Genomic DNA, 144,179 nt, shown 5'->3' on the forward strand with positions numbered 1-144,179 from the left:
CCATCTCATTATTTTCTTTACATGTGTACTTATAAATGTAAGTAAAATGTTTATAATAAATTTTTTTTTTCTCATGAAATGGTCCATTATTGTTTACGTGTAAAGTTATAGGGTATTTTTGCATCCTCCTTTGATATCACTGCAACCCCCAGGTTGAGAAATGCTGCTGTAAAGTATTATAATTATTATTTTTTTTTTATTTTCATGAGTTCAATTTAGTTACAATGATCAATGATGCAGTCAAAGTAACAAGGGGTGCTAGAGCTCCTTGATTTTAGAATAATAAGGAAAATCAAGCAAGAGGGATGTGTTATTAGAATCATGGCAACTAATTGCATTTGTGTTATGATGAAAACAAACTTACGCAATCAAAAAAAAAAAAAAAAAAACTTGGAGATTAATTTTTTTAAAAATTAATTTGGATCAATGTGTTTACGAGCATATATTTTGCTAGTGATGCTGCTTTTCAATAGATATTTTGTCAAAAGAGATTTAATGTATTTTGATAAGTTTCAATTTTTGTCCACTATTGTTCTCTCATCAGTCAGAGTGACAATACTTGTAGAAAAATTTGTTAGAATCTATGTGTGAAAAGTGGACTGTTCATATTAAAGATAGTTTGGGCATTTACACCAACTATTTTAAAAACACAAAAAAAGAGCCGGTCTCATCCATCTTCATGTTCTTGAAACATAATACAATTGCACTATCATGTCCGCTATAGATTTTCTCGTGTAATCCAAGGTTTTCTTCTTTTTTTTGGCTGTTAATTCATTCAGAATAAAAGATAAACAATACAAAATTGTATAATAGTTATTTTTTTTAGGTGTATCAGACACTAATAATATCTTCCTTAAAAATATATCAACTGCCTTTATTTTATTTAAAAGGAACTACTTTGGCGTTGTATCTGATTAAGATTTTTCAAAGTAATGACACAACTAGTAGGTAACTAGAATACCAGTTTTTACATGATATATTTCTTTCAAAACTTTTTGAAATGGTCAATAGGTTACAGCAAAATTTCATCAGTAAATTCCTTTTGTTTGTTTTCCACATTAATCTTATAAGTTTTATGGTATAGTGCATTTTTACCTCTGCAGCAGCACAAATCTTGGTACTGTGTTCTAGTGGTTTGTAGCTGTGAACTGAATGAAACTACATCAATCTCTGAAGTTCAAGATTTTAATTCGCTATGATGAACTCAAATTATATGCATTGATACAAATTTAAAATGTTATCGCTGTTAATTTATCAAATTTATTTTTATCACTTCTTGAAACTATCGTCAAGTCTTACCATCCTCAAGAAAAATAAAATCATTTACATTACAGTCCAAGAAATTTCTGTGCATTTACTATCTTTGGTTTACAGTTCTTAATTATTAGTATGACTAGCTCTTTGAACCCATATAAAGTAAACAAAATAAAGAAAACACAAATTTAATTTTATTCTTTACACTACCTCAAAAACAAATCTGTCTCTTGAAATTGTTTTACTTTGCAATACATTTCACTTTTCCATTACTTATATTTTTGTGTTTTACTAAATCCACTTCAATTCCCACTGCTATTTCACCTCTAATAATTGTTTTTGGGCAATCGATTCAGATTAAACTAATTATGCTTTTGTTTTGGAAAAGGAATTTTCATTTTTTAAATATCTTGTAAAAGTCAACAAATCTACTTCTCACTAGAGTTTTGTTCTGTGTGATGTTATTTTTCCTAAAAATATTTATCCTTACTTAAACTGTTACACTACTACATTACAGTTTTTGAAATTACTTCATTTTCAGAATTATTGTTTTCTCTTCTGACTTAGCCCACTAACAGCCAGGTCATTGTTGATCAAGTGTTTATTCCTAGAATAGAGAAGAAATAATAACTGTTCCTTGGAAGGTTATGACAGAAAAAACACAAATAATGCTTATTTTTAAAATTAGCTTTTCTTCACTATGTAAAATTATAAAATATATCTTACACAAAGAGTGGACTTGCTGGTATAAACACATCTTGTACATAATAGTATAACTTAAGAAATCGAACACACTAGGCTTAAAAGAGAAAAATAAACAATGCTTTATATAAATGAAGCTGCCTTAATTGTATGCAGACTAAACAAATATGAAAGCTACAACTAAGAAACAAAATTAATCTTGTTGCATGGTACACTAATGTACCATGCACTTAGATTCAGCACAAGACCTGTGAGTTGAATATATAAGTATATTTTCTTTTGAGTGTTGGATAACTATATTTAAAAAAACAGTATCATTAATCCTTGAAAACAGAAAGAGTACAATAAGCTAAGGGAATATGATTATTTCAAGTGCTATATCATGTAACATTTTTGTCATGTTTTGCCTATTTAAGGGTTAAAGATTGCAGTTCTTTAAACCATTCTAAGGAATGCCTAATAATCACGGGGGTCATAAAAACTAGAACTTAGGGTGACTTAGTTTTCATATAGGTACTTTGGATAAAATGAAAATTTACTTGGATACTGTTATAAATAGTTCATATGCTTTTATGTACCCATTTAAATCATTTTAAAAAAAAAATTTGACATTTTTTTTAATGGTATAGTAAATATAATAATGGTATAATAAAAATATAACTCAATAGTATTAAAAAACTGAACAATATTTCTGAAATTATTGTATTTATGTAAATGTCTTAAACTGAAAAAACTATTTTTTTAGTAATTTTGTGAAAATTGCCTGCCTGTGTTACATTGAAAAAATATTATATTCCATTCAACATTTTAGTAATGCACTAAAACTTTATCAAGCTTGTATGAAGTGTTTTTAAGAGTTTCGTTTGAAATAGTTGAGTGTATCATGTAAAAGATTTTACATTCAACTAGTTAAAAGAAAAGCATGTACTGAAAACTACTAGTTCACAACTTTTTATGTGTTACAGGCTCTGCTTTATCGATCATGTATGTTATTTTTCTAATTTTTTTAAATTATATCAGATGAAATCAAGAGTCTAATTATGCCATAATACTGCTATTATTATCAGTAGTTGAAGTGGTTTATTGACATGATCTTATAAGTTGGTGAAACTGTGAAGAAAGAGGAAAAGAGTTGTAAGAAATTTTATTTTTAGTAGATTATATATTTAATTTTTACTTATCCATAAAATAAAAATATTGTTATTTTCTTTTCTAGAGAACTGTTACCTGGAAAAAGTGAATGAAATATTTTTTTTTTTCATTTCATATCAGTTACAGTCTCATGTAAAAATGTGTGCACAATAAAAAAAAAATTGTTATAATACACATTATAAAGAAGATTATTTGTGTATTATTTCATGTAACTTTTCCCATATACTGGTTACAAAAGATATTTCAACTAGTAATATTCTACTGTAAGACCAATTTTTTTATCACTTATAATCCACTATGATTCATAGATTTCTTAAAAAGAAATTGCTCCTTCTCTCATAACCACAACTTATTGGCTGTGTCATTATAAATCTCAAACATAACTAATTGGAAAACCATGGATGCTTCAAATTATATACATTACAGTAACTTCATAATGCTTTTAAAAGCATACTACACAAAATGTTTTTGTTTAACTGTATTATTTGACTGATGATTGATGGCATTAAGTACTATTATATTAATTTTAAAATATGAAACATAGTACAGTACTAATGAAGACAAAATTAGTAAGTTTTTGTTTCTAATATAGAGAGCATTTGATTTGCTCCAATAGATTCAGAATTTCTAATAATGATGTAATTACATTTTAATTACCTATAAATGTTTCTGCTTTAAACATTAACCCCTGCTTTAGCCTGTTGTGGCATTATATTTGTTCAGCTTACATCTTTTTTAGACTATTCATTGTCAGTACCTCAATAAAATGTATGACAACACTAAACTGTCCTCCATTTTCTTGTATGTTTCACCCGATCAAATAATTATCAGTTCAATCAAACTAAAAACAAATGCTCTTTTTGATGTTTCACTTATCTCTTTAATACATCAAATCTTGAGTATATGTCCAAGAATTGTTTTAATGATAACACCTAATGATAACTGAATCACCAGATTTAGTTGTTTAATTAAAATCAATAACTATTTTTTCACTAATCAATGTGGTAGACTGGTCAATTGTGGTTAAAAGTATTTAGTTTTTAACACATTCTGCTGAATTTAAAACAAAATCCAAAGTAATTTTAAGAAATATTTTTTCAGAAGTTATAGTTTACATGTATTTTGCAGTCCACTCACCTGTCATTAGTTTCTTAATTTTGTTATTTTTATTGTGATTACTATTATTATTTTTTTTTGTAGGTTATATAACATTTTTTTGTACATTAAATATGAGTAATATTCATGATCATAAAACTATAAAAAAATGATATTATACAACAGAAATAATTGGTAAGTCCAGTCATGACAGTTCAGTTTTGTAGCAAAAAAGTTATATTATATTGCATGATTATTTAAAGAAGATTTTTTTGATTCTAGACATGAAGCAGAATGATAACAGTTTCTAGATTTTTGAGGCAATGATGATTCAAGTTCGTTTGATGAAGAGGAAATTGTTTTTTTCACCTATATTTTCCAACTAGATCAGATTTTATGAATGTTTTTTTGAAATCATTTTATTTTTGTGAAGTCACCATCAACTGTATTACTTTATCTACATAAAGGGTTTCTTGCTAAAATATGTTATAAATACTGTATTTAATGTAGATTTAACAATAAAATTTTTAATTATTTGATACTTCTTATTGCAGTACTATAGTTGATCAACTGATGCAGAACTTGGATCTCTGCTTAATGAATAATGGGTCGTACATGTTTGCCATCTTCATCAGGTACATTTTTGTGCATTGATCTATCCTTGGGTTCAGCATCCTTACTTCCACGTTTTATGTGGTGCATGTTCAGAAATTTCTTTAGAAGCGATCACAGACCAGTTGTTATCACAGTTGGTAATAGTGATTTATCTCAGAGACTTCCTCGCAGATGGGTGGTTGAGAAAGCTGATTGGAATGGATACAAAGATTCATTTGGTCAGTACAACAGGAGGTAGCGCGATTTGTTCCTTGGTGGGACAAAGACTGCAGGAGTGTATTAAGGGATTATCGCAGGGCGTTAAATAATTTCAAACAAAGGCCTACGATAAAAATGCTGTGTGCCTTCTGCAATGTGAGGGATGTAAGCCACCGAGTGTTTTGGTGTGCTAAATGGAAATCATGTCTGAACTGTGTTGATACCATTTCTTGGACAACTCAATCATTGGTTGTTTGAAGAGAAGTTCTGGACATGTGTGGACTGGTATGTACACTGATTGGACTGGAAAGCGGCGGAATCTTCATGACCGCGCCAGTTGATATAGTGAACACATTTAAGTCAGTTTCAGTTACATCATCGTACTGTCCTGAGTTTGATATAAGTTGCAGGTAGACTCATTGCAGGTAGATTGGAGACTCGTGAAATGAATTAAAAATACCTCTTTCTTTTAGTGAGATTGAGGTATGCCTTGAATAATTCTAGTAACACTTCCCTGAAAATGAAAATACGAGGCTCAGTATGTTATCACACTTCCAAGATACTTCATTATGACATCTTTCATATATCTACAATAGATTTTCTGACCAGGTGTTTCCAGATTCTTGGTCAGAAGCATAGGTTAGGTGATTCCCGTACTGAAACTTGGTAAAGATGATAATGCCCCTCAAGTTACCATTCTCCTTGATCAGTACCCTGTGCAAGGTGATGGAATACAAGGTAAACCATCATCTACTGTAGTACCTTGAGAGAAACTTAATTGCCCTCAAACAGTGCAGTTTCTACCAAGCTAGATCATCAACTGATCATGTAATTGCCCTAGAAGGTGTTACTCAAAACACCTTTTTACTTCGCCAATCCCTGGTTGCTGTATTGTTCAATTTGCAGAATGTGTACGACACGACTTGGAGGAGAGGAATCATAAATATACTGTATCAGTGGGGTATACGAGGGAATCTCCTGGCATCTATCAGGGATTTCTTCAATAATCGATCCTTTCTAGTTCAAGTTGGAACTATGATATCTAAAAGTTTCACACTAGAAAATGGAATACCACAGGGAAATATCCTAAGGGTTACTTTGTATGTCATAGCCATAAAAAGTGTGGATCAGAATAAATAGTGTGGAACTGTGTGCAAAAACCAGTTATGTGTTTATTGTTTTAGATGATTTTTCAATGTATGTTGCATGTAGAACTTTAGCTACTGCTGACAGAGAAACACAAATAACAAACAATAACCTGTTTAAAATCCTGCTGTAAAACGACTAGATTCATGTTTTCCCTGGAAAAAAACAAGATACATTTGCTTTTCCCAGTTGATGGAACATGTTTACCCCAACTGTTTTTACACGGTAAATCAGTTGAACCAAGCATGCAGGATAAATTTCTAGGATTGTGGTCTGACCAATGACTAACGTGGGTAACACGTTTGAAGGAGGTAAAGGTAAAATGTCAAAAAATGCTAGACATTCTGAGAGTTCTATCTAGTACTTGTTGGGGAGCTGATCATGTATGCATGTTGTGCTTCTGTCAAGGCCTTCTTCTTTGTAGTCTGTGGGAACAGACTACAGCTGTGTGGCTTATTCGTTCGCATAGGTCACTACTCCAAAGTTGCTCGATGCAGCCCATCAGCTACAGGTGTGTTTCATTCAAGCCCTGTGGTAAGTATACTATTGGATGATGTGAACCAACTTTTTGCAGTAGATGAAATCAAATGATCTACTCTTATGTAGCTCGCATTAAAGCACAACCAAATCATCCTACCTTTGATGCGATGTTCTTGTTCCAAGTTTCAATGTGTAGTATAAGCATTCACATCTTATGAATTAATATCAATCATACACCAAGTCAACTACTACTTGATTTGCCTAAGGAAATACCCTATTCACAAGATCACCGTAAGTACCTGTATAAAATAAATTCCTATTCTACAAGTATTGATTACAATTGTTTGTCATTAAATTTTAAACTTTTCTCTGGTCGTATAGGCCATAGAAAATAAATGTGTCTTAGAAGTTGTACCTGTATAAAATCACTGCTGCTTCCAGTGACTGTCCCAAGCATATTTTTTTATAAAATGAAATAATTTAACAAATTTAAACTAAATTTAACCCAATAACTTGCACCATATGATTATTTGTAGATAATTTGACTTGAAAAACAAAAGAATAATGATTAATATCTTATCCTAATTTTTTTAAAGTGTCTGCTAGAAATGTAATAAAAAAGGTTATTCACAAAACTTAGTAAATCTTGGATGCAAAGTATCTCAATCTGGGTGAATATCCTAATAGAATACTTTTTCTTGATTTATATTCATTAATAGATTTTTCATTGTCTCTTGGATATGTAAATAAATGTTCATTAAACTGATAAAAGACGCAGTTATTAATATATTTTGAATTTAAAAATGTATTGTAAATTTTTGTACATCTCCTTTATAGTAACGTTTATTTGAAACCGATTATAACATTGGTACCTTCTTTTTATGAGTAACTATCTATAGTAACAGTTATATTTTACATTATTTCATCGTTACAGTACTTCCCTCTCCTCTCCAATTAATGTTATTTGTTTTAATACTATTTTTAAAACAACCATTTCTGTTATTATTATTATTAAATTCATAACTATTACTTGAACGATAGCTGATAACTTCATATTTTTCATTATTTTGTTCATATATTTAATTGGTTGCAGAATTAAAAAAAAAAATATTAATTGACACTTTAGAATGCATTTTTTATTATAATTTTTACATAATTTCAGATAGGTTTAAAGCATAATTAGCCTTAATTAAATAGAGTACTTTTATTTTATTTGTTTGTTTTGAAAAATCATTTGCTATAAAAATAATAAATTTTATATGTTATCGAAGTGATATTATTATTTTTAATCATTATTATGAAGTGAGTTGTTAAACATTAAATTCATTGGCAAAGATATAATATGTTTAATTATATAATAGATTTGAAGAAGGTACTTTTTCTGTTATATCCAACTTTAATAATTTGAAAATTATTTTATTCTTATATTCTTACTTTCTTTAATACTAATCTAATTTTCAATTAGACACCAGTTACTGAGAATTCCATTATAACAATAATAATAATAAGAGAAAATGATATACAAATCATAATTGTAAAAATAAAGAAAACAAAAAAAACTGTTTCTTAGAAGTTATCGTAAAGTTATGTATTCATGTATACATGCAGCATTGTAAATGAAAAGAATTTATGAATTACTAAAGTTTAATACCTGTAAATACTAATGTAGCTAACAAAAATACAATTTTTAATCAAGAAATACTTAAATTTTCTCTATAATTTTAACTCTTATTTTTGGGCATTTATAATTATCATACAAGATTGAAATGTATAAATAGTGTTTGTTGAACATTTAATTGAACTGAAATACAGATTTTTGTGACTAACAATATATTATATACATCTTAAAATTTTAATTACTAATCTGTTAAAAAAACTCTACTGTAGCCCTCTGATGTCCCATCTCTGATAAAGTATTCTCTATACTACAGGTTAGGTACGTCCAAGAACTGAATAAATAAAAATTCTTGAATATTAATTACATTTTTAAAATAAATGCAGTAATAACAAGTGTAAAATAATAATCAATTAAAGCAACTGTGATTAAATAACGGCTTGTAGAAACAGTAATAAAATAACAGCTGATTAACGTGATTTAACATAGTTTCCTTAATAAAACTAGTATCATCAATAGCGTAGCAGTTAAAAACCATGTCTGACAAGTTCAATGAAATTATTTTTTCATTAATATTCATAATGCTTTTTCCACTGCATAATCTACGATAATTTACTTTCATTTTTTTTCAATGCAATAGACAAAATTTTTTCCTCAGATGTACAATACAATGAGTGTACCAAAGTTTGTCATCAGAAGACTTTTTGTCAATATTAAAGTTCTTTTATTGTAAAAATTCGGGCTGTCTGTAAACGTTCAAATCTAGAAAGACCAAAGAAAAAAAGGTTTATAAATCATATTTTCTATCATAAAATTCCGTAAAAGTTAGGGATTACAATTAAAAAAAAAAAAAAAAAAAATTGCCGGTACATAGGAACATTTAGAACTACTGTCAGATAAATTTTTTAACACTGGCAAACATATTCACATTAATTTGTCATTATTGTATTATTGCTATTTTAGAAATAACAATGGTGGAGAAGTTAAAATTATCACTCCGAATGTATGTTTTATATATATATATATATATATATATATATATATATATATATATACTTAATATCCTGAATAATTTAGTTTTAATTGAATTTTTTTTTTTTAATTTGCTGTTTTGATTTCGGGCGTAAATATACGTGTACCGGTTTCTTAAAGAAGAAATTAGATAAATGAAATTATATTAACGAAAAAGTGGTAAACGCTTGCTAAATAATTGAATTTAAGGCAAATTGATGTCACTGCCAGTATGATTTCTTCTTCACAAAACGGTTGAGCAAGTGAATTTTTCCGATTGATCTGAATGAAGTAAACGTTTTCGAATTGGGTGCAAACAAATAGTTTGGCCCATATGAATATACATATCAAATTACGACTGTCCATTTTAAAATCTGTTATAAAATTTGCTAATTTTCATAAGTGATATAAGATATATATTAAAAATTAATTTAATTAAATTCCTGTATTTTAAGGTAAATATTAAACAATAATGTATATTTTATATTTTTAAATAAAATTATGATATTTTTTTGTTCCCACAGTCTTTTTTAGACAATGAAACAGGTGGCATACAAAACCTTTAGTGCTCAATACCGTATTGTAATTTGAAACTTATGAATCATTATTCATTTTATGCTATTTAGGCACGCATAGTTTTACGATTTTTGGTGTAGTAAGGCCGCATCTAATCTCAGGTCTATTGTCTTAACCAAGAGATGGATGAGACCTTAATGTGAACCAACAGATAATGCTAGAATAATTACAATATATATTAACGTTGTGGAAATAAAACCGGAAATAAATTTTTTTCTTGAAATCCATCAGCATAATTCTCAAAACCTTTTATGTTTATTTGTTTTAGTGACAGTTACTTATGCGGTTAAAAGTACGCGAAGTACAAATGCGGTTAACTTTATTTTTCTACCTTGACATATTCACGGGCTGTAATAATGTTTATTCCTTTTATTTTTTGTTTATTTTCTTAAAAATTTTACAAATTTAATGTAATAGCTGAAGGATCTTTGTTTCGATTGGTACCTTTTTATTTTGAGAAATTTAATTGATTTTAATTAAAACTTACTTGCATATCCTCCGTTCTTCAGCGATTTAAATTGATTTTGAGAACTGAGAAAAAACGAATGATTGAAACAGATTCGTAAGATTTTGTCCTTAATAGGTTAAAAATCGGATTTTTAGAAAAAAATAAGAAACACAAAAACAATTATTTTATACCCCTAAATTGTTACTTATTAACAAAGAGCAAATAAAATCAATATTTATATTAAATTTTCTCTACTGTTTTACATTTTAACACAAATTAATTTACAATGTCCATATTAAAAAAGTAACGTTTGAAAATCAACAAATTGTTTAAAGTTAGTTATCTTTAAAATAATTTGATTGAAAACAGATTTTTTCATGGAAAACATATTATGTTACACTTCCTTTTCTTCTGTCTTTGTTTGTTAGTCACAGGAGATAGATGGTTATGATAAGGAAAGCTTCAGAAGTTCCTGAATCATTTTTTAGCCTACTGGTAATAATAGTGATCTTTAGTTTTTGGGACATCATTTTTCCTTATGTGTTACAATTGCGATTCAAGTTGTAGATAAACCTCTTCCCATAACTACTCATAGATACGCACCTGAAATTCAGGACTTTAAGAAAGGAACAATTGGAATGAATTCAGGGAGTTAGTGGGATTTTTATATTGGTACTCATAAGCCTAAAATCAAAACAACTAATGAAAAATATTCTTCTAATAATAAATCTAAAAAATTATAGAACAAAAATTAAGTTTCAACAATATGTCCACAGATTTTGCCATACTTTCAATGCTTGATTTATGAAATATCATGAAATTTTAAATTTTTATTCCTGAAAATTATTTTTTAATTTCACTCTTTGAAAATCCTTCATTGGTGGACAAACCAAAATACCATGACAACCATCAATCTCATGATTCCCTCAAAACCTATGAAGTTGTAGATTTCATCAACAAATCACTATTCATTATTGCAAATCATATCATCAATATTTATCTTCCTTAACTATCAATTGAAATTCCATGGAATGCCAACAACATCTTAACATATGACACATTCCCACTGCTCATTTTTATCTTCTATGTATCTTTTCTTGTGTTTATAAATTTTCTTAACAAGGAGTAAAGTGCCTCCTTATTCCTTGTATTCTAGATTACAGCTCATTGTTAGGGATTAAATGTTTAACTTTTTTTATACTACTATATATTATTTGGTACGTTATCACCCTAATACCTAAACTAGAAAATTATATAATCAAAAAGTTATCTAAGATGAGTATGAAAACTTTTTGATTTTACAAATGAGGTGATTTTACAAGTGAACAGTAAAAACATGTACAATCATAAATACTTCTTTTTTTTAGAATAGCTATATATATATATATTGTTTTTGTTGTCTTCAGTCAATTAACTGGTTTGATGCAGTTCTCCAAGCTTCCCTATGTAGTGCTAGTCATTTCATTTCGGTACACTCTCTACATCCTAAATCCGTAACAGTTGTTTTCCATATTCCAAATGTTGCCTGCCTGCACAATTTTTCCCATCTACTTGACACTCCAATATCAAAGTGACTATGCCAGGATGCCAAAAGATGTGGCCTATAAATCTGTCTCTTCTTTTAGCTAGATTTTTCCAAATGCTGCTTTTTTCATCAATTTGCCACAACACTTCATTTGTCACTTTATCCACCCATCTGATTTTTAACATTCTCCTGTAGCACCACATTTCAAAAGCTTCTAATTTTTTCTTTAAAGGTACTATGTTCATCAAAGTTTCACTTCTATATAAAGCTATGCTCCAAACATATACTTTAAAAAATCCATTCCTGACTTTTAAATTAATTTTTGATGCAAGCAAATTATATTTCTGATTGAAAGCTAGTTTTTCCTGTTCTTTTCGGCATTTTATATCTCCTGCTTTGTCCATCTTTAGTAATTCTATGTCCCAAATAATAAAATTCTTTTACCTCCATACTTTTTTCTTATCCAATCTTTATATTCAGTGGTTCATCTACATTATTTCTACCACATTTCATTACTTTCATTTTGTTCTTGTTTATTTTCATGTGATAGTTATTGTGTAGGATTTCATCCATGCCATTCATTGTTTCTTCTTAATTTTTTTTACTCTCACCTAGAATTACTAAATCATCAGGAAATCGTAGAGTTTTTACCTTTTCATCTTGCACTGTTACTCCGGATTTAAATTGTTCTTTAACCTCATTAACTGCTAGTCTGTGTAAAGATTAAATAGTTTCGTGGATAGGGGGTATCCTTGTCTGACTCCTTTTTTTATTACTGCGTCTTCTTATGCTTTTTGATTATTACTGTTATAGTTTGGTTCCTGTAAATTTTTCCAGTTGTTCTTCTATTTCTAAACTTGAACCCTAAACTTTTTAAAATGGTGAACAATTTATTTCAGTCTACATTATTAAATGCCTTTTCTAACTCTATAAATGCCATGTATGTTGGTTTGTTTTTATTTAATCTTCTTTCTACTATTAATCTGAGCACTAACATTGCTTCCCTAGTCCCTATACTTTTCCTGAAACCAAATTGGTCTTGTAACACTTCTTCCATTCTCCTCTCAATATTCTTCTTAACAGAATTTTAGTTAAAATTTTTGATGTATGAGTAGGTTAACCTAATTGTTCTGTATTCTTCACATTTATCTGCTCCTGCTTTATTTGGTATCATGACAATAACACTTTTTGAAGTCAGATGGAATTTTATCTATTGATTCTTCACCGCACTGCTCAGTAGTTCTACAGGTATCCTGTCTACCCCTGGAGCTTTTCTGCTGTTCAAATCCTTTAATGATCTATTAAATTCAGATCTTAGTATTGTGTCTCCTTTTTCATCTTCTTCGACTTTATTTTCTTTCTCTGTAACACCAGTTTCTAATTTATTTCCTCTGTATAACTTTTCAATATATTCCACCCACCTATCAACTTTTTCTTTTGTATTATAAATCAATGTACTCTCTTTATTTAACACATTATTAGATTTTAACTTATGCACACACACACACACACACACACACACATTTATATAAAATATATTTATAAATATAAATATTTAAATTTTACTGTTTTAAATTTCTTTTAAACAGTATGAACGAGTTTTTTTCTGAATTTTGAACTCTCCGATTTAATTAAAAATATAAGATATGTACAGCAGTTCTTTATTCTTTTTAATCGTTTATGTTTTTTGTTTTTACTTTCCAATATTTTCAAATAAGATTTTCTCATGTTCTTTTTATAAATGTTAGTAAATGCAATAATATGTACTTCTACAAAAACAGGGAATCGTGAAAATCGTAATTTAAATGCAAAATAGTCTAAGCGTAGTCAAATCGACCACTACAAAACTTTAACGCTGAATTACTGAAAAAATTCATTCGATTAATAACATTTTTATATGTTATTACACACATATATTTTTGTTATTAACCACGGGTAATATATTTTAAACATACTTACATAATGTGCAGGTTAGGTAAACAGAATTATTGGAAAGAAATGAGTTTTTATATTTAAAATCATTTTATATTATCAGCTGCTATTTATAAATATATATTGAAGAGACTTTGCACTGATGAATGCAAATTTTTTTACCAATTGGTACGTCCAGAGCCTCGATGCTTAAGCTTACCTAAATCTATAATAATTAATTTAATTAGTTATATCTAATGAAATGATTAAAGAGAAATTACGTAACACTTTTCTTAGATCTCAGAGTATATTTAAAAATATACTTTAACCAGGAAGATGAGATAAATGAAATTATGGGCAAAAAAATACCAGAAAGTTGTCAGAACTAGACCTGAAACTAGCTGATTAATAAGTTGATATACAAATGCGTTGTTCTAAGCATTACAATTACTATCCATCCTGCTGTAATCGTACTATTCACTACACTAACAATATACTACGATTTAATGGATTGTTTATCTTTTATGATTGACCTTATACATAAATTATTAAACATGGTAATTATAATTCTGTAATATGTGTGATTAAGACGGAAAAGATGCGTGCGTAAACATCGAGGCTTTCGTACAACTTAATTGCACTGTAATATTATTTTATTTACCGTTTAATATTGTACTTATGACTTCACAATAGGTAGAGTAAAGGCTGTAGCCTCGAATAATTTTATTACCTCGTAAATTTTCATTCTATTCTTATTGAAAATAGAAGCGCTATATGTGGTGTAAACTAAAGAAATCATTGGAATTGTGAGGAGTGGGATTGTTTACATAATTACGATAGTTGATTATCATTCGGTGCTTGCTCATTGTATGCTTAGTGATAATATAGAATAGCTTTTTTGAATGTCCCGTGAAAAGTTTTTCATCTTTGGCTGGATGAAGTTATTATTAAGCTACCGAAGTGGCTGAAAGTTTGTTTGTTTTCCCCAGCCAGTTTTTCAGCTACTGCCGAATCTGAATGTGTTTGTGTGTAGAGATTAGCAAGTGCAATCAACACTATCGGCTTGCCCAGATCGACGTAGTACAGTGTAACTGTAAATGTACTGGTAAACATGTAGTCGTGAACAGACTCAGGTCGACCACTCCTGAGACGTGTGGTTAATTGAAACCCAACCACCAAAGAAATCCGGTATCCACAGTTTAGCATTCAAATCTATATAAAAGCAACTGTCTTTACAAGGACTCGAATCTTAGCACTTTCGACTTCGAAAATCATCTGATTTTACGATAACTGGTTTAACCACTAGACCAACCCGACGGGTTATTTGGTTGAAATTTTGTATTAATTCCAAAAAAATTCACGAAAAGTATCAGCAATTTTTGTTGCTTTAATACAAACCGGTAACTTAAGTATTTTTTAAATACTTACATTCGTCTAGGGTGTTGAACAATTTAAAAAAATAACAAAGAGAAATAATTTATAATTTTGTAGTTTGCATGAAAATATCTTTACGTTGCTTAGCCTAATTGACTTAATAAAAAATACGCTTTATCTAAAATATATGAAAATCCATCAGAAGCAATTAGACAGTTCTCAGTTACCTATCATGGTACTGATCCTACACCAAAAATATCGGCTACAAAGACTTATTTTTTTATTTTTATTTTGGAAACAATTAATGTATTAAAAGTTACAACAATAACGAAATTAGATTAATACCTACATCTGGAAAAATTACGTCATATATTTTCAAATGGAAGCGAATATTTAAAAAAAATAACTGCCCCCGTATTCAAAATAACTCAGAATTCACGATTCAGTGCCGTAAAAAAGAAAAAAGAAATATCCGGGATCAATGCCATATAAGGCGAGGAATTAATTTTAATATATCAAGGAATATATACAAATAATTGCTAATATTTTTTTTCTTTTTTTAGAGACATGAAAGTTTGTGTATGTACGCGCGCAATGCATAAATGTATATATTTTTTTTCTTGCAAGTTATGGTGGTAGTTTCTTGTAATTAAACAATAAACAAATTTACAGTTTGATCTCTTTTACGAAATTCTGTCTTCAAAAACAGTCTTCTCAAATTTAATAGACCACAGTATGTAAAATTTGTGGTTTTTACAGCTAATTTTAGGAGAAAAAATTGTGTTTAATTTCTCGATATTTCGAAATTTTTTAAAATATCGAAAACCATTTTTAAATGATTATTCGCTTCTCTCAGAAAATTTGGTTATAGTTAAATTTTTTCATAGAATGTCAATTTGATGAGGTGAAATTGTTCAAATTTTCATAATAAAGGTGCATTTTTATGACATTTGAGTAAATAGTAGGCGTAAACCTTTTTCTAGTGAAAACGAATTACATTTAAATAATTTTTTTAATTATGTTTTTAAAAATTACATTTTCTCAAAAGTACCATAAAAGAAAAATTGTGGCAATCTGAGCAGGACCTAAATTCATCGTTCCTGAAAATGGCAACTTTTCACTAGAATAAACCATTTTAAGCTTATCGGTGAATAGAGTGAAGGAATTTTCGTTGCCTAATTCATTGAGCTAAAATATACTGCTACACATCAACATGCCAAGCACATGTAATCATTAATATAATTCAGTTCTTCAAAACAGGGATTGGCTGTGTTATGAATATGATTATTCATAAAAAAAAACTACGATTACTGCCAAAGTTCGATAGTGCCTTACAATTCACAGTCAAAAGAAAGACTGGAATATTTAACTTAATAATTTGCAAATACAACTATTGTACGATCCAAGCTAAACTTATTCTAATTACTCTGCAATGCTGCACTTTTACAACTGATATGTTAATACGTAGAAGAAAATAATATTTCATGAAGATAAAAATAAATTGAAAATATTTTTATTTAATTTATAGATATTTAGTATGAATAGATTTTTAAAGAAATACATTTTTTTGCACTAAGCGTAATTCGAAATAACGTAAAAACATTTTGTTTGAAGGTCAACTATACAAAAAAAATTTACTATAGCAAAGGATTTTTGGCGTTATTAAGCAGTGATACATTTTTTACTCTAATGTTTGTCTTTAAACTTTTATTCGAATATTCTACTGTAGGAATAGATTTTTATTGTTCTGTAAATAGCCTAAAATTAATGTTTTTCAAGAAAAAAAGAAGTTATTTAGGCCTACATAATTTATATCTCAAGAATTTTTTTAGAATCAAAAGATAAATTAATGAAACAGTTTTATGTACAATCTTTAAAAGAGTTCAGTCACTCCTGATATTTTCTTATTTTATTTTTCATAAAATTAGAAAAATATTGGTAACGCAGAACGATCTCAGTTGCCGAATATCTACTGATATAGCCTACAAATTGATATCAGAATATAGAAATTGTTGGATTAGAGACAGATCAGCTGAAGCGAGATATTTGAGACTTACTTTGAGATACTCCCTAATATCTGTAATCAGTTTTTCGAAATTTTTTATCAGTGTATATTAGTTACACTTTGCATTCAGCACTTACTCCAGAGCTGCAAAATCTTATGAAAAATTGTAGAATTGGTGGGGATAATATGATTATATGTATCTGGGTAGCTTTAACATTCAAACATGATTTCAAAGCTTTGTTTAATAAAATATTAAAAACGGCAAACTTCAAAGTGGCGAGATTGCTTGATTGACGATTAGGATTGATCTTTTTTTGATTACAAGGTCAAGTTTGCAACAAAGTAAATGCGTGGAAGAGCTTGTGCCAAAGATGTATGACATCAATTTTTATCATGTAGGAAAAATTTTTATCAGTCTTTTACTCATGTTGATTCAAAATTTTGTATCGTTGTTCTAAAATAAAAAAAATTAAAAATGGTTTGAGGCAATACAATAATTTTTTTTTGTTGGGAATAAACGAAGTGTTGGGAAGGTGGACCTTTCGCATTTTCCCAAACAAAAGAAGGTGGGTCTGTCGGAAGCATGGGGAAACTAATTTTTGGTTGACCCAACTCCTGACGGGCCACAGTGCGTTCAACAGTTACCTGTTTTACCGGAAGAAGAGAAACGCACCGACGTGTTCCTACTGTCACTGTGAGGATATAGTAGGACACACCTTCGAGTGCGGAAGGTGGGCGGACGAGAGAGCCCGATGCTGAATATAAACAATCTACTAGAGTTGATGCTGGCCAATGAGACTTCTTGGGGGGCGGTGGCCATCTTAGCAGAAAGAATCCTGAGAGTAAAGATGGCCGAAGAATATCATTAAGGATAATCTCAGCAATGTGGATGGTGAGGGAAAAGCCTGGATAAGGAGGCAGTCGGGGCCCTCTTGGGGTCGTCGCTGCTGCTGACATGCCCAGGACACCCCAACCCGACCGAGAAGACTCGCAGGCGATTTGAAAACCCGTGAGTTATGCCGTAAGGCAGGTATCCAGGCTGCTGTACAAAAGGGGGAGGTGTTTGAGTGGGTCCCCGCACTATGCGGGAAACCCCACACACCCAGGAGCGCGAGCTGCTGGGCGTCTGGTTGAAAATTTTCCCTCCTCCTACCGAAAAACAGCGTTATTATGTCGGTTTTAAAAAAAATATTTACAAGAACTAATTCGTTTATTTTAAATTTTATAATTATTTTCTGAATTTCACTAACTTTCTACGGAGAAAGTTAAATTTATATGTGTTACATTTATAATAATAGCTGTAAAATTTTGAAGTAGATCGTTAACGAATTAACCAGATTAAATACTATGTCCTTTTCAACACATCTACAACAGTTACTTTATTATTGTAAAAAAAATTTAATTTAACCTTTTATTTTATACATAATATTTTTTTTTCATAACGTTGGCCAACTGTGAAAGCTATTGGTCTATAATTCCTGTTAGCAGCCTTGCCCTGCAATTTCTAATACAATCAAAATACCTATCCTGTCAGGATTTAATCAACCAAAAAGTGACAGTCGTCCTTTTACTTTTATTTATTATTTTTGAGGAACTGATACTGAAATTGCTGAAACATAAAATGACTTGAAAATTTAATTATTATTATTTCCTGAAATTTTATCATTTTTATGATACTTGTCGAATAATTATTTTAAAATTAAAAAAAAATTGATGCGACAAGTTTTAAATTTGATTAGCCTATTATTGTAATTTGATAAATGGATGTTTAAAATAGAACTGAGTTTCTGATTAATTCAAATTTAATATACGAGTATAAAGTATATATATATATATATATATATATATATATATATATATATATATAGAGAGAGAGAGAGAGAGAGAGAGAGGGAGTGAGCTGGTATTGGTGCTAAGACAAAATATATGTTTAGAAAATAATCTATACTAAATACCAGTCGTAACGATTAATAATTGAAAAATATTGAAAATGTATTTTGAATAAAACTAAACCAACTTACATTTTAAACAGGTCTTAAATTTTAAAAGGTTGATTACTTACTATTATTATTCATGTCAGTTTGATTCAGATGACACGAATTTCAAGCAAAACTCGGTTAACTAATTAGTTAATTTAGTACAATTTTAATTGATCAGAAAAAAATTACAACTGTTTAAATTAATTATTATATATATTTTAATTCGGTAAAGAAGAAAAAAAATAATAATAGTATTAATTTATATAGTTTACTGTGAATATATAAATTTAAATATAATAAAGATTTATTTTAATTTTGTGTTAATTGAACAGATTGTTTCATTGCAGTTGCAGATTCGACTATTATGATGATACTACACTACTATAATGATGCTAATTCCATCTAATTAGATAAGGTTAAATTTCTCTTCTTAATTGGATAAGGGTTAGGTAAGATAAAATCGTCGCAAAAGATTCATTGTGCGTATTACAGAATTTTAAAAATTAAAAACTACTGCTGAAAACTAAGGACCAAATATTGTGTGTTCTCAATCCATGTACAATTATATATATATATATATACATATACTTTTAAAACACAAGATTACGGTTTATCAGTTTAAATATAAAAAATTAGTAAGATCAGTTATCCTTTTTTCGGTTTTCATATCAATTAATTCAATGGGCATAAGGATCGAAAAAAAAATTTTGAAAATTGGTATCAATAGTATTATGAAATAAATAAAATTCAAATAGACGATGACTAGCCGTTTTCTTTTGAAATCTTTGATCATTGAAACTTCTGGCATGTTGCTTATTAACCTAATTAAAAAGAACTATTTCAGTTTGTTGAAATACATTTTTCTTATGATTCTTATATTTCGAAGTGTTAATATAATAGAGGTACTTAAATAAACGGGCAATTTCAAACAATTAAAAATTTACACAATTTTAATTCTTAATAAGTTTGACAGAAAAATTTCTATATTTCAGAGTGGCTGCTTGTTGCCATCGTAGATTAAGATAAAAGCCTTTTCTTTTATGTATGAATTTTGAAACAGCTCGCCAGCCTTCCATATTTTTTAAAACACTTCGTTTAACTTAAACCTCAATGTTTACATTTTTTTTAAATCTGCTCAGATAATACTTCAAATTTTATAAAGATTCGTATATAAAATCTCCAGTTTATATTCTAACAAAGAAGTATAAATTCAAATATTTTAATATATATATATAATTATACAAACTAGTTAGCGGTTGAAGGACAAACTTTAAACTGTGAGCCTCTATCGCTGTGTGATTTGGTTTGAACTAAATGATTCGAATCAATTGAATGAATAATTTTCCAGAAATAGTAGAATTAAATTTACGTTAAATAAAATAAAATAATATTAAATAAATTTAAAAAAAATTCTCTTTAATAAAGATTTCTGTTTAATAATAATGGGCTTCCCGTGGGGGATTACGCGTGAGGCTAGAGTGGTGAGGTGATACGAGCAATTCGTTCGAGGCAAGACCAATCATCACCATCAACTGGTAACAAACCGGGTGCTCCTGGGGCGCTGTTTTGGGAGGTGCAATGGGTGCTCTTATAATATCTCTGTAAAAATCGTCCGATTTTCAAAATTCAAGCGTGGTATTTGCTACTACAATACAAAATCACGATGAAACTAAACCAGAACAAAAGGAGTAATGTTTGTCAGCAACGTTTATTTCAGCAGTCTTGTTTTTTAATTTTTAACATTTATCTCTTGTGTAAATCATTTTAGTGCTTTGTACCTTTTTAGTTTTATTTAAAAAAAATATATATATAAAATGGTTGTGAACCCCCATTAAAGTTAAATGCGATCTTTTTGCAGACATTTAAAGTAAGAAATATGATTATGAGTGAATTAACATAAGTTTGTTCTCAGTTAAAGATATCAAAAAAGTAAAAGAACACTTATAATTTCTTCGTAAATTAATTACAGATATAGAAAATAAAAGAAAAAAAAGAAGACTTGATATTGTTGTTTTAACATGATCATGCATTTCTTGATCCTTAAAACAATCCTTTCTCAAATAATGTAATATTAAAATACGTATTATAATCCTTAACGTATTTTATTTAAATAAAAATAATAAAAAGTGTAGGTAGATTTAATAAATTAATAATATTTTAACCAAAATTCTTACAAATTCAACCCTTCACCAAATTAACATGACTTAAGTAACAATAAAAAAATGGAATTATTACAAAGTATTAAAGAATAATTATTAAAACTGCGTGTATTATTAAATAATAACAAACCAGATTAAATGGAAAAAGAGTATTCTGTACTATTGGACAAAGCTTTATCGATAATAAAAGATAATAAAAAATTTATATTGAACCCTGATAAAAGAAGGTAGAAAATTATTTTCTAAATAAATAATATCTAATTAAGAAAAAAATAATTACAAAGGTTTAGGTTGAAATATTGAAAAGTTAGATTTTTTGCACGCGTATTTTTGTCTTACTCATGTGATTACAATTATTTACTTACCGATAAAGTTATATTCAGAAAATATAACAAAATTTCCATGTCGGTTTGTTGAAATTAAAAAAAAAGTTTTTCTCTGAAGGAGAAATTTTTCAAATTAAAAACGTCGATGATATTATTTTCAGTTTTTTATATCTTCATTGTCGGACTCCCTTTCTTATTACATGGAACTAGCAGTTAATGATGTTAAAGAACAATTTAGATTCGGAGTAACAGTACAAGGTGAAAAGATAAAGATGCTACGATTTGCTGATGATATAGTAATTCTATCCGAGAGTAAAAAGGATTTAGAAGAAACAATGAATGGCATAAATGAAGTCTTACGCAAGAACTATCGCAAGAAATAAACAAATACAAAACAAAAGTAATGAAATGTATTAGAAATAACAAAGATGGACCAATGAATGTGAAAATAGGAGGAGAAAAGATTATGGAGGTAGAAGAATTTTGTTATTTGGGAAGTAGAATTACTAAAGATGGACGAAGCAGGAGCGATATAAAATGCCGAATAGCACAAGCGAAACGAGCCTTCAGTCAGAAATATAATTTGTTAACATCAAAAATTAATTTAAATGTCAGGAAAAAATTTTTGAAAGTATATGTTTGGAGTGTCGCCTTATATGGAAGTGAAGCTTGGACAATCGGAGTATCTGAGAAGAAAAGATTAGAAGCTTTTGAAATGTGGTGCTATAGGACAATGTTAAAAATCAGATGGGTGGATAAAGTGACAAATGAAGAGGTATTGCGGCAAATAGATGAAGAAAGAAGCATTTGGAAAACTATAATTAAAGGAAGAGACAGACTTATAGGCCACATAATAAGGCATCCTGGAATAGTTGCTTTAATATTGGAAGGACAGGTAGAAGGAAAAAATTGTGTAGGCAGGCCACGTTTGGAATATGTAAAACAAATTGTTAGGGATGTAGAATGTAGGGGGTATACTGAAATGAAACGACTAGCACTAGATAGGGAATCTTGGAGAGCTCCATCAAACCAGTCAAATGACTGAAGACAAAAAAAAAATATCTTCATTGGTATTAATTTTTGATAAACTAACAAAAAAAAAAGTAAACTTTCATAAATAATGTTTAATCCCCATTGAGATATTACGCCCTCTCAATATTTTCTCAACTTGATCGAATTTCTATAGCCTTAATCCTCCCTAGCAAGAATAATGTACAAGAAACTAAATAAAATTTCATTATTGCAAACTTGCAGGTATACCAATTTCTGAAATAAATTGTGAACATATATTAAAACAAATAAGAGAAGCGCAGCGATATTTAAAGAATTCTGTTACAGAGATTTTTGTATTATTGAACAGCAGTTCATAAAGATTGGTAGTTTTTTATGGATAGTTTTTCTAAATTATAAGCTAAACTGAACTCGGACAGCATTTAAAAAAAAATATTTGAAAGCAAACCAGCCGAAAGTAAATCCACTTTTATACCAGCAATAATTAAAAAGGTAAAGAAATTTTTAAAGTTTCGAATAATTCTAACGGATAATGCAGGTTTTCTAAGTTGGTACGAAACTTGAAAATAAAACTTTTTCTGAGTATCTACATAAAATAAAAAATTAGAAAAAAATTATACACGGGTTAAAAAACTATACTTTAACAATTATTATTACACAGCTTTGAATAATCTTGCTTTTTTGACGTCGATAATGTAAAAAGTATTCTGTAAACTTCATCTCCTTTAATACTATTTTATAAAACACAATGGCTACTCCTGAAAAAAAATTTACGTATATTAAATGTTTTAGAAAAACAGAATAGAGAAATATTCTGAAATAAATATAATATTAATATAATATAATGTTTCTGAAAGAAATATACTGGGTTTATAAGTATATAACTTATATTTTTAACCTTTACTATTTAAAAACGTTTCAATGAATAAGAATAGAAAAGAAACACTTAATAAAATATGATATTTTATTGAATAGATTACATTATAAATAAATAATTAATAAAATTTATGTAATAAAGATAATGTTGTTATATAAAACAAAAGATATAGAGAGAGAAATTGAGAAAATTAATTATTTCCTTACCCCTGAAGCCTATATTCTCGTTAATGGAGATGATACGCTTGAGGCTCACCTCCCTCCTCATTAACGGTCCAGTGGTTAAAGACCTTGGTCCCCATCTTTTGCAGAGATAACATCGCCTCAGAGGCTTCATAATCGTAGAACCTTCACATTCAAAGATATTCATACTCCTTTCAAGCGGGAGAGGATACACCGGCATTAACTGAAATGACAACTCCTGCCTAGGCTGGACATTCAGGATGAGGTCTAACACAAGGACGCCTCCTTGTTTTGTACATTCCTTTCAGCCTATTTTTAAAAAGTTTTCCTTAAAAATATATAATTATTAATTTTATCGTAAAATAATTACAGTACATAAACACTTCTTCTCACTTAAAACTACAATAAAGGCCAAGTGTATGTAATTAATCTACTTACTCGTATTTATAAGTGTTAAATAATTACTTACTGATTATAAAATAATGTTAGAAATTTAGAACTTTGTGTAAGGGAATTTGAAGAGATTCTATAATAAACAATTTATAACTATACTTTTTTATTTTGTAATTTTAAAAATAGTAAAATATCTAAGGAAAACAAAAAGAGTTGAGCTCTTTTATTGTAACTGAAAGATGATGAAAATAAAGACATTGATGTTAACATTTTTAAGTCGTATAAATTAATTGAAGTTAAAATAAAATTACAGATTTTAGGAAGCAAGTACACATCTGACTTTACAGAGTTCGGAAAATATTAGATTGAAAATTTTATTGGAATGCCAGACAATATTTATTTGAACCGATTACGAAATCCATTTATTAAAAACATACTTCATTGAAATTTATGTTTATAGCATAGAAACTATTTGAGTGATAATACTAGAGGTTGTAACTCTTTCCATAGAGAAAACAGGAAAAGCCCTTTAATTTCCTTATTTCTTAAAGAAATATTCTGAAAGCTCATCTAAATTAATTCAGAAATGAAGTAAACATTCTTATAAAAAGGCATGCTTTACTTTGTGTTTTCTAATCCATTTTCATATAATTATGCGACTCTAACTATTTATTGACTTTAATGAAATAAAATTTAATATAGAAAATAATTAAGTAAATTTAAGTTAATTGTTTGGTTACTATTTTTATGTTACTTAGCTGACCAACGGAGCAGGCTTATTTATCGTATCGTGTACGTACGTAACATTTTTCTGCTAGATACTAAGTTATAATTCCGTTTATGAATTGACCGTTACAAACACGAGTTATGCATATAAAGGCAGAGGCACCTTCTACCGTAAAATTTTCTATTGTCGTCAGTGGGAACAAAAAATTGTATAGTTAGTTCTCTTACAATTTAACTATAATTTCCTTATTTATACTTCAGGTTAACTCTCTATTTACTAAATATATTGCAGGTTAACTAACCACATGAATTAATAATATATATTTATGTAGATTAGAGTTTCTCTTCTGTTTAGTGAAATAAGATAATACGAAAATAATCTCATATTAATTAATTTAAAATACCAACAAAAAAAACTTTCATACTCTATCTATGCTACTAAACCTTCTCAAAATAGGCATCTCCTTTAAGAACGTTATCAAACATTTAACAAACAAAGCCTTTCCCAGACTTAATAATTATCTACCTCTGTAACATCTTTAAAAACAACTATCAGGAAATTAATAGATGAAGCAACCCTTATTCTAAAATTTTCCCTTTTGCTTGTCTTTCAATATTAAAATAATTTCGATGTAGATGAATCTTAGATCCAATTAGATTGAAATCCACCTATTCATCTACTTTTTAAAATTTTATAAGCAGCAACTTTTATCATTTCTAACCTTCTTCCTGCTTCGCAAAAATCTGTATTGTTTCTCTCATAAAGGCGTTTTCTATGTTATATGTATATCTGACATCAATTTTTTTTCTAAATTATTAATTTTTTAATTTTTTTCAGTTTAACAGTCACAAGTCTTATAAGTCTAAAGATTTTTATTTGGAACTGTATACCCACGGTGTGTGGTCGTTGGGATTTGGGTTTTGTATAATAGTATTTGTTGAACTTTAATGGTATGGTTCAGAAAACGATCACGATTGCTTTATTGAAATCTTTACTTTAATATAATGTCTAAGATCAATTACTGAAAGAGCTTATAGTCTCTATTTAATTAATATAAATTCAACTCAAAAAAAAAAGGAACATAAAATAGAATTGGAACTTAGACCCAAATACTACAGTCCACCGCTCTACCAACTGAGCTACCAGAGGTTAGACCCAAATACTAAATATTAGTTTTCCAACCGTTATTTCCCTCCGATTGCTTTCTTCCTTCCCCTTTTGGAACACAAAATTCACATTTTCTACCATATTTTACTATCTTTAACAGCATCTTTGCTAGATCAGCTACAAAAATAATAATACTTCTTTGATCCCGTTTATCGGGATGGAGAGAGATTATATTTCCGTATCGATGAATTGAGACCAAGCTGAACTCTTTAAATTTTAATATTAAAGAGTTAGCCGCCATTTTGTTTTGAAATTAGTTAATAAGCGAACCGCTTACATGTAGCAAATCTAGGATGATAGAGCTATATGTACTGTATTAAATATGTGTACTTAACTTTGCACCTACTATGAGTCCCGATTAAATAAAGTTGCACGAGTCATAACAAAAACTTCCACTTATTAAGTATTATTCCCTCATTCATACTTGTACTAAACCTTACATTATTTTGTGTCTTTTGCCTCGAGTAAAATATGTATTTTTTTAAGAACTTTTTCTGTGACTTAGTTATTCAATTAGTACTAGAAAATCCTAAATCTCATTAATTAATTTAATCTCTTATCTCATTTAATTCATCTAATCTCATTAATTAATTTAAATAAGAAAACACAAGTAAACCATCCATATAAATTACCTTATCATGTGAAGATATTTATGCAAAGCGACAAGTCGCTGAAATAAATAAGGTAAATATGGTAAAATGATATGAAGTATACAAATTATAATACGGACCAAAAATAGTTTAACGGTTAAAAAAAAATTGTAAATTAACGTAAAAAAAACAATTTTATAAAAAGAATCGGTTGTAAATATATTTTTTATTGTTTAATTTGAATGTGTATACATATTTTTCATTGTAGCTTATGTATAAATTTAGTTTTATACAACTATTAATAAACATTGTGTTTAATTTTATCGGTTAAAAGTACTTTATCAATTAAGTTGTTTTGCTAATTAAAATATACATTATAATAATAAGTAAAAGCTTCTGTACATTTTATTAATTTAAAAAGCTTTTCATATTAATTAATGAACGTAATTAAATGTAATTAGTAGACAGTCATTAAGATAGTAAACTGTGTAAACCAGCTATTCAGTACTCATTGTGCTTCACGCCTGGACAATCCTTAACTTCCTGTAGTTTTCTGTCTTTTAATATTCTCTTTATTACTAAAAATTTTAATGATATCTATTGTATGTCATCAGCATTCTTACTTGATTATTTTCTTATTGCTTTTCCCCTCTTTTAAATTTTTTTAATAATTATTATTAAATTTTTCTCTTTATTCTGCCTTGGTTCTTTTTGGTGTATCATTTATTTTTTAAGAATAAAATTGACCTCAAAAAACTTTTCGGTTTATTTTGATGTATAATTTTTCTAGAGCTTAGAACGTAAATTATTTTATTGTAATAAATAAGTTTTTAGTTGTACGATGAAAAAAATTCAATATTCGATTTTTGAAACGATGAGATTTTAATTTTTTTAAAAATCCATCTTCTAATTTGGATTATAATAGGTATTTATATGACGAGTCTATTATAATAGCCATCAATGCACAAGTGCGAAGTAAGTTACAACACGAGCCTTGGCGAATATCGCAAACTTTGCAAAAGTGCATTAATGGCCGTTATAGAAAGTTGGGTACAATATTTGTTCTACGGCTGAGAAAATATTGGGATCTTTGATCTAAACAAATAATAGAATTTTTATGGAATATTTTTTAACATTTTTCAAAAAAATTACATTTAGCAATATATTTCTGTGGAAACAGGTATATTAATCATAGGTTCTACCTTTTCTTTAATACCAATCGGTGTGAAAAGACGTTTCTTTCTCAGAATCCGATATAATTAATAAAAGGATAAACAATTTAATATAGAAACGTAGTTACCTATTGGTGTACTTTCAAATTAACTTCTGTCTACTGCTAACTGCTAAATCGGTTTAAAATCAATGTAAAAGAAAAAACAGCTGATACATTAAACAATACCCGCTTCAGGGTGGTTTAAAAGCTTTTGATTGGTTGAACATTTGTATCATAATGAAAACCTGTTTCATAATGTCCCTCATTATGATACAGGTTCCAACCGTAAAAATAACTATATCGTAGATGTTATGCTAAATTTTTTTTCTTCACTTTATTCTATCAGTTTATTCAAATCGTACACGAATTAAAAAAAAAGAATTTGAGTAATATCGGTATTGTTAAATAAACTTAAGGTGGATGGCATAGTTATATGTTTAATTACAAAAATACAAAAAACATTTTTTACTTGCACTATCTAGTTTTCTGAATTATTGTAATCTCCATTTGGTAATTTGCGCAATAATATAATTCTATTAAAATATTTCCAAAATTTATCCGCCAGGTGGTTTCTAATTAATACAATCGATAATTTACCATCCTTCCCAGGTTGTTGTCCAATTAAAGGTGTAGAAATGTTATTTTACTTAATCCCAATCTTTCTGTTAACCTGTTTTTCTATAGGAGCTTATTAAATATTTAATTGCATAAAATTGGTCTTATTCAGAAAAGACCAACTCATAGACAATTGAAAACATTCAACCAATAATTATAATTCTTTAGTTTATAAATTCGGATTTTGAAATCAAATAAATACTCATAAATATGATTTCGTTTTATTGCAAGCTTTTTTTTTGTCTTCAGTCATTTGACTGGTTTGATGGAGCTCTCCAAGGTTCCCTATCTAGTGCTAGTCGTTTCATTTCAGTATACCCTATATATCCTATATCCCTAACAATTTGTTTTACATATTCCAAACGTGGCCTGCCTACACAATTTTTTCCTTCTACCTCTCCTTCCAATATTAAAGCGACTATTCCAGGATGCCTTAGTATGTGGCCTATAATTTTGTCTCTTCTTTTAACTATATTTTTTCCAAATGCTTCTTTCTTCATCTATTTGCCGCGATACCTCTTCATTTGTCACTTTATCCACCCATCTGATTTTTAACATTCTCCTTTAGCACCACATTTCAAAAGCTTCTAATCTTTTCTTCTCAGATACTCCGATTGTCCAAGTTTCACTTCCATATAAAGCGACACTCCAAACATATACTTTCAAAAATTTTTTCCTGACATTTAAATTAATTTTTGATGTTAACAAATTATATTTCTGACTGAAGGCTCGTTTCGCTTGTGCTATTCGGCATTTTATATCGCTCCTGCTTCGTCCATCTTTAGTAATTCTACTTCCCAAATAACAAAATTCTTCTACCACCATAATCTTTTCTCCTCCTATTTTCACATTTAGTGGTCCATCTTTGTTATTTCTACTACCTTTCATTACTTTTGTTTTCTTCTTGTTTATTTTCATGCGATAGTTCTTGCGTAGGACTTCATCTATGCCGTTCATTGTTTCTTCTAAATCCTTTTTATTCTCGGCTAGAATTACTATATCATCAGCAAATCGTAGCATCTTTTGAAATTATTACATTGTTATAGTAGAGAATTATTTTTCACTCATTAATTCTAAAATTTACTTACTAATAATCATCTATCCTTCAATCCTTTCTAATAATCTTCTTCAAATGTTTGATACCACACGTTCCTTTTTATAAAAAAATATGGAGATAAGAGTACCGCATCGGTAGTTTACGTATATCTGAGTAAAACTGAATTGGTTTTTATTATTTTCATAGTGTAATAGCATTAACAACTATTATAATATATGAAAATATTCATAGTCAGATGTGTTAAAGGTTTTCAACTAATTTTTTACATTTTACTTTACAATGTTTTTACTCTGTTTTCTCAAATTAATTTAAACCACTAAATTTAATAATTTTATCTCGTAAACTTGTTTACTTTTTGAATTTAGTTACTCAAACAATTTAGCAATTCCACTATTATTATTATTATTTATTTTTTTTTTTTATGAATAAATTTTCAGTAATAGTAATTATGAGAGGATAATAATCTTTTCTTGTTAAATTACTTGCACACGCATGCGTGAGGTTGTAATAACAATAATTATAATGATAAAAGCTACAACAATAAAATTATTGCATTATATGTGTATCACTCGTCCTTCTACCTAGAATCTAAATCCTCACCCTCAGAACCCGTGCTTCAATGATTTATCATTGAAATTTGACTTGTTCTCTAATATGTAGGTAAACAATAATATAGCTTTTATTCGTTCATGGCATAAGTCTTTTTATGCAATTACAAGGCGATTACTAATTCTATAAAAATCAATTATGTGTTTTATAGTAGGGTCCTTTAATCATACACGTGTGCGCTCCAAAGACTTATTTAATTTTTTATATAAATTTTATGCCTATGACTACAGTATGTACAGATTATCGTATTAGTAAAAATTATTAATAAAGTGTAATTGTTTGGGAAATTGGAGTACCGGTCTGCATGAATATTTCAAATAGTACTGGGTTAAATTTCGGCTAGGATCTGATATATTTTTCTATAATTCACATCCTTATTGTTAAATAAAAGATCCATGTAACTGGATATTTGACTTATAGAATAAATATATTAATTAATAAATGTAAATAAAAAAAGTGATTACAAATTTTTAAGAGAAAAATATCAAGGAGGTGATAAACCATTATTTTTTTTAACCAGAGATCTTTTATTAAAAATATTCAGAGAACACAGGCAGTTTTTCATAACCGCATTAAAATGTTTACTACTGAAACTAGCTATCCTATTTTTTATGGGTATGACGTATACAGAGTGACTCAGGAGGAAAGGGAAATAATTTGGGAGCTGATTATAGTGCTTGAAACGAATTTATTAGTCATTTAACAAAGTTATTTTACTTCAAAACTAAAAAACGTGTACTTCGTCGCCGAATTTTTTTATTTTCCGTTGGATATCATGAAAACTACGGGAGATACGGTTCTGGAAACTGTTTTATTCGATTTTTCAGATCATAAAACATAAGAAAAATCAAGCTTATCTCTTTTATAATGCCTTAAGTACTTCAGTATGAATTCATTTCACCCCCCCCCCCCCTGATAACAAAGCATTCTTGGCCATATGTTTGCATGTAATTTTTCTTTATTTTAGGTTCTAGACTCAGTTACCAAATTATTTTTTTCCTACTGTATTCACTTGAAGAATGACAACAATCGTAATTGAAATGAATGATTTTTCACATTGTGGTGAACGATGTCACCGATGAGATAAACTAAGAAAATAGTTTGTTTATGAAATCTTTTATACATTAGTAATTCCTTTTTTTTGATAATATTTCTTTTAAATCAACACAAATGTGAAATTTATTATTAGTATCTTAGAAACAAGTTTTACTTTAGATATTATAATTCAATTATCCAAACACTCTATGGAACAAGATTGCAGAATTTTTAAAGATATGAACTATCCCAAAGTACAGCTGCAACAATATTTCGGGTTTAAAATTTCCTACCAAAAGTGCCAAATTATCGATGTGGGCTCTGCAGTGTTATATTTTTAATTTTGTCACTATTATGTTGGAGACCGACTTATAATAGATTCTAACTAAAATTATCAGATCTAGAACTTGTTGGGTTTTAACAACTAATGAGATTAACTAAGGGAAAAATAATTAAAGCAGAAATATTACTTTTAAAAAAAGAGTTATACTTTTCAAAATTAATGGATGGGCACCCATAAAATTATGAACATGAAAGCTATATAAATCAGTATTTTCTCTTCGTTTTGAATGATGCAGATAAGAATATGATCTTAATTTATTTTTAAATTTTGGGTGTTGTTGCTCTATTACCTTGGTAGAAGTACAAAAGGAAATAAAAAATATCGGCAGTTGGGGAGTAATTAGGCTAGTATAATTAATTATCAGCTGTAGAATCTAAACTTAAGTCCAATTAAGGTCGTTTTGTTTTTAAGATTGAAATAAAGTTTAGCTTTGACCATCGGTAATTAACGATTCGTCTTGAAACTGGACAAGATCAAGTACTCAAGTGCACTATTATAGTTGCTTGTCACTTGTTTCATTACGAAAAAAAAGTATAAATATATATGACTAATGTATTTATATTTACGTAAATAATTATAATTTCAAAATAATTGTCATGGGATGTTTCAGTTTTCTCTATCTCATTGAACTAACCGAAGAAAATAAAAGCCAATATAATTAAAATAGAACGGGAATGATAATGGAACATTGTACATCGCTATTTTTTTTTTTTTATGAAGAAATACAAACTTATACTGTATGATAATAAAAAAAAAATTAAATATAATTAAAACAATTGTACATTTGATTAAATTTATTGAATATATTACCACTATCCATGTTGTACAACACCATTCATATTACATAATTGCCATATTATATAATTAACCAAGTGTAAATAATAGAGGTAAACAATAAAAACAACTGAAAAAAAAAATAAAAACATAAGAAAACTTTAATATCTAGCAACAATTAATAAGAATGCATAACATTACTTCACCGTTAAGATAAATAAATAATAGTTTGCTTAAAAAATCAAATAGTGATATTGAAAGGAGCAGTAGAATTAATTATTATCTTAGAACATTATCTTAAAACTAACAGAATAATTTTTCTGTCAAATTCATCATATATTATGGTTTTTTTACATGTATATCAGTATTTCTGGCGATATTATACACTGACAGAAATACCAAATTAAATTTCTATTTATTATAATTTGATTACCAAATGTCAAACGATAAGAAGTTATGTTGATTTTACTTTCTGGTAGTGCGTTGAAATCTACAGTTTAATTTATCTCCCTTTTTTACATTACCGTCTTTATTATATATTTACGATAAAGTATGTGTACTCATTTAAAATGAAAAATATAAGAGATCTAGAGATCTAGAATACAAATATTATAAATAAAAAATTTCAAAACATTTACATAAGCTTACGTGTAAGTTGGACTAGTGTAGCTATAGACTATATTCAGTCTGTCTTTAACACAATTATCAACCTTTTGGGATAGATTATTGTAATGGTCGAAAGAATTTGGTAGTGAATTTCAAGTCGGTTAATACCGCTACGAGATGAGCGAACAAAGCTGCCCAGAAATACTTATTTTCATCGCACAGTTCTGATGACGTTAATTTTCGAAAGGTTAAAACCTACGTTCTTTGCAGCGAAAGTTTTGGGCTATAGACTTCAGACTGTTGCTCCAACTTCGTTTTCTCTCTAAAGTGTTGTTTGCTACCTTTCACTAATTTGCTACCACACCTGTAACCTAATGCACAATTAAACGCAAAGGGGGAAAATTTTAACTTCTTCCCAATAATGGAAATGTAATAGTCTATAATTTTTACTAATCATTATATATTTTTAATTGCCCTTATTTTATTTGAATACAGGGTCAGTATAGGACTATTATCTAGGAGAATATATTGATTGTCTAGAAGAAAAATAAATATTAATATCACAAATGATGATAGATTTTAATTAAACTATTTTGTAGTTATTTGTAAAACAGTTAAATTTTGATAAATCTAAAAACATAATATTTATATGATTAGTGCTTCAGAAAAATAATAATATCAATGTTCTTAGAATTATGAACAAATACTGGGAATTGAAGACATTTTAGAATGTTGTTTATAACTGTACAAGTATAAACTTATAAAACAACAAACCAAATCAAATTTCATAAATACAGCGATTTCAGTAACTTAATTAAAATCATTTTAGTTTGTCTTTATATTATCTTCAATTACTATTAGTATAATATTATTTATATTCAAAATATTATTAGACAATATTATTTATATTAGTTTTAAAAATTTTGTATTTATGGAGTTTTGTTCAGTTTTTTTTTTTCAAAAGATTAAATTTTAAATAATTTTCATTGGTAACCGTCATGGGGAGCACTATAGCGATTATATAGAATTTTGCACCATCTACGTTATTGATAAATTTCTCAAAGAATAATTTCACAAAAAAGTGAATATGATGAAAAACAACTTATATACTTATATATGGTGTTGAAGTGCGGGAACAATCGAGCCCCTGAGCTAAAAGACTGAGCTCCGATGGGGCCGCCGCTTCGGGAGTGTCTCCGTTAGAGGCGAAGCACAAAGAACCGAGTCCCGGTTGCTGGATGATGGAGGCCGAGAACGGCATAACCGGGCCTGGCGTTTCCCTCATTTGGCGACTAGAGGCGAAGGCACCTCCCGGAATCGTGTTAATGATTAATTGCCGATCTGTTTCCGGAAGGCAGGGTTAAAAAACAAAAAAAAAAATCTTATATACTTCGGAAAAGATATTGTCCCAGCTGATTTGTTCTGTTTTATATTTCACAAGGACTCAGTTTTTAAGTTAATTTAAGCTCATCTGTATGTATAAAATAACATGTCGAGAATCATTCGTAATCAACGCCAGCAAAAACTACTGAAAATAAATCGATGAAAGTTTGTATACACGTTCTTCTTATGGTATAAGTGTACACTAATAAATTATTTTTTTGAAATTCCGAGTTTAAAGGGTTGAAATGGAGTAATAATGAACTTTAATATTCTTTTACTTTTTTATATTATTTCTCGTAACAAATGTAGATATAAGCTTGATCTTTGGTAAGTATAGTCATGTTAATATCTCAGAACAATTTTTTAAATTTTTTGAGACTGAGTTTAAAAGGTTGAAATAGTTTTTTTTTTTATACCTGACTATTATTTTTAATTTCTTGGTAACAAATGAAGATATCAACTTGATTTTTAGTGTGTATAATCTTCATGTGAATATCTAAAAATAAATTTTTAGATTTTCTGAAATTCGATCTTGAATGAAATGAAGAAAGGTAAAACGATTTTAAAAAGTGATTGCAAATTTTCTCCAATTCCGACTATGCATTATATTCATCTATATTCACTAGATATCGGCTTGCAAATACTCTTAATATCTAAAAACCATTTTCGGGTTTTTTCGAATTTCCATTTTTTTAAGAAGAGAGACAGTGTACAGCGCGGCAGCTCAACCAACACAGTCATTGCCACTGTTACTATGTGTGAGATGCAACTGGCTGCACCTGCCTCCGGTTACTTGACTAAAAAACATAAAATAAAAAAAAAATTGACCGCCACGGAAAACACAATTAACCGTATAGAGTGGGCAAAGCCGCATCGGGGATGCTAGTTCACAATAAAACTTTATCTTTTTTGTACTGGAAATTATTTTTATTATTTAAATAAACTTACCACTGCTTATTAACTTACCTAAACTTATCACAAAATGATAAATACTGCTGATAATGTTTGATATATATTTTTAATATTTTTTAAATCAAATAAAATAGTTTTCACTACAAGTATAATGTTTTATTTCTAAATTTTTCTTAAAAATAAATTTTGCTTTTGTTAAACATTTAATATTTAAGGTTACTGATATTAAAAATTAATTAAAATTGACCTAGTTGAAGTCCCGGTTTCATGTATTCTATGATAAAATACAGCTAAAATTCTCATGATGAACGAAACCAACAAACCACCCAAATATCGTGGAGAAAGATATTATTTTTATTACCTTTCTCCTCCGGAAGTTGAATAATAAGACAATAACATGCAGTTCTGGATTTGTCTTTTTTTTTAATACTATTTAGAAAAAACTTTCGACAATAGAAGTCCCAAATCTTAACTGATATAATTATTGACTTAATTGACATTTTATGATATCATTTTTTAATCACACTTTTATATTTTGTCATGTAAAATAAATTTTAAAAGGTTTTTCACTAAATAAAAACAAAGAAATCTGATATGGACACCACATGACTTCCTTCTATGCCTATTAAATTATACTCATTTCTTTAAAAAGAAAAGTACATAAAATTTTATTTCATTAATAACTTCTGATATTTTTTCATTTTTTTCTATTGTTATTATTTACTGTAATTTTTTTTACAATCTGAGGTTAATAATTATTAATAAATCAATATGTTTAAATTAAAAAAAATAGTTAAAAGAGATGCAGTCGTAGTCGAACTGATGTGCCTTTCCCTAAGATCCAAACATTTCATTAATTGAAATTTTATTTGGCTATAATTCTGGAACCACTGAAAATAAGTACCACTTATGATATATCGTTGAAAAACTCTTAATAAGGGATTATTACTGCAGTTAAGAAAAAGTCCAAAATCCAATGATTTTGGATTTTAGGCTTTTTTGGACACTTTTGGTCCAGTCAATTGCAATCAAAAAGGGAGGTCCCCAACTAGATGTTTCAACAGTCCTAAATAAAAAAATGTAACATTCTACGGCTAATCATTTTATAATTATGCGAGATACATACGTACATGCGTGCACACATACGTACGTACGTACAGACGTCACACCGAAACTAGTCAAAATGGATTCAGAGATGGTAAAAATAGACATTTCCGTTGAAATCTGGAAACCGAAAATTTTCGCGATCACAAAACTTCCTTTATTTCGTACAAGGAAGTCAAAATTAATAAATAAAATAAATAAATAAATTTATTTCTTTAAATTTTCCACTATTGTTTCCGATCAATTTTTCAAAATTTAACTGGAAGTTCCGTCTCCATTTTTCTGTGAAATTATTTTTATAATTTTTTTTGATTGGCTAATCTGAAGAGATTACTGACAGTAACAGGATTTATGAGAATTAGATGCTATTACCAAGAAGTTATAAGAAATCTGAACACTAGACACAAGCTACTTCCGAAAATAGTATAACGATTATTAGTTTCAACTAGTATCCTATGCAAAATTTATTAGGAAAAATGAGGAGAAGGCTATTGAGGAGGCAATTTTTCCATTGCCTTCTTTATTAAACTAAATAAAAATCAGTATGTCAAGTCCACTTTGATTCAAATGATATTTAACCTGTATGTAGCATCTTCACTCTGAATAGTAAACGTAGTTAGTCTCAGTAAAATCGCTATCTCCTTTTGTGCTTCAGGAAGCCATATTTTCATATATCGCCACATTCATTAAAAATATCTAAATCCGGCTGATTATTTAAAAAAATAAATTAATTTGTCCTTTCCAATTGTAATTTTTTTTTCACTGCTTCTACTTATTAGGAAAATAATTTAATTTTGCGCAATTCTTTCATAGAAGCAGCATTTACTAATCGTTTGAAAAATATCAAATAATGAGGTAAATAGCAAAACATGCAGCCCCGGGGAAAGCTGGGTGTAACATCTAGTAATTTATTAAATGTATATATTTGAAACCTCTTCAGAGGAAAAAATTTACCGAGAAAAAAATAATTCATTTTGCATATCATATAATTTACACTTGACGATGAAATGAGGTCGAAGAATTACTTAATCAAAAAATTTATTAAGACCTTTATAAAAATTTATTCATAATAATTTTTAAACTCGTGTGAAGGGAAAGGAAGTACGATAACCGTTCGTTAATTAACATCATAAGTGCAATGTCGATTTAAAGTCTTTTATTGTTACGAAAGAAGTATTAATATTTAATAACAATTATATTATAAAAGTTGAATTACGGCATAATTAATGATCATTAAGGGATTAAAGAAAGAGGATAATAGTGGCCTTAAACATTTTTTTGTTATTTTTTTATCAGAGTGTACGCGGTATTTCCCAGAAAAGAAAACGGTGGAGCAGGGATGAGACTGCAAGGCTAGAGTTGTTGATATCGTAACTTGTAACGGACAGTTTAGTTCGCGATGCCCTAGTACATCGTGCCAAGTACTCCAGTGCGATAGTACTCTATTACGCTTCTAGTGGTGTTGTGTGCGCGATGGTGGACCGAAATCACTATGTACTGTTATCCCTCTTCTGTACGACAATCCTTAAAAAATATGTTATTTTATTTACAATACTCAGCTTTACGACCGCAGCTAATGCTTTTCGACCGCACATTGTTATGATAGTAGCCGATGATTTGGTAAGTATAAAACTTTTAATAACTAAGTAAGAAATATATATATTTATTTATTTGTTCATAAATTACTTATTTTCAAATAAAAACTTAATCTTTTAGATAAATTACTTTTTCAGAGTTTTTTTTGTTCATCGTTTAACGTAACTAATAAGCATATTAATTCGCTTATGACATTTTTTACCATCAGTAATTTGACTAATATTATACAATTTTCAATTCTCTTCTATTCTGCATTAACATTTTAAATTCAACATATTTGTTACACCCTACTAATGTTTAATTATTTATTCTATATATGTATTTTAATACTAAAGAGAGGGGGGATGACAAATGTTCCTCTACAATTTTTACCCTTTGGACTTTCATTACTAAATAAGCTACATGTGTGAAGCATGTAGAAAATTCTTACAAGAAGAACGAGCTAAGACATACGTTTGGCTTGTTCTAATTAGAATTTTCCACAATCTTCTTTATAAGACGATTCGATTTAATTATTTTTTCAATTCCAACTTTGAAAACCATTTAATTTAAAAACCCTGCTCTATCATTTTAATAGGCTATGTTATTTTCTTTTTTGGATTTTCTATTTTCCATGTTTGAAAATATTAATAATTTATTTTTGGTGCCTCCCAATTCTCATTCTAGCCGTCCTATTCATCCCCACAGCAAACAGAAAGCAACCATCACAGTTTGAGATAGAAATGCGTTTGGATAAATAGAATAGTTACTACTTTAATTTATTTTCTAAGTTACAGAATAAAATGAAATTAGTATAATCATTTATAAAAAATAATAAATAATTATTTAAAATTAAAAATTGAATAAAGTTAAAATAACTATTATTTTTTTAAGAATAATTTTTTTGTTCTTATGTTCAAATTTTCAATCGTATAAAATTTATATTACAATTTAAATTTTACACGAAAAACTGAAATTTAATTTTAAAATTGAAATTTTACACGAATAATTGAAATTCTTCAATGTAAATTTGAATATTTATTTAAGTTTAATATGTAAGTTCTGTCTCTGGTAACTCTTTTGTTTATGAAAGAAGAGTAACGTTAGATTGAAAATATATTAAATTTTGTCTAATTTGTTTTGAATATAACATTCCTTACTATGCCGTTAATCACTTCTTTTCTGTAATAATTTATTTTATAATTATCCAGATTTCTCCATTTTCTTTAATTATTTAATTGTTTTGTGTTCATGATATGTTAAACATATATGTATTGATTGGCAAAAGTGATAAAATGGAATAAACGGATTCTAAAACGGATCAAATTCCATATCATTTTGGGTTTACATGAGGTTACGCAGTTAAAATAAATTATTGTACTTACAATCTTATTTCAACTTATTTTTTCTCCCGACTAAAATTGAAAAAAACTTAATAAATCATTTGCTTTTAAAAGCGTTGTAATTTGAATGTAGTGTGTAAACTGAAAAAAACGTACATATTTCGTGGATTAAAAAAAATTATTACTCGGTCAAGCGAGTAATTATTTTATGATTTGATAGTATTCTTATTTTATCATGAAATTAATGTATTTGAAATTAAACCACATGCTTGTTAGTTTAATTAGATAATTAGAGCTTCTTACGAATGAAATTAGGTATAAATTAATTTATTAGCTCATTTTTATCAGACTAAGAATTTATATTTATTAATTTATCATTTAATTTTTAGATACTGTATATCCAAAGTGAACTGTTACAATTTTCATGATTAAGCATTCATTTTTATATCAATTCAGGGAATGTCGTTTTTTTTGTGAGTGAAATACCCAATGGTCTACTTTTTGAAATAATAAAGGAAAAAGGTTTTAAAATATTATGCAGTATTCATAAACCCCCGCTTCCATTTTCAGTCTAGATAATCCGTTTATTACAAATGATCGTTTCTTGCCTTCTCAACTTTCATGATAAATTACTTAAATTTCTTCCTAATGTATCAGCATCATTTAATTGCAATGTGGAATTTTTTATTATCGAAGTTTATATTATTTTTACAGTTTATTTAAGATTTTATGTTGAAAAAATTATACATTATATAAAATTACCAATCATTCAAAAAATACAATCAATTTTTTTATTCTTTTTAATATTCTTATAACATAACTTATATAATATAAGTTATGTTATAAGAACAACTTATAAAATATTAACATCTTAAGGTCATATTCAGTATTAATAAAAGTATTATAATACATACGTTTTAAATATTATATTTCCTGATTGAATCAAATAATTTAACTGAAACTTAAAAAAGATAACTAGTTTATTATAACTCTAGAAACAACAGTTTAAACGATTTATATATGATAAAGATTAAAAAAAAACTGTGTATTGTAAACATCAATTAATTTAAATATTCATATTGGGTAGTTAATGATCCATACATAAGTAAGAAGAAGAAAAGTACGTATAATTATTTTAACGGCAGACATCACATTGATTAATTTTAAGCATGCATATAAATTATAAAATATAGATTAATTAAAATAAATTTCAAATTCCTTTAATACTAATTACTGGAAGAACCAGTATTTAGTAAAACAAATTCAAAAAAATAACTAAATTACTTAGTATTGAATATAAAGAGATTTAAAGATATTTAAATAAAGACATCCTCTTGTACAAGAATTTAGTTATTGAAAGTAATAGTGCTATAACAGAGTTATATAAAATATTCTCAAGTTTCACGATCGTTAAATGCATACTTTTTTAAATCGCAACCTTTCAGAATGTCACACGATTATGAATGGGATGTTTGCGTGTTTTTATAAATATAATTTACTTTTTTATTATATATTTTTTTATTTATAACGGCAATTTTATTATTATTATTAATTATTTCGCTAATTAACTACATTCTAATAACATAAATGAGCTATATTATTAAAAAAATAAAAATATTTTTACGAATAAAGTAAATAAATTTATTAGAAGTGTTAAATAAAATAATCTTGAATTTCTTTAAAATTTAAAATAAGTAATAATGTATAAAACAACTAAATGAAAAATTAATTCGAAACCAGTAGTTTGTGAGTTAATCAAACTCAGAAGCTATTATAAAAAATAAAATAAAAAAAAATTAATTACAGGTTATCTAGCAAAACTTAATAATAGGAGTGACTCAATGAGTTATCCAATTTTTCACATAATTATATAGTAGTTTGTTGCAACTACTTTTACCACATCCTAAATTCTGATATAATCGAGAATATTATTATTTTTTTTAAAATCTTATTTGTTTTATAAGCCATGCAAAACTAATAATAAATTTATTCGTCAAAATAACTCACTACAGAAAAAAGGTGCTAGGTAATTAAATTAAATTTTTATATAGGCAACATTAAAAAAAAATTGGATTAAGAATATACAAAAAAATTAATTAAACTGTTCCAGTTTTTATTCATAATTCCCTGAGAGTTTAAAATTGAAATCAAAATTACGGAAGTCAAGCTTATTGTCCAATGGTGAGAAACTGTACACTTCCTAGTTCTGGCGATCATGCACAGTGAAAAAATTTAAATATTCCCTGAATTTGCATTTTAATCATAAAATGCAAAAACTTAATTCATTATGGGTTCAAAATCTTAATTCATAATTTTTAAAAGTTTATGACTTTCGCTTTCTAAGTAAAGGAAGTATTGTGATCGCGAAAAATTTCGGTATCCAGATTTCAACGGAAATATCCATTTTGACCATTCCTGAATCCATTTCGACTAGTTTCGGCGTGATGTCTGTACCTATGTATATATGTTTGTACGTATGTATCTCGCATAACTCAAAAACGATTAGTCGTAGGATGTTGAAATTTTGGATTCAGGACTGTTATAATATCTAGTTGTGCTGCACCTCCCGTTTTGATTGCAATCGACTGAACCACAAATGTATAAAAAAACCAAAATCCAAAAATATCTGGATTTTGGACTTTTTCTTAACAGCAGTAGTAAGTCCTCATTGAGAGCTTTTCAACGTCATATCATAAATGGTACTTATTTTCATTGGTTCCAGAGTTATAGCCAAATAAAATCGTGTATATATAAATATATATACACACACACACACACACGACAGCTGCCATAATTTTGCGCCAATCACTTTCAATTCAAATTGTTCCTTAAAAATAACTTGTCCCAAAATCTTGATTGAGTTCGTTAACGGCCAAAATCGGACCATGGAGGTGGAAATAGGGAGGCTTTTTCAAAAAAACAAAATATCGCTATAATTTTCTTATTAAGTAAAATATCGAATTAGTTTAACGTTCCTATTATTCTTTGGATAAAGGCCTAAAACTTTTTTTTTGTCTTCAGTCATTTGACTGGTTTGATCAGCTCTCCAAGCTTCCCTATCTAATGCTAGTGCTAGCCATTTTTTAAAATGGTGAACATTTTTTTCCAGTCTACGTTATTGAATGCCTTTTCTAAGTCTATAAATGCCAAGCATGTTGGTTTATTTTTCTTTAATCTTCCTTCTACTATTAATGTGAGCCCTAAAATTGCTTCCCTTGTCTCTATGCTTTTCCTGACACCAAATTGGTCTTCTACTAACACTTCTTACACTCTCCTGTCAATTCTTCTGTACAGAATTCTAGTTAAGATTTTTGATGCATGGCTACTTAAGCTAATTGTTCTGAATTCTTCACATTTATCTGCTTCTGCTTTCTTTGGTATCATGACTATAACATTCTTTTTGAAGTCTGATGGAACCTCCCCTTTTTCGTAAATATTACACACCAGTTTGTGTAATCTATCAATCGCTTCCTCACCTGCACTGCGCAGTAATTATACAGGTATCCATCAATCCCAAGTTTACACTTCCTGTTTATAGCATTTCTTAATTGCCGATAGTTCCTTTTACTTTCTTCATCACTAGCATTCTTATATTTTCAATGTTCATTCATCAGCTGCAATATATCGTCTGAAACCCAAGGTTTTCTACCAGTTCTCTTTGTTCCGCCTAAGTTTGCTTCTGCTGATTTAAGAATTTCCTTTTTAGCATTCTTCCATTCTTCTTCTACATTTTCTACGTTATCTTTTTTACTCAGACCTCTTGCGATGTCCTCCTAAAATATCTTCTTTACTTCCTCTTCCTAAAGCTTTTCTAAATTCCACCGATTCATCTGACACCTTTTTTTCATGTTTTTAAACCCCAATCTACATTTCATTATCACCAAATTATGGTCGCTATCAATGTCTGCTCCAGGGTAAGCTTTGCAGTCGACGAGTTGATTTCTTAATCTTTGTTTAACCATGATATAATCTATCTGATACCTTGCAGTATCACCTGGCTTTTTCCATGTTATATTCTTCCATTATGATTTTTAAACTGGGTGCTGGCAATTACTAAATTATACTTCGTGCAAAACTCTGTAAGTCGGTCCCTCTTTCATTCCTTTTGCCCAGCCCGTATTCACCCACTATATTTCCTTCCTTGTTTTTTCCAGTGCTTGCATTCCAATCCCCAACTATTATTAAATTTTCATCCCCTTTTATTTATTTAATTGCGCTCCGTCAATTTCTTCGTATACACACTCTACCTCTTCATCGTCATGAGCGTTTGCAGGCATATAGACGTTAACAATCGTTGTCGGTTTAGGTTTTGATTTTATCCTTATTACAATGATTCTATCGCTATGCATTTTGAAATACTGTACTCTCTTCCCTATCGTCTTGTTCATTACGAAACCTACTCCTGCCTGCCCATTATTTGTAGCTGAATTAATTATTCTAAAATCACTTGACCAAAAGTCGTTTTCCTCTTCCCACCGAATCTCGCTAATTCTTACTACATCTCATTTATCCTATCCATTTTCCTCTTTAAATTTTCTAACCTACAAACCTTTTTTAGACTTCTAACATTCCACGCACCGACTCGTAGAATGTTATTTTTCAATTATCTGGTGATCCCTTACTTAAAAGTCCCCACCCAGAGATCCGAACGGGGGACTAGTTTACCTCCGGAATATTTTACCAAGGAAGGCGCCTCCATCTTTGTTTTAGAAAATTCAGAGAGCTTCATTTTATTGGAAAAAAGCAGCTGTAGTTTTCTATTGCTTTCAGCTGCGCAGTACTCAGAGGAATGAATGATGTTGATACGACCGTTTAAGTCCTCCTGACCTACGCCCTTAACATCTACTGAAAGAGCTGCTACCCTCTTTCAGGAATCATTCCTTAGTCTGGCTCTCAACAGATACCTCTCCGATATGGTTGCACCTTCGGTCCAGCTACTTTGTATCACTGAGCACTCAAGTCCCCTCACCAACGGCAAGGTCTCATGATTCATAGAAGGAGGCCTAAAACTTATTTAAGTAATTTTTTTTTATATCACCAACCATTGGCCCAGGGGATTGAAAAAAAAAATAAGCGCAGTATCGAATCGGTTTAAAGTGGTCGTTAGTTCTCTAAATACTACCTAAAACCTTTGTCTGAAAAAACTTTTGATATGACCAACTCTTACGGGATGGGATGACCAAAATATTGCTGGAGTTGTATGAAGATGGGGGGGGGGGGATGTCGTATGCTAAAAATGTGACTTTTTTCACATGCAACCATTGTCGTATTGAGTAAATTTGAAGTTTTTCTTAACTTTAAGGTGGAAATCTTTTTTATTCTCTACTTAGCATCAGTGAAATCTACTTCCGCCTTCTGGCGTGCCGAAAGGGATTTTTTTCTTTTAATTTAAATATATTGATTTATTAATAATTATTAACCTCTCATTGTAAAAAAAAAAAAATTACGATGAATAATAATAATTCAATAACAAAAAAAAATCAGAAATTTTTAAAGAAATAAAATTTTATGTACTTTTTATTTTTAAAAAATGTGTAAATTTAATTTAATGGGTGTACAAGGAAGTCATGTGTTGTCCATATCAGGTCTTTTATTTTTAAAATTAATTGCTATCAATAACTTTGCCTTTGACGTTTATAATCGTTAAAAAATTTTCAAATTAGAATAAATTTTGTAGTGAACGAAAATCTATAACGAAATTATGTTATAATCGCGTTCGGGTATATATACCTGCTAAAATTAAAAAAGGAAAACTATTAAACATGGTAAAGCAGGTGGATAGTGAATATAAAGAGAATATTATTTCTCTAAAGAACGTTTATCATTAAAAGAAATAGTTTTCTAACAATCAACTAGCCGCTTTTTTAAATCGAAATATTTTCCCTAAGAAGCTTACATAGATTTATTGCATTAAAAAATATTACACCGTAACATGTTGACAAAGGCACAACTACCTGATCGTAAACTTGAATTAAAATATATTTGGTGATTTTTCAGTTGTTTTAAATAAAATATGTTTATTATTTCTAGTTTTATGCTCGTTTCTTGCAACTGATAACGATAATTAATGTCTGAAAAACTTATTCTGATTTCTAAATTATATTCATGAGGCAGACATTTCTTTTATAAAAACAACTTCGTATTTCCTACATCCAGCAATCTTCTTTATATTGGAGCTTGGGGCTCCCCAAGTTCCAGCTTGGATCTTGGGGGACCCGAAACCCTAGTTATTAAATTCTCTGTTTTAGATAACTTATTATAATTGCTGAGATAAAACTTTTTGCACGGTCCAATTATTTTTCAAATTTAGTTTGATCGAAAAAATAATATTTGGAATAATAAAAGTTTTAATGAAAAACGTTTCAACTTAAATTGATTTTTTAAGTATTGACATAAAAAGTAACAAAAAGAATATAATTTATATTTAAAAAAATAAGCAATCTTTTAAAGCTTACTGATAAATGAAAAATAATGTTCATCGTAAATTTCCTATTGAGTTGGGCAGGAAGTATGATGTTTTAAAATAGGACTATGCAATAATCGAGAATAGATTCTATGTGATAGGTAATTGAATTTCGTTTAAAAGCTGGTCAACCTTTATTCATTTGTGTTCAAAATGAGTAGAAAAGAGTTATTTTGAAACCCTCTTGAATTGTAACAATAACCGTTTTATTTTATATTCTGAAATAGAATATATTAAAGAAAATTACAACTAAAAAAAAACAAAAAAAAAAAATTAAAAAAAATATATATATAAATAATAAATAATGAATTTAGATGCTTAAAACTCCGTGAATTGTCTATAAACTAAGACACAAAAATGCGACTTTGTTATTGTTAGGGCATTCCAGATTCTTTAAAATCAGACATAATGTATTTCATTTTCGAAAGGAAGAAGATTTCAACAGCGAATGGATCTTTGGGTATGCTTTAACAAGTCTTAAACGAAGAAAACTTTGATTTTAAATTAAGAGAACTTTCAATTTCATATGTGAAAAACAGTTTTTCAGAAATCTTTTTAAACGGTTTTTGGGTAAAAAAAACTTATTTTTAAGGACATTATTAGTATTGTAGTGAAAAATAGAAGATTGAAAACATCTGCGACATAATAGCATCGTACAATATTTGATTTTCCTTTATGATGCTATGATTTTTATTAAGTATAGGATATGCTGAACAAAGAAAACTAAAATTAAAAGTCAAGAAATGGGACGCGTTTTTAGGAACTCTCTACAAAAGACTTTGTAGTATACTTAGGTTATTTTTCATTCCCTTCACAATCTTTTCTTATCTAATTAAGAGTAGCATAAAGTTATTTTGGCTGAAATGATTTAGCAATGAATAATTTTTGAAAAAGATTTCATAGACATCATGACTGATGAAGTACATTATAGAGACGAATAGACTGGGTACAAAATCAGATGTGAGTGAGTGTTTGTCGGTTAACATTTTAGATGTTTTTTTCAAACCGGTCTAGATTGGAATACGTAGGGTAACAGATAGAAAGGTAAGATTTCTAGTAGTGAAACTGTCAAGTAACACAGGGCAGAAGTCGATGGAAAGAATCTACGGAAAAAATCGATTAACTAAACATCTTAGCTGACAGGTAAAGAAATTGTTCATGAAACAATGAAATAGAATGAACTTAAAAAAAGAAATAGAGCAAGATAAAATTAAAAATAAATTATTTGCCCTTAAAATAATATACACTATCTTCTGAAGATAGTGTAAAAACAAGAAAAATCTATTAAAGTACAAACGATCAAAAATTAAAAGGTCTCTTCTGAATGCTGGTAAAGTTGGTTTATCATTGCCAGTTACCACGAAGCAACACAATCTTAATCGTAGAAATTTAAAATATCATAACGATCTGTAGCCATTAGTTACATGTAGTCAGATAGAAAGGACTGTGTTTACTAATGAAAATGAAATAATTGCTTAAATCAAAATTGTAATTATTATTTGAAATTTTTACTGATAATTTTTGTTCAGTGGATCCACTGAACAAAAATGTAAATGAAAGAATAGTAAATGATCATTTACTATGTACGTAATATTATATTTGTATTATAACGATTCTTAATAAATGATGCATTATACTAATGCTTTACCCAAGAAATTATTATTTTTTAATTAGAAATAATTTTATCCGCCTGAATTGTATTTTCCACGTTTATTTTTACAAGAATAACATTTGATGGAAGGAGAATGATTTTTGTATAAACAGTTTTTAGTGGGTTACTTCTAAGTAAGAGAACATATATTCTTACGGAGATTCTTAGTTGGTATTGTGGTGCAGCAGAATACGTTCATAATAACGTGTTATTATTTTTTAACAAATGAACTGTTTTTTTAAAAGATTGATCCGTGTTAAAATTTCATGTATACAGATATCGCTTTTATAAAGTTATAAATACTTGTAATGGCGCTAAACCATTACACACCAGTTTCTAGCGCTTAACCTCTACAAACCTATATAACCTTTCCTGGTACGACCACAACAGATGTATTGCTCATTTAAATAAATGTATTATGCAGATATTTGATTATCAGGAACTAATAAAATACTGTATCTAAGATATAATCGAGCAATAAAAAAAGATAGTTTTATTCAGTCCTGATATAATAAAAAAAATAAACCATAAGGTAAGAAAGAATGGAATTTAATTATACCTCCCCCCCGAAAAAAAAACCACATTAAAAGTAAAATAACCTGGAATTAATTACCCGGAAAGTCAGCGGACCGTGTCTTTTAATTTTGCAGTATTCAACACACTTGTTGGTTACATATTTTTAAAATCTCTTCAAACAAAAAGGTCTACTTTTATTAGTTTAGATCAATAAATCGTAAAAACGAAGGAAATTAGAGCATAAAATAAAGTAGCAAATTACAGGTATTATATTGTTTATAACTAGAAAAACTAATTTTGAATTTCAATAGATTGTAAATAAGTACGATCGTAAACCTTCAGATTATCATTTCAGTTAGCCATAAAAATCAAACTATTACTTTTATTATTATTAAAAAAAAAAGAAGAAATGAAATGAAAATTCTGTTAAGTATTTCACTAGACGTAATATATCAGTAAAAAATTACTTCAGTTTTATATTACAAAAAAACAGAAAATAATTCACTAAGAAGAGTGTGTTACAAAATGTCAAATGTAAGATAAATTATGCAGAATATTTTTTTTATTAGTTGAATAGAGCATTAAGACTTTGTTTCATCTTAAACTTTTATTTACTTTTGTAAAATTATTATACTACAGATACCTAAGTTTATTATTTATTATATGTAGGTTATTATTTATTTATTCGAGAATGATAGAATGAAAGAATAGTTAACATAGCTAAGAATATATCTAAGAACTAAGAACTGAACTAATATTTTTTTAAAACCGAAGTAACATGTTCATTAGGAAAACTCTGTCTTTTAAACCTGTATTACTACATCAGATTATATTCTCAGCTCCTCTTTAGAAAGTATACATATATGTTCTTTCCTGCCACAGTCTGTGGTTTTACCAGTAACTCCGTTTTCGTCAAACGCATAAATTCAAATAAAATGGCCAGTGCTATCATCTGACCAGAAAGCTAAATTCTCAAGTCAGTTGTTCTTATCTCGCGCTCCCTTGCACATATACATACATGCAGTTCAGGAGAGAACTGCTTAGTCCATCGTCATGTATCATACTTTTTTGAAGATTCACCTGACTTATAACAGTATAAAGTAACCAAAAAGGATTTTATAACAATGAAGGTATGCAGAAGTTTGTTCAGAATACTTACAGAATCAGTTAAGTACGATTTCATGGTAAAGTATATCATACTTACCATGAAACAGTTACTTGATGTGAGCATCATTGGTGATAAGGCAGACATCTAAACTGAAATCGATTTCTTGCCAACCTTGGTTATTTAGAACTAAAAAAAGTGGAAAGTAAGGGGGGAAATTGATCTTTAGTGCAACACCATACAATAATCAATCACGTGGTATCAACTCCGGGGAACGATATCGCAATGCAATTGGGTTAATCTGATCAATCAACCGGCCCGCGAAACGGTTGCTAAGGAAATCCGAACTTCTGAAAGGTGGTGTCACGGTTTACTTCATCTACCTGGAAATAAAAGCGTCATTCTTATTCATCTGCAGCTACCTGCCCAATGAGAACATTTCATAGCATACCCAGGAACATGATTAAATTATTATAATAAATAAATATTTCATTCTGATCGATACATAATAATACATTACACAGGTCAATCACTTCGATACAATTCATGGTAAAAATTTAATTTAAAAAAAATGTGTACGTTTTGACTCGGCTAAAACGCTATTTAAAATGCTAAATTTCGGCTAAGAACACAAACAGGATTTCATTTTTGGGCTATCACAAACATGCTCCTGTGATTCACGTTAATTTTAACTACGCCAGTTAATTGGATATCCTTCTGTTATGGCTGTTCACCTTATCGTTAACATGTTATGTTAACTAAAGCTTTCTTTCTACAGGTAAGTCTCGTTTCCCTACATCCGATTTAACATTTTTCTATTCAAAATTCATTACGAGCTACGTTATCTTCTACAGTATTTTCTTGCATAATGGTATATTTATAAGGTTTGAAGTTCTAACACTTACATAACTCGTGGCTCTCACACAAATTTTGTCGTGTTCATTTATAAGGACAAGATGTCTCTTAGCAGCATCATGAAAATGGCGCCCACGTGTTAATGTTTTGCTATAAAAGAATATCCGGTCTCTGTAAAATTCTGGTGCCAGGAAATTAATTACAGTTCGGCTAGGAAGATCCTTAATGTACTGTTTGCGAAAATTACATTGAACTCTAGTCGCAGATTTCGTTTCATGTCACTAAACCACACAGGGTGCGTGATCCACACCAGTGAAAGCAGACATTTTGCAAGCCAAACTGCTTTCCTTTAACAGTAACCTTTTACTTAACAGTTCTGAATAAACAACTATATATCTTCAAATTTGTAATTATAGTTTAGAATTTCCTGTATATCAGTAAAATATATGAAAATGCGTGTTTAAAACATCTTATTAGAATTGTGCTCCTATTAATATTCATATTTGAATTCTGCAGATACATAAAAATATTAGCATTTTATGGTGTACGACAAAAGTCTATAACAATGATAAATATTAAATACTTTCATTCTTAGAAAGAAAAATACGACAAGTATAAATACAAAAATAGTAGAAAATCTTTTTAGCCAAACTTCCAAGTGATCTGGGTATTATAAATATCTTCACTTCTTTTCTTTTCGTTGGCCTGATAAATATTATTGTAACAAACAAAACTGTACATGATCACATTAAAATAAAGACTAATTGTAAGTGTTTGTTTTATATCAACCCTCTAAGTTTAAAAAAAGAAAACAACTAAAAATGAAACATTTCATGTTAGAATAATCATGTTAGAATAATTTACAAAAAAAAATATTTGTATACACGAAATGACTAGCACTTTTATAAAAATTACTCTTGATTTTAACAAATTTGTATTGAAATTTAAAAAAAAATTTCTTTAATAAAATTTTTGTAATACTTATTACTATATTTTTTATTTGGTATAAAATAATAAAGCTTTAAAATGACAAACTAAATCTCAAATTTTATGGCTCAACATATAGTTACGTAGATGGCAGGTTTGGTAACAAAAAGGAGTTTTTTTTGATGACTTATATTCGTAGTAAAGGCTAGACCAATCAGTTTTGTCCTTTACGAAAAACTTAGTCCTGTGGCGCGTCTATGACTATAAAAACAAGATATTGTAACAAAAGGGAAGTGATCATAGATTCACACCTCAAATTAAATAAGAGTATTTTTGACATAAAACCTTTTTCACGTGTTAACTCATTAATTAATGTGAGGCTCACATCAAATGTTATTCTTTAAAGCCTGAAGTGCACTTTATGTCAGAAAAATCTACATGAAAACTGAAAACATCGTAAAAACGTTGAAATCGCAAGTAAAATGTGCATACATTTAATAAAAATAACATGAAATTTCAGAATCATATTGCAATTTACTACAGTAGTACGATTTATATTCATTTTGTCGCGTGTTCGGGATTCGATAAGTATATTGAGAGACTAACAAGTTAAAAATTTCCTACAAATACAATTTATTACTCTAGAGACATAAAAAAAAAAAATAATAATAATAAAATGACAATACGTATATAACATACAAAATAGTAATTCAAATAAAAAGATAAGATATGTTAAAAACAGTTAAATTATAAAAACCAGGACAGTCTAATTTATTAAAAAGATTGCAACTACTCCTAGAACTTGACATTGCATTAACAAGAACACTAGAAAAGTCTAAAGGTAATGCACATTCTGCAAATATTATTATTTTTACTGTTTACAATAGAACTACTCTCACTTTATGAATGAGTAAAATACTGTCATTTTCACTACTGTTATCAATAACTCACCGAACAACTTTCTGCATCCGCCCACTATCCACACTGAAATACTCGTGATGTACTATTCACTCGATGTTACTTACTAATATTGCCGTCACCGCAACCGCGTTGAACTCGGTCTTGCGAAACTACTCACTGTTATTATTTGTTATCACTACTATGCCGAACACGGCCTCGCAGAACTACTGACCCTCTCCGCTGGCCCCTGTCTTTCTTTTTCCTGTTTAGCCTCCGGTAATTATTTCAGATAATACTTCAGAGGATGATATGTATGAGTGTAAATGATGTATAGTCTTGTACAGGCTCAGTTAGACCATTCCTGAGATGTATGGTTAACTGAAACTCAACCATCAAAGAACACCGGTATCCACCATCTAGTATTCAAATCCGTGTTAAAATAACTGACTTTACTAGGACTTGAACGCTGGAACTCTCTATTTCTAAATCAGCTGATTTGGAAAGATGCGTTAACCACTAGACCAACCGGGTGGGTTTCTCCGCTGCCCCTGGCAGTATTTATATCCCCTGGCTTGGAGAACCTGTACCCCCCTCATCCCTTTAATTGGTGAAGCGCAATAATTTTAATCGTTCACGCCCTTACCTTTTTCTATAGATTCTTATTCCGGTCCGACAACCGTTCTGGTCGAACAAGAGGTTTTGGAGGTGCCATTGTCTGTATTACAAATACAAAACTGTTAAACAGATCTGTTATACTGGGAAAAGAATCCCTTTTAGTTCCTTCTGGGTTCTTCTTTTCATTATTATTTTCTTTTTAACTGGAATAAATCCGTTACCTTGGTCCGTTTTACTGGTTCTGTTATACAATATATTGGATCAAATTTCAACATATTTGATAATCTCTAGCTTATTTACGAGAATATCAGTTATGGAGTGTAATCCATATTACTTTTCCATGAATAGTAAAATAGACAAGTTTAGGATATTTCTAAATATTTTTACAAATTTAATACAATCAACGAATCCATCCTATCTCCTCTACCGGTAGGATGGATTTGTTGATTGTAATACAGCGTGTTAAAGATGCAAGAAGTTAAACCACCTCATTAAAATGCATTATAATTTAATAAAAAAAAAAAAAAAAAAACATTGGTGCTGTTTGTATGCTATAGAAAGGAACGAATAATCAGATACAAGGGTTAAAACTTGTTTACAGTTATGATTACACGAAGTAAACTAACGAAAACGCAAGAATAATCTACTTCTGATAAGTGTACATGAGAGGTTCAGCTTCTTAATTACAGACGTATCCTTTCAAATTTTCTGATTAAGTACTATTTTTAACAATACTGATGATATAATTGAACACATTTTCATGGAAATCTGGAAATCTTAGAATTCGTGTTCTTAAACATCAGCAATAAAATATTATTTTTCTACGCAATAATAAGTAGTTTGACCTTTAATTTAATCTTCGAATTTTTAAACTCGCAAAAATTCCAAACCAAATGAATTTTACATATAATTCCAATGGATTAACAAAAAAAAATCTGCATGATTACCGATGGTGTGTTTAAAAAAAAAATGATGGAAAACTGTATTTTTCTGCGTTTCATAGATACATTTTAAAAAATGTGTAAAAACTAAGATCTCAAAAAAGGAAGAAAAAGATTTACACTCTAAAATTTATCATTGTTTTAATGCTATAATTTTGAGTAACAGATGAGATATTTTATAAAAACTGGATGAAACGGGAAACTGGAAAATTCTAATTTTTTTAGATAGATATTTTCCAGTTTAATATAACATATTCTTTTTAAAAACTGAGCTACAGAAATAGAAGAAATACCATTTTAATGAGGATGACTTTGGCTCTCAATCCCGTATACCATACCCCTTTTCATAATTCTAAAAAAAAAATTAAAAACAATTGATCAGTAGACCTTTTGGTTTTCATAAATACATATTTATAACTTTATAATTTTGAACCATTAATCACACGTACGTTTTGTAATTAAAAAAATGCTCTTCTAAAAATATACACTGCATATGCAGGTTATAAGGCTTTAATTTTTTTTTTTAGTTCAAATTGTATGGCTAAAGTTACGTTTATTTGCGTTAAAATTTTTCATTCTAGATCAAATGGTTCCGGTACGATTTCAGTTGGATTGATGGACAGACAGGCGCGTGTCATTTCACAAAACAGCCCCCGCCGGGAATTAATGGATCTCCACATGAAAATATATATTACATTTAATAAATAATTCTTTATAAACTTTCTTTTTTTATAATGTTATATTTTATTTTTTAATAAATTTCACATTTAAGCATTTTAATAAACAGGAGTGAAAGTGTATAATTGTTTATATATATATATAGAGTTAGACATTTTTTTAATAATCGTTTAAAAACTAAAATACACTTATATGAAAGAGATACAGGTAAATTGGAGGTGTCAGTTTTATGTGTGCCTAATTCACTACAATAAATAATCGTAAAAAGCTATTATCCACAGTCGTCTTTTAAAAAGAAAATAAATGACAGTTTCAAATAGTACTAGAATTTTTTACATGCATAAGGATATATGCTTCTAAACCAGCTGATATCGTCTTCAGTTCTTGGTTTGACCTTACATTTTTAAAAATAAATAAACAAACTTTTTTTTGTTCATGAATCTCTTTTATAAAATTTTAAACAATAAAAATCATCAGTTTTCAGTGATGAAAATTTAAAAAAATGAACAGATGAAAGATTTGATATTTGACTTAGGTTTCAATCTTTACCCTCTAGTGGTGATTTGGCTAAACAATTTGTTTAGTTCTTTGGATATACATCACACAGTTTTGGAAATGAGAAAAGGGTTTTCCTAGAGAAAACCTTAGATGGCTTTTTAATATAAAAAAAAGGAATTGTTACATCACGTATTTAAGATGGTTAACCAAAGTGTAATTCAGGTTCCCTTTGGTGGTTGGCATTGGCTCATTTTGTGGTAGACTGTCCTTTTAAGACATCCACCCTATCTCTTATCATTGATTCTTTTCTTCTTTGTGATCTTCTAAATATGTTTATCTGTGTAAAAGAGTTGTGGAAACATCTTGACCATTGCTGTCTATTGTCCACTGCTGGTTTCTTACCCAAACAGGCACTGAGATGCTTATCAGGTAAACTGGATCTTCAAATTTTTTTCTAATAAAATACAAGTACAATATAAATACATCTCTGTATTTAACCACTGACTTTAGTTTTTATTATTATCTTTAATTGTACTTCAACATATTTTTTCACTTGTCCTTATGTGTAGAAAAATTATTACATAAAGTCCTGGTATACATCAAAAAGAGGAAGATAATTATAAAATTACGCATATATATAGTACTTTTAAATGAATGTCAATTTGCACCAATAAATCTTCTGTGAGTTTCATAGTAAAGTTTACGTTATAATAATATTTCTATGTTTAAGTTAGCAAAAAATTAATTGAAATGAGCAATTTGGGCACTTTAATCCAAATGCAAATGAGCACCTTAATAATAAATCTGTCATTCACACTTACTGAAAGTGTAGACTAGATTTATTAATGTCACATATAGTTACAACAACTAAGATTTTGTTTTGGGAGGCAACGTGTTGCTTATAAATCACAAAATATTTTATTGACAACGTTGAAAAAACCTAATGCCACTTTCTTTTTATTACAGCTCTATTTACAAAGAGATAATTGTGTTCAGAGTGGGCTACATGTTTAAAAAAACCTTCTTATTGTAGAGTTAAATAGCATGAAGCATGATTTGAATGCTTTAAGTACTGTAAAGAATTTGTATTAAAATAAAAAATAATATATTACGTAGCATCTATGTTAAAATTATATCTGTCATGTTTTAAATCTAATATTTGCTTTATTTTGGCAATTTATATAAGAGTTTTATGAAGCTAGATTTACGTATAATAAATCATATGCATTAGATTCACTCAATTTATCTACATAAAATTTTTTTTTCATATAGTGTTTTTTTGTAGTGAAACCCATTGATTTAGGTACACTTTGTTCATCTACAACTAAAGCAAATAGTAAATAAATTTAAAATTACTGTATAATGTTGAGTTGTATCATGACAACTAAACTATACATATATAAAATAATTTGTGAGTGGTATTTGCATGTGGTGAAATTTTGGTTCTGGGCATAATATATTCTTTTAAGCTATAAAATTAATTTAACTGTTGAACAAAAAATATTATTCTATACACTCAGAGTAAAATAAAACAACTACATTATTTACAAAGTACTACAACTATATTACTGAGGAGAATGTAAAGAATTTTTTTTTTATTGCAGTTGTATTTACCTATTAAATCATAATATTTTTTGATGGTATTAAATTACATTGTAAGCAGAGGAGCTTAAAAAATAATTAGTCTCTCTTCTTTACATGATAGTTTTTGTGTGAAAGAAGTCTGTCACATAAAATTCTAAGTTCCAAAACCAACAAGAATGTAATGTATAATCAATTCTTTATAAAGAAATTGTTTTTTATATAATCAATTAAAATAATTGTTTTTTTTTCTTGAGATATATAAATTTTTTATAAAAAACTTACTGAGTGGTCAATCTAACTTCCTAATATCAGTTAATTGTATGAATGCATAGTTTATTCATATAAAATATTAGTTTTAATCATTTATACCCATATTACAACGGTAGTTTGGTCACTGAGGTACCATAACAAGAAAATGTTTCTTGTTCAGAAAAGATCAAATATTCAACTGTAATTGACATTATCGTTGAACAGAGATCCAAAATAATAATAAAATAAAAATGAATTTAATTTAATTATTATAAATTAAAAAAAAAAAATATTAAAGAGAAAGTTTATTGTCAATTAAAAAAAAACTGCTAATTTAAAAGAAAAACATGATTTTTTTTTGTTAACTCATGATCGATAAATTCAATTTATTTTTTATTGTTGAGAGTCAATTGAATTTGGAATTAAATCTTATGTACAACATTTTTTTTCTTAATTTAATAATTTTTTCCACCTTTATAAATAAAAAAAAAAAACAAATAATTTCTAATAAGTATAACAATTATACTTTTAGTAATATTTATATGTCTGATATTTATAGTAAGTGATTTAAATCTAAATCTTGCAATATCAAATAGATACGTGAATGATGCAGAAAATTTTTTTTTATGAGATTATCTAAATCATCAAACCACTTATCAAAAAAATAAATTATAAGTAAAAGAAGATTTGAAATTAATTCTTTTTTGTTAATTGTGTAATAATAATAATACTCATAATAAAAATAATATACAAAATATTTTTTTATTTTTTAGTGTGACACTAACAAATAATTTTATTTTATTTTACCTATTTTTTGACTGATGAATTACACAGAAGCTTACAAAGAGGCTAGTACACATATATGGAAAATAGAATTTTGTAGCATATGAAAAATGCTATTCCTGATCGGTATTCAAACCCAGGATCTCTTCATCCCAGATGAAAGGTTGAGACCCTACCTCTCCACTATGGAAATTGGCTTAATTAATTATATCAAATATAATTATAATAGAGATCAACATTCATGAAACAAAAAAAAAAAAGAATAGCAAACATCTTCAAATTGACTTTAGTATATTTTTTTACGATAAAATTTTTAAAATACTTTACCTTTGTCTTAGCTAGGTTTTGTTCTTTTGTAAGGTTTGTCAGAAACTGTTGCAAGGATTGCTGAGATGACGTGATGAATTGAATTTGGGAAAAATTTTTAACCGGCTTTAAATAAAATTTTATTAATATTCTGTTGTTGTTCATTTAGAATGTTGCTTTTATATGTTTGTATATTTTGAATTGTTCAAATATGTCAAAGTGTTAAAAAAAATTAATTAATTGTGTCAAACGATCTAAATTACACAACATATTTTTTGAGTAACACACAATTACTGTTTAGATAAAGTTTTAAGATTCATTTAAAATTTTTCTTAATATTATAAATTAACATTTATAAATGTACTGGGATCCTCAACCAAATTAAAAAGAATTACAGCTCACATTGTTTTGATTACCAAAAAAAAATTACAGTCAGCATATGTTGGCTGTACTTTGTAAGCTAATTACTTTTTCTAAAAAATACTGAATTTTGATAATATTAATATAAAAAATTACATTCTATAAGTAAAGTACATTTAATTTCTTTTTACCAAATCTGTAAAAAGAAAATAGTTCACAAACTGAAATTTTAAAGTGATTTCAATATCGTTAATATACAGCACAAGGTATTATCACTACAGTTAAAAAGTGTGGTAAATTGGTTTGTTGTATGTGCTCATATTTTTATTTTGAATGAAGCACTACCAACTAGCAGAGAAAAATTAACAACTTAAAATAGTAACAACTGATAATAAATTGTAATGTGTACATACAATTGTAATTGTAACAGTACATTATTTACATTAACATTTATTATACTTATTACTTTTTACATTTTGTTAAAAAAAAATATTGTAGACATAATTTTTTTTGAGATTTTATAAAAATAAATAAGTATAGAAGCACCATGTTTCTTGATTCGAATGATGAATAATATGTAAAAGTATTAATCCTTTTACTTCATTATATTTCTGTCACCATGGCAACAGAAATATAATTAAGTAAAATTATTAATCCTTTTACAGTTCTTAAGTAAGTTTCTTAATTTAATTTCTTGCATCTGATGTCACTGACCGTATCCGCATAATTATTTCGGGCTAGTTAATTATTTCTTCAAGTGGAAAATGAATTAATCTTATCAATTGCTTTTTGAGACTACATCATTAAAAAGTAGTTTTCTTCTGATTTTTTAAATATATTTCTTTGCAGTTATTTTGCAGGACAAAATTAAAAGGCCATCTATATTATTTGTTCTAAATGATAAACTGAAAATTTTCTCTAAATATTTCTTTTCCTCACAATTTGTTTTTTTTACTTTAGCGCGTGCAAGTTCTGTAAAATTAGGATCATACACATAAGGAATTCTATAATTCCTATAAGATTCTATAATTTCTCAACAGATTAGTTTTTTATTTGGTATTTTACTAAAAAATAAATAAATAAATAAAAAATAAATATATATTTACCATAAATAAGGATAAAGATTAAAATGCAATAGTATTCTAATTTTATAAATCCCTTTTTAAAATAATAATCAATTTGTCATTTATTTTTTTTGAATTTTTTTTGGAAAATTTATCCACCTGAATGTCAGTAGTAGGGAATGTTTTCTTCATTACTACAGTAATACTTCCTTATTATTGGAAGTATTAATTTCTTTGCAACAATTTTGGAAAAAATTTTCAAAACTTATTTGCCCATCACAGATTGACAATGCTTCCTCCTAGAGGCATTGCTAATCTTTCATCTAATCTAATTTGCCAATCTCTAATCTAATCTAGAATTGGACAAGTTTTAGATATTTCAGGCTTGTTTAAAACTTCTGTTCTAACCTATAATTTGCCTAAATCCTCTTAGTAGTTAGAGAAAAATGTTGAGTGCATTGTCCCCTTAACAGCTTGGCACCCATGTATGATTTGTTGCACTACATTTGTGGAAGGTGAGCTCAAACTTAATATACGATCTCAGTCGTTTTATATAAATATTACTATCATATAACTTTTCAAATCTTATGTTTAACAAATTTTTTGGCTGGGAAAGTTAAGCCTGCATGTCAAGTGCTCCCCACCCTACCCAATATAGGTTGTAGATCTAATAACGGCTTGGTGATCACGTTGGTTCTACCCTGAAAAAGATAGCATTAGAGACTTCTTTGTGGCCTTTACCCTGTTTCCTCCAAAATCTTTGTACACTGAAATTTAATAAGAACATTTGTTGTTGTTTTGCTTCAAAGGAGAGAAAATATGCATCCAGACACCCAGCAGCCCATATTGCTGGGTGTGTTGGGTTTCCCGCAGAAGGCGTTGACCCACTAAAAACCCTCCCCCATCCATGATGTGATGACAGAAACCATCTAGTCATATATTCATTGGCATCAACCATGTTAAGGGGTACAACTATGTAGCCTTTGAGGCATGGCTTCAAGTGTTCCCCAAGGGCACTTAGCAGTGGTGATCCCGTATGACCCCTGCTACTCACCCCCCCCCCCCCCCCAAGGACTGGCCTTCCACCACCGCTCTCCAACAGAACACTACCCTATCGATTCTTTTCTTTCATCATCTACTGAGAAAGGACTTCTCAAAACCACTTGGAACACTGGTCCCAGCCTTTCCTGGAGGAGAGCATACATCTCATCATGTCTTCTGGGGTGACGTCTTCTCAAACAGCTTCATAGCCTCCCAACGTGGGCAAACTAAAAATGTATGCTCCACATCATCCAGGAGATCACAATATTGACATCTAGGGGTCGATTTTTTCCATCTAGCCCAGAGGTATTTGTTGAATGGTCCATGACCTGCAAGCCATTGGACCGTTCAGAAATGTGTCTCTTCATACCAGCTATCATCCATATCTTGATGTCCAGGATCAATTTATGAGTCCAGGGACTGGTGGACGCTCCATCTCTCTTGCTCTTGCTCTTGCCAGCGATGCAACAAAGTCTCCCTGGCCACCACTCGTTCCATGCCAGGATTCGGTCACATCTTTACTCAGCAAGCAAATTAATAGGCGGCATCTCTGCAATCACCAGTACTGCCACATGCGCCACATGGAGCGCAAGTCGTCTGTAAGTACTCTTCATAATTCCGCAGTTCCTTGCAATCCCGAACGTCTCTGGGTAGAGCCACTGTGTGGGTACACAGTGGCTGCATATAGCATGATCGAGACCACAGTGGTGACAATGAGTCTTCTTTTAGAAATTTTGGGCCCCCCCCGACGTTCGGCATAACTCTGCAAACCACCGAGATAACCCTATCTGCCTTCTTCCCCGTTTCCATCAAGTGTAGTGACGGGAAATACCGAAGTATTTAGCTCCTCTCGAAGGAATACCTCCCTATCTTCCAATTCGACAGAAAAGCGCGGGATTTGCATCCGGCCCGTGATATGGCACGGATCTTCACCTCGTGAACATTTCTCCCTGTCATCACAACGCCAAGGTCGTTCACGTAAGCGACTAGGTCAACTTCAGAAGAAACATTAATCTCTAAGAGGCCGTCGTAGGCCCCGTTCCACAGTAGGGAGCCCAATATTGATCCCTGGGGCACTCCCCTCCTCCATCGCCACAATGACCTCTTCTCCATCCTCTGCCATAATCCTCATCTCCCTACCTGTCAGGTATTCCTGAATCATTCTGACCAGGTAGGCACTTCCTTGTCAATCAGACTGTCCAAAGTCGTATCCCACGTTATAGAATTAAACGCATTTCGGACGTCGACCTAAATCAGAACCGGTATCCGTCTAGTGTATCTCGTTCCATCTGCCGCATTATTGACAATCTTCATAACTTTTCCAATCACGTCCACAGTGGAATGACCCATCCTGAATCCATACTGTCTTCAGGACAGCCCACCTCTTCGCTCCACTTCCGCCTCCTGGTCAGGAGACCCTCGAACAACTTCTCCAATGAATTGATTAGAGAAATCGGCTGAAAACATCCTCCCGCCTTTCTAAACATGATCAGTGGCCTCCTCTCATGTCCTAGGAATCTTCTCACGACATATGGCCTGACTGAACGGTTCCAACAACGAAAGCGGGGACGCATCCGCTACAACTCGCTCGGCCGTGACCCCATCAGGTCCTGGGCTTTTGTGTGGCCTTAGTTTATACACGGCGTACTCCAGCTCCTCCACCGTAAAGCGAGGGATCTCATCCGCGATCATCTCGCGTCGCCTCCAATTTCCATCCTTTGGAAACAGATCTCGTAGAACTTCCACCAGTTGAGCCATGGACACTCTGGGCAAAGCCCTCCCAAACCTACCCATGACTATCATATATGCATTTCCAAAGGGGTCTTTGTTTAGCTTATCACATAAATCTAACCACTTCTCTCTTGAGGCCTTCTTGAGACATTTTCTAGCTTGTCTCATGCTAGACACCTCCCTCTCACTCTCCACTGATACGTACTATCTGATAGTATGTCTCTTGGTACGTACTAGTCTCCTTCTGCATCCTCTACATATTTTCCTCAGCTCCTCTATTTCGGTGTTCCACCAGTACTCTCTCCTACTTCTTGATCTGTTTCCAATTTGTTCTAAGCCCTCCGAACGGCCTCTATTACAACCCCATGTATCGAATTCAGGTACATCTTATTCTGATTCGAGACCCTAGACAGAAATGCCTCCCTGAGCCACTGTATTTGGGCCTTACTCAGCAGCCATCGCCCCCGTTGATTTATATACTCTCTTCGACATCGTTCTGCCTCCGTATGTGTTCCTCGAAGTGCCCAATGACAACTTCTATACAGCTGTGATCGCTGAGCGTCTCATTCTCTAAAAGGCGCCACTGGGCCACACCAGCATAGGACTCGCTAACAAATGTCAAGTCCAATATGGACTCCATGACCCCCCTGCTGAACGTATACACGCCAAACCACCCCCAGAGAGGCCATTATTTCATCCAACTGCCTGCCCTGCTCATTGACCACCTACGCACCCAACTTGGGGCTCTTACCATTAAAGTCCCCGTTGATTAATATTTGGGCCTCTCTTGTTTTTAGCTTCTAACGCCAGCCCTTCCAGGATTTATGAATACTCCATTAGTGATATATCAGGGGAAATATAGCAGCTAGAAAAATACCAACCCGCCACCTCCGCTCAGACATGTCCCCTACCGTCACACCGATGACAGAACGCCTTCCATCGAACAGTGAAATTGCACAGTCCCCACCAGTATCTGTCAGCCATATATTATTTTCAACTACTCGTCGATTGGGCTCCGAGACCTTCATCACATCTTCATCAGCTTCCTTGGCGATCGCCTACAACAGGTCATGGCATTGCCTAGACCTGTTCATGTTTAGTTGAAACATTCTTAACGTCTGCATTGCGGACTTCCATATCGATGGTCCTTCGCACCACACTTACAGCAAGCCGCAGGCTCCCTACAGCCTGCCTTGAAGTGCCCCTCTTTTCAACAATTGAAGCAGCTCTTAGTCCTGTCGGGACCCTGGCACTTCGAGGCATTGTGGCCAAGGTCCCAGCAGCAGAAATATCTCTCTAATTCCATATCAAGTGCAACCCTACGTGATCTACACCAACACGCAGGCGTCCCTTTCAGAACAACTTTTCCACCTCGCCCCTATTAATTTACAGCGAGACCATCTGCCCTTCCTGACCAGGAGGCTCCGGATCTTCCTATTGCATATCTCCCCTAACCTCCTTGAGTAGCTCCGTAATGGCTTTCTTTCCTCGTTCCACCGCTCTGACCACAAGGGTTTTGGCCCTCTCCTCAGGAGCCTCACTGGTGGATCTATCTCGCTCTGCTTTTTTTGTCAACACTTTCTCCACATAAATAAGTTGGGTTGATCCACCTGCCAGCGTATTCCAAGATTTTCTGGTTACTCTTGCCGCTATTCCTTCCTCCACATCAAAGATAACATCCATTTTGGCCTGGAGAAAACTTTCTGCTATGTTCTTTTTTAATTGGATAATGTTTCTTCTCCAATCGTGGAGTCTATCACTAAAATGAATATTCTTCTTTCATACAGACAGGTGTTCTCCATGGAGAACAGCTGCAGTCTTTCTGCACGCTAACAGCTGGCCTGCATCCATCAGAAGTATAACACTCGGAACCGTTCTAAAAACCGATTTTGAGAACTTGCTGCTAGTCTTGCTCAGGTCCAAAACAGAGGCAACAAACAACCTTCTCACACTCTCCAAAGATTGAGTCCCCCAGTTCAACTGTCCGGATAAACCATTCTTTCTTCCACTTGCCTCTCACAAGAGTATCAATATCTTCGTTGTTGACTCCCTCTTCCAGCTGGCGCAGCAGTTCATATCCACTCAAATCAGTCATGGTTTGGCATGCCTCCTCTTTCCGATCCGCTTTATTTTCAAATGGGTTCGTCTCAACAAATGCTCGAAAGGCAGTCACAACTTTAGCCATATCACCCGCTAACTCCTTCCTTCAGTACTTTCGCCATATAGATTTTTTCAGCATGTTTAGACGAAGTACCACTTAAACTTATTAGTTCTCTAACATACTTTATCAGTTCCCCTTGCGGGGTACCTTCTAGTACGTCTTCCGTCCTCAGCCCGATTTCTGCCTAAACTGATCTAGCTGATCGGCTCCTTTTCCGACATTCTTTTCTCATCTCACTAGATGACCCACCATCCGTCGACTTGCTTGCGTTCGATTCCCAAGAACTGGGTGCGAACTGTAGCGCCTGCTGCTGCTGGCTACGGCTTCTTTTGCTCATTGTACGAGCCAGTCACCTCTAATAAAAAGTCAAATAGTAGATTGAGCTTCTCCGCCCAAACCTCTGTTGTTTGATACCCCACACGCTATATTTTTGAGCGGTCGGTTGGTCGAGGGGATGAGGAATAGGTAAAATGTATGGACCCAAACCCGGGGTCGGATTGGTGGCAGGGGGAGGGATGAATGGTGAGGAGAAGGATGGGAAATCCGGATCGATGGAGATCCAAAAGGAAATGGTCAGGAACAAAAGCGTTTAGGAGATATACAAAAAAGGAAAATCCCCCTTATAATAGCTCCTCAGGACTTAGAATAATTCCGTCTTCTAAGATGTAATTAAGAACTGACAGAACAAAAGTCACTGATAACATGCAACTTTGTGCTATAATTATATTAATGAAAGTGTAAAAATAGTAATTCATTTATGTGTTAATAAAGAGTGAATACGGGGAGGTTAAAGAGAAGGAACAACAGCAATATTTCTCCTCTGCAACTACCTGATGAAGTGCTATTTTTTCCTTACTGATGTAGTTGCTGTATATGTTTTCCCTAAAATTCTGAGTATGCTAAAGCTCACATTGTCAAACATCTGCAATAAAGTATCATTTTTCCATGCAGTGATAATAAACATTAGCCCAAACAATTTTAGAGTTGAACCAGTAGTAACTACTGATTGTTAGTATTCTAGCTCAGCTCATTGTTTGCAAAGATTAGAAACTACAAAATTTAGAAGTGCAAAATGAAAATAAAACTGATTATTAAGAGTAAAGGTAAAGTTTTTTTTTGCTATTCTACATGTGTTGTTTTTTTGTTGAGATATTTAAAAGCACAATGAGCACGTATGGAATTAATTTGGAGAATTTACTATTACATGCAATATACTGTTATAATAATTATGCAGTTAGTAATACATCAACAACAACAATAATAATAATTTTATTACTCTCAATCTAGAAGTAACAGACATAATATAAAAAATGTGTAATTATATTATTATTAATTAATATTATTATAATTATTAATTAAATTATTATTATTTTATAATTTTCATTATAGAAGTACATAAGAAAATTTTAATTATGCAGAAAATAATAGATAAAATAATTAATGGAATAAAATTGCATGAAATTAGAAACAATTACAATACCTTGAAAATTTAAGGAAGAGTTTACATTATTGAGAAGGGATTTTTAGTCAATGTATATGTTTAGTGAAAGAAGATGTTTTTACATAAAAAAGAAGATTTCTTTACATAAAAAATGTTATTAATTAAAAGAAAAAATTTAATACAAAAATGTAAACCTTTTTAGAATCATATAAGATAACAATAAAATACTGAAAATACTTTTATGATTTCTGTTATAAATTTATATTTTATAAACAAAAGATTTCAATAGGTAATAAAAGTGCAAGTTTAGGTACACATGAGAGATATACAATCAGGTTTTATGATTATGATTATTATACTATTATTATGGTAATTCAGTATAAAACAAAGAAAGGAAAAAGAGATCAACAGATAAGAGTACCTAGAAGCATCAGAACAAAACATGACTCAGTTCAACCTAACTCAAGGTAAAACATACGGAACTACTACTGTTGTAAGACAATGCCCAACTTAACGTAACTTGTTTTTTGAGTTGTGTAATAATTGTTAAAACTGTTTCATAATTAACCATAACAGTTTATAAAAATCTTGAGATTCTGAAGTTTTGTTTAAAAAAAAACAGATGTTTAAACAGATGATTTAACTTTAGTATTTTTTGAATGCCCTTCAATTTATTTTTATCAAGTTACTCAAAATATTCATTAATAATATGACAAAATCTGGTAACATTTCAAAATTCAGGACTTAAGTCCACTGAAGAAGGAACAGCTTAATTAGATCTAAAAGGTCCTCTGGAAGTATAATTTCTAGAAGTAATATACATAATACAAAAAATGTATAATTATATTATTACTCTATAATTTTCATTGTAGAAGTAAGTAAGAAAATTTTAATTATGCAGAAAATAATAGATAAAATAATTAATGCAGTAAAATTGCATTAAATTAGAAATAATTATGATACCTTAAAAATTAAAAAAAATAAAATGAATAATTGCATAATAAATTGTGCTGTATAAACAGTACGTTGTTTATATTTACATTTATTATTCTTATCATGTTTTCATTTTGTTATAAAAAAACTATTATAGACATAAGTTTTTTGAATTTTGAAATTTTATAAAAATATATAAGTGTAGATAAATGTTAATGTAAACAACACACTTTTTGTAGTACACAATACAATTTCTTATACAATTTTTAGTTCAATTTTTTGTCATTATCTTTATTAATTTTGATTTTTTTGGTACTGTAATAATATTTTTATTATTTAATAAATCATTATTTAAGGATGATATAAAATGAAAGGAACTGCTCCAGCATTTGCCTGGATACATCAGGAGAAACCATGATAAAATCTTGATAAGAAAAACACCATAAAATACTTAATTCTCCCTATCCTATAATGATAAGAACATTGCTAAAAACACAAAAACTGCAATAATTCAAGACCTACTGATCTACTGAGATGGGCAATGGCTTAAAGCACTCAGATAATCAAGTCACATTTAATAAGGTCTCACCCAAAATTTTTCCTCAACTCTGAGTCGAGATATGAATAAACACTGGTTCTCCTTATATTATGACATGGTAAGAAAAACACTGAAATAGTGGCCATGAAGCGCTCAGGAGGCTGCTATTCATTTAAATACATTAATTTATTTTATTATTATATTAGAAAAATTGTTATATGTTCTAAAATGACTATATGTTTAGAGAAAATTTAATTCTTTATGTTAAAATAAATATTTACCCGACTACATATTTATAACTTCTGAATACATTAATTATTTAGAAAATTCATTTTATGTTTTAATTCAGATTCCATTCTGAAAGCAGTATATGTATTAGAATCTTTTAATATAGATTGCTCCAAGTTCTAAATATCAATAAATAATGGAAAATGATTTCCTAGAGAACCCCATTGATTTGTTTATGTCATGAATGATTACTTAATTTTTTGTAATATATTATTTTTAATATTACAGGATATCTCATGTCAGAATTATAAAAATCTACAAGAATATGTTCTAAACCACCACTCTACATAAGCTTTTTTGTTTATCTCATTTTTACAAATAACACAAATTTTATAAAACTTGTTGGAAGATAGTTTGGATAACATTTCAGTTTGGGTGTTTTAATGACATTGTAGGGTGGGCCATATTGATGGGACACATTTAAAATGCATTTGTGGAGCTTGTTGAACATAACATTTATTACCAACTATGTGGAACACTTGCCAAAGGATGGGAGTTTGCACTCTGTTCAGTGTTTGAAGATTACATTCTTTAGATGGGCACCACATTGACGAGAACATTCTTTGGCTCTAACAAATCATGTTTAGTATAGTTTGGCGCAAGGTTTCAGCAGGACTGCTACCTCCCTTCGAGTGCTGTCCTTCTGTTGATTGATGGTAATGGACTTTGTGGTGTACACTTTATGCTTTAGATAACCCCTCAGGAAATAGTCTGGTGGAGTTAGATTGGGAGTTTTGGATGGCCAATGGATATCACTGAATCTGGTGATGAGGCGTCCGGGGAAGTGTCGTCAAAGGGTTGTTATTGACACTACTGCAGTATGACTGGTGGCACCATCCTGCTGTATCTACATGTCCCTTAGGACAAGCCGTCTCATTTTGGGAATGGAAAATTTTTGTAACATTGTGTTGTACTGCCTAGTGGTGACTGTGATGATGTCATTATGTTCATTCTCAAAAAAATTGGGAACCTATCATACGGGCATGACTTACTGCACACCACACAGTAACCTTGGCACTGTGTAATGGCATTTCATGCAACAATTGCAGATTTTGTCTAGCCTAGAATCGATAATTTTGTTTATTGACATAACCACTGAGGTGGAAATGAGCTTCGTCAGACGTGATAAGGTGTTGCACAAAGTCATCATCTTTGTTGATTAGCCAATCACAGAATATGGTTCATTGAACCTTATCTTGGTCGAACAATTTATGCACCACCTGTACCTTATATGGATACAATTGTAAGTGCTTTTTAAGGATTCACCACACACTGGTACATGGAATATGCACTTGATGACACAATTGCCAAGGTTCAATGGCAATTGAACATTGGTCCATGGCATTGGACACACATTCAATGTTTATTGCACTATGCAACGATTGCGGTCTCCCAGGGGACTGTTTTTTGTTTGTGTTTATGATCTCACGAAAGTTGTGAGCAGAACTCAATATGATCTTTCAGGATGGTGCTACATGTTTCTTAAAATGTTGTTTGAAACGCTGATGTGCTGTGATGATGGAGCTTCCACTACTGAAGAACACCTCTACGATGTATGAAATTTCAATGGCAGATCACATCATGATGATTCCCTGCCACAATGAAAAAAAACATGTATCAGGAACTCCCATCCTTACACTTCCTGTTAAGCTGTATGAAAAACATGCATGACTGTTATTGCTCATAGTATTCAAAATACAAATTAGTCCCATCAATATGGCCCACCCTGGTATTGATAAATAAATTGACCTAAATTGGTGGTTTAGTGGTGGAATATGATATTGATAGTAGATTATATGCACCAGTCTTCATAAATACCTTAACATTACATGACATTAAAAGTATTAAGTAAATGGTTCTTTATAACCATATAATGTTGAAATTTTAAATAGGATTGCCTTAGTAAGGGCAAACAGTAAAGACCCAGCCAGATTTATTTTGCCAGCTGAAAATATTACGTGAAATGTTTGTAGAAGACAAAAAAGTGGTTCTTCATTGATGTCAGTCTACTCTTTACAGTAAAATTATCTCAGAAAAAAGAAATAAGCAAAGTTTTGAACAAATATTAATATTTTAAAGAACCTTACTAATCGTTCGTGGTTTTATTTAAAGAACAAGCTAAATTTTGAAGTTTTCAGTAGGAGAGCTGTTACTGTGTCTTTATAAAGCCAGTAATATGTTTATTAAAAATATAAAAATTTCAAAGATAAAATTAGAATTGTATCATGCATAATTAATCTACTTCTTTCTGTTTACAGGGTTGGAATGATGTAGGATTTCATGGCTCAGATCAAATACCAACACCTAACATTGATGCTCTTGCTTTCAATGGCGTAATTTTGAATAATCACTATGTGCAACCACAATGTACTCCATCTAGAGCAGCTCTTATGACTGGTCGTTACCCTATACATACAGGTAATTAAAAGTGATACGATATTTGATTTTTATTTTAAATGGCAAGGAAAATTTTAAAGCTTCATAAAATTATATAGCTGTCCTTGTAGTAAAACAATAGTGTCCATGATATTTGGTTCAATGAAAAAGCACTTCATTTCTCAACCTGTCCAGAATGCCTGGCAGAGAATACTTGTAAAGTTTGATTATGACACTATTAAGTAGTGACTTGTAACAAAAACAACAAAAGTAACAGCAATAGTTCTATTCAACCATAGTCACTGTTGCACAGCAGACAGAATGTTACGCATTTGTTTGTATCACTTACAGCATCAAAGAACAGCTATTTTAAACATGTAAACAGCTGTTCAGAACAGCTATTTTGAACAGGTAAATAGCTGAGCCAGCAGTTCTAGACAGACCAAATTTGAAAGCTGTTTTTATTAAGAATTTAATGCTCATTCTATCAGTCTTCTATGGTTTCTTGGGTTCAGTTAATGGCACTGCATAGAGTGCAAAGAGAATAGATGAACAGTATGCTGAAGTATGGTTCTGTCAGGCTCTTAAAGGTGTTACTGCCACAGAAATGAGGATATTAAGCAGGAACTAACATATAAGGTGTAACTACTCTTGTGTAAACCAATGTTAGTAATGAAGAAATAAGTAGAAAGGATCTGCATTGAAAGTGTTCCCAAACTGCTGTTTACATATAAGCCAAAAACAAGAATTTGTTCACAAAAAAGTAAAAGTAACCCAAAAAAAAAAATATATATATAAAAATGTAAAGTTCTGTGAAGTAAAATTATGGGGTAGGCTGTGACGCTGTTGGAACATCAGAACAGCTCATATGATCTACTTCTTGTTTGCCAATAATAGTGTTACAGTATAATACAGAACTCATTTTAATATACACTATATAAGACAAACAAACCTATACTATGAAAAATAATAATAAATTCAATTGAATTGCTTAAAAATCACTTCTGTGTATTCATGATTACTATGTAATACCAGGATTACATGTCTGAGCTTAGGTTAGAAAAAATGGAGAACCACATTTTTTAGATAACATGTTAATTTATCTGAGTTGATTACTAGTAGAGTAGTGAGTTCAGCTCATTCATTACGTAATGTAATTCTAGTTTTTTGAATGATATAAAAGGCTAAAGAATATAAATGGATGAAAATTATACTTACAAACTGGTTACTACATGAGAAATTCTTTTGCTGTTTTTACCAATTTGATGGCTTATGCAAAATAGTTCTTGTGTGATGGAGGAAGAAATTTAACTTACAACATAAGTCAGATAAACATATTTAATGGTCCCCATTGCACAAAAAAAAAAAAAAAAAAACAGCAATGAGGTTTGAGAAAAGTACAAACATTATCTTAACAGCAAAAACAATTTTGTTTAATAAATAACAATATTAAAAATTTAAAAAAAATTATTCAAATGAAAATGCAAGTAAACTCATAAAAATACAAAATGAAAGTATACATTTATATATATTTTTTATAGAATAGCAAATACTGAATGAACTCTTACATTGGGAAAATATTAATAATCTTTACATTATTATGGACATTATTCAGCAGAGCGTATTATCTCCATTTTTATGTAATAAATATTCTTGTTCATGAATAGGTATGCAAGGACCACCTCTACTTGCAGCAGAGCCACGAGGTTTACCTCTTCAATTTAAAGTATTACCACAATATTTACGAGATTTAGGGTATGCTACCCATGCTGTTGGCAAATGGCATCTTGGTTACTACAGGAAGGAATACACACCACAGTACCGAGGATTTGACACTCATCTTGGATACTGGGCTGGTTATACTAGCTATTACGACTACATTCTACAGGATGTGGTATGTATGAGTAATTTATCTTTACTTTCATAAGCAATATGCTACAATGATATGAATTCCTGTTAATATGGATGAAAATTAATTTTTATAAATAAAATAATGAACTTTTCTTTGGTAGATGAATTCATTACATAAACTTGAAACTTGTAAATTTGAATATGGAATAAAAATTTTATAGCGTATGAAAAATGTTACACGCATTTCTAGGATTCGAGCATGAAACTTTTTGGATTGAAACCAGGACCTTCTTTATTTAAAAAAAAAATTAAACCAAATGATATTATTGTGACACTAACCGAGAGAGAGAGTAAGGGATTTTACTTTGTTTAAATAAAAACTAAAAAAAGTCAAGTTACACTGAAACTGGTCAAGATAATTAATTAATGAAAGTTGCTATTCCTGTTTAGATGTAAAGTAGCAACTTCTCTGTACTCTTATAATACTGCACAACATTTTTTCTTTGTATTTGAATCTTACACTACTTCTGATGTGATTTGAAGTATGTAAGTGATTTTGTTCTATCAGGCATAATGTTTTTATTTACTCTTTTTTTTTTAAGAAAAAAGCATTGTGATGGTAGTATAACTGTATTATTGTTTTTATCTTCAAGAAAATTTAATGATGTTACAACAAATACTGTGACTGACTGAAGACTAATTTTTATCCTATTCTGTATAAAAATAAAATGTGTATATACGAAGGTGTCGATTATTATCTGCAATGTAGTTATAAATTTTATTGTAATACTAGTAGGAAACTTACATGTACATCATTTTTCAACATAGTCCCCTTGCATTTCAACGACTAGGTCCATCGTTGCACAAGCTTCCTGATGCCCTCATAAAAGAAGGTTTTCAGTTGAGCTGCGAGACAGGAATGCACCGCTTCTTTGAGTGGACCAAACAAGTGGTAGTCAGGAAGGCGCAAGATCAGGACTATACGGATGAGCCAGTACTTCAAAGTTGAGTTTCTGGAGCATTTCAGCAGTGTCGGCAGCAGTATGTGGACGGGCATGACAATGCCCGTCACACAATGCAACACCTTTCGACAGCAGTCCTCAGCATTTGTTTCGAATTGCAGGCTTCAGCATCTCACTGTTTATTGTCGTGCCCCTTTCCTCATAATATTCCAGTACTGGACCTTGTGAGTCCCAAAAAACCGAAAGAATCAGTTTTCCTGCGGATGGTTGGGTCTTAAACTTTTTTTCCAGGGCGAGTTTGGATGTTTCCATTCCACACTCTGCCGTTTACTCTCCAGCTCATAATGATGGATCCATGTTTCATCACCACTGATGATTCTGTCTAAGAAGATGTCCCATTACCATAGCGAACCAAATGTTTTTGGTAGATGTCCAAGCGCGTTTGTTTATGCAACTGTGTGAGTTGTTTTGGGACCCAACTTGCACAGACTTTATGAAACCCAAGTCTGTTGTGAATGATTTTGAAGGCAGAACCGTGACTAATTTGCAGATGATGTGCCACTTCATCAATAGTTACTCGTCTGCCTAAGAAAGTCATGTCATGTGCACACTCAATGTTTTCCTTATTTGTGGCGGTAAATGGTCGTGTGTAACACTTGTGCGACCATTTTTGAATTTTTTAATTCATTCGTACACACTCGGTTGTAGCAACACACTGTCCCTGTACTGTACCAAGAGTCTTCAATAAATTTCGGCCCCTGATACACCTTCCAACCACAAAAAACGGATCGCTGAATGTTACTCTTCTGTAGTGCAAACAGAAAGCGGAGTAGCCATGGTTAATGGCAGGGCAGTGATAATGGAACTAACCTAGCAGCATCAAACCTGCACAGACATAACAACAATTAAACCACGCATGCGTCATCTACACAACACAACAGTACTACCAACATAAACAAAAATATAACTAAATTGCGGATAATAATTGACTTACCCTCGTATATTTGAATTCTCTGCATCTACATAAGTAATGATAAGTTTTTTTAAAAATCTTGATACTTTCATGAACTATTCAGTAAATTTAACAATTGTAGTTAAATTGTAGAGATTAAAATCTTATTCCAGTTTATCAAACTATTTTAATTTTTATTCTGCCCTACAGTATCCACAAGGGGAGTTCAGTGGCTTTGATCTTAGACGTAATGGCACATTGGCATATGATTTAGTAGGAAGATATGCCACAGATGTTTTTACAGAAGAAGCAGTAAACTTAATACATTCACATAATATAGGGAGACCGATGTTTTTGTACGTTGCCCACTTGGCTGTACATGCTGGAAATAGAGGAAAGCCATTAGAGGCACCACAAGAAGTCATCAATAGGTTTCAGCACATTGCAGATCCACAACGTCGAACTTATGCTGGTAAATGAAATATTTTTGTTTTGTATCAAGAGTTTTAATATGTTATACAATTTAAAAACAGTTTCAGTTGCTTTCTATTCTGATGTACCTCTGTAAAATAATAGAAAATATTATGTTAACTACTCAGTTAGAAAATATATGTGTATACATATTCAATTGGCAGCTGAGTAGCTGCAGAGTCATACACAAAATTTATCAGTTAAATTCCTGTGAAAGTAAGCTCACCTGCCATTATAAAATAATTTTTATTATTAATAAGTTTAATTATTATTTTGCTACTCGTAGCTTTGAGCAGTGTTACTTATGCTCCAATCAGCATATAAGTACTGTCATTCACAACTCAACATCTTTGGTTGTTAATTTTTTTTTTATATGAAAAGATGTATCACAACTGCCAATACTGTCAATTGTCAGTTGAGACTTTACATTCTCAATTTGACTTTAAGACTCAATACTTATGCTATATTACTATTTGAGAACTTGCATCACTTCATCATTGCTGACATGATCAAAATTCATTTATTAATTTTTTTTTTACATCTGTAATTAAAATCTTCAATTTCATCATTATGCAATATAAATTATACTTCTGTTCTATGGGGATCAAAGGATATTGGTTTGATATTTACTCAGTAAGTACAAGTTGTATTATTTTAAAATGAAAAATAAAAATACTTCATAATTTTTACAATGTAAAAAATGCAAAAATTATAACAGAATCAAAAAGTCATTAATTTAAAACAATGAAGATTTAGTAATTTATTTCCATGAATTTCCCTATATTCTCATCTCTACTATTTACTTATTTGCACAAACAAGAAAGATTTTCATTAAGAAAAAATTCTACTAGTATCAAATATACAAGTGGTGGTTGAAATGTAATATAATGGAATGTAATTGGAGAACAAAATGACAAATATTTCCATCTTGTAGGTTCATTTCCTTATTAACATTCTAATACTCCTTGATTCCCAACCTCCTTTTCTGTCAGTTGCCATTGTTATGGAGTCGAGTACACCTACCACCATATTAATGCATCTAAAATAAAGTGCAGTAATTGAATTTTTAACAGAGCATAAGTGAGCACTAGTGACAGTTATTGTTGTATAAAATTTGTTTGAAACTTTTAAACAAAGCTGTCTGAGGCTCTTGTGTAATTAGGAACCCTCTACACTCATCAGATTTGATGCTCTGAAAATTTTATTTCTTTCTGAAATTAAAAAGGGGTTAATAGGGTTATTTATTTCACCACAGATGATAAATAGAATTTCACAGCGAGTTAAGAAAAGACCACCAGCATTCTTCTTTGACAGAGAGAGAAAACGGGTTCACCATTAGTAAAATATACATCTGTAATTTGTGACTATGTAGAAAAATTAAATATAAGTTTTTGTAGCAAAAAAGTACTTTTACGCCTTATTAGTTTCATTTGTCTATCTTTTTTTTTCTTTTCAGTTGTTATGAACAACTGGACATTACATTTCAGTCACTCCTAGATCAAAAATTTTTTAAATCATAAAATGGAGTAATGAATAATAAGTGAGACTTTGCGAGATCAGATGTATTGTGGCTGACCGGCTATTATCTTTTGATTATTTGATGGTGTGCTGTACTTGTTTTTTCTAATTTATTATAGCTATCCTTAACTTTGATCGATCAATTACTATTTTACTTCACACACAGTGTATATTTTAAAGTCAAAAATGAGTGAAAATAGATGTAAATCTTGTAATAAAACCATAAAAAACAAGCTGAAAATTCAGTGCAATGATTGTCAAGGTTTTTTCAATGATATCAGTACTCAATTGTCAAAAGATGACATTGATTTGCTGCTGAAGAAGCAATCTGGAGATGTAAAACCTGTTAAAAACAGGTGGATTTATGTATAGAAACTCAGTCAGTAAGCCTGAGGTTAGCTCAACTGATGTACTGGAATTTTTAAAGAAAATGAAAGAAGAGACCAGGACCCAAATAAGGAATTTGGAATTGGACTTGGGGAACTCAGTCATAGACTGTCATGAACAAATAGCTGAGTTATTGCAGAAAGTTGATGAACAGACAAAAGAACTTCAGGACTATAAAAAAAATTTGAGAAAATGAATGAAGAAAATTTCCTTCTACGTAAAAGAATGAAACAGAAGTAGATGATTTACAACAATATTTCTGACTAAATCATTTAGAATTCAATGGAGTTCCTGAAAACAAGAATGAAAATCCTTTTGAAACTGTGAAGAACATTGCAATTATATTTAACATGCCCTAGGAAAAAGATCTGTCAGCGCTTATCATTGTACTGGATCCAAATAAGAAGGAAGACCAAGAGGAATCATAGTGAAGTTCATTCGCAGAATAATAAAAGAAGAGATTCTACATAAGAGAAAAGTAAAGCAGAACTTCAGTCAGTTTCACTGTTATACTGGCAGAAGTTGTATATATTAATGGAAGTTTAAGCCCTACTTGATGCATAATTCTTAGAGCAGCGAGAGCCATTAGAAGAGAACAGCAATATGCATTTATCTGGGTCAAACATGGTAAAACTTTCGTCCATAAGAAAGAAGGTGATAAGACTACCATTCTGACCAGCATGGATGATGTAGCTGCACTTCAAGCTGAGTGATGTCGTTCACTATAAATTAGGTTTTGTACATATTATTGTGAGTTGAGCTGGTTTTTTCTAAATATTTTTATTTTTTAAATTAATGAGTAAATATTTGATTAAGGATATTTTCAGAGGTTTTGACAATCACTTAGCATTTATTCAATAAGATATAGGAGTATGAGAAAATAATTGATCATTTTATTCTTCAAATTAAAATTCTTGATAAAATGCCACATAGTATATAAAATGCCTGATAAATATATTCTTGATAAAATGCCTGCAGAAATATAGATAGAAGAACACAACCTATGATTTTACAATTTATTAGGCTAAAAAATGTTTACTAAATGTAATCATTTGCAAAGGGTTGAGGAGTTGTGTTTTATGTAAATCAATCCCTATCATGTCAAAGATTAGATAGTGAGTTACATACAACTGATCATGTCCATTTGAAATTAAAGATAAATAATAAAGTAGAATTAGATTTCATAGGAATTTATAGATTATAAGAACTTTGCATAAATAATTTCATTGCAGATTTTGATAATATAAGTAGTGTTAAAAATAAAAATTAAATCATAATAAGCGACTTAAATATTAACATCTTAAATCCCATTAGGCAAGTTGACAGTTACTTAACCATGATGGCTAACTATGGTCTAAAACAACTTATTGAGGAACTCATTCCATTCAAATGACAGTTGACACTATTACTCTCATTGATCACATTTTTTTTTAGGCATATTTGTAACTGTAATATTAACCCAATCAGTTAGGTTGTTGACAGTCAGGTGACTGACCATCGAATACTAGATAGTGGATACCGGTGCTCTTTAGTGGTTGGGTTTCAATTAACCACATATCTCAGGAATGGTCAAACTGAGAATGTACAAGACTACACTTCATTTACACTTATACATATCATCCTCTGAAGAATTATCTAAACAGTAGTTACCGGAGGCTAAACAGAAAGAAAGAAAGGTGACTGACCATCGCATGACTTTGTGTATGTTACGTGTAAGAGAGTGACTCATTATGAAAAGTGAGACAATATTATAATTTTGATTATCAATTGCTTAAAAATAATGTTAGTAAGATCATGAAGAATGAAGTATATAATTTGAGAACGTATCAACGGCATTCAATGAGTTTATAATTAATTATATTCCAAAACTGTATATCCAACTCAGAAATCTAAAAAACAATTGGACAAGAAAAAATAAGATATTAAAGGCTTGGATGAATAATTTGCTGTTGTTAATGGTAAACACAAAAAATAACTTGTATAAAAGATACAAATAATTTCCAAAAAGAAAATGACCACATTACACATAAAAATAATGTAGTTAATGAAATTATTAAAGTAAAAAATTGTTACTATAATAATTTATTTGCTGAAAATCAAAAGAACGCTAAACGTCACTGGGAAATTGTAAAGAAAATACTAGGAGAAACAGGTAAAGAAAATAAAACTACAGTATTAAAGGATGAAAACAATGAACTGATAACGTGATCAAAAAGGTAACGTGCTAAATATGTTTATTACAACTGCAGTTAATGATATAAGAAAAAACATTAACAAAGATAAAAAACTAGCACGATACAACAATAACAGTTATATCAGCTTCAGCGAAGATCCATACAAAATTACGTTTTCTTGCTTCCGACTACAAAAGAATAACTAAAGTAACTAAAATAATAATAAAATAACTAATTAATTCATTACACAAGTAATTCCCAAACTGTGCGCCGCAGCGCTCCTGGAAGGCGCGGCCTCTTCATAGGGGCGCCGCGAAATATTGTAAAAGCTTCATAATTAACTGAACCAAGACATTTATACATTTGGCCTACCTAAAAAAAAAAACAAAGTGAGAAGTTAAAAGCATATAGATATTTTTGTGTGGTTTGTTTTTACTCGACTATGTATAAAAGTAAAATCGCCAGCGCAGAATATTCTAGCGAATGCGAGTCGGCAACGCTGCTCCTTCTCGATCGCGCCATATAATTGCGCTACACACGTCGAGGTGCATAGCCATTCGTAACATTGGACTGTTCTGGAAATTCTTGCGAAAATCATAGCGTTGCCGGCTCGATTCAGTCAGTCGGTTAATAATCTAAGTCTAGTGAAATTAAACTCAGCGCTTCATATAAATGAACAGTGATACAAATTAGTTTATTAAGTATAGTTAGTGTTATATTACTTCTTGTTAGTTGTCTTTGATAAATAGTTTTGTGATTTTTTGCTCATATTATCTTTAATGATGGACTGATTTTGGAACATAGTAAATGTGATAGTGCAGATAAAGAAAGTATGTCTTCAACCAGTGGCGCGACGTGAAGAAACAAAAATATCGTAAATATGACGACGGTTATTTAGAGTTTGGTTTTACGTCAAATACTGACCCCGTAGGGGAAGACATCCTCCGCTACCCCCTTCGTTCCAAACCGTTATGGGCTTTACCGGAAGTCATCTCGAAACCTCGGCTTTTGACATATTCCAGTCGGCCTCTGCCAGGATTCCACCGACGTGAATGCCACGAGTGACATTCCTATCGGTGTACTACTAGTTAATGAAACTCAAAACAAAACACATCTTACCAATTCTTAAGCAAGACTGAAAATACCCAACTAACAAAGGAATTGAACTACCTATAGAAGGTAAAAGTGAGTTCAACACACAACACGGAACATAAACGTATTGTGCGGAACAGTAACATTGAAACAAAACAAAGGACAAGAACAACAACAAAAACATAATTTATACAAAAAAAAATAGAATTAAAGAGAAATCTAAGCAAAGCTCTAGATTCCCTCCTTTCCTTTGCTAAGTACACTACAAAACTCTCCACTATTTCCCATTTGGCCTGGCTCCTCCAGTTTACACGGAGATCCAATGCCGACCCGATAAGACCAAGCCAACTGATGGTCTCCAAACGCATTAACTCATATTTCAGGCACTCATAAAGAACATGGTAGGTGTCATCCAACCGTCCACACTGAGGACACATCCCAGAATCTACTGGGTGTGATGGGTGTGATATGTGATGAAATTTCATCACATATTTATTAGGGTGTACCAAGAGGCGTCCCACAAACCAACAGCATTTGGAGAGAGATCATGTGTACAATGCCCACCATCTGTCTCATCCCATCTGGCCTGCCACAAGGCATTGTCATGTGAAATTAATGGTGAAAAGAGTCCACAATGTGTATTGTGTGTGAAAGTTTTGTCAGTAGAGTGTACCTTTCCAAGTAAATTGAAGTGCTATTTAGAAGCTAATTACCATAGCATGGTTGGCAAACCTCATGGGTTTTTTTTGCCAGGAAGTTAAAGGAACTGAAAAAATAAAAAATTAATTTTTAAGACTGCATCATACCAAACAACACTTTGCTAGCATCTTACAAGGTGGCTTACAGAATCGTGAAATGCAAGAAGACTCATAGCATCGCAGAAGAACTTATTCTACTGGCTGCAGAAGATATGGTGAACTTCATGGTTGTTGAGTCTGCTGGAAAGCTGCTTTTAAAAGTGCCTTTGTCCATTAACACAATTAGTTGGAGAATATAAGATATGGCAGTGGATATCAACAGTCAATTAATTAATAGAAAAAATTAAAGGAGTCGAATTTGGATTGCAGCTAGATGAGGATAGTAATAAGGATACCCATTTGATATGCTATGTACAGTTTATAGATGATAATAATATTAAAGAAGACCTTTTCGTAAAAATATCATTGCAGGAGTGAAGGCTCAGGACCTGTTTGAGATTCTTGATACATTCATATCTGAAAATAATTTGAGTTGGCCTAAGTGCATTGGTTTCTGTACTGATCGAGCTTGCTCCATGTCTAGCTGCTATGGAGGATTACATGCACTTATTCGAAGCAATTCACCAAATGTACTGTTGGCCCATTGCATTATTCATTGAGAAGCTCTTGCATCAAATTATCTGAGTTCTGCACTAAATCAGGTGTTATAATAGAATGTGTGGTGAATATGGTAAATTTTATAAAATCTTGTTCATTGAAAGAAGGTTTTTTAAAAACTGTGTGAGGATATGAGAGCCAAACACTCATCTTTGTTGTACTATAGCAGTGCACTCTCTCGTGGTAATGTTTTATCATGTACCTTTGAATTGCGGCAAGAAATTTTTATTTTCCTTGAAGAGGAAGGGTACAAAAATGCAGAAGATTTTGCTGATGCCCATTTTTTAATAAAACTGGCATATATATGCGACATTTTAGAAAAGCTGAATTCCCTTAATGTCTCTCTGCAAGGAAAAAACATGCACCTTTTGAAGTAAAAAATTATCAGCTTTTATAAAAAAATGGAGAAGAAAATTGAATGAAGATGCAGGCAAAGATTGTTTTTTAATATTGCAGCAATTTTTGATGTCAAATGAACTTGATCTTTCTCAAGACATAAAAACCATGTTTGAAGGGCACTTATTATATCTGGTTTGAGGGCTAATTATCTGGTTTGAGAAATACTTTTAAAAATGAAAATTTCAATAGGTTTGCATGGATTCAAGATCCATTTAACACCAGTGCTCCATCTATATTTACTTCTGTTCTTTTACTTATTTACTTCTTATCTTTCGACAACAGTTTGAAAGCAAAATTTGGCAGCATGGAATTGACAGAAATTTGAATTTTAATAAAAGATGAATATCCCCTTCTAAGTGATAAGACAGAGATTTTAAATCCATTTTTGACATTGTATTTTTGTGAAGCTGGGTTTTTGGCGGTCCCTATAATTAAAAGCAAGTATAGAGCAAAAATGAACATGAAAAAGAAAATGAGGGTGGCCATGTCCAGCTTAATTCCACAATTTGAGAAAATGTACTGTGATTTGCAGGCTCATCTATCACATTAATTATTAATTTAATGTTAATAAAGTAAAAAAAAAAAAAAAAAAATGGTATATAATGAAGATACACAAGTTTTATTTATTTTTATCTCTTACTTACAAGTAGTCATACTTTTACTTAAGGTAGGGCGCCATAGAAAAATTCTAATTGGAAAAGGGCGCTACAACTCGGAAAAGTTTGGGAATCACTACATCAAAAATCTCCTTTGAGGGAATAACTCCTGTAACGATAAAAACTATTATTGATCACGTAAGAGATGTAGTGTCTTATTAATTTTAGTATAGCTTCTGGTAAATTTCCTGATGTGTCAAAGAAAGTTGTGTTTATACCTGCACATAAGGGGTCTGACTGGGCCGACATGAGTAATTATCAACATATAGTGCTCCTATCTATTAAATCAAAAATTTTGGAAAAAATAATAAAAGTCTGACTAGTACTTTTTTGAATAGAGTCCTTTTTTATCAAAAAAATAATTTGATTTCCAAAGTAAACTGAGTACAGAGAATACTCTATTATATTTTATGTTGCAAGTATATGATGGTGATTATTGTGTTGGTCTTTTTGTAAACATAATGAAGGCTTTTGATACAGTGGACCACTATATTTTACTCTATTTATAATGCAGGTATTAGAAACTGATATGGTATAGTGGTTCTGTTCATACTTTTCAGATTGACTAGCTGTAAATAGAAGAGAAATCAGTGATAAGGAAAAAATACTGTATAGTATTCCCCAGGGCTTGGTGCTGTCTAGCCCCTTGTTTTTAGTGTATGCAAATGATTTATGTAATAAACGTTGCAAAGGAAGCATAGCTGCCTTTGTGGATAATACAACACTGTTTTATAGAGCAAAAACTATCCCAAAATTAAAATTCCACATGCAGGTTGAAATTAACTTACTTAATTAATTAATTTACTTAAACAACAACTACATGGTGATGAGGTTAAAAATAAAATATGTTGTTTTCAGTATAAAAAAAACTATATTTTTTTGACTCCTTTAAAATACCATCAGGTGTCTTGTAATAATAGCATGCAACGCCTATGTCTGAATATAGTAATGGTAAATGAAATAAAAGGGTTTATTTGTAGACTCCAGTTTGATTTGTAAAAATCATGTAGCTTATAGCAAGAATAAATTACTTATATATTCAAGAATGTTTTATATGATCAAACTAATGTAGAAGTAATAAGAAAGATATACTTTGCTTTAGCTAATTCAATTTTAGAGTATGATTTAACAATTTGGGAAAGTACTTATCTTACAGCACTCAAACCACTTGTTACACTACAAATATTATTTGTTTCTCTTAGAATACTATAATTCAGGAACATGTATATTTATAAAGTACTTAAGAATTTTTTTTTATTATAAGTGCTAATTAAAGAAGAAATACAAAACATATTGAGTTGGGTCTTAGAAACAAATTGGCTGTCCCTATACCTAAACCTAGATTGACAATTTACAGAATGTTTTACACATCTAAGGGACCAAAATATTTTAACTTCTTAATAGTAACCACAAAAACGTTAAGTTAAAAGAAAGTTTTTGAAAGCTTTGCAAGAATTTCTTTTACAATTGGACAGTAGTGGCCATTTTTATAATACTTTGGTCAATACTTCAATATATATTTATTGATAAAATAGTAATAATACTATTAATTGATTAATAGTAATATTAATAATATTAATTGGGAAGGTCATATTGATATATATATTATATAAAGTACAGTAGCTTTATCTTATGAAATAAAGTTTTGGTTGGCCAACTCCAATGGTAAGTTTTGGTTTCGGTAAGAATTTACTACAGAATAAGTTATATATGTACCACACCCACAGGCTGAGCCCTTGGAATCTACTGTATTAATCTCTAAATGTAAATAGTTTGTAAAATATTATCAAATTATATGAGTTTAGAATAATCTGATATTTTACCTAATATTTTTTACTTCATTAAAACACAATAATAACTAAAAATCAATTTTTTCTATTTTTTTTCAGCTATGGTAGCTAAACTTGATGAGTCAGTAGGTGAAATTGTTTCTGCATTACAAAGGAGATCTATGTTGGACAATACTATAATTGTTTTTATGTCAGATAATGGAGCAGCACCTACAGATAATCAGAAGCCAGCAATTGGGCTTTTTCCAAACTGGGGATCTAATTATCCACTGCGAGGGGTAAAATCTTTTACTGCATATTATAAAAAAAAATTGTTACTTAACACATTTTAATAATCATTAAATATGTATTTTTCAAAATTTTATTTCAGCAGAGAATTGAAACAGCAGTTGGATTGACAAAACAAAACAACAAATTGCAAATTAGTGTAGGAAAATCCTTTATCCATAATGTAAGCTATTCAGTCCATTGCAGGCAACACCAAAAGGTTAAAAAATGTAACTTATAAAAAACTTTTACAGCAGAATGTAAAAACAAAACAAATTATGAATTTGTACTAATCTAAAAGAAATAAGGAAAAAATTTTATTATGAAGAAAAAAGTTAAAAACAAATTAGACACATAGTTATAATATTATACATCATTGTGCTAGTAAATTAACTCTTTTGATTTACAACTTCACCAAAATTACATTATCGCTATTTAAATGAAATCAATTTTGCCCTGTATTCTCAGATTTATTGTCATGATCCTACAAAAAAGTTAACTGAAACTCAATTTTGAGATCTCAGTGTATTAATGAATTATGCTATTCAGTGTAACTCATTATGATAGCTTATACATATTTATAATAACTACAAAATTGTAAATTAAATTAATAATAATTAATAACAATTAAACTATACCTTTATCTTTTCATAAATTGGATTTCATTTGAGTTAAGAGGTTACTTTTCCTTTTGAGTACTGTAGAGGCTTCTCTTTTAAAAAAGCAATAATAGTCATTTATTAATGCTCCCAATTACAGGCTGATGCTGAATTACAATTGCCATCCTTTTTTTGAATTAAAATTGAAGACAAGCAACATTCTCGTGTATCTTGACAATTTTTAATATTTTAATATTAACAACAACTGACAATTGACAATTATTAATATTTCTTGATGGAACAGCTCACCCTGCTTAATACTCACAGCACCCAAATTTGGGGAAAAAGTCTAGATGGGAATACAGAAAATTATTTTTTAGTGACAGTTAATAATCTAGATCTTTGTAAATAATTGAAATACTTTCTAATAAAATATCACTGTTTTTTACCTACTATTCTCAATAAAACCATGTAGTACATCTTCAAATAATTTCCATATTACTAATTCTCAACATTAAACTTGGTTTTAAAATAATTTTTTAATCCGAGGTCCCTCTCAAAGGGGAGAAGAGAATAATCCTTCTTTAATTTAGCTTCACTTGAAAATAACTTGTGAATGTTTTCAACACAGGAATTTCTCCATTCATATAGAATAATTTTGTTAAATATTTAAATCAAATTCCTTTCTTTATTGAAATCTTTAACAAAATTCTTCATAATTTTCAATTTTGTATGAAAATGTGGTAAATTAGCATTCTGAGAATTAACTAGCTTCTGTTTAGTATGTAGAATATATGTGCATTGGGCCGAAATATCTGTTTTTGGCTAGTTTCTAATAACATAATAACTAAGCTCAGTCGCTCCATAAACAAACAAAGCAGTAGTACTCAGAAAAGCTGTGTAATTATGCGTAATAAATTTAAATTGTCTGGAAATTTTCGTCAAATCCTGAGCAATAATAAAGAACTTTTAGACCGGGTGTTTTTATTCCTTCAGGATGATAATATATTTTTTTTTGTGGTAGTTGTATGTTTTTGTGTTTTAACATTTAGTAAGTTTTTGTTTTGTCTTTATTTTAATATTTTAGTTTGTTTTGAATTTGTTTTTAAATTTCTCCTTTGAGCTTTCATTTTGTTTTAATTTATTTTTTTAATATTGTTTTGTGTTTATATTATGTGTTTTATTTTCTGGGTGTTTCTTTTAAATTTTTAATTGTGAATTTTGTTGTTTTTTACATAGTTTTTAAAATACTTACATCGTGTTCGGGCGATGATAACGCTGAAGAATTTTTCACCCAGAAAAACAAACAAAAAAAAAGATATGCAATGTTTTAAAGTTACTATAATACAGGGAAAAAGCCGTATATGTCCTTATGTCAACACTGTAATAGGACACTGCACTCTCCTATTTCATAATGAAATAAATATCTATTTAAGTGGCCTAATCTCAAATGATTCTGTACATCATCGCGGACTAGACAAATAGAGGCAGAGGCTTCTTTTAAAAGTGTGACAAATTATTTTCATGTATTTATTAAAATAAATGGGCTAATGGAAGAAGTAGACATTGTAAAACTGTTTTTTTATCAGTCCATGGTATTTCTTTAGGGAAGTTAAATTACCTCTTGCAGAAACTTAAAGATAATTCTCATTCCCCTCAGGATATGAGAGGATATTATGAAAATCACCCTATAAAACTGATGAAGAAACTCTTAATAAAGTCTATCTGCACATAAAATCATTTGAAACCTGTAATAGTCATTACAGCTTTAAGAAATCATCACAGGTTTATCTTCTGGAAGAACTCAATATAACCAAAATGTATAGCATGTTCAAAAAACTGCACTTCAGAGTGAAAACAGTATTGTATGAAACATATAGAACTGTATTTAACAGGGACTTCAATAGCAGTTTTGGATATCTATGTACTGATATGTGCAGCTACTGCAATGCTTACAAAGCTAAAGAAAAGAGTCTGCAAGTTCAAATAGCTGAAACTTTAAAAATTGAAACCAAAAACCAGTTACTTAAAACCACATATAATTGAAACACAACACCAACTACATTTAAAAAAACAAAAGATATTTTAAGAAAGAAAAATGCAGCCAAAATATTCTGTCAGCAAAGTGAAAACAGAAATAAAGCTGTTTGTATGAATTTCAGCAAAAACTTTCCTTGTTCTATTATTGCTACAAATGATACATATTACAGACGCCAGCTTTTACTTTTTATTTTTAATATTCATGTCTTGTCTGATAGTTCAAGTTAGTTTTACATGCACCCTGAAATGACAGGAAACAAAGGAAGTGATGAAGTATGTTCATTCATTCATAATTTCTTTAATAATGTACTTGAACCGTCAATCAAAGAATTAGAAATATTTTGTGACTCATGTGGAGGACAAATAAAAATGTGTCCTTAATCAGAATGTGTTCATATTAAAAAAAGATTTAAAATAGTGAAGATGATATTTCCTATAAGATGATACTCTTATTAAGAGTGTGACAGGAACTTTGGTTTAGTGAATCAGAAAAACAAGAGTTGACATACCACAAAAGTGGCTTGAAGTTTTTTGTACAGCTCATCACAAACCATCACTATTTTTTTTTTTAGTAAAACATTTCCTTAAGGTAGTTAAGTAGTGATAGCCATCTTTTGTTTCTCCATTAGTTGACATACCTATTCCAAAACCAAAGTATGATGACCTCCAAGTCCTGAAGATGTTCTGTAGACCCAAAGCTCAAGAATTTTTAAATAATCTGCTCATGTTTAAAGATGTTTTATTATTATTTTACTTTTTTGATAATGTTTAATTGAATTGATAATAAAGCTCATAATATTTTTCCATAAAAATGAATTTGTATAATTTTATCTGGTGTTCTCCAGCATAATGCATGGAAAGAATCTTACACTCCAGGACTTATCATGTTATTCTCCATAATTTTCTTTCTCAAGAAATCTACTGAAACAGTGTATATTTCTGCATTAAGAGACATTAAAAAACAATTATTATTATTAAGTCATAAATGAATATTATCTGTTAGCTTTATTTTTATTGGAAAATCTAATCTTAAAAATGCTTAAACAAATGCTTCAAAATGTGACTTATAAGGTTTTTCCCTGCAGTCTTCATTTATGAATAAACACCAATCATCAACATAACACATAAAGTCAGAACTTCAACCCATATACATAACAACAGGTATAAATTAGATTATTCATAATAAAATATTTTAACAAATCCTTACTTCTTTTCCACTAAAATGAAATTGTCATATTTTGGTTTAATAAATTTTACTTCTTTAAGTGTGAACCTAGGAACTCTGATTGTAGTTGGGCAAACACAAATCTAAATCATTAAGGTCTTCTTGAGTTTTGGTATATTGTTCACCATTTAAGTATTCTGTTTTATATATTTCATCTCTTGATACCAATGTGTCTACAGTATTGTCAGGAGAATGTTTATCAGAAACAGAAATTTCTTGCAGGCAGCTGTTGCTGTTGGGATAATGGTAAATCTTCTCCATTAAATAATGTTCTCATAGTTATATTTGGTTACATGGAGTACTTTTACTTTTCATACTGCAAATAGTTAAATTTATTAAACAAAAGTAGCAGATATTATAATAATTTTTTTTTTGTTTTTATTTACCATTGGTTTGCTTTACCAAACGATGTGTACTACAAAAGACAGGTAAAATATATTTTTTTCTGCATAATTTTTTTTTTTTGGATAAGTCACATAATATAAGCTGTGAAGCTTATAATATGTTTTTATTTTAATTTTCTATTCCTAATCTGTACATTGCAGTTGTTCAAATTGTGAACAAAAGCAGTCCCATTGACCAATTTGATGAGGATGAGAGGTATGATTTGTAAATGAGGTGTAATCTTGTCGAGACTCAGGCTGACATTCTTGAGATGCGAGATTAGTTGAACCCCAATCACAGCAGTACACCAGTATTCACTTTTTAGTATTCAAAATTATGCAAAAGTTGCCTTTAATTGGATTTGGATCTCAGAATCTTCAACTTTGCCAATCAGCTGATTTGCAAAAATTATTTTACTACTAGACCAACCTGGTATTACCAGCTTGATATTTATGGACCTGGTTGGTATTTATAAATTAAAAAGTAATAGTTAGCCAATTCTTTTAAATATTTAAATTAAACATTTCTTCCATATGTGTATTACAGTATTTTTAAATGTTAAATCATTTTGGTTATTATCCTTTATTTAAAGTTATTATATTTTTGCTATTTCAAGAACAGGCCCTTTACCTAGACTAATTGTTATGGTTTATTAGTAATGCTTACTGTTTTTTTGTTATAAAAATTATTTTGGAAAACAAAAAACTAAAAACATTTTATAAATTATTGAAAATTGTTACTCACTAATTACATTGAAAGGATCTTTGGGTATAATTTATCAACACTACCTTCACTGGAACTTCTGGCAATACTGTTATAGTACATTCTTAAAAAGTTTAGGAAACTCCTTTAAATCACTTTGTTAATTTGTTATATTTTTTATCTATATAATGTTTATTTATTTAATACCTTTTTTTTTAATTTAGCCTTTAGTAAATTTCACATTGTTCAATAGCAGGATTCTATATTTTTCATTTTCAGGCTAAAGAAACATTATGGGAAGGAGGTGTACGGAGCCCAACTATAATTTGGTCATTACAGTTTCAACAGAGTCCTAGAGTTTCCAATAACCTAATGCACATCACTGACTGGTTACCAACATTATATTCAGCTGCAGGTAGTAAATTCTTATTTGTGTTAATAAATATATTAAGGTATTTTTCCTTATATTTATCAATTTTGAAAGTGTTAAAATTAAACAATTCATAGTTTTCTTTTGATTTAATTCAGTGAAGAAGAGTTAAAGAGCTGAAGAAAAATATACTTTATATGTTTATTTCTGAATCTATATTATGGGTTATATTATTAGACAGCCAGAGCTCCACAGAAGCTTTAAAAAGGGCCTTGTGATACATATTAATTTCTGTTCAAATAAAGTATGAATTAAAAAAATTAATAATTTTCTGATTACTATACAACAAATGTTTAATAAGCAGGCAAACACTTATAGAATGTATTTCCAAGTTTGTTCAATTAGTGTGACATTATATTTATATTTTTATTTTATCAATAATCTACTCCCATTATTAAGTATAGTACTCTTAATACTGTAACAGCAGTAAAATGTTTTGCTCAGAATTACTTTAGATGTAGCCAGTTTTGAATTTCTTCATATCTTAATTTTTTCTCACTTGAGAATTTTTTTCCTTAAGAGAATGTATTAACTTACCTTAAGAGGTGCAAGAGTATAGAATGAGATCTGGGAACAAGAAACTGTCAAAAAGTGGTGCTGATTCTTTTAATAAAGTATATCTTTGAGTTCTTGTGATTATAATTATTTTATTGTAATCATAAATATTATTTATATGTATAATATTAATAACCTGTAAATCATTATGTAAGTTTATTATATTAATAAATGTAATGAGTGAAATAAGACTTGAGTCCTTAGAGACTTGTAATAGTCTCGTTGAAGACTGAAATAGGAGTGCCTGAATGAAGTAAGGAGCTTGCTTATATACAGTGTATGAACACACTGAATCTTCAGGAGCAGAGTGCATATGAAAGGAGACGAGTAAAATGTAAAGAGCTGAGTGATGCCGACAGGAGCTGAGTGCAAACGAAAGGAGTTTTTTTTTAAATATCTTCTAAAATGTATATATCTTTATATATGAAGAGATGCCAATCCTCTTCATATAAGAATTTAAGCTATGCCAATTATGGTACCCAAAAGGTATACATTAACAAATTAACATGTCAACGAGTACCTCTAAGAAACATGTAATTTATTCAATTTTCTTGAATAAATTCACCAATAAAAACAAAAGGATAATTATCATATTTTTTAACAAAATTTGTTACTGTTCTGTATAATGAATGTTACACAAATAATATTTAAATTTGATTCATCAAACAATGATCATGATTTTTGCCTGTCTTGATTAAAAACACTAAATAGTCTATGTTAATATAAATGTGACAGCAGTAATATTTCTAATGCTATCATTACTAATCAATAATTATTAATTATTTTTAATATATTCTTCCTTATAATTAGTGATAGGATATTTTAATTATCTACTCGTGTAAGTCAAATTGGTCATCATGTAAGTTGGAGTAAGTGTTGAAAACATTATAAATACTGATTTAAACATTTTATTTACAATGCACATTTTTACCCATGATCAAAAATATTCTTCTTGCAAATTGTCCATCCTGTCAACTGTACATCTCAGCAAATCTGGATGTGTCTTTAAAAATGTTAATTAATATTTTTCATATTAAAGTAAGATTTTAGAAAAAAATAATGAAATAAAATATGGCTCTAATTTTCATGTAGAAACAATAAAAAACATTGTTTTGGGGATGAAACTAATGCTAAAATGAAAAAAATTCACACATTCCTATTTTTATAATGGCAACTTGTATACAACAGAGCTGAGACAGTAGTGTGTAAATATTAATTATAATTTCAAAATTTTTTTTTTTTACAAAAATCTTTTTAAATAACAAAAAAAAAATCAGTATTATCACTAAGTTTTGTTTATTTAGGAGGAGATAAGTTTGGTTTACCTCCAGATTTGGATGGCATGGATCACTGGTATGCATTGCAATGGAAATTACCATCACCACGAAAACAAGCACTTATAAATATTAACGAAAAAGACAGGAATGCAGCAATCATTACTTCATATGAGACTTCAGCACTGACAAGGAAGTCTTGGAAAATGATATTTGGTAAGTTATTTTGTTTCTAATTACTGTTTTAAAATTAAATTTAATTTATTAGATTATTTCAAATTTTTCAAAACTAATTATTTAAATAATGTAAAAAACCAAATTTGCTTCAAACGCTTTTTTAAACTTATGTCAAGATGCTTTTATTTACCATTGACACAGATGATTCTGTCTTTTGACTATAGTGTCAGCTGGTGGTTTTTGAGGGTTTACAATGGTTTTTAGTGATTATTTTTTGTTTTTTTATAAGTAAGGAAAATATATATTTTGGGTGTGGTAAAAACTTTATTACATTTGAATTGAGTCAGATTTTAAAACTGAGACTTTGTGTAGGATTGGAATATCTAGATACAGCTTATACAAAACTAACTAACTAAAATGTATACTAAATTTATACAACTATATACATTTACAGACATAGTATTTTTTTTGTGTATGTGTAACCTATGTTTTAATACTAACTATAACATCAGTTGTTGTCATAATGAAAACAGTACCTGTCACACTAAGATCAAAGAATGACTAACTTTATTGAATAATGATTTAAAAAAGAAATCTGATTTGTTAGTAAAAATGAATTGTATTAAAAAACCTTCTTCACCAATTGTCATAAACCAAGTATTGTAAATTCAAATCTCTTATTAAAATAAAAGAAAAACAAACAATTTATTTTATTAGTCAAAAGACTGGTTAGTGAATTGAAAATTATCAATTTATCATTTTAATTTTCTCTTCTTTAAGCAAGATTATAATATAAAATCATCTTTTAAATTTTGGTGACAGTTAATCTTAACTGTTTGACTATCAAATCATAACACTTCTGTTATGACTATGTACTTTTCCCATAGTTATACAGAGTGAGCAACATAAAACCAAACCCATGATGAAACCGCTACCCAATACTATTAATGAAAGACTCTCGCCCAACTAGCGTGACTAGTGGATACATATGTTACTATTGATTGTTGCTGCTGTTTGTCAGGTGGTTACGTGTCAGTGCATTACATGTTTTGTTGCAGTGCAGTATTGTGAGTGCAGTTGTGTTTGTGTAAAATGCCTTTTTCAATCCAGAGAGAATAGCTATAGTTGAGGCCTATATTCATTCTGGATTGTTTGTAGAATGACGTTGAGCATTCATAGAAAAGTTTCCGAATTCCTGTATCCCAGGAAAGAGTAGCACACACAATTCAGTTAAAAATGGTGTACAATAGGTTTGGTTTCAAATGCAAAATGAAATAGGCAACCTTCCGTTAGGACTCCACAAGCCATTGTCGATATGAAAGGAGAACTACTGCCAGTCCAAAAAAATCACTACGCAAGTTATTCCAACAATCTGGTGTTAAATACACATCTTGTAAAATTTTTCATGAAATAAATTGAAATCACACCGCGTTATGTGCAATAACTGAAGGAGAAAGACAAATCAAAATGACTTGATTATTGCAACTTGCTTCTCGAAAACGTTGTTGGTGGACAGATAGACCCGATGTTGTATGTCACCTCAGATGAGACATGTTTCCATTTATCCAGGCATGTTAATTCACAGTACACCAGGTATTAGATGGCGATGAAGCCTCATGAGAAAATTGGCGTTTGGTGTGCTGTTTCCAGTAATCATATAGTAGGACCAATATTTTTTGACCAACTGCCAATACACAAGATTACCTCAAAATTTTCAAAAAATTCTATGTGCAATTAACTGATAATGAAAAAGAATACAGCTTCTTCTAACAAGACAGAAGAAGCTGTCACACATCAAACTTTCCACTGAATTGCGTTCATGCAGCTTTCACAAATGAACAAGCTATCAGCTGAGGACAGTGGCCTCCACGTTCCCCAGATTTGTCTACTTCCGAATTTTTCTTTGGGGCTACTTAAAGGAGAGAGGTTATGCATCTAATCACCACATTACTGATGAACTGAAGGTGAACATTCAGAACAATTGACAGCAACGCTTTCGATCAGTTGACTCTCAATATGATCAGTCTAGTACAAAAGTGCATCGATGCCCAGAGTGGTCATTTTGAACATCTGTAAGATAAATAAATGTAACATTTAAATTGTGTTTCATGCTTTTATAATTTAATTTAACCCTAGCATTCATAAAATTTCATTCCAACATAATCTACCGATTCTGTAGTGGTTAGGTTATGGGTTCGGTTTTATGTTTCTCATTCTGTATTAATTCATTCACTAAGAATTTCTTTTAAATTAATGAGTTAGATATTTCATTTTTTTATAATCTCACTTATGTGAAAATTATTTAATTCTTCTAAGTATTTCTTTACTAGTTATTCTTGATCTTTACTCTGTATTCACACTCGCATTAAAATTTTCTTTCATTTTCTTTTTTGCACTACTTCAGTTTAAACATTAAAAGATTCAAGTCTCACTCAGATATTTTGCTAATCACTTCCTATATATTCTTAACACAGGTCCTAATTAACCATCGATAGATGACATGACCATCGACAGAGAACCATCGATAGAAACTTTTGGTGGTAACAAAAACAACCAAGGCTATTTATTTTCTTAATGAATGGAAATATTTTTAAGTCCTTTTTCTTATAAACCTTTTTTAAACCATTTATCTTTAGAAATTTTTTTTAAATTAATGGCCACGTAGTTGGTCATCAAAAAATTTCACTATGTATGATGTCTGGGCTACGAAGGTAATCAAGCTCTGAATTGTGCAACTCAGTTTTGAAAGTACTTTACTGTATTCCTTTCTAGATCAGTATTCTGAGGTCCATAAAATTAACTGTTTCAGTCCTCAAAAACTGTGACAACAATTTTCCGTGTGGACTTTGTTAGCTTCATTTTTTTTAACTTAATGAGAAATTCTGTTGAATGGAGTTTGAATCATGTTAATAAAACAAAATGTTCATTTTATCTCCAGCCTATCCAAAAAAAATCTACATTTCATCTGGAATCCAAGAAAATAACACATTCTTTTGATTTTAATTGTGTGAGTTAATATGAGTATCTCCAGAACTTATGTTGTAAACAGTTCATGAAAGCCTAATTTTAAGTAAAAAAAATTGTCATTTAAAAGCTAGAGATGATATAAAAGATGTGCTATACAAAATGTGTAGAGATTTCATGGTAAGGCTGTGAAGAATCAATTGCTTCTTACTTATGCTTTCACTTTTTCAATGGACACATTTGAATCCTAGGCTTCTCACTTTTCTCTTCATCCTTAAAAATTTGTATGACCTTTGTTAAATTACTTTTTCTGCATTACTTGCATTACTTTTTCATTACTTATTGGCATATAAATATTGCTGACACACTGTACAGAGCATGTCAGCAGCATTAAACTGAATTGTGTAATAAATTAACTTTTCAGTTATAATTTATATACTTCTCCATAAATACTTTGTAAATATGATGGTGTTTTAAAAATCTTTACAATTTCAATAATTTTCTTTTCGTTTTCTTTTAGGAAAGTTCAAAAATCATGAATTTGATGAGTATTATCAAGAAACACAATCACCTTCTAATCCAGTGTACAATGTTGCTGAAATTATAAACAGTGCAACAAATAGGGCTTTAACAACCCTTTATGTTCCTACAGCAACTGATTTCACTATTCGTAATTTAAGGTACGAAGCTACTATTAACTGTGGAATTGCTATTAATTACCCAGCACCAAACTGTGAATTACGGCCATGTTTATTTAACCTAGATAAAGATCCATGTGAACGATTAAATGTTGCCGACAACAACTCAGCAATAACAATACAGATGTATAATGATTTAAGGTATTTCCGTAGTACACTTGTTCCACAAAATAATCGCCCAGTAGATATATACGGAGCCGATCCAAAAAAATTCAACAACTCATGGTCTACATGGGCACTTTGAATTCTACTTGTGTAATTGTTTTAATTGAGGAAAAACTTCTGGGTACTATCGTAAATGTGATCCAATATTCATGATCAAACCTGCCATAATAATTTTATTTGAATAATCTTGTGCGTAATGTATACTATATCACTGAACTTACAAAGAAAAAACTTTTTTTGAAAATAATAGCTAAAATACTTACAAACCAAAAGGTATGTGTGTTATAAGTATAACTATGTAAATACTCTTTGGTATAAGTGAATTTGTCTAATTTATTTATATTATAGATATTACTGTCACTAGTAAATTAATAATACATGTATATTTTACACCCCCTAGTGTTGAAGGATAGATTATGAACAATGAATTTAATGTAGAAAGTATAATATTTCTATCAGTATTACCAACAAAATTTGTTTGTATATTCTATATAGATAGTTATTATTATAACTTTCAGTAATTTAAACAAGTGTTAGCAAACATAGTCCTAAGTTCACTGCCTTATTTTTAAGATTAACAAGGGTAATAATCTGTGGTATTCAATTCAAATATCAAAATGTAATTTATTTAAAAATATGTTTTGTAATATTCTTGAAAATCATCATTAATAACTTTTTTCTGTACATAATTTTTTGTTTAATTTTTGCCTGATTAAGAAAATATTTGTTATTATTAAGAAATAAAAATGGATAGGCAAATTTGCTACTGTGATACTCATTCTTAGATGAAATAATTAATTACTTCTATTCTGGTGTTGGCTATTCTCAATGTTTATTAACATTAACAGATATTTATTAAAATATTTAAATACTAAATTGTAATTAGTTTAAATACTAACTCAGTTAACACACTGTGATAATTTGATTGGCTGAGTAAATATAACATTGGTTGTACCCAACAATATGTTACTATTACATAGTAAAGTAGCAAGTTTTCTATTTTCTTTTTAGGTATTTTAATTAACGAAAATTTCAATAAATAGTAGATCAGAACATTAAAAAAATATTGCAAAATAATATAATTATATATATATATATATATATATATATATATATATTTATATATATAGTGATTTGTAAGAATTCTTTAATTTTAATTATTAGTCTTTTACAGATAAATTAAGTAATTAAACTTCTATTTTATAGCATTATATAATTTTTAGATCTATAAATGTTTATATATATACATATACATAACAATTAGATCATACAGTAACAAGTTTATTTATAAAAAGATCAAACAGTTTCCTTTTGTATATACACACACACACACACACAAAAAAAAGGAAACCATTTAAATGAATAGTATGAAAATATTACTTATATCTCAAATATCCATTTACCACTTATTAATACTTGTAAAAAAATTCTGGCAAATTGCATCTTACAGAATAAATAAAAATAATTAGTTTTTTGTAGATATTTTTTAGTTTTTTTCTCTAAGAGAAAATAATAAGCAATAAGCATATTATTTTACTTTTTTAAGCATATTATCTGCTTACTGTTTATTATATTTTCTATTTTATTCATGTCAAGTGCTTTTTCAGAGGATCTCCTCTTCATCAGAATGAATAAAATTAAATTAATAAGTAATATAAATTTAAATCCTTTATTGGCAAAAAATTAGAATATGAAACAGCCAATAAAAATATAATGAGCAAAAATTATTTTACTACTGTATTTAAATTGAAAATTAACATTTTTTAATTGCAATATATTCAAATTGTAATATTAATAGCAACAGTTCTATTATTTGCAATCGTTTATAATAGCAGCAGAATAACTCAATTTATATATATATAACTAAGGTGGTATACCACTCTATATTTTAATTTTTCAAGGTCTGTTTTTAATTTAACATATATAATTTTACACCTTCTGATAAAGCAGGGATCTCTAAAAAAGTACTTAACAAGAATAAAAGAAAAAAGAATAAGCAGTAAGAACATAATTATTTAAACAAAAATAATTATTACTTATTGTTTGTGCTTTATACTGTTTTCATATTGAATTTCATAACTATAAGCAGCAAGTTTATGCTTTAAGATGGTTACTCTAATGAGTAAGTTATGGATGAATACTTAATGAATGAAACTTTAACTTAAATAAAAATTTCATTGATCAAAGATAAAACAATGACAATCATAATAAAGAGTTTCAGCAAGCACTTATGGGGGAAAAGGACATTAGGAAAAGAAAATGAATTATTTTGATTTATAAAAGAAGATTTTGTTGCTGGATATATGAAGGGAATTGTAATCAAACTAATAAATTAATAATATATTTAGATTCTTCCTGAATTAAACAGTTTTACTGAAAATCAAGTTATACAAGAATTACTGATGTCACCTTGAAACTGAACAATAGTTTACAATGATGATGATAGTGGATTTTTTTATAGCTTTCAATTTTTTTAAGAACGTATTCTTTTAAATCCTTTAAAATTGGGTGTTGAATTTGAGTTATTTATATCTTATGTAATGTATTAAAAAATGTTATTGCAAATTAAAGAAGAGTTCATTTCATGTCTTTGTAAATATGTTGCATTTTAATAATTTATATGAAATTAAATAACTTGTTTTTTATATATAGGGAAAGAAAATCATAGTTTACTGACAATAAATATCTTCAAACTTTTTCTATATTTTAAGTAGTTGTAATAAAATATAATTTTAGAAAATAAAACCTTTCAACCAAAAATATGTGTTTTTGCATATCAAAACATATGCAAAATACATACATAACCTTCACTTTTAACACTTAACATACACTTTTATACATAACATTCAACTGTTTAAGTCATTTTTTGAAAATGAAATATATAGTGTAAACATTTCGTGTCTCAATGCTTTGTTATTTAGTTTTTATGAGGTTTGTATAACCTTGTCAGTATTAACAGCAGAAATTTCATTTACAGTTTTTTTAAATATTTTTTTTTTTTTTATATACATATATATATATATATATATATATATATATATATATATATATATATATTTATTATTTGCATAATATGACCAGAATCTGTTAAAACAGCTTACTAACAAATTACTTATGGTTTGAAGTCTCCCCCCCCTCCCGAAACAAACACACAAATATATATATATATATATATATATTTATATTTAAGCACATTGTTCTACTATAAATTAAAGATACTAAAGCTGTTTTTAGTAAGAAGATGTGAATTAATCCTTTATTAATTATTTGTCTGTCTTATTTATATATTTATGGATTATATCATAAATTAATTTATAGCCCTTTATAATCAAATAAACTTATGTTTACAATAATTTTTATGATAATTTCTATTCAAAGTAAAATAATCAGTATTAAATTAAAGAATGATACTTTAAAAACAATGAACAACTAATAAAATTTTTAATTTTCTATTTAACTGAATTGCATAAGTTAAAATAGTTTCTGTCATCCATAAGTTGATGAAAAAGAACTGTAATAACCTTTAGTTGTATGTAATAAATATAAGAAGAAAAAATTCAATTGAACTTTAGTTAAAGAGTTGATAATAATCTGATCATTTTGTCATTTCTTTAGTTGTAATAACTTCTTTTAGTATTATGAAATGTAAAATGAGCAAAATTTGTTTGTTACTAATATTATAAACAATTTTTTTAAAATCATACTTCATCTAGTTTACACAATTTGTAATGAAGAGATAAATTTAGGGACAACTATAAGAAAGGCTTTAAGGCTTCAATTTTCTGAGATTACCAATTACCAGGAAAGGAAGCTTCAATTTATTGATTGATTTAAAAGAAAAAAAAAGTAGTTTTGAATAATTTAGAACTTTTCTTGGATACAATGCATAAATTTACATATGCAATGTTTATATATGTGCTGTGTGTGTGTTTACATATGTGCGCATGTGTGCGTGTACCATGAACTTTAAAATGAAGCTACTAATGAAAAAATCTTTAAACTGAAAGAAAATAAATGTTTTTTTAATAAAAAAAAAAAAAAACATAAAACATCTTGTGCATGCTAAAATATTTTAAATATTTTACTATTCCAAATGAATTTCAATTTATGTGTAACATTCCAAGAATGTGTAAAATATGTATATTTAATTTTTTCGAATTTTACTTTTGAAATTTAGTAATTCAAAGATAAATCCAGATTTTTGACAGGAATAATAATAATATATAATGGTAAAACAAGAAAATATATTGTATTTTGGAATGGAATTATTAGAATATTTTTCATACAAAAACACGCAAGTACCTCTTAATGATCTTCTAGAGAACATTTTTATAACCACCACTGAAACTTAAGCAATATGAAATGAAAACTATGAAGAACATTAAAATTTGTTTAACAAGAAGAAAAAATTAACTTAATTTTTTCATGGTGATCAGTTAACTTAACCAGGAAATTCTCTTTCATGAAAAAGAAATTTATAAATGAAAATTATTGCAAATTGTGATTGTACTTAACCAAACAGAAGTAAACTTTTGTATTCAGTTTATTATGTTGAATCCTTTCAGTTACTCATTCTTCTTTGATAATAGATAAAAAAAATGTTAAATTACTTTGTGTAAATTGTAACTGGTTTACTTTCAAAATAAAATAAACTGTCATTTTATGTGAAATAAATAAAGAACACAACTGACAACATATAAACATTTTAGTATTTAAAAAATTTTTTAGTACCCTTTGTCAAAGTAATTGTTCATAAATCTTTTTTAAAGATTTTGTTGATTCTCTTATTTTTTTAATTTCTAACTGAAATTTCAAGCAGTACTAAGTTTAATTTTTAAGATAATTTTCACAAAATAATTTGAGATCATTTTTTAATATTTAAATTAGTAGTTGACAAGGGCATCTTCAGCTTTCTTTTCAAGTGTATACAGCATTACAGCCTGGAAAAAAAAATTAATCTAAAAAATAGGTTGAATTATTTTAACTACAGTACCATTTAACTTAACTATAAAATATAATGTTTATATCAATGAAGAAGAAAAGAAGGAAGTTTTTCAGGTACTCCCTTTCTACAGATTTTTTCTTTTATTGGCTTCACCTTCAGTTTCTAGAAGTATATTATTTTGTTATTCATTGAGTATGCAAAAAGAATAAATTTTGTCTGCTTTTTGTATGACCTGTGAGCAAGCGCACAGTAAACGGACGCCCTCATACAAGCATCACTCCCACCACGCAGATGACCGCACAGTTCTCCCACCATAGCGGTGTTGCAGCCCCACCACTCACAGGCACCAATACAAGAGCGTTCACCACGAGAGTGATGGTAATTCATCGTCGATCACCATCTGAAGAAGAAGAAGTTCTCTGGCCGGCTCTTCATGGGACCTCCCAGCGGATGCCAATATCCCCGCTGGAGCAGCAGACCTGGCCGGCCCGCCGAGGGAGCCGCTGGACGCGGATGCTACCTTCCCGCTTCAGCTCAAGCTTGCTGGGCTCAGCAGCAAGAGCCGGCCCAGCGTGGGATTGCTTGGGGAGGGCCGCAACGGCGAAAGACGACTGACGTCGACCAGAAACTGCGGGGCTCTGGGGGGCCACCAGTGCCACGCTGTATGTAGTGTGGACCCAACTGCCGCTGAGGGAAAGCGTGGTCGGACTTCAATGGGCGCGCCACAACTCCCCGACTTCGTCGGAGTCCATCTTCCGGATCCAACAGCTCTTCTCAGAGTTAACGCTAAAAAACGACCCTTTTCAGGGCCACCGCAAGGTTATGAATTACCTGCCCCTCGAAGCCATAAGGCGAAAATAAAAAAAAATATATATATATATATAATATATGTATACACCGGTGGTCCATTTAAATTGAGACACACCTGTATCTCAAAAACTACACAAGTTTTTCTCTTTCAAGGAGGAAATACATGTTCACAACTTATGTTGTTCATGATAGGTAAAATAAATGTCATTTCCAAGGTCAACTTAATTTTTTTAAATAGCAACCTTTATTTTTTGTTACAGAATCGAATTCTTTGCAAAAAATTTCATTTCAAACATTTATTTCTAAAACTGATGGCCCAGCTGATGAGTAACATCCAGCTGATGTTAAATTTTAAATAAAAAATCAATGCTAAAAATTATTGAAAACAATAATGAAGAAAAAAAGATGTTAATTATATAAACACCTGTGAACTTTTTAAAATAGTGTAAAAGTGAAATGGCATTTGTCTAAGTGAATGTATTTTCAGTGTCTTCAATAAATTTTTTATTACTTTGTTACTGACCAACAATTAATAAATGTTATTATTTAATCTATTAATTGGAAATTATGGAACTATTTACAATTAAAGAAAAAACTGAGATAATTTTGCTTTACGAGGAATATCACCAAAATATTGATCAGGCACTAGTTTTGTATGCTCTATGATTCCCTGGTAGAAATACTCCAAGTTGTTCTTCTGTGTACAGAATTGTAAAACACTTTAGTGATGCTGGAAGTGTGGGGGGCAAAAATAGAAACCATCAAAATGTTGTGACAGCAGAAAAAAAAATGAAACTGCGGTGGCTGCGGTGGTCATTGTAGATTCTCTTGTTAGTTTAAATTTAATTTTGTGTGACTCCAAGGTATCAAAATACCAGTGTTCTGAGAATATTACAACACCTGAAATTCCATTCGTACCATATTTCATGTAATTAGGAGTAGTATTTTGTCGATGGCCGCTGGAAAAAGTACAGGAAGATCAACATTTTTTCTTAATCTTCTAATTTCCGATGAATCAGCTTTTACTTATGGAGAAATAAGCAAACAATATACATTATTAGGCAGTGCAAAATCCACGGTGGCTAAGGGAAGTAGAACATCAACATCCATCAACTGTCAATGTTTAGTATAGAATTATAGGCTGTACATTAATCGGACTGCATTTTTTAGATGGAAATTTGAATGGAGAGAAATATGCAGATTTTCTAGAAAAACAGGTTGCCTTTACTGTTTGATGAACTCTCCTTGGGGAAGAGAGAACGATGTGGTTTCATCATGATGGCTCTCCTGTACATTATTCAATTATCACCAATGTAATTTTGGACCGCGAATACAATGATCATTGGATTGGTTGAGCTGGTCCAGTTCATTGGCCTGCTTGTTCCCCTGACATTACTTAAGTAGACTTTTTTTATGGGGTTATCTTAAAGAAAAGGTTTACCTAGAAGTACCAACTACCCCTGAAAACATTTAAGTGCATATAACTTTCTAGAGATATCAGGTGAAAAACTCTAGTAAATGTTCATGGGTTGTTTTTAAAACATATCAAAAAATGCACAGAAGAAGAAGGACTATATATATATATATATATGTAACAATGTCTCTTGACGTGTAGCCAAAAATTTGTCTGAAAACATAAGTTTGTTTCAAATGTTTCTTATTTACTGAAGACTTTTGTTTATGTAAGAGAATGAAGACTGATAATCTTAGGTAACTGAAATCTATGTAATATGCTAGAATGATTTATAAGTTTTTTCTCTCTTCAGATAATTTTATAATATGTGAGATTAAAGAAAAAACACATCACTTTTTTTTACTTATTTTATTACAGTGCAGTTGCTTGTTGAGTAGTACTTAGATAGTATATATAAATTTGTTATTAACTAAATGGTTATTGGAGTAAATTGTAAAACAAGGTTACAGTCAAAAACTGTTACAGACATTTTACATAAAACATAAATCTAGATGACTACTTCAGTAGTTAAACAATCATCTTCAGTTGAAAAAAAAAGTATTAATGTAAAAAGTAAATAAGTAAAAATTAATGAAGAAAAAGAAGTAATAATAAAAATATATTAAGTGACAATTAAACAGTACTTATATAACACTACTGAAGATGGACAAAGCAGGAGCAATATAAAATGCTGAATAGCACAGATGAAACGAGCCTTTATTCAGAAATATAATTTGTTTACATCAAAAATTAATTTAAACGTCAGGAAAATATTTTTCAAGGTATATGTTTGGAGTGCAGCTTTATATGGAAGTCAAACTTGGACGATCAGAGTACCTGAGAAGAAAAAAATTTGAAGCTTTTGAAATGTAATACTATAGGAGAATGTTAAAAAATAAGATGGGTGGATAAAGTAACAAATGAAGAGCTGTTGCGGCAAATTGATGAAGAAAGAAGCATTTCGAAAAATATAGTTAAAAGAAGAGACAGACTTATACACCACATGTTAAGGCATCCTGGAATAGTTGCTTTAATACTGGAGGGACAGGTAGAAGGAAAAGATTGTGCAGGCAGGTAATGTTTGGAATATGTAAAACAAATTGTTAGGGATGTAGGATGTAGGGGGTATACCAAAATAAAATGACCAGCACTAGATAGGGAAACTTGGAAACTTGATCAAACCAGTCAAATGACTGAAGACAAAAAAAATATAACACTATAAAATGACTGTTACATTTTAAACAGCTATTGTTGTTTGAGATAAAACTGTTAGCATAAATCATTAATGCTGAATATTTAAAAACATCTAAAGTATCTAAATCTTCAACTCATGCTTACCAAGTATGCTTTTAATTCAGGATGGTTAGGTAAACCTTATTTAAAGAAAAATAATAAAAAAAGCACATTACCCTTAAATCAAGCAAAGAGATATCTGTGGCTATAAACAAAATTTAACTGACGTTATTTAACTGATAACTTTCACAAAAGTTTTTAATAAAATTCAAATTTAGAAATGCAATCAAATAGGATCCTTACCAGATTGTTATAAAATATTTGTTGGTAGTGTGCATATTTTTCCATAGATAATAAAAGAATAAAATTATTTTTGATATGTAATCTTCATAAATTAATTTTAAATCCATAAAGTATTAAAAATGTTTAATTGCAGTTTTATATGTAACTTAATGAAATAATTTGATTGTTTGTTGATTTTATTTAATGTTTTAATAAGTTTTCAATATAAAGAGAATTATCAGCCACCTAATTCAACTATCATGAGAAATATTGAAATTCTCTTTTAGCTTTCATTTAAAGGTTTATCCGTGAAAAAAAATAGCAATGAATTCAGAAAAGGTGTAACAACCAGTTACTGCTTTATCTATTTATTTATAAAAATCATGATTTAATTGAAATGCATTTTGTTTTATACATAAAGCTATTGTTAATCTTATGTACACCTCTATTTTACAAGAATCCTTGTAAGAAGTTGATGAAAGTGAAATTTGTAGTGACGTAGGAGATACAGCAATGTCAGATTAAGGTAAAGTTAGTAAAGTGAAAGTGGTGAGTATAATGGCCTCTTTACATCAAATAATGAAAAAGTCCTATTATAGAGCATACTAGAAAATAACATAAGGTAAATGGAATTTGTGATCAATTAAAAGGTAAATGTAATAATTTTATAACTCATCTGTCAAAATTTTGAGGTGAATAAATTATGGGCAAATTGTTAAACAGTTGTTATATTGCTTCAGTTAATAATAAGAAACAGTTAAAATACTCATCATAAGTCTACAGAATACAAAATTATTAAAAAATCCTGAGTTATACCTGTTTTAATAGCTGAATCAAAAAGTATTGATCCTTACCATTACTAAAACTGTTAAAACTGAAACAACAGATTCATGCATGGCATGTTTGCACTCTTTCATTTTAGAAACACTTTTCTAAAACTAATGCATTCAGTTACTGCTAATTAGCTAAAAATAATTAGATGGGAAAAAATAACTTGTTAATATTTACAAAAACTTTTTGTATGTTCTTATTTTCTTATTGATTTATTTTGTTATCAAAAGAAAAAACTTCTGTAATGAGTTGTTAAACAAGAAAAAGTTTAAAAAAATATCACAATTCCATTTTATGCATTAATTTTCATTTTTTTAAAATTTTAATAATGAATTTATTTTGAATAAAAATTGCAAAAAAAGGAAAAAATAAATTCTACTAATTGGTTGGTAGGTTAAAAAATAGAAAGTTTAATAAGTTCAAAGAATTTCTAATCATAAGCAAAGATTTCTTACCTTCCACCCTTTGTTCTGATCTTTATTTTTCTCATGCTAAATATATCATTTTAATATTGAATCTATAAATTAGAGTAAAAATAATATAAGGAATTTCAGGTTAATAATTCAAAACAGTTACAAATGTATATGTATTAATATGTATATTAAAGCATATAATGTATATATGAGTATATGTATATATATGCAAGACAAAACAGATATAAAAATGTATATATGAAAAACGTGGTTTTAAGGAAATTAAAATTGATTTTTTTAGTAATTTTTCAATAGCATTATTTATTTCCAATGGTATTTCAAAGATACTATTTTTTTATAGGCTAAATCCACACTGTATGTGAAAAACATACAGTTTAAAATCCATCATCCACCCACCTTATTGAAGATATTACATTGCCCTACCCTCATTTGACAAAAAAAGATTAACAATCTATATCCTTAATGCACAAGTAATACACTAAATTTCTTGTTATAGGTTTAATTAAAATTCTTATATATACATTCAACACCCAAATACTCAAATACCATACAAAAATTTTAGTATTTCTGGACATAGGACCTAAAAATATCTAAAAATAAATTTTTATCCAGTAACAATTATTTCTAGGGATACCCAGGAAAGTAAATTGATTTTAAATTGCTCAACAGTAACTTTAAGAGTTGCTTTGTTATTTTTAGGTCTAATTCTTAAGATTAATTAGCCAAGTATTTATCTGGCCTGTGGTTTGGTTTCATTAAAATACATTAAAAAATTGCCAAAGTTGCTTTCACTTGAAAAAGAAGTGGTACACCTATGCACTCTGACTCAGCAATCAATGATTTTCTATATCAGTTGACCGATTAACAACCAGGTGCCTCATTATTTTTAAATTTCAGGTCATCTAACTTTTGCCGTTACTGGTCAATCTCATTGAACTAAAAAATCACTGGCTTTTGTAAATGTTATACAAGATAAATTGGCAAGAAATCAATTCCAGATAAGATGAAATTCTTATCTATTATTTCACCAATGATAATCAAATTCACTGAAAATTGATTTATTTTGGTATAGAATGACACCTTAACAGACTTTTAAGTGTTGTGTATAAATTTCTATTTTCCATGTTATACAATCTTTTTTGAATCACTACATACTATCTATTAAAGGGATTTAAAAACCATCTGAAACAGATATCAACAAGAAAAGAAGGTGTCATCAGCAAGTTGTTCTTAAATCCTCTAATAATTTTAAACATCTCTCTTTATTCAATATTTAAAAACTTGTTTTAAATAAGGTGTTATTTTTATATGTTTAATTCAAGATTAATCTCAGAAGATTTTGAAAGTATAATATGATTTCAGAGAATAAATTAGAATTTTTAAATATTTAGAAATACTCTATTATATTATAAAATAATACATACCATACAAACATATACCATGTTTTCAAAATTTTTGTATACAAGACTTCTACTGTGTTCAAATACTTCTGTATCTACCTCACATTTTCCTCTAGGTAAGTCATGCAAGAATATCCAGTCTTTGTGAGCTTGTTTTAATAGCTATTAGAAAATAGAAAATAATTTAAAAGTTACATTTTTTTATATTCAGTTATGAAGAATGCATTGTGATTTTCTGCTATGAATCATTGTTTATAATTCTTGAATCTTCACTGTAAATAAATGACTTATAACTGAGATTGGAATTTAATTCAATTGACTAATTTAGACATATTTTAAAAAGTGTTTATAAAATAATAACAATTAATTGGGCATAATGTGTTTATGAACAGATTTTTTAATTTTTCTCCAAACTAACAACTTTAGCAAAAGTCAGACTGAGCCTCCATGAGGTACGCCTGGATATATTTGGAACAAATAGGAGAAATTTGTCTGGTGAACTGAATTTAAACAAACTTCATCTATCATCAAATCATACCCTACTATCACCTAACGAGTTGTAACTTGGGAAATAATCCCACCACAGATGACCCTTTGACACCTCAACCATGAAAAGTCTTTTAAGGAATACTCCACTGGTTGAACTAACCAACACCAAAGTTCAGAGAAGGCAGCACTCAGATACGGTGGACTGCCACTTAGAAGATAAGATGCGATTGAAAGCACTGGAATGCCCTAACACTGTACACATGAAAAAGAACAACACAAAATTTAAAATTAAATCAAAGCAAATCAGTTACATTTCCATACACAGTGTAAACTCACTCATGCAGGCTGGTAAATTGAGATAATAACTAATCTAATTGACTAACACAAAATTCTCATCATGGGACTGCAGGAAATAAGAAACACCTGCAGTTTGGAACAGGCTTTTTGGTCAGTCTCAAAATAATAAACTTCATACAAAAATCTCATCACTCGGGTGAGTGATGAGCCAAGAAGCATCTAATAAAATCTACACCATAATAAATGCCCACATACCCCGACTAAAAATAAAAATAAATCTCTTAAAGACCTTAAAGAAACAGAAAGGTTCTGGGACCTAATTGACCAAACCATTAATAACGTCCCCAAAAATCATGTAAACAACTAATTGGAAACTTCAATGCTCAACTACATAGAGAACAAACATACGGCGACATCAATGGAAAATGGCTTGCCCAAAAGTGAACAAATGAAAAGAGACAGAGACTCATCGATCTCTGGTTACTTCTATTTAATTTATTTTTGTGATACTTATTATTTAACAATTGTTTCTTTGATTACCTAAATGAAGGAGATTAGGTTGTGAGGTTGTGGCAGAAATCACAACCTAATCTCAAAATCCACGTATTTCAAGAGGAAACCTCAAAAACTCAAAACTTGGAAATAATCCGACTTCACTAATGAAGAATTCTAACTAGAGCATGTCTTCATGAACAAACACCACCACAAAGAAATCTAAAATGTAAAACTCCATCTAGAAGTAGACACAGGTCTACTCCTAGATTTTCATTTTCAAGAATGAAAATTAATACTGGACCCTCATCCATCTGCTACACAAAAAAGCGGACATGCAGATGATAACTACTACAGGGGAATCTCACTTCTAGACGCATCATACAAAATTCTTTCAAGAACCATCCTCAACAGGATCGGTTTACAACTCTAGAAAGAACTAGGAGAATACCAGGGAGGTTTCAAACCCTGGAGAAGATGTCCAGACCAGATCATGAGTCTCAAGCTGGTAATGAATTACAACAGAAAAAGAAGCAGACTTTATGATAATGTTTGTAGACTTCAAGAAAGCCCATGATTGCATCCACAGAGAATCACTACTAAAAATTCTGAGACACCTCGGCCTAAATCACAAATTAATAAACGTGATTAAACTGACCCTCACTAACACTAACCCAAAAGTGAAATTCTGAGGAAACTCTAGGAACCATCTCTATTTGCACCTAGGTGATGGACTCTCATCACTATTATTCAACTGCATTATGGAAATGATGAGGAAATGGCTCAAAAATAAAATAGGCCAAAAAATCAAAATAAACTGCCTTGTTCAAAAATACAGAAATTATGCCCCAAAATCCAACACAACTAAGAGAAGTAAAATTAAACAATAATAAATTCAAAATACTAACCCAATTTAAATACCTCGGAGAAATAATAACAAACAACCTAACAAAAAACCTCAACCAAACAAGACCAAACAAAGTAGCTAAAGCACATCCCAACTCCGTATGGGGAAGACACCCACCTTGTGACGTTACCGGTCGACACACCACCTCCTCCGTTACGAGCTCTGAGGGGCATTACCGGAGGTCGAGATGCCACCGATAAATGTCGAGATGCCAGTAAAGTACAAATCAAATTTTGCCTTCACGTAGGTTTCAAACGGACATCTTCCCATCCAACCTAACATGATTCCCTCAAACTAACTAACCGAGACCGCGGACCCCGCCTCTAGTCTAAATTTTACAACATCGTTCGTTCGTGACTGTGAATGCCCCAGTAAACGAACGAGTTGTAAGTTAAATCAGTGCTATACTCATACCAATAAAAATTATGTTCTACGCAACATAGAAATTCAGGCCTACGTCGAAATAAGTCAACCAAATTAGGTCACCCAACAACAAGAGGAGGAGCGTAAGGCATAAACTCGCCCGAAAGGCACCATGCTCGGAGAGAAACTGTGTGATATACCGATTGGGGGAAACCCATATAATCGCACTTAAATCAAACACTGTAGGAAATATACCGTGCGTGTAGCGACCTGTGGGGGATTCGTGACCTGCCAAGATGCAAGGCCCCGGTCGTCAATTACCTGCTTTCGTTCTGACGTCAACACATAATCTATAACAGACTGCCTCTCGCAAAAGTATTCTACAACCGCCTATAACAGCCAGCTCTTCTGAGTCGATTCACAGTCGATTGCTGTCAGATTCCGAGACCACCAACCAGATATACGTTCCTGGCCAGTGCTTCTAGGTATGGCGACTTCAGCAGCTGCCACCAACGCAGAAGTGAAATTTTCGGCCAGGACATCTAATGGCAGGCCGTCAAGGTCTCGAGAAAAATCTCAGGTCTGGACTCCAACAAAGAGCAGAATTTCGGCCAGTCCGCCTTCCTGTGCAGGAAGCATCGCTGGTAAACAGGAAAGTGTCCTCATGGCCATCGCGCAGCTCACCCGCTATTTCAAAAAGTATCACTAAAAGGATCGCTAGCACAGTCGTCGACCACAGACCGGTTAAGGATCCTTCCAGGGATCTCGCTACCAATGGTAATGCCAATATTTGTACCTGAAAGGCCCTTCGTCTGTCAACCATACCGATGCAAGTGGCCAACTGGTTTGCAACATTAAAGACCTCAAAATTATGCTGCGCGATGAATATTGGAAAATATCAACTAATAACTGTAAGGTTCTGTTCGCGAATGGCAAATCTGACCACAACATGATGCGCGTCAGAAACCTGCCGTATAAAGACACTATCAAACGACTTCCTGCACAGAATAGCAGACATACAAGTATGCCCCACACAAAACTTTTTCCAGCTATGAAATCCTGGCAGATCACCCCTAATTACATATGGGTTCTGCAGAAGATCAACATTGAGGCTCCGTCTTTCTACAACCTCACCTAACTCAACGTGGACTACATAAGCACCCTGGGCATTGAGTTTACCGAACCTAACCATCTAAGGAATTAAAGTACATCTCAACAGCCCTTACATAACCACTACACTCCTTACTAACAATTAGGTGCTCATGATTCTTACGCAATCTTTTACAGTTAGCACAGGCCGTCACCTATCAGTAAGACCCTATCAGTCACCTCACCTCGAAGGGCAACCTGGAGGTCTTTCTTCAGCTGACTGCTGAACACAGTCGAGCCCTCTGCTCTGTTGACAAACGCAACCTCAGGTTTCTTAGAGGACTGGCTGGTTTCATGTCTGCCCCCTAACCACCTCAGCATAACTACGTGGCTGCATCGGGATTGGGGGCAATTTCTGAATTGCAGTTACTTCCTTAGGCTTTGAGGCAAGATTTTCAAAACTCTCCACGAGAACTGTGAAAGCTGCCAAGAAGAATTCTAGACGAGGCAATAATCTCCCCTTGGTAGCTACACTGGTACTCTTGAGGTTTGCTAAATAGGAAAACAAGCCATCTAGTTCCGCCAAAACATCATGAGCCAATGGGGCAGAGCTGCCAGACCTGCCCTGGCTTGTGAAAACTCTTCAATGACAGGGTTCTTACCTTCCTGAGTGGTCACCCCTACATTCATTTCCAAACCATAATTGTCTGAACCAGTGTTTGAGGAGGTCGAAGAAAAAAGCTCTGGCCCCCTCCTCTGGTTAGGCTTTTTACTTACTTCTCTAAAATCGGTCATGTCGGAAATTCCCTGACCTAACAGTATACAAACAAAATGCTCACTGTGTTCCTTCTATCCAGAAATTTTGGTCACAAGCCCACAAGCATGACGACTACCTGCAGCGAGCCATGGGCAGCTGGATACCTTCTGTATTCTCCTGTCACTATTTACACCTGTTCACTACTACTGGATCATATACGTGAAATCAACATACAATTACAGAGATTATGGCCCCTGCTCTAAAAGAGCATGAGCAGGACTAAGGGTAAAGGCCCCTTCGCTTGTAACAGGGACTTACAGGAGTCGTTGCTACTCTTTTCGCCATGATGAGGCGGGTGCTCGAATAAACCTTGGTCCAAAACACTCTAAATCCCCGTGAAATGGAAATGAATAATCTAAACAATAAAGGCGCAAAACCATTTTAACAGTTCTCAGACAGCAAGATTATGGAACTGGGGAAGGTACACTCTCTACCACCAGCTCAAAAATAGTACTAAAAAAACTTTATACAACACTAATACTCGTGAACAAAGACCAAAGTATTTAGCTAAAGCACAAAAATTAACCTGGTACATCTGCAGTATAAAATCTACCCATAAACACAAAAATAAGACACTACAACATAATTTTAAAACCAGAAGCCACACATGCAGCAGCTCTTCCACCTGAATGAACAATCAAAGACTGTCAAACTCCAGAAAATCAAAGGAAGAATTGGAAGAACCGGTATCAACAAAAAGTATCAGAAAGATGGGCAGTGGTGGATAGTGACCAACAAAGTTGTGTATAAAGAGTTAGAACCCATCACTGATTCCACACATAAGAGGAGATTAGGATTCTATGGATGTATCATGATGATACAAGATTTGAGACTTCTGAAACAGCTGGTAGAGTACAATCTCGACTCTAAAACACCAACATAGGATACAAATAGATCAGAGAAATAAGAGGGGATCTGAAGGAAATTGCCTTACACCAGAAGACACCAAAGACAAGATAAAATTAAACTAAAAATCAGGGACAAAAACAACCGATTCACACTTATAAAAAAGAAACTCACAACATTAATATTTTCAAGAGCAGAAAGAGCATGGAGATCAGAATATATGAATAAGTACTAGGAGGACTGCAAGCCCTGAACAGCCCTTTTGAAGAGACTTGGATAATCCAACTAAAGTGATCCTATGTGGTCATAAAAGATGAAAAAAAAAAAGAAAGCAATTAGTTATGATTAACCTGAAAGCACTTGGAAATATACTTCAACAAGACTTTTCCAGGACTATAACCTAGCCATTTCCTCAGTGATACTGCATATAGTTCTGTTATTAATGGCATGTATCTAAAAAGTAATTCAGAGACTTGTTCTGTATGCATTCAAAAAGTATTTGGTCTACATTATTTTTGTTTACTGTGTTGTTTATGTAATATAGTGCAGTTATAACAATTAGATTTCTCAAATGCAGTTAGTTCACTACTCTTGCTTGCTATATATAAAGTTTTTGTTTTGTAATAAATATTTCTCAATGTATATCTTATTTTTGTATAGGTAATTCAGACTAGTTTATCTAACATTGTGTCCAGTGCTTGAGTATGTTTTTTATATGGTGTTATATGTTTTTATCTATGGTGATTGCATTTGGTTGCCCAATGTAGTATTCAATATAGTCAGTGCAGTTTATTCTTTGTATTCTTGTTATAAATTTTTTATTTAATATAAAATTTACAAATAAAATTTAATTAAAAAATTATATTACAAATCATTTTTTGACAAAAAAAAATTTTTAATAATGCAATAATCTTTTTTTCTGAAAATTGTATGTGAGTGTTTGTTATGTATGCTATGTAATTTTTTTTGTTACTGGATATTTTTGTGTTTTATTTTGTATAACATGTTGTCTCTAAGTGCAGGTGAATAGCCTTTAATGTAGTAGAGAATAATATACACAGATTTGCGTTAGGTAGGGTGATTATGTATATTGTAATGATTGTATCAGTTTTGCTGGTTTGTGTATACATTTTGAAAGTTTGCTGTCTTACTCCACTTTAGATTAGTAGCAAATTGAGTCATTTTCAGTGTTAATGCAACAGTGAGGAGAAAATATGATTTCTTTTTCTTGTGTTACTTTTGTGTAGGAGAGTATGATGAACTCAACATAAAACACATATTCTAGAATTTTGTTGTAAATTTGAATTCAAACAATGACTCGTTTTAAGACACTTCATAAAGTGTCTTTAAGTATTTGTTGTATCTTGTTTAAAGATACATCATTGTCCAACATAGAACACTATACATTCAAAGTAATTCAGTTTATATTTCTCAGAGTAGTTTGTTTATTGGGTAGTGATTAGTTTTGTCTTTGTTCTGAAGGCTGCACTGAATTCATATTTTTTAATTTGTAAGCTACTTTCTCAGTTATTACTTATGCATGTTAATGTGGTATATTTTTTGAGTTTATGTTTAGCTTTATTTTTATTTATTTTATGCAGGAATGAGTTGTAAGTGTGTTATATTCATTTCTAAATTCAAAGTGTTTTATAGCATTAAAGTTTTCAAAGTATCCTTTGGGTTGTATAGATGAGTTAAACAGTCTGTATATGCTTTGATGGTTTGTTGTGATGATGAGAATAACAAAAGTTTATTTCTTTCCAGTGCTTATAATCAACTAATAATTTTAATTTATGTTGTACGTATGTAGGATAATAATTTTTTCCTCATGAGGAGAGAGATTGTATAATGTATTTAATGGATTATTTACCTTAGTAAGGGGTACACTAATTTATTGCTTTATGCTGCCTGACAAAATCTTATGGCCGACATGTTTGAGGTATGATTGTCACTAGTCTGAGTTGCTTTCTCTGAAAGTGCCACCAATATTGTTCATTGCTATAATGAATAAAATGAAGAATCATTTGTAGGAATGAATATCATATCCATTTCAGCAGCCTTGGCATACTTGACACAGTTTATTTGACTTTATGATGAAGATAACAATAAACCATTTCATTGGTCGCTTTACTTAGTAATTCTGTGATGGAATGCTTGTTATTTTTAATGGCACAGTCAAAATGACATTCTTTGAAGTGACTTTGTCTTTGTCAAGTGACCTACAACCATTATGATTATGGCAATTAACAAACACAAAATGGTAATGAATACTGTCTGGATATGCCTGGGTGAGATAAGGTGTATCATCAATAGATCTGTAACAATATGTTTCTTGTGGGAATATTGTTGTTTGTAAGAATGTATGATTGTTATTTGTTGGACAACATATCAGAAAAAAATTTCTGTTAGTGTTGCCTAATAATAGGCACTAACCATAATAGGTATGTGTATTTATTACACTAAATATTATACATTATTGTCAGGTAGTGGATAATGTTTCTGTTAAAATTATGTGTATTTAATATTAATCATCGTATTATAAGTAATAAATGCTTATTGTTAAAAAATTACTACTATTATTAAAAATGATTAATTACGCTGATCCACAATGATTTTGTTAAACGAGATTCAATAATTGATTCTAATAGTATTTTTCATGCTGATTTCAAATATGAAATATTCATAGCTTTGTTTTTTTGTAACTACTATTCTTATTTTCAGGTAGTATCATGCATGAATTCCATAAGCATAGCATTTTGTGAACGTATTTTATTATATTATTTAATTATTAGAGTCCCTTAATTGTTGCTACATTGATTTGTTAGACATTAGTCATCATGTTTATTATTTACACACTAATTAAAATGAAGAAGAATGTGATTGACTCTTCCTATATTCATCTTACCAGCATATCATCCACTCATTAGTTATTTCTCTCATTATTATATTTACTTATAAACTGTCATGCAGAGAAAATTTTTAATTCTCATTCAAGTGCGAGATCTTGTGTATATAATATTCAGTCTTGTAACTGGCTTTCATATTTGTGGGTATATGTTGTTCAGTAAGAGTGCATGTTTATTAAATTAGTGTTTAGAAAGTGTTTATTTTTAAACAATATCAGTTACTGTCATGTATTAACAATGCCTTGCAGTTGCATTAATCATCCAAACAATTTCTGCTACATCTGTGGTGAGATAATGTTGAAGTCTCAGAAAATAAATATAACTCCACTGATAAAAAAAGTTGTATGAACTGTATTTTGGATGTAAATTATGTGATCAGGACAAATTATCAAATTCATCTGAATTTTAGTTTTTCCCTAAAAATGTTTTTTTTCCAATTTTTTTTACTGGCTCCTCATATTTGCTGTGCTTCTTGTGTAACATTGTTGACTGGTTGGCTAAATGATCTCATAACATACAATTTGCAATTCCAATGGTTTGGAGAGAATTAAAGGATCACAACAGAGACTGTTATTTTTGTGTAATAAAGATATCTTGGATAACAGCTAAAACTAGACATACTGTTAAATACCCTGATATTCCTTTTGCCATGTGGCCAGTACCACATAGCTAAGAGTTTAAAATTCCAGTACCTCCAGAAACATGGAACTTAGATGAAGATGCAAATGTTGAATCTTGTGCTGACTTATCAGGCATATTCATAAAGAAAGATATCCAAACCTTTTAGAAAATAGATATACTGAACCCCATTTAATTAATCAGTCAGAATTAAATGATCTGGTTTATGATCTACATTTATCAAAGAATCAAGCAGAAATACTGGCATCAAGACTGAAAGAATGGCATCTTTGACAACCCATCACTAAAGTGCTTTCCGTGCCAGACTGTCAGAATTTGAACATTTCTTCTTTCAGTATGAAAACTTAGTATACTGTAATAAACTTGTCTACTGTAATAAAACTTAGTATACTGTAACTTAGTATACTGTTGACTCTTTACTGTAAGCTTTGAGACATCTCCTGATGAATGGAGACTTTTTATTGACTTGTCAAAGTTTATTTTGAAAGCTGTTCTACTTCACATTGGAAACAAATATCCATCAATACCATTAACATACACAATTCACATGACGGTTTCGTATGAAAATATGAAACTTGTATTGAGCAAGATTCAGAATGAGATATATTTATGGCATATTTGTGGAGATCTGAACATAACATAGTGCTTTTACTTGGACTGCAACCTTGATACACTAAGTTCTGTTGCTTTTTGTGCGAGTGGGACAGCAGGGATAGGAAAAAACATTACATAAAAGAACAGTGGTCAAAGAAAGAGGTACTGACTGTAGGAGAGAAGATGTTATTAGTCAGGCATTAGTAAAACCAAAAATAGTTTATCTTCTGCCACTACACATTAAGCTAGGTTTATTCAGAAATTTTTTTAAGGTAATGGATCATAATGTTGTAGGGTTTCTAGTTTCTAAAAAACAAATTCCCAATATAAGCGATGCTAAAATAAAGGAAGGTATATTTGTTAGACCGCAGATACGAAAACTAATGAGTGACCCAGCGTTTGAAGGATGTTTGAATGACTTGGAGGTTATGGCATGAAAATAATGTCAAAATGTGGTAAACTTCCTTGGAAAACATAAGACCAGTAACTCAGAGAACTTATGAGTAAACTCCTTCAAAACTGCAAAGAACTTGTGTATAACATGTCTCTCAAAATTCAATTCTTCCATTCACATTTGGATTTTTTCCCTAACAATCCAACTAACAATATGAACTTAGAGAACACTTTCAACAGGAGATATCTACAATAAAAACATGATACCAGGGAAAATGGAACCCAAAAATGTTAGCTGAGTACTGTTGGAATCTAAAGAGGGATAAGGGATAATTATATTATATCTAAAGAGGGATAATTATATTATATCTAAAGCAAATTAGAACAGAAAATCCAAAAGAAATAGATTTTTGGTGAATACAAATGCAATTAATATATCATCATGTTACATTCATCATACACTTTTTTGGTTTCAAAAGAAATTTCAATTACAAAATAACAATTACAGCATAAAAAATGCTCACTCTAATTTAGCAAACAAAAAATTTAATTTTGTTGGCCAGTGTTATTAAAAAAAGGTCCTTAATACTGATGCATAACTATGTAATGTTTAAAAAGTAAGCAAGAAGATTTTACTATTTTTATTTCTGATTTGTAAGTAATATTGTTGGTTGATAAATCTTGAGATTACATCTACAAATTTTGATCAGTTAAAGACTTTTAAAATGATTATTTATTAATTTTCTTTTAAATAAATATCTGAAATGAATTAACATCTTTAGTTTCATATAATTCAATTTTCTAAGTTATAATATCCACTTTAGTAATCATTATATAATATTTATTTAAGCTCTTAAATTGATAAGTTTCATTCAATTTTTAAAAAAACAATTTTTTTTTATTATTGTTTTAAATAAAAATTTTAAAGTCATGGAACAAAATGGTTTTGTCACATGGTAATATCAAGATGAGAGCGATGATAAATTTTAACTAAACAGAAGGGCCAAAAAAAAGAGAGGGGATGATCATTTACTACATTCTGAATCATCAAAAGTAATTTACTGAGATTTATGATTCCAGTCAATCTGAGTAATACACAGATATTGCAGGATTTCAGGGTAAACTACCTATAGTCATTTCTATAGACAAGAGGCTTTATGTCCATCTTGCTGAACAATTTAGAACCTACACACTAAGTGCATTTAACAACTAACGGAAATTTATCATTAATGGTTTTTATCATTAATTAATTACTAATTAAATGTTTATTAGTGGAATGAAATTGTTATATTTACTACATCTAAATGTTTACTACATTCAGCATTAGAGTTCTAGTAAAGAAAGGAGTGATTCTTTCATTTACAGAACCTGAGCCAGTTTGTATAAATTCAGCTACACATGAAATTACAAATTTTAAATGTGCTTATAATAAGCGATTTAAGAGCTGGCTTAAATATCCTGGATAAAGTTGGGGTAAGAAGCTAATTTACATATCTAACATAAGCCCCTTATGAATTCTTTAATTTGATTGAATAGGGGTTCCCTGATGATAATCCTATTTTACCTTATTGAACCTGGCCATTTTTGGCTATCAGTTTATAATGACAATTACTCCAAGTAAATGAGCCACTTAGAATTTTCACAATGTAGAATTTAAAATCACTCTCCAGGAACTATATAAAACATTATTCTTGAATTTCAAGTTCTTAGAGGAAATGTTTTCAACTCTTTGAGAGCAGTTTTTGAGAAGAATGGAATTCCTGAATTTGATGGAAAGGTTGTGCAACTCAAAGAGTGTACAACAGGTATTAAAACTTAACTGCACTGAGGTTCATTCACTCTCTTTTTCAATAAATAAACATTAAATACAATCTATTAACTGCCTAAAAACTTTTTAAAATCATTAAAGGAGAATGATACACATAGGCCAGAATTTTATACAATGGTTAAGAAACAGAGGTTTTAAAATTAAATTTTGAACAGTAAAACATATCCGAGAGCAGCAACTGATTCTAACAATGAAATTTAGTTTAAGTTTAAAAAAAACAATGTAAAAAAGAGAACAGAGTAAGACACAGAAAGATTGAAAGAGAAAGATATGGTGTTAAAATTTGCAGAAAACATAGGTTCAGAACTAGAAGTAAGTGAAAATAAATAAATTTGAAAAAACAAATATTTAAGTTATTCCATTAGGTAGAATTGTGAAAATAGAAAAATTTACATTAATTATAAACTTATAAAAGTTATAAATATATTTGAATGGGTAAATAAATGCAGGATTTTATGAAAATAATATAATAATATAATTATTATATACTAAGAAAATTTGTATACTTTTGACATTCAAACAGTCATGACTGTGTAATTATTTTAATTTTTGACTTATTATATATATTATTTTTATCTCCTGATGATGATTTGTAATAAACCGAAAGATCTCAAGAAAACACATAATTTTTGCTGATAAGAAAATAATAACTTTCTACTAAGAAAATAATTACAGGTAGATATAAATTTTAAGAAGTTTAGATGGAAAACTTGAGAAAAAAGACAAAGGTAACTAATAGATTTCAAGAATAAATAGAAACTCTATACAAAGGGAAAATTAATTTTACTAGGCGGTAAAAGAAATTGGTGAATTTCAGGATAGACTCCATTCAATGATCTAAATTTTACAGAGTTCTGAAAAGTTTAAAAAGAATAATGTAAAATTAAAGAACTGAAATACCATCTGACTTGTGGTGATATGTCAGAGATGTAGGACTGAATAGGCTGTACTCATTAGAATATAAAAATGTGATTAGAGAAATACCTTCAGATCTCAAAAAAGAAATTATTTTAACCATACCAAAGAAAGCAGATGCAGATAAGAAAACATGTGAACTGCAAGTCATGCTTCCTAAACTATAATTAATATAAGACTACAATGAGAGATTAACTAGATGAAGACAAACTTGATTTCAGAAAAAGAATAGAAACAAAAAATATAAATTTAGCTTTCAGTTTAATTATTTAAGAAGTTAGGTAGAAGAATAATCAAAAACACAACATCTGTGAACTTTGAAAAAGGATTTAATAATTAATGTAAAAAGCATTAAAAATTTTAAGAAAAATAATTGACATAAAAATCATTAAGAAAAAAGTTTACTAATACCAGAAATAAATTTAGTTATTACAAATAAGAATCTTAAAACTGTTTAAATGGTGATTATATTTTGTGATAATTAGAAGATAAGCAAGAAAAACAAAGAATCAATGTTTTTGAAAGGAGGATGTTGAAACTGAAGTAGGCTGACAGAGAACAAAATAAAGAGGTTTTAAGATGAGCAGGAGTAGAGGGGAAAAATTTGTAGTAGAACATCTTGTAAGATGCAAGGCTAAAGAAACAAATGTTAAAGTATACATGTTCAATGAAATTGATTTTAGAAGGAAGTGTATAGGGTAAATATTTAAAGAAAGGTGAAAAGAAAATATATAAATTAGATAATTTTTAATGAAGATGTAATTTTTTAGTCTAACTTTCATGTATATGTTAAAATATTTTTTTGTACATTCTTTTTAAAATGTCTGATTTTTTAAAACTGTTCAGTTATGAATAAATGTTTTTATTTTCTTGTATGAATAAAGGAAGTATTGTGATTACAAAAAAAAAAGTTGGTTTCCAGATTTCAACGGAAATACTCATTTTGACCATCCTTGAATCCATTTTGACTAATTTCAGTGTGACATCTGTACGTACGTATGTATCTCGCATAATTCAAAAACGATTGGCCATAGAATGTAGAAATTTTGGACTGTTGTAACATCTAGTTATGCACATCCTCTTTTGATTGCAATCAACTATACCAAAAGTATCGAAAAAAGCCCAAAATTCAAAAAAATTTGGATTTGGGACTTTTTCTTAACTGCAGTAATAAGCCTTCATTGAGAGCTTTTCAACAATATATCATAAGTGGTACATATTTTCATTGGTTCCCGAGTTATAGCCAAATAAAATTTTAATTAATGAAATATTAGGATCTTAGAGGAAGGCACGCACATCAGTTTGAATCAGATTTCATCTTTTTTTTTTTTTTTAATTTAAATATATTGATTTATTACTAATTACTAACCTCTCATTGTAAAAAAAAAAAAAAATATGATGAATAATAATTCAATAACAAGAAAAAAAAATAGATCTTTTTTATAAAATAGGATTTTATGTACTTTTCATTTTAAAAAAAAATGTGTAAATGTAATTTAATAGGCTTAAAATGAAGAAGTGTTGCGGAAATTTATGAAGAGAGAAGCATTTTGAAAAATATAGTTATAAAAAGGGACAGACTTATAGCCCACATATTAAGGTATCCTGGAATAGTCGCTTTAATATTGGAAGGACATGTGGATGGAAAAAAATGTGCAGGTAGGCAATGTTAGGTATATGTAAAACAAATTGTTAGAGATGTAGGATGTAGGGGTACATCAAAATTAAACTAGGTAGGGAATCTTGGAGAGCTGCATCAAACCAGTCAAGTGACTGAAAACAAAAAAAAAACAAAAAAAGGCATACAAGGATGTCATGTGTTGTCCACATCAGATTTTTTTCATTAAAGAACTATTTTTCCTCTTGATTAGGCAATCTAAATAAGACAAAAAAATTAAAGGCATCTTATCACTGAATAATGGGGTACTATACCTAGATCAATAGTTTCATTTTGTAGTAACAATATCAAAAAATTAGTCCTAAATGAATATTTCCTTAAACAAACATTTGGAAAAGGTTATAAGGCTAAAATAGCCTTATATTTTGATTATTGTTAATCATTCATAAAAAATTTTAACTAGATATGTTAAATATTGCAGGAAAATTTATATCTGATTAATGAAACATTGTGCTGAAAAACATTTAATTTTCTGAAAAATAATATTTGAATAAATTAACAGGTAAATACTTCAAATTGCATATATACCTGTAAATAGGTACTGCTTACTTTTGAAACACTAGTGAATTTGCAAATAAATTGAGTACCATAAAAATATTTTTCTAATTTAAAATTTTTATAATGAGAAAGATTTATTTAATACATTTTTTAAATTAACAATATATGACAGAGATGAGAGTTTAATTAATTTCACATTCTTCGTAATACAAATTACTTATTAAGTAATTTTGATAACTAATCTTACTTAGAAATTAATTCAATGTCAAATTGCAACCAATTACAATTTTACCTGTAATGTAATTTTTTGTAGTTCATGATTATGACGTGTAGTTGCAATTACATGTGCCCCTTTGATGGCTTTTTCTGGTGTCAGACACTCTATCAATCTAGTTTTGGCTTTATCACAGACTGTTTTAGCCAATTCTAACAACATTGGTGAAACTGGTAAAGACTAGAAAAAAATAATGGTAAATAACTGACATTTTTTTGTTTTAAAACATTGATTTTGTATCTTTGAAAGTATATTATACCTAGATAAAAAAATGTAAGGAGCATCAATAAGGTCAGAAGAAAAATTCAATTAAAAACAATTTTAAAATTGTTTTATAAAAATAATTTTAAGATTATTTTTATTAGTGATTTTACATTTTTCTAGTACATTCCAATTGGCCGGCCTCTGTGGCACGTCAGGCATGGCGTTTTCACACACTACTTTCATTCATCTCATCCTCTGAAGCAATACCTAACAGTCGTCCTGAAGAATATTATAATTGATTTAATTCTCATGTTTTAATTCCAAGCAACTATTGCATCCATCATCATGATTTATTTATTTCTTATAATATAAAATTTTATCTCTCCATAGAGATTTTACTTTCTGTTATAACATTGATTACATCATGATCTAGTAATACACAACCCCCCAGTGGGTAAATTCAAGGTGACAAATAGCACTCTAATATTTTCTTTATTATTATAATAAGGGTATAATAGCTGTCATATAAATAATATGTTGATCTGTTTAATTATTATTTAATCTGTTTAAACATTAATTAACCTGTTTTATTTTGACTGTAAAAACACTAATTATAATCTACAAAGCAATATAGACAGTTACTTACTGATTCATAAAACTATTAGATACAGAATAATTATTCTATATTTAAAAATAAAATTCTCATTTAACTGCTTTCGTTAAATATTAGCTGCCCATGTATGTAATTAAATTTATTTTTTACTTTCTACAACTGGAAAATCTTGGTTTTACAGTCAGTAACCTCTCCTGTAATTAATTGTTTCTTTACCTTATCAACATCTTCTACAACCAGTATTCTACCCCAACCTCAAATTTTTCTTTTAGTTCTTTATTACTTCCTCTGTTAGCAGTGTGCTTCATCCTTGTCACATGTTTTTTTTACTACTTCAGATGTCTTCTTTGGCTTTAGTTGTAGCAGTCTTGTTCTTGTAAGAGTTGTAAATAACTATTCTTCTTGTATTCCTATTCTACTTGAAACATAAAATGCTATTTGACGATTTAAAAATTCATTGACAAGAGAATTATTTATTGTTAATGTAAAAGAAAATCTTATTTGAAATAAAATGGTAGAAGACATTTTTAATGGTTCAGTTACTTATAAAAATGACAATGAAAAAACATATTAAGAACCTTACTCATAAGCTTAAGTATTTTACATAGTACTTACTATATAGCTCTAACAATAGAACACATTCAAATTAAACTTTAATTCATTTAGACAATGTAATTTTCTGCCAGAGTAATAAAATAGTGGGTCAGTGTAATAAAGTTCAGTAGAAAATTTATAATAAATGGCTGATTTGTAAATAAAACAGTTTTATTATACTGTATTGTGACTTTTTTCTATGAACCTTGGTTTTTACTTTAATTGAAACCAAATTTCTTAAACTAGTATTTATTTTTTTATTAACGTTATTTTCATGAAATGAATTTTCTTAGAATTACATTCTCTCAAAATGTGTTCAACTGCAATTAAAAAAAAATTATTTTATGCCAAGCCTGAAAAATTATGTCGTCTGACTTGAATTTTAGTTGTACATCCCTTAACTTAAAAAAAAAAAAAAAAAAAATTAGATGTTCAATATTGGGAACAATTTTCTTGAACAAATAACATGTGCGCGCACACACACACACGCATATATAAACATTTTACTATAATTAGTGCCCAAAAAATTTGATCATTGATCATTATTAAATTTTATGATCAATTCTATTGATAATTTTTTAATTTGTGAATTTATAGAAAGAAATAAGTAGCTGATGTTTTGCTCATGTGTTATTTACTATTAGTTACATTTTTCCATTAATGGGAGCCATTCATGGTAATCATTATCTTCATTTTCATTTATCTCTCTTACAATTAAATGTAAGTTTATTTTCTTACCACAAAAAATTGACTGATCATTGATATTGATCAAGACAATATAAAAATGACCTTCCTATATCACCAATTTCTCAGAAATTATTTTTGGTAACTTGAAATTCTTACAGACAGACAATTTCAAAAGTTTTTCATTCTAATCATTTTTTAAACAATTTAAAATTATTTTTTAGTTATTTATTTTTTTTAATTACAGGCTTTTTCAATAGGAGATTTTCAGTTTTTAAGAATAAAGAGGGAATTAAGGGGACTTTTTGAATATTACATTGCAACTAGAATTATATTTTTACAAATTAATCAAAAATAAAATATTTTCTATTTAATATACTGTTTTTATTTACTTATTTAATCTTTTTTTTTTTTGCTTACTGCTATGATTTTTTGTAATACCAATAGATGACAAAATATTTTATTTACTTACAGGGTCATCAGAGCAACTATACTGTACAGTAATGTTAAACTTAGGAAGAATTAACATGAATGAATTAAGAATAGGTCCTCCAGGTCCTACCCATCCAAATATTATATTATCAAGGCTGCCAAAATGTTCTTCAATAGTTAAAAGATTTGCAAATGCTTGCAGTGGTTGGTGCCTGCTGCAAGTACAATGAATAACTGGTATATCACATCCAACTGACATTGCATGGGTATCGTGGCAGAAATCTCCTTCAATCAATATTATATCACTGAACTTTGATAACATTCTGAGAAATAAAAATTTAATAGTTTATTAACAATAACAAAGAAAAAAAATTACTTAAAGTAAAAAATTCTTTTTAATAAATGAATTAAAAATCTTTCTGCATCTAATTTTCATATTAGCGTTTTTATTTTATTGATAGTCAGTTATATAGACAATTTTATGATTATAAAATAGTTATTTTTACCTCTTTAATATAAGGGGTAGCTCACATACTGACACTGAAACGTAACAGGAGAACAAAATGTCCGTAAGTGACAGGTGCTGCTATTACTACTAACATTCCATAGCTATTTACTATGCCTTCTCATTTTCTGTTAGTTATCTTTATTAGTCAAATACGCTTTGTCGACAGGTGTAAAACAACGTGATCGAATTTCTAACACTGGAAAAAGTGAGATAATGCTAGTAATATTCATCATCATGATTAAACTGTTAATAGAAGTATTGTGAGCAGGTTGGCAATATAATTTCATGTATCAGAAGTTAGTAAAACTTATGTTGAGGAAGAACCTCACAAGGGTTGACCGGTTTGTATGAGAAGCACCTAAAGAAGATGGATGAATTGATTCAAAGTGACCGTAACAACGTGCAACAACAGTTAACAGATCGTCACCCAGATCTGTTTGTATTGAAAGAATGAGTAGGATACATTACTGCACAACTGGATACCACAAAATATTTTTGCATAGATGGCATGCCAACTTGCAAAAAAGAACAAGCAAGAAAAGGAATGTTGTAAAAAAGCTTCTGAAATGTTATTGTGATGGAGGAGACGACTTCCTTTTCAGTATTGATAAGGGAGATGAAATTTGGGTGCATTTTATGACCTAGAAGAAGCATGGAGTACCAGCAATATGGATCACCACAATCAAAAAATTTCAGAACAACCCTTTGCAAAAAAATTATTTTGAGAATTTTCAGGGATTCCAAACACCTGTATTTGACTGATTACCTTGAAGTTGGGTCTACTGTAAATTCTGTGCAATGCATAGAAATATTAAAAGACCTTAGGAGTCAGGTGTGATTGTGTTCAATAATCAATGGAACTGATAATTCTGCAACCACACATCGACCACACATCTTGTGCAATGGCCGAAGCTCTTGTAAAGTAGAAATTTGATCCTATTCCACACTCAGTATAATCACTTGATTTGGCGCCTTGCAATTTTCACGCGATTAAATTTTCTGCAATTTTCAATTCTCACCACAATTAAAGAGGGATATTAAGGGTATCCATATAATCATGAATGATAAGCAAAAGGAAGCAAAGAAATTATGAATCAAGGAAAGATCACCAGCATTCTTCATCGATGGAATGAGAAAACAGGTTCATCAATGGAAAAATGTGTAGCTGTAATTGGTGACTATGTAAAAAAAAAATAAATGTAAGTTTTTGAAACAAATGAAATGTACTTTATGCAATATTTGTCTCATCTGACTATTATCTCTTTTCATTTGTGAGTTATGAATGACTGAACATTACATTTTAGCCACCTCTCCTGTATTGAGTAATTACATACTATTTTCCTAATGATACACATAATTCAAGGTAATACCTTATGCAGATATCAACCACGTGCAAAAAATAATGTAATTATTTTTTACTTAGATTTAACAATATGAAGGCTTATTGCCTTTGTATTACAGTTTGCTTGTTCTCATCAAATATGTCTGAAATTAGTAACTGTTTAAAAGGCTCTGCGATTTTAATGTTTTATTATAATTTTATGGATGGATTTATTAGCATTCCATATCCGTTTGTACCAGCGTTCTCAAACCCATTTTTGGGTCCGACCGCGGGAGGCTAGGCTTTTAAAGCCTGTCCTCCCAACGTAATTCCCCTTCAGACCGTCCGAAAGGACTGAAGTCCTTTCGGTGCTAACGCTTCATAGGCTAGCAGGAATACACCACAACGAGGCACTAATAAAATTTAACACATCACCATTTTTAAAAATCTAATTTTGTCAAAATTTATTACAAGGGTCATTCAATAATTAAAGACAAATTGCTTTAGAGTTAAATAGTTTGTTTATTCAGTGTGACATTTTATTGTTCACTATCTAGAAAATCAATAAAACAGAGCCTTTTGCATTTCAAAAGATTGTCATCATGATTTTACTGCTGATGGTAGGGTTCAACATTTTTCTTGACAGGTGAACATGTGTGCTTCTATTCCATGCTCTGTCTTTTTGGTTCCAGTTTATACTAGTGAATCCATATCTTATCACAGCTTAGAATACTGACAAAAAAAGCATTAATATCTTTGTCTTACTGATAGAATTGTTTCAGCTTTGTGCATATGCAAAGTCTTGTTTCCTTATGGTGATCTATCAACTATCAACTATCTTCTCTTATATTTTATTATCTTAAATTTTGTCTTGTTTTACGGTAATTGAGCTTATCGGTAATAATGTTATGGATTGTATCAATTGTAAGCTTCTGGGCCCAGTTCGGAGACCAGTTTGTATGCTTCTTATAAAACATCAAATTTAAATTATACACAAAAATAAAATTTTTAATTTTTTAAAGAATTAATTTTAATGAATAAAAAAAAATTAACTTACTATTGTTGGAATTTGCGAAATAATGTACTAATGCTGCTTATGTTGTTCTCTCGAGTTTTATATAAAAAAAATGACAATAACTCAACATATCAAAAAATATTACTAACAACAATGAATAAATACACATTTATAAAAATAAAAAACAAAAGTAACAAACAAAAGTAAAAAACAAAACAAAAGTAATGAAATGTAGTAGAAATAACAAAGATGGACCGCTGAATGTGAAAATAGGAGGAGAAAAGATTATGGAGGTAGAAGAATTTTGTTATTTGGGAAGTAAAATTACTAAAGATGGACGAAGCAGGAGCGATATAAAATGCTGAATAGCACAAGCTAAACGAGCCTTCAGTAAGAAATATAATTTGTTTACATCAAAAATTAATTTAAATGTCAGGAAAAGATTTTTGAAAGTGTATGTTTGGAGTGTCGCTTTATATGGAAGTGAAACTTGGACAATCGGAGTATCTGAGAAGAAAAGATTAGAAGCTTTTGAAATGCGGTGCTATAGGAGAATGTTAAAAATCAGATGGGTGGATAAAGTGACAAATGAAGAGGTATTGCGGCAAATAGATGAAGAAAGTAGCATTTGGAAAAATATAGTTAAAAGAAGAGACAGACTTATAGGCCACATACTAAGGCATCCTGGAATAGTCGCTTTAATATTGGAAGGACAGGTAGAAGGGAAAAATTGTGTAGGCAGGCCACGTTTGGAGTATGTAAAACAAATTGTTGGGGATGTAGGATGTAGAGGGTATACTGAAATGAAACGACTAGCACTAGATAGGGAATCTTGGAGAGCTGCATCAAACCAGTCAAATGACTGAAGACAAAAAAAAAAAAATAAAAAAATGACAATAAACACATTTGATCAGGACTCCCACAAGTAGTCTTACTTCAATTCGTAGAACCACTGTTACTTAACTACTTGTACAGATCAGAATTTTACAAAATATCTTATAATACTAAGGAATTGGCCAATCCAAAATTATTTCTAATTATATACTTTTTAACATAATTTGTCATTATAACATGTTATATTTTTAATAATAATTTTTTTTAACGTTATTTTAAAAAAGTCGACGGATAAGCAATCTTTTAATGGATCCATGAAATGTTTTTATGAAGAGGCCTTTGATATTAATTTGTCATACCCGTATTCAGTATAAATCATAGTTTATAAATTTCCTGAACAGTTTTTTTCAGGAAAAAACGCTTTTCGATGGTCTCACCGGTCTAACTCCACGAATATGTATCCGGCCAAAAGTGCCCCCCAAAAAATTGGGGGTGGCGGTAGGGGGTCTATGGAAGGTATTGGTCTCGGATCTATCCGATCCGAGAGGATTTTGGACAATATTGGTCAGGGAAGGAGTTGAAAGGAACATCCCCTTTATAAGAGGCTCAAACACATAGAAAAAAAAATTCTACTAGTATAACTTATTTTGTCGATAATTATTCTAAGTTGTTGTTTACTACAACAGTCGTGACGTCACAAACTTGTGGTTACTTGTCTATTGACTTAACTTATTTTCACTAACCTCAACGGCCAATTTAACATTGGCTCTTATGGAGAAAAAAGTTACAACAGAAAAAAACGTAATTACAGCACAGTCCGGTCACCAAAATTTAACACAATTGTCCGTTATCCTTACCTCGAAATGTATCACTACTTGTCTAATAAAAAAGCGGCAAAAAACCAAAAACGCATAAAACGCAGAGCTAGAAATACACGTCCACTCAGGCTGAGTATCCACACTCGACTGCGTTTGAATTAGGTAGTGTTAAAGATAGGCCGCGAAGTGGACGAAAGTTATCGCGGTTAGAAACATGTGCTGCTGTTGCAGTTTACTTTTGAACAATCCCCTATGAAATGAATTCGTAAACGGACAGCTGAACTTCGTATTCCGCGGACGACAATGCAAGACCATATGAAAAAGGACTTGAATGTCTGGCCTTTTCGTCCGACGTTCATCAATGAACTGTCAAATCCAGACATGGATCGTCGCATTGCATCCTGCCGGTCTTTAATAAAAAAATTGCCCGCTGCAGTGCACCGTGGAAAGGTGCTTTTTACTGACGAATGTGCAATCTATCGCAGTTCGAATGCCAGAAATGTGTTATTTTGGGAGAAAGAAAATCCTTATTACGGGACACAGTTGTAAAGAAATCCACCGCACGTCATGATATGGGCTGGAATGACAGCTCGTCATTTGTTTGGTCTTTATTTTTTTGACAGGCCAGTGAATGAGTGAATGCACAAACTTATTTATAGATGTTGGGGGCGTGGTTAATACCGCAGCTTCAAAAGAAGGATCTCATGGAACGAGTATGGTTGCAGCAGGATGGAGCACCTGCACATTTTGCTCTATCAATCCGCGCCTTTCTGAATGAAAAATTTCCGTGTTAACATCCATGTGAGCGCAAATGATATGTAGGTACTCTTAGACCATATTACCCCCAAAATTCATATACCCCCAGTGTTCATATTACCCCCAAAATTTCCATTAATAATTTTTTTTAATGAAAATATGGTCAAATTAGTTCAATGAACCTTAAGAACCAACAAATTGAAATTTTCTGTGTGATGCAATTAACATAATTAAAGTGAAATTTTAGGTTATCATCTAAGAAAGTTTCACTGCAGTCACCAAACTACTTTATTGTTCACTAAATTCAACAGCCTTCACCATAAGTTAATTTATTATTGTAATTTGATCTCTTTATTATTTCTTTTAAAGGTATAATTATTAAATTCTTCTGGCTCTGAAGCTTTTTGCATAATCATTGAAACTTCTTGGTAAGATATGCTTAATTTCAAATTCATGTCATTAAGGTGATTAATGCTTTCATACATACATAAATATATATATATATATATATATATAATGAAAACTTTTGTGTATGGTTTTTTCAATTTCGTATATGCGGCTTTATTAAAACATTTTTAAGGAAAGATTTTGAATGTGATCTGTAAGTAAAATTATCTGAGTGAGTTAATTATTTTAAATCAATTTAGGGGACCAATTCAGATGAATCAGATCTTATGTTCAGCACCAAGATACAAAGCTATGTAAATGGAACGGGAAGTCAAATTATTAGAATTAAACCAGTCTTAATAAAGTCTAAAGATAACAAAACATCTGGTATAGACAAAATACCATATAAATTATTTAAATTTACTCTTGGTGAATTTATTAGTTTGATGTTAAAATTATGTGACAATATATAATACATAACAGTATATCTTCTAATTTGGTGTTAAAATTATTTGTTATGAGGAGGTAAGTTTTGCAAAAATCCATAATTTTTCCACTTCACAAAAAGATGAGTGTACAGTAGCATTTAAATTAATTTGAACACAGGCAATATTTGTTTATTTTTTGTTTTAACTATACTGCTTGACCGTACCCATTCATAAGTTTCCTGTTTGAGGTTATTGTTCTTTAGCTATTTAGAAATTTTCATGTTATAAATAGTGTTTTGTGAAAGTTTATTTCATTTTTTATTACAGAATAATATTTTCATATTTTTTTTGGGTGTATCTTGAATATATAATAATGGACATAACTCCAAGAAAGCATTCGAAAATTGTTTCTCTTTTTGAGAATATCAATATGACACAACAAAGTATACCTGTGGCCAGGCAACTACCAGGCATCTTATGTCATTATCTTAAACCCAATTAAAAATCTTTAGGCAGTAGTCAAAAAAACGACTCTCAAAAATGAATTGTACCACAAAAATTGACCTCATTAAAGCAATTATTAGTATGGTTTGATGATGAAGAAATCAAAAAAAAAAAAAAACGTATCGTACACTTACTGAATTGATGCTAAATCATGTGCATGAAGTGATTAATAATAAAGCAAGGCATATTAATAACAAGATATTCACAAATTGTGCAGGTATGATTTTTGTTTTAAATAAAGTTACTTTTTATTAAATAACATCTGTGTTTGGATTAATTTACATGTTGCTTTATACTAATCAATAAATACAGAGAGGCATTCAATTGATAAAATGTTATTTAGGAAATGCTCACAAATGTGTTATTTTTTATATTAGAGAACTGCATTTATAACAACATATTATAAGAATATAAAACAGGTTTTAAAAAGAACTTCTCTACTCTATTTTTAATTTTCTAATTTTTAACTTGCTTTCTAAAATTAATAATTTTTGTAATTACTAAATGTGGCTGGAAAGTTATATACTTTATTTGTATACTTTAAAGGATCTTCGACCATACAAACTGAGAGCCCATTTTTTATGAACTGCATGTGTTAGGTCTACTTAGCAAAATCAGTAATGTTTTGCAGTGTATATACAGAAATATGGAATCCTTTGTTTGATGTCACAGTGCACTGAGCAAGGATTTTGGGACAATGTATGGAATTAAAACAGTGTTGTTGCCTTCTGTTAGCAATATTTTTTTCATTATATTAAAATGAGTTGTTTGAGTATCATGAGCATGATATTGAAAGAGGTTAATATTAAAAGAGCCAATATTCAGAGTACATTTGTATGTTAACAACATTGTTCTGACAGCCTCTGTTCAATTATCATATTAAAAGATTGTTGTATTAAGTTGACCCTAGCAGTAAATTTGGATAAGTCTAAAAGATAACTGTGTTTAAAAACAGTAGTAGACTGGAAGGATCAGACAAATTTTGGAAAGCTAAATTGGAATCTCAGGAGAAAGTCTTAAAATTATATCAGATAAGTATGATTGAAAATTTATTATTATATTTAAAATCAAGATTGGCCAGTTAAACAAAAATGATAGCCTCTATGATGAGGCTATAATATTACTAGAAGATGAGGTTAGGTGATCATTTATACAGGAAAAATTAGTATATAGTTGTTAATAATTTAAGGAGTGCAAAGAAATGTGTAATGAATTGATGACAGAAGAATTTACTATTTACAAAAATAATTAATCAGTTTTGTTTGTTTTTTGTTCTTTTCCCATTTCTCTGTCTAATGATTTTGACAAGGTATCTGGTTTGAAGCTGTGGGAAGTTTTAAAAAAGAAAGGCATTCCTGGACATTTGATAAGGACATACAGAGTCTGGATTATAATACCTGCATTGGTATAAAGCTGAGTGAACAAGGTCGTGGAAGAATGTGGGAAATAGATTAAGGAGTCAGACAAAGGTATCTGTTATCATCTACATTATTTAATTTTTACATTGACGATGTTATAGAAAATTGGCAAAACATTTTAAAATCCATTTTATGATCAATGGCTTCCCTCTGTACACAATGCTGTGTGCAGATGACGAGGTGATTCTAGCAAATTCAGAGGCAAATTTTTAATTGGCAGATTTTAGGTTCCATTCCATACTGAGTCAATAACAACTTGGAAATATCTACTAACAAAACAAAAGTTTGGGGCTTGATAGGTGAGGAACCCTTGTGAACAAAGATAGTTAGTAATAATGAGATATTAGAACAGATAATGACATTTAATTATCTGGGCTGCCATTTGTCCTTTAAATAATTTGATGTGGATAATAAGCTGCATAAATTTCAGAGGCTGCTGGGTACCATCCAAAGAATGTTATTCGATAAAATAAGAAAGGAAACAATAATTAAATTCTATAAATGGCTGTACTGACATTGTTGTGTACATCCTTACATTGTGATGTGACTTCAAAATCATAGAATTGAAGCTCTGGAAATGAAATTTCTACATAGAGTTCTGGGAGTATCATTGAAAAATCATATCAGAAGTAATATAATATGACAATAGTTGGGAGTTGACAGTATTGAAAATATGGTTGGAGATTATAAGCAGGGGTGGATGAGTCATTTATATAGGATAGATGGGACCAGGATTGCGAAAGATTATCTGGTAATGCAGAGCAGTTGATAAGAGAAGGGTAGGACAAACAAGGAAGAATTGAAAAACCAAGATTGAGTCTATGGCAATGGACCAGACTGAATGGTCTACTCATAACGTTCATGATGATGACAGAGAAATCATTTAAATTATAGTTTGTCCAGAAATCTAAACAGTACTGAGAGAGAGAGAGAGAGAGAGAGAGAGAGAGAGAGAGAGAGAGAGAGAGAGAGTGATGAAGAAACTTATTTATACACATGGTCACAACTGTGCATAATATTATCAAAATGAACACATCAATAAAATTACCTGGTTTGATGGGTGCATTTACTTATTTTAGGTTTAGAACTACCTCTTTAATATTTTCTCTCAACTAGAATTTACCAATTTTTTTGCTTAAATTTTCTGAGGACTTTTTAAAAATTACATAGTGAAGTAATATGATGAAGCTTGAGTGGAACTCTTTATTTGAATTATACTTCCACATATTAGTAATATGTTAACTGAATAAATGAAAATTAAAAATTATTTTATACAAACCACTAGTATAAACCTATTTTTTAATAAGTTATAAAATAAACATCACATATTAATAATAATTCTTGCAATATATGATGATTTAACTGTTCTTATATAGCATAGTTACATATAGCATATATGCCAATCTCAGTGGTGAAGTGGTAACAACTTGGCTTTTCATTCAGAGGTCCTGGATTTGAATCTCTATCAGGCATGACATTTTTCACACGCTAAAAAATTCATTTATCATCTAGTAACTGTAAGAGGGCATAAAACTATAAATTTTAAAATGTACGTATATAGTTATTTAAATAATTAACAAATTTACATTTTATATATAAATACATTGAAGGATATTTTAATATTTCCTGTTGATTCTTTTCCATGTTCCTACAAATGAATTAATCATTTCCTGGAATTTTTCTCTACTATTATTTAGTTTGGAAATTAAAATTATCATAAGTAATTTAAAATGCTTTTATGAATTATGAATAATATTATATGTTCAAGTGATTTCTTATGATTCAGCTTAAGCTAAATTTTCATTCAAGTTCATTATGCATTTCTTAAGAAATTTGTTTAGAAAATTTTAGTATTTAAAAAGTATAATAAAGTTTGTTAGTAGAAAAAAAACTATTATTACAGATGGTATTTCTAAATTCGGAATGGGTTGACTTCTATAAAAATGAATAGCTGTAATAATATTTAAATTTTGGTATTGCAGCTATAAACACTTTCTCTCCATCTTTCACTCAAAGTAGTTATACATTCTGAGTAAAATATATTTATTTAATTTTAGATTTAGTTATGTCAAAATATCAGAGTTATTATCTCAAAAATTTTTCAAAATTTTGATTTCTAAAACAATAAAACATATTGATTTACTCACTTTCCATATTCCTCTTTATGACATAGTTTTTCCCATTGAGTGTAAATAGGACAAATCTTTGCTCCCAACAAGGTAGCTGAAGTCCACATAAATGTCTGAGCTGTTACTGATCTAACTTTATTTGTGGTAGACAATGCCACTCTTTTTCCAGATAAATATCCATGTAAGTTATTAGCACCTTGTAATTTTAATTTTTTTGCCGTATCTAAAATCCTGTGAATTTCTTTTACTGATTGTTTTAGTGGATCAAAGTAAAACTTTCCTCGCCTTGATTACAAAGAAAAATACACTTCAATGTACAAATAGTATAATTATAAATAATCCATAATATGGTGTATATTTTCTGTTGCTTAGTTCTAGTGACTTGTCAAAGTAATCATACATTAATTGCAGTGTAAATTTATGATACTCAAATATCAGTTACGTAAAGAAATTTTTATTCAGACTATTAAATGAATCCAAGTCATATTTTAACAGATGGAATTACTTTCTAATAGTAAGTATTATAACAGTACAATTAATCTATGTAAAATATTAATAATCAGACTAAATTCAATCTTTCTAGTGATAGTAATTTTTTTTTAAATGGTCACAAATGGCATCAACTTTTTACTTCATATTTTAAGCATTAAAAATCTGACAACAAAGTTTTAATACTTTCCTGGAATTGATCAGTTTTTCTTATGTGATAGAAAAATAATATTGCATGAAAAAAAATTATTTTTCTTTTTAGTAGAAAAATAATTATCTTAATTATAATTAAGATTTCTTTCTTGATGTGGAAGTAATTTATGATGAATTTTGTTTTAAAATTACCATTATATTTTTAAAAACCAAAAATAGGTTTGAAAAATGAAAAAAAAAATGTATTTTTTTTATTTTTCAGCTCCACCCTTCAAAATCACCTTCCAAGAAATTTTTTTGATTTTTTTAACATTTACTATGTTAAATGGAAGAAACTGAAAAAAAATCCACTAAAAAATATACAACCAATAAAAAGTTGACCAAGATTACGTTTTTGAGGTGGGAGGTGAGTTATGATGAAATTTTATTGTAATATTATTTATTAATAGAGGTTTATTATTTACATTTTTAATAATAAACAAAATTTTTAATTTTTAGTTTAAAGGAAACCAAACAATTTTGAAAAAATAAAAAACTAATGTTTTTAAACTTTACTCGGCTCCGCCACCTCCAATATTACCCTCAAAGTATTTTTTTGGGGTGGCTTGCACTAGTACTACTACTACTACTGTTATGCCTAGGAATACATTAAAATAGTATGCAGTAAATAAAAAGATAGTTTTTTCGATTTTTAGCGAAGGGGGAATTTTGGGGGAAACTTTTTTTTAAATGGTAAGATAAGCATGCACTTATGTACTTAATATAAAGTGAGATTATGTCTGCAAAATTTTGAGAAAACAGTTACAAAATTTTTGCGGTATGCACTAGTATTATACTCGCAATCATCGCGTTACATACCGGCCAACAAACTGTACGGTTGTGTTTTCTTATATTATTAACATTTAGACCGATTAATAAAATTTTCTCAAGCATTTATTATTGTTTATAAAGCAATGAAATATGCATTAATGAATATTGCGATCGAATTGAAAACAAGTATTGCACGTACTGTTTGTTATGTAAAATGTAATCCAGTAGTTAAATTGGATTAATATAATAATAATAATAATAATATTTTTGTATGTAATAAAAGAAAGGATGATTTTAAAGAATGCGTCGACACTGGAAATAATTTGAAATGAAAATATCGTTTACAACTGGATGAAAATTTTGTTATATTCTATTCCCAAAAATATAAAAATTTTACAAAATTAAATGTTTTAAAGGCGTTGTTTTTTCTCGAATTTTTCTGTATTTATTTTGTCGCTTTTACTATCTCTTTTTCTTCTTGTTTTTCACCTTCTTCTTCGCTCGCCGAATCATTCTCAGTAATTTTTTCGCAATTTCTACAGTCTTAGCCAGGCGAAGATTCGAGACATTAAAGAGACCAGCAAAGGGTTTTGGTTGTAGTTGCAGACAATAAGGATATAGTCCAAGTCATCACGGACTCCCCGGCCATCAAGAAACTTGAGGTTAAAGTTGATCCCAAAAGGAAGCGTAGGTCATTGTCTATGACATTGACCGCAGTTTGTCCGATGAGGAGGTGTTGACTTACATACGAAAGCGGAACACTAATTTGAACAGGGCTGCTTTTGATAAGGAATGTAGGATGGTCTTCATGACCGGTAAACGTGATGTCCAGCGGTATCACGGAGTTTTTGAAGTAGGTGCTGGTCTCTTCCAGAAATTCTTGTCTGAGGGAAGGATTTATGACGATTTCACATCTTGCCGCAACTATGTTTTAAGTGCTGCAGATTCAGTCATAGAGCCAAATTCTGCAAATATGCATCGGTATGCACGCATTGTGGTGAGGAAAGCCATAAGACTGACTACTGTCCGCAGAAGAAAGAGACTCCGTCTTGGGTCAACTGTACAAGGTTGCGCAAGAATCATAGGCACTCCGTCAATAGTAGGGAGTGTGGTTGTATCTAAGAGCAGTTGAGATGTATTTCAACTATTTGGATGGTTAGATTCGGTCAATTAAATACCCAGGGTGCCTATGTTGTCCAAGTAGCGTTAGGTGAGGTTGTTGAACAGCGGAGTCTCGATATCGTACTTCTACAGCACCCATACATGGTCGAGGGTGATCTGCTAGGTTTCCAAGGATGGAAAAAACTTTTCGTTGGACAAGACAGTAAAGCCGTAATTCTGTGCAGGAAGTCTTTAGATAGTGTTTTCGTACGGCAGGCCTCTGACACGCATCATGTCATTGTCAAACTTGTCGTGAATGGTTTGGTCCTAGTAGTTGTTTGTACTTCCAGTACAGGGATCCCACTGAACAGCATTTGAAAAAATGGGTTAGAATGCTTAGGTCCGTACGAGGTTGTCAGATGCTGATGGGTGTTGATGCGAGTGCCAAATCGCCTCTTTGGCAAAGTGGGATCACGGATGAAGGCGGTGAATTAGTTTCATCGCGCAGCACAATTTCGAAGTTTTCAATATAGCGGGCAAGTTGGGCTACCTACGCCGATACGGTTAATGGATGGAGGGTCTTCCATGGTACCAACATTGATGTTGCCATTGGCAAGGATATCCCTGGTAGGAATCAGAACTGGTCTATAGTTGATGATTGTGCAAGCGAACATCGGCTAATAGTTTTTTACTTAGTGAGAGGGCTGCGCGATGTCCGTAGGGAGAACGTTCCCGTTCAACAGGGACGCTTCCTGCACAGAAAAACGGACTGGCCTAAATTTTCTAATTTTCTTGCGGTCAAGCTTCGGATATTTACTTGGAGCTTGGACGAGCTCCCGTTATAGGACCTGGCAGAGAGTCTTTCTTCGGCGGTTATTGAAGCCGCTGATCAATCCATTCCCCGAGGTACAGATCGAGAGAGAGTAGCTGGTTGGTGGACTCGGGACTTGACAGCGATGAAGCAGACTGGGCCGGCTCAGGAGAGCCGCACAACGTGAGGGCGACCCTGAACGGCATGCAGCTCTGCTTGCGGACTAACGCCGAACAAGGAGCGAGTACTTTCATAAGATTAGGTCTTCTAAGCGAGATTCCTGGCACTCTTTTGTGAAAGAGCAAGGAAATAAGGACCCATGGTGTGTATTTTATAGAGTTCTCGGGCATAGGAAAAAAAAACATTCTTCTGTTGGCTCTTTCGACACAGGACGGCGTTGTAATAGATAAGGATCAGCACGATCCTTGACTGAGAGCACCTCAGTCTTCTAATGAACAATCTACTTCCAGATGAAACTGAGGTTGGTGAAACCTCGTATTATCACCGAGTCCGAAGGGAAGTCGCAAGTTTTGGTTCTGAGATTCAGTCTTCTGAGATCACTGAGGTCGCGGTCCGTCAGGTAACCTGCAATCTACCTAGGAATAAAGCCCCCGGATATGACTGTATCACGGTGGAGCTCCTTGTTCGCACATTTCCCATAATCATTGGTTCCCTTACTAGGGTTTTCAATAGAATGCTCTTCGCTGGATATTTTCCAGTTTCTTGGAAACGAGGTGTATTGAAGTTACTTTTGAAAGGTGGCGACAAGGATCCCACCGTAAGCTCATCTTACCGGCCTCTGACACTCTTGCCTGTAGTAGGTAAGGTCTTCGAGAAGGTCTTGTACCTGCGAATAAATAGTAGGTTAACTTCCGATCATTTGTTAATGGACGACCAGTATGGTTTTCGCCCAGGCAAGGACACAGAGGACGCAATTCTCAAGGTATCAGACATATCATCGTCTAGTGTTTGCAAATATGTTATTGGTGTCTTCTTGGATATATCCGGGGCCTTCAATAATCTGTAGTTGCCCTCTGCGTTGTTTCAATTGCAGAGACATGGTTGCACGCAAAATGAGATAGAAACTCTCTCGAGCCACTTCAGCAACTGAACCAAGTTATTACTCCTTAATAACTTGTATAGCCCGGGGTAGTCTCCTTTCGGAAATCCTTTAACATCCCTCTGGTGGTGTTAGGGGTAGAGAAATTCATGACTATATAGTATTACCTTTGTTTACGAAGAAATCCAAAAAAATTAGCTTGCAGTACAAATAGAGGTTAAACAAACATGTAAATTATTGGCAGTAAATCTACTGGACAACAGCGATGACATCAGGCAGTTGAAATGTTTCCATGTGCTGGACTTGGGAGATGTAACTAGAGGAGTGACCTGGAGAAGGAACCTAGGATTTTTTACATGGACCACTTGTACAAGTGCTTTTTTTATGTATGAGGTATTGAACCTTTGTTTACTTTAAAGGGGGGTTTTGTCGGGGACACGTAATTATCATGATTCAAATTTATTTCTGGTCCCCTCTAAGGTACCGATTTTAAGTGATAACAAAAAAAAATTTACATTCTATTTTAAAACAAATACCTTAACTATTGTTTATTTCTTCAGTGAAATAAAGATAGTTTCAATTAAATTCATTCATTTATAATATTGCACTGTTTTAAGTACATAAATTAAGTATTCGTTAATAGTAATATTTTAACACAAATATTCGATTGAAGTTGTACTGTTCAAAAAAAAAAATTCTAAAATTATTTATGTTTTAGATAATGCAACTTTTGTTGCTTATGTATTCTGAATCAAATAAAATGTTATTCTCTATTTCTATTATAAATTTTCAAAAAAAAAATTGCATCGATTAGGTTGGAACATTAGCCCTTTAAACTGATTGCAATCAGGGCACACAATCTCTTCTTAATCCTACTATAAGCACGGTAAAAAAGAATTTTCACTTTTTTTATTGTTTTCTGATGAATATGTATGTGATAATCGACTGAAGAAGCAATTTGATCTCGCGGTGGAGTGGTAGCATCTCAGCCTTTTATCCGGTAGTCCCGGAGTTCGATCCAGATCAGGCATTTAAATTTTTATACGTTAAAAAATCTGCAATCTCTATTCCACTTGGTAATAATAATCAACGAAAAAAAATGAATTACTTGATTTCACAATTCAAGGCTAACTAGATTACTGCTGCTAAGGTTTATTAACCCAGCTGAGGAAGTAAAAATAATAAACTTAACAAAATAATACAAATAATTAGATAATTTAAAAAGTAGGATATCAAACCAAACTTTTCCTAACAACGGTTAAATTTTTACTATCTTACTTTACTGTAACTTCTTTATTCTTGATTTATTGTTAAATTTAAAAGAAAATATTTTGTGACGGAATTTAATAATAATTTGCTAGCAAACAACAATAAATATTAAATACCAAAACAAGTGTGTTAGTATTATTTTGATATGATGCTTATAACCGAAAGCATAAGGGGTCTGGTGGATTTAATAATACGGTGGGTTTTGTTAAAAGTAAATATTTCTGTTTAGAGTACTCACGTTGAATGTTTTTTTTCTTCAGTCTTATTTTGAGAAAAATTCCGCGTATTTTTATAAAAATAATATTTTGAGACCTCATAACGCAGATTATTTGGAATAAAATAACTTTTTGGAAACATGAAGTTAGCACTAAAAAACAAAAAACCAAAATCGTAGACATAAATTTACTAAATAAATATGTTTATCACAGTCTGTTATTATTATAAATAAAACAGCTGATGTTATTTTTATCTAAAGATATTATATATATTAATTACTTTTTTAAAACTTTTTTGTAATTCGTTTTATAATTCATTCTTCATTCTTTATTTTAATAAATAATTATATGACCTGGTTCTCTGAAAGCTAAATAAATTTTGCTGCAAGCAGTATTTATAAATCTACACAACTGCCCAAACGTATATGTGTAACGTATTTAGGGTGTAAGTATGTTATGTATGTATATATGTTTTTTCCACCGTAGCAGCTACGGTGGATTACAACTCTACGTTGTAATCCCTACGTTACCGAGAGTGCCGTAGTATAGTAAGTATATAAAACTCCCCAAAAAATAAAGTTATATATAAAGCATTGTATAAAATTGTATAATAAGCTTATACTATGCTTAGCGTCTTGCGTTACGTTACATATTTTGATTACGATTCAGCGATTTTTTTCCCATGTTCCCATATAATTCGTATGTACAAACAATTCTGACACAACGCGCATAAAGAAGTTTTTACTTCAAAAACGACATTTCAAAATTTTTTTTAAATTTTGAAATGCCGATTTCCGAGTTGGTCAGAGTAAATAAGTCTTTCGGTGTGAACAAACTCTCGCCTGCATCATTCTATCGAACGACTTGAAATATGTTTAAATAAATTTGAAAAAATCATATGATTTTTTGACGGGCAGTATGTTCGATCATGTAAGCACATTCTTCTTCTTCTTGCTTTTATTTATTGGTGTTTTCTTACTTATTACACGACTGTCCAAAAAGGAGTGTAATATTTAAGATGTATGTATGTTTGTTCCACCGCAGCAGCTCAACGGCTGAACCGATTTAGATGTATGACTCCTCGTTGGAATTCATACGTAAATAAGTTACCGGGAGTGTTATTAGCTATATAAATATATATATATATATGTGTGTGTGTGTGTGTGTGTGTGTGTATGTGTGTGTGTGTGTGTGTGTGTGTGTGTGTGTGTGTGTGTGTGTGTGTGTGTGTGTGTGTGTGTGTGTGTGTGTGTGAGTGTGTGTGTGTGTGAGTGTGTATATGTATAATGTATAAATCAATTTAAAAAGTTGGAGATAAAAATTATATTATACATAAAATTGTCTCACCTGCGCGCTAATTATCCTATATTAAAAAGCTGTTTTTTTTTGGCAGTTGTGTTTTTTAATATTTATCTCTTGTTTATATATTTGTTGTAGTAAAATTACATTTTTACATATATATATAATTAAAAAAAAATAATAATAAAATAAATAGATTGTTAGGTATTATGTATATCTATGTAGTAATAAATTCAATCATGTAAAAGAAAAACTAACTTTTAACTGCAACTTTTAATACTTTTAGTTGTAATATATGAATAACCATATATTATTAATTTTTGCTTGTTACTGAGTTGTAAAGAGTCTCTTTGCTTTAGTACTCAACGTCTGACACCTATTACATATACCTTTTTTTAATTAACACTGTCAGAAAGTGGTGCTTCTACAATTTGTATCTTATTACTTTTATATCTTAGGTCGTAGAAAAAACGAATAGTTTAATTTGCCTTACTTATAGTGTGATAGTGACACTGCGTTGCGGTTTGCAAACAGATAGTTCGGCTGTAGTCAATATTGAATGATGTAAATTGTCATGGTCTGAAACGTTGAGAAAGCGGTTAGGGTAGAGATGGCATCGTAGTTACTTCTACGTTCGTAGTCCCCTACGAACAGCAATGTCAATCGATATTTATACTATTCATCTTAATAAATCTTATCATGTTTTCATTCTGTTGAAGGACGCAGTGTGTTCAAGAACTAAACAGTCTGTTTAAACGAGGTTTGGCTTCTAGCTTCACTGAAATTTACGCATGGTAGACTTTTTTTTTTCTTTTTTCTTCTTTTTTTTCTACTCTCCCCGACCGGATATCCAATTATGTACACTCAGTCGGGGAGAGTGTCCTTTTACTCTCAAAGGAAGCGTCCCCCACCCGCCGGCTATACGTCCGGCACGGCAGGTTGGCCTCCCCGGTCTCGGATCTTTTGTTTTACATTGCCTGCCTCTAATCCCCCGGTTTAGAGCCAAGGTCCGGCTATGCCGTCCCCCAGGGCCTCAGCAGGGAACCGGGACTCGGTCTTTACGCCTTTGGCCTCTAATCGACAGCGCCGACCCCACAAAGAGCCTAGGCTCCCGCAGGGACGACCCCGCCGACCGGGACTTGGTCTTTTATTTTAACCCAAACTCAAACTCCCCTGGAGTTCACCCCCTTCCCAGGTACCCGCACACCAAGGCGTACAGGCCCTCCATGGAGTGACTGTCCGCCCTACCCTACTGTTTATACTCCCATTCTTCTGTCTTCATCCTCTTTGGCCCGCAGGACCTCCCCTGCGGAACCATTCCCAGTTCTCATTGTTGTACCACAACCAGTTTATGAGATTTTCTGGTGTAAGACCATTAATTACTATTTGACCTCTGTTAACGGCCCATCTTGGACATATGAACAACGTATGTTCGGCATCGTCGTTCTCTGGACAATAAATGCACTGCGGGGTGGCTCTCTTCCCGATCCTATACAGATACTGACCGAAAGAGCCGTGCCCCGACAGTAATTGTGTCATGTAAAAATTGACATCTCCGAGTCTATTGTTATTCCAGGTTTTAATATTAGGGATTAGGCGTCTGGTCCATTCTCTCACTCTGGGCCCTGCCCACTCTTCTTGCCATTCTTGTTCTATAATCCCTTCCACCTCTTCTTTCGACATACCGCTGTGTCTGAGGGTTCTGGCTTTTATCTGAAGGTCTATGGGTATGACCCCGGTCAGTACGCATGATAGACCTGAAGGTTAAAAACCTTACCTTTACATATTTTGGCTACCCTAAATAAAATAAAAAAAATATTAAAACTAACAAGTGATTTTTCTATATTACAGTGTAGCTTTATTGACAGCCGCTCGAACTGATTCAGTTGTTTTTATTTTTATCCTTGGAAGGGAGTTAGAAAATTTACCATTTATGTCGATGGTTCTAATTCGTAGGCCTTTTTCGTAAGATTCAAATTTCATACATAAAACTTTTATACATCAGCCATGAGATTAATTATTAATAATAAATGAAAAAGATATGAAGAAGATTGTGCAAAAGCTCTATAATTAAATATTATTTGAATACTATCGTAAATTAATCTTATATATATATATATATATATATATATATATATATATATATTATATTCGTATTATTCGTATAATTATACGAATTATTCGAATATATTATATTCGTTATATCGTATATTTATATTAATATTGATACAAGTACTATCGTACTTGTATCATTGTGATGTTCACAAATCCGTTAAAATTATAACTGCTGCTCCTAATTAAGCAAATCCCCAACTTTTCCTATTGAGAGAAAACATTTTTCCCAAATGAAAGAAAGGGAAATATTAATCTAATGATTAATTTAATGCTTTACCCTAATTGTTCACTCCTTCTTATGATGAGTTACTTACTGTAACTCATCTGAGCTGCAAGAGGCGACACATAGAGTTAATTTTTTTTTTAAATGAGTACATTTTACTGATAGTAGTAAATTTAATGATGATGACACTTGTAGCCCTAAAAAACTCCTGAATTTCTGTGAGCTTTAGGTAGTGATGTATTACAATACAGCCGAAAATCGCTTTCAATTTTTGATTTTTTACTTTTAAAAATGATAATGATTTTCAGGGATTGATTGTTGTTGTCTCGGTTATTTTTTCCTACAACTGTTAGGGTTATGGCAACTAACATATATACAATTTATAACAGTTTTAACCTAATTTGGTATTCTTTATGGAAAAATTAAATTTTTGAAACTTTACAAGACATTAAATTCGTAAACTTCCATAACATAAAAGGATTTTACTTCGAATGCACTGAATAATAGCTGTAATCCTACACTGTATGAACCTACGTTCCTCCTTGCAATTTATCATTTTTATTTTTTCTCTTCTAAAATTTACTACACATGCCGTAAAATTTCCAGTTAAGATGTACAGTTTTCTCAAACATGAATATGTTGTACTCCTCGCTTCTTTCGTATATTCTTTCGTTTTATTTTTACATGGTACAACAATTGTAATTAATTCGAATTCAGTTACATTTGTACATAATTATAGAAGTATGTGTAGATAAATAAAAGTTAGTAATTGCAGTTTTAGTAACATCAATTTCAGGGATTATTAACATGACACTGTATAAATATACCGAATAATATAATAAAAACAATCAAATTAATGTTGATATTTGCCGCTGGCTTTTTTTATACGCAGAAGCGGTAATTTATTAAATTGAATACTGCAGGCTCTACAATTATTAGGTTATATTACGTGTTATAACTAATTACATATAAAATTTGTTTTGTTGCAACTACATTTTTACTTGATATCTTATTTAACGTTCAATAATTAAAATATTTATTTAATTTAATGAAAATAGAATATTTCTCAAAAATAGTGGAAGAATTACCTTAACATTTTCATAAAGTATAAAATATGATTTGATGTCATCAAAAAACTGTTATTTTGTGTAAGGTACGACAGTGAGTTGAGATATATTTAGATAAAATTTTAACTTATTAATTGGGGAAAAAATAATAAGTACCATTCTTTGAAAACTTATCATTTAAAGCTTTATTTTCATAATATACACTATTTAAATGTTAACCACCGTAAATAATCTCTTCATTAATGTGTTTATTTATACGCTTCACAATTATTTATGATATATTTATACTAACAGGTATAATAATTTTTTCGAAAATATATTTCTACTTCTT

At 30.2% G+C, this 144,179-nt stretch overlaps 2 protein-coding genes across 2 annotated transcripts in view; one reads left to right on the forward strand and one right to left on the reverse strand.

Moving 5' to 3' along the window:
- Window positions 1-4,807: 4,807 nt before the first annotated feature.
- Window positions 4,808-94,257, forward strand: LOC142319951 (arylsulfatase B-like). The gene is made up of 9 exons (XM_075357628.1): window positions 4,808-5,036; window positions 67,879-67,958; window positions 68,974-69,133; window positions 70,759-70,985; window positions 73,067-73,328; window positions 82,798-82,976; window positions 88,195-88,330; window positions 90,205-90,390; window positions 93,836-94,257. Exons 1-9 carry the CDS (start codon window positions 4,808-4,810, stop codon window positions 94,255-94,257), a joined length of 1,881 nt encoding a protein of 626 aa, XP_075213743.1.
- A 4,804-nt stretch (window positions 94,258-99,061) lies between these two features.
- The window catches only part of LOC142319952 (ornithine transcarbamylase, mitochondrial-like), a 46,788-nt gene continuing 1,670 nt past the window's right edge, over window positions 99,062-144,179 (reverse strand). Inside the window, exons 2-6 of the mRNA XM_075357629.1 lie at window positions 133,255-133,521; window positions 123,159-123,441; window positions 120,610-120,771; window positions 105,591-105,728; window positions 99,062-99,118 (exon numbers count right to left, since the gene is read on the reverse strand). Of these exons, the coding sequence (XP_075213744.1) occupies window positions 99,062-99,118; window positions 105,591-105,728; window positions 120,610-120,771; window positions 123,159-123,441; window positions 133,255-133,521 (907 nt within the window). The remainder of the gene's footprint in view (window positions 99,119-105,590; window positions 105,729-120,609; window positions 120,772-123,158; window positions 123,442-133,254; window positions 133,522-144,179) is intronic.

This window comes from Lycorma delicatula, chromosome 2 (genome assembly GCF_047948215.1).
Source record: "Lycorma delicatula isolate Av1 chromosome 2, ASM4794821v1, whole genome shotgun sequence".
Taxonomy (NCBI): domain Eukaryota; kingdom Metazoa; phylum Arthropoda; class Insecta; order Hemiptera; family Fulgoridae; genus Lycorma; species Lycorma delicatula.

What these genes read in the sequence shown, in the direction of transcription:
- LOC142319951 (XM_075357628.1), top strand. Translation starts at nt 4,808, where the DNA reads ATGGGTCGTACATGTTTGCCATCTTCATCAGGTACATTTTTGTGCATT. An exon ending in CTAATTATCCACTGCGAGGG is followed by an intron (nt 82,977 to 88,194) that starts GTAAAATCTTTT and finishes TTTCATTTTCAG; the next exon opens with GCTAAAGAAACATTATGGGA. An exon ending in GTCTTGGAAAATGATATTTG is followed by an intron (nt 90,391 to 93,835) that starts GTAAGTTATTTT and finishes GTTTTCTTTTAG; the next exon opens with GAAAGTTCAAAAATCATGAA.